The sequence below is a fragment of the Apodemus sylvaticus genome, chromosome 8, assembly GCF_947179515.1.
Source record: "Apodemus sylvaticus chromosome 8, mApoSyl1.1, whole genome shotgun sequence".
NCBI classification, from domain to species: Eukaryota; Metazoa; Chordata; class Mammalia; order Rodentia; family Muridae; genus Apodemus; species Apodemus sylvaticus.
Genome location: NC_067479.1, coordinates 18,910,703 through 19,054,881, shown reverse-complemented (window position 1 = coordinate 19,054,881; position 144,179 = coordinate 18,910,703).

Here is a 144,179-nt window from a genome sequence, read left to right as displayed (position 1 = left end):
ATGGCAGGGCCATCTCTATGTAAATGCTACACATATGCCTGCACAGCTGCAAAAACATCTGCAGGAGGACCTAATTGAGGACTGCCTGAGAGACCAATGATTGCTGGTGCAGACAATGCCAGTCAATCTGGAACTGTTGTTTAGAAGAGATGCTTTTTTGGGACCAATGGGACTTGGATGGATGGTATTAAAGGAGCTTGCAGTAGTGTTTGGAGAGCTTGCTTCAGCAGTTCTCAACTGCTCCTGGAGTCTGTATCCTTGACTCTGTGACACCTCACCTCCAACCCCCAAGGTTCTCCAAGGGTCCCCAAGGGCCGATAGGGTCATGCCGCAAGTAATCCAGGGCACAGGCAACATTGCAGAAGTAATTCTGGTTCCTACCTAGAACCTCTACTCCTACTGACTACTATTCATGGCACTGGAAGTACTACCTGCATGCAACCAGAGAAGAAAGGTAAACCCCGACTCAGCTTCAACTACTTAGTCCTACAGTAATGAATTTCTTGCAAGGTATCTGGTGCAACAATCACACAAACTTGTGAGAAAAACCAACTACTGTCTAATTGTAACTAAGGCCTACTCCATAGTATAATACCCATGCCTGACACTGCTTTGGTAGCCAAGAACCTGAGAATAGATAGGGCACAGACCTAGAAAAGGCCACTGAATATAAATGGTACTGTTGTGCTAAAGGGAGGTACTAATACATGACTACTAACGACATTCTAGTATGCACACAGATTGGTGCCTTGCTCAGCCATCATCAGATAAATTTCTTCCTACAGTTGATGACAGCAGATACAAAGACCCACACTCAGACAATGTGCATAGTGAGAGACCTTATAACACTTAATCCTAAATGGGGGAGTCACCTTCAGATCCTTCTCTCAAGGTTGGTGTTGAAACCCTCCCTCAGGGCTGTTGAAGAGGATGCAGAGAATTGTAACCCAGTGGGGGGTGTTAGACACCAATTAAACAAGGCCTTCTAGACAGAACAGAGCTGACTCACAGATGAACTCACAAAGACTAGCAGCATGCCAGGAATTACACAGGTCTAAGCCAGATAGATCTCAGTAATGAGAGGGGAAGTGGACTCAACTCCCATCCTCAACCTGGGATCTATTTGTAATCAATAACTGTTCACACAGGAAACAGTTTTCTCTAATGGAATCTTGCCCTTTCTTTATACAAACCACACTTAATTTCAGACCTCATGCATAGCAATATATGGCCATTACTGAACAGACTCAATGGTAAACTCTTGAGGTTTTCTGTCTTATGCTTTTGTCTGGACTTTTATTCCTTACATGTGTTTGCTTATACAGTATATCTTTTATTTGGTTTATGAGTTTTCTGTGTGAATGTGTCTGTGCCTCTGTGTGTCTCTGTACTTCTCCTTTTTATCTTTTCATTGTGAGTTTTACCTTATTATGGTTTGTTATATTTATTTCGCCATATTTTATTATTTGTTCTCTTTTTATTTGAGATACTTTTATTTACATTTCAAAAAAATATGATTTCCACTTTTCTGGCCTCCCACTCCCTGAAAGTCACATAAGCCCTTTTCCCTTCCCACTTTTCTCCCATCCACCCCTTCCCACTTCCCTGTTCTGGTTTTGCCCTATACTGCTACACTGGTTCTGGAAAGACTCAGTGTAGTAGTATTATTTTCTAATGAGAGGAGAAAAGGTATAGATTTGGTTGTGTCAGATAGGGAAGAGTTGGAAGACATAGATTCATGATAAGAATATATTTTATGAGCGGGGAGGTGGTGGCGCACACCTGTAATCCCAGCACTCTGAGAGGCAGAGGCAGGCAGATTTCTGAGTTTGAGGCCAGCCTGGTCTACAAAGTGAGTTCCAGGACTGCCAGGGCTATACAGAGAAATCCTGTCTCAAAATAACCAAATATATATAAATAAAATGAAAAAATTCTATCTCAAATAAAAATTTTAAAATGAAATCATATTTTGTAGATGTTAAAGCTTAGTTAGATTTTACATCTAAATTATGACATCATCTCAAACAATCTTAATTAATGAGATTGTCTACAAACTCATCTGTGTACATAGTTATTACAGTGAGTTGTTTCAGTACAACGATGAGGTAAAAAGTAACTGGATAGCTCAGTGCTGATGTAATTATCCACAATGTTGTTGGCCCAAGGATTAATAGGTAGTTAAATAGCAAAGTCCCAGACACAGATGACCACCTATAACTTTATTTTGTTAATTGAAAAAATTATTAAGCCAGGCAATGTTTGTTGTAGTTGATAATGTGTGACAAGACACATTTTTAAAACACACAAAATCATAAATTTTTAATTTAAAAAATATTTAATAAAATGTTTGTTTATTCAGGACAATTTTTAGTGCTTCACCTTAAGTTGGAATGATTTATTTTATGTTTCAGTATGTGTATTGGTATGGTGACATATTTATTTTCTATATGGACCACAATTGCTATTGATGTTCACATAGTCACATAAAATAGAAATATCATGCAGCATGGTTATGGTAATGATCTTATGTGAGAGTGTGCAACTCATGCTGGGAACAAAATGATACTGAAGTTTAGCAGAAATGATAATTAAGGAAAGTGATAGTTTTGTGATATATTTATCTCAACTTTTATGGAGTAAGTTGATATAATAAAATCTCTGAGCCAAAGATTTTAATTTTATAAATGAAAAAAATTGATAACTAATTTACAGTTAGGGAAATCTTTCTTTTCTTGTGTACCGGGTGCAAAATAAAAATGATAATAAATGATGTCAGTCTTGTAAAACACTAATGAATAAACCCTGTTGAACCATAATTGCAACTGGCAATTGATAATAACTATGGTAACTACTATAACTTTATTACTCTTGGAAGAACTATAGACAAACAATGGCTATTAAGAGGGAGAATCAATTTTGTTCAGTGATGATTCCCTTGGGAGGTGATCCCATCGCAAGTGACCAGCTCTGAACATACATGTGCTCAGTAGTAGGTCTCTCTCTGTCTCTGTCTCTGTCTCTGTCTCTGTCTCTGTATCTGTCTCTGTCTCTGTCTCTCTCTCTCTCTCTCTCTCTCTCTCTCACACACACACACAAACACACACACATACACACACACACACACACACACAAACACACACACACACATTACAATAATAAATAAGAAGAGGCCATGGATTTGAGAAAGATTCAGGGGCAAGGGAGAACTTGAAGGGAGAGAAGCAGGAGTGGAAATGATGAAAAGACATGCATGAAATTATAAAAAAATTTAAATAAAATTTAAAGAGTAAGAGATAATAGTTTCAATTGTCACAGTGTTACCATCGTTATTATTATCTTTTTCTTTGAATCTACAATCAAGTCAGGATTTGAATATTGACACAATATTGGAAGTATCAATTTTATAGCAGAAAGCAGAAATAAATATTAATGTTTCATCTATGAACATTTATGTATATTCACACTTTAACATTCTGTTTGTGTACAACATAGAAACACAAGTATATAGTCTCTCTTCAGGATTGTTTTTCCACACCAGAAATAGTGATTTCTGCTCACGGGTATTTTTCTTCACTCACTTCTTATATTGATTGCAAGAACAGAAATTAGCATTTGTTACACAACAAGTGAGAAGGGAACATTCTATTTTTTGCTCTGATGCCCAAACTTTCTTTTTTCTTTACTTATTTTTCATTGCCGACCCTGCCTTGTTGCTTTCAGCCTAAAGTAGGGCTATTTATCTCAAGGCTGACTGGTGATGAAGTTTAGTCACTACTGTCAAACAAGCTTGGTGAGAAAATGCATTTGGTGTCAAGTATTTTCATCATTCTGTCAGTGTTCTTGCACTGGGCATAGGTGGTGAAAACAATAATAATTCTGTCTTTTCAAAGAAGTGGGACCTGTGTAGGACTTAGCAATAAGAAATAATCACAACGCTTTTGTATACATCTTTCACAGGCATTTTTCTGTTTAGTACAAATTGAAGAACTTACTGGTTTTATACTTTGGTAAACATCCTTTGCTGCCTCCAAAGTCCTAGGTACCACTGTGTTTACAAAGTTAGCATGATTTAATTTATAACTTTTTTTTTTTTTTGGATTTGTTTTTTTCGAGACAGGGTTTCTCCGTGTAGCCCTGGCTGTCCTGGAACTTACTCTGTAGACCAAGCTGTTCTCGAACACAGAAATCCGCCTGCCTCTGCCTCCCAAGTGCTCAGATTACAGGTGTGTGCCACCACGCCCACATTAAGTATTTCAAAGGCCCTTGTAGTCTCTCTCTCTCTCTCTCTCTCTCTCTCTCTCTCTCTCTCTCTCTCTCTCTGTCTTTGGTTTTATGGATTTGGTTTTTACCAGACAGAATTTCTCTGTATAGCCCTGACTGTCCTGGAACTCACTTTGTAGATCAGACTTGTCTCGAACTCAGAAATCTGGCTGCCTCTGCCTTCCAGAGTGCTGGGATTACAGGCGTGTCCCACCACCGCCCTTATTTACAACTTAAACTCATTTTGCATTGCATTCTTCTATGTTTTTACTTATTCTCATCTAATTTATCTGATTAAAATTTTGAAAATTATTGCTTTGCAAAGATAAAATTTATAATATTGAAAATAACGGTCAAAATTTTAATTTATAAGGAAATTTTTCTATATGACTAAAAGTTGATTATAAGATAATAAAATCTGTTTATATAGAAAAATTTAACATTAGCTAAGTAAAATTACTGTCCCTAATATATGATATGTATAAAGAAATATATATTAATTAATTTACCAATAGTTACAATGAGTTGGACAAATTGAAATAGCAGGTTTTCTCTTTTCTTGCAAAATTTATGTTTAATATTTATTAAAATGATGCAACTATTGCAATATTATTAGGCAGAATATATAATTATACATATGAATATGTATATATAAAGGCAGAGGCTTTGAATTTCAATGAAAATTGAATTTTTAGATTCATAATAAACAATTGTCACTTTGATAGCTAACTTTTAACAACTCAAGCAGAAAAGATTTTTATTTCATACTGAATTAATCCTATATGTTCTATACATGCTAGGAAGCCTTAAATCAAAAGTCTTGCTTTTGTATTTGAAATCTTCACCCTATCTGAAATTTTTATACTTTTAATTTCATCAATAATCCAAATACTGAAATTAAAATGCATGCTGATAAGGACTATATGATGAAATTAATTTCAAGTCTTTACAGTGTAGATTTGACCTCTTTTATAAATTTAGTCTTTATTATTCTTAATTTGGTGTATGTATGTGTGTTGAGGAGGAGTGTGTTCCCATGAGTGATGGTGCCCACAGAGGGCAGACATATTTGGAGACCTGAAACTGGAGTCACAGTTTCTGATGAGCTGCCTTATGTGGTTTCTCGGACACCTCAGGTCCTCTGTAAAAGCAGCATGTGCGTTTCAACCTCACCTCTGTCCCAGAATGGAATTCTTAAGTAAAGCTGAATCTTTTTTTCCTGAGTAAAATTTAAAACCTTTATATGTGGAGCTTCAGGGATAACTTTTTTAGCAGAGACCTTATATTTAATTATGTGAAATAAAGCACAACCAATTTCATACCATAGTATCGCATGAAGTCAGATTACACGACCCTTATTTCAAATATCATAATATTCTATCAGTTTTATGATGGGAAGCTTATTATGGGTATTTAATTTGTTGATGTGCCCACATACTGCACGTTGACTAGTGTGGTGCTCTGTAACAGTCTTTATCCATTGAGAAAAGAAGTGTTTTGTTAAAGTGTGAAAGCTGCTCTATTTAACAAAAATAAGTATAAACATAAATAGGATGCAACAGGGAGATGTTTCAGACGAGGAAGACTCGGACTCCGCCCTTGACTCTGTGTCTCCTTGCGCCCGTCATCTCCAAAACAGATACACTTGGATGTGGACCATGGCCGGAGGACACCCAGTGATTTGGACAGCACGGGCAATTCCCTCAATGAGCCCGAAGAGCCCACTGGTATCCCCGAGAGAAGAGAACAGGATATAGTCACTTTAATAAAATTATAGTACTCTGTCTTTCCTGGAGTCTATGACCTATAAAGTCAAAGTTATGAATACTTGCCTAGGTTCACAATACCATCCATGAAGTTCCTTCCAGCTAGCAGGCTTTATGTCTAATGAGAAATCTGTTGGTTACTCCCAAGATATGAGTCTGACTATTGCACAACTGGGCAAATTTTGCCAAGCAAGTTGCTACTTTAGCTTACTGGGTTTATAGTTGCATGACTTTTTTTTTCAAATGTCTCTAAGAGAAATGAAAAGAGATATTGATTTTGCTTGTATTTTGTAATATATCTCATGTGTATAGGGATATTAAACAAGAGAAATAATTTAGTTTACTGGCAGAAGACACAAAAATATCTCATAATGATGATTAAAGAGAGAGTTCATGCAACAACTAATGGGAGCAAATGTATAGACCTGCAGTCAAACACTAGGCAGAGATCAGGGAACTGGGGGAAAGAGGAATAAAGGGAAGATCAAAGGAGCAAGGGGGGACCTGAGAACACAACCCACAGAATCCACTAACCAGGGCTCACAGTGGCTGTCAGAGACTGAAGCTACAAACGCACAGCCAGCATAGGACTCAAGGAAGTCCTCTCCATATGTTATGGTTTTCTAGCTAGGTGTTTTTGTGGGACTCCCAACAGGGGGAGTGGGCATGTCTCTGACTCTTGCCTTCACTAGGCACCCTTTCCTCCTACTGGGTTGCCTCTTCTAACTTTTATATGAAGGGTTATGCTTTTTGTAACTTGTTATGCCAAGTTTGATTGATAACCCTGGCATGTCTCTTTCATTCTGAATGGAAATGGAAGTGGAGTCCTTCTGGGAAAGAGGAGAGGTAGGGTGGGACAAGGAGGAATGGAGAGAAGATGAACTGTGCTTAGGATGAATTGTTTGAGGAAAAAATAGAAATATAAAATTAAAACATACTATATTTGAATTGTTGGGATATGTATAATAGTGTGGTGTACTTTAAAGTTTATCCTTTTCAGTTATGATGTTTTGCACATAATAAATTCTGTAAACTCGTACAAACTCATAAAACCATTTACTCTATAAACCTATATGCTTTTATAAAACCATGCAAATATCTTTTCATCTTAAGTTCAGGCTGTAAAACTGATTCAGTGTTGGTATTCCATACATGTTTTAGGTTTTGTAAAAGCTTGGACATTTCTACTGCTCAGCAGTTCACGATCTATTAATACCAACAATGTCTTTGTTACCACAACAGTAGTGTCATGAAATTTAAGGCAAGTAACTGGGGCCCTAGAATGAGCACAGGAAAATTAAGAGGTGAGTGACGGGATCAGAGCCCGTAGCATATTGATTATGTCAGAACATATTAAATATATATTTAAATAGTATGAATTGAATGCATTTGGGTTTTATTGGCTTGCAATATAGCTTCAATTATTAACATTGTTATTTTTGTTATATGCTATGTCTTTGAAGTCATGTAATAGAAACTAAAGTGAAAGAATTTTCCAAATTGGAGTGAAGTTTTATTGTTTTAACATTTGCTATAGAGAAAGCAGCTCACCCAGAGTTGCTGAGGTAGGTCTGCAGGCACACAGGAGGGGCAAGCTTCAGCCAGTGACAGCAGGCCCAACTAACACCAGAGATAACCAGATGGCAAAAGGCAAATGTGGGAACATTGCTAAAAGAAATCAAGGCAATATGGCATTATCTGAACCCAATTTTCCCATAACAGAAAGTACTGGATACCCCAACACACCAGGAAAGTAAGATTTGGATTAAAAATCACAGGTCACAATGCTGATGGAGGGCATCATGGAGGGCTTCAAGAAGGACATAAATAACGCCCTTAAATACAGGAGAACACAAGTAAACAGCGAGAAGCCCTTGGAGAACTAAGGAAAAACAAAACAAAACAGGTGAAGGAATCAAACAAAGCCATCCAGGATCTAAAGAAGGAGGTAGATAATGACATCACAAAGGGAGAAAACTTGGGACATAGGAAACCTAGGAAAGAAGTTAGGGGTCATGGATCCAAGCATCAACCACAGAATACAAGAGATAGAAGAGAGAATCTCAGATGCAGAAGATACCATAGAAAGCATTGAAACAATAGTCAAAGAAAATGAAAACTGCAAAAAGCTTCTGACCCAAAATATCCAGGAAATCTAGGACAAAATGAGAAGAACAAACCTAAGGATTATAGGCATAGAAGAGAATGAAGATTTTCAACTCAAAGTGGCAGTAAATGTCTTCAACAAAATTATAGAAGAAAACTTCCCTGACCCGAAGAAAGAGATGCCCATGAAATGGCACCCTTCACAATAGACATAAACAGTATAAAATATCTTGGTGTAACTCTAACCAAACAAGTGAAAGATCTGTATGACAGGAACGTCAAGTCTTTGAAGAAAGAAATCAAAGAAGACCTGAGAAGAGAGAAAAATCTTCCATGCTCTTGGATTGGCAAGATTAATATAGTAAAAATATCCATCTTGACAAAAGCAATCTACAGATTCAATGCAATCTCCATCAAAATCCCAACTCAATTCTTCATAGACTTAGAAATAGCAATTTTCAAATTCATCTGGAATAACAAAAATCTATCCTCAACAGTAATAGAACTTCTGGGGGAATCAGTATCCCCAACCTCAAGCAATAATATAGAGCAATTGTCTTAAAAACTACATGGTATTGGTACAGTGACAGGCAAGTAGATCAATGGAATAGAATTGAAGACCTGGAAATGAACCCACAGAATTATGGTCACTTGAACTTTGACAAGGAAGCAACAACCATCCAGTGGAAAAAAAGATAGCCTTTTCAACAAATGGTGCTTGCTCACCTGGAGGTCAGCATGCAAAAGAATGCAAATTGATCTATTCTTATCTCCTTGTACTAAGCTCAAGTCCAAGCACCTCCACATAAAACCAGACACACTGAAACCAATAGAAAAGAAACCGGGGAAGACCCTTGAGGACATGGGCACAGTGGAAAATATCCTCAACAGAACACCAATAGCTCTAAGATCAAGAATTGATAAATGGGACTTCATAAAATTACAAAGTTTCTGTAAGGCAAAGGACATTGTCAAAGGACAAAATGTCAGCCAACAAATTGGGAAAAGATCTTTACCAACACTACATCCGACAGAGAACTCAAGAAGGTAGACTCCAGAGAGCCAAATATCCCCCTTAAAAAATAGGATACAGAGCTGAACAAAGAATTTTCACTTGAGTAATATCAAATGCCTGAGAAGCACCTAAAGAAATATTCAACATCCTTAGTCATCAGGGAAATGCAAATCAAAACAACCCTGAGATTTCTCCTCACACCAGTCAGAATGGCTAAGATCAAAATCTCAGGAGCAAACAGGTGCTGGCAAGGATGTGGAGAAAGGGGAACACTCTTCCACTGCTGGTGGGGTTGCAAGCTGGTATTACAACTCTGGAAATAAGTCTGGAGGATCCTCAGAAAACTGGGAATGATACTTCGGAGGACCCTGTTATACCACTCCTGGGCATATACCCAGAGGATTTCCCAGCATGTAGTAAGGATACATGTTCCACTATGTTTATAGCAGCCCTATTTATAATAACCAGAAGCTGGAAAGAACCCAGCTGTCCCTGAGTGGAGGAATGGATACAGAAAATGTGGTATATATACACAATGGAGTACTATTCAACCATTAGAAACAATGAATTCATGAAATCCTTAGACAAATGGATGGAGTTTGAGAACATAATCCTAAGTGAGGTAACCCTGTATCAAAAGATTACACATGGTATGCACTCACTGATAAGTGGATATTAGCCTAGAAGCTTGTAATACCCAAGACACAATTCACATATCAAATGATGTCCAAGAAGAAGGAAGGAGAGGCCCCTGGTCCTGGAAAGGCTCAGTGCAGCAGGGTAGGGGAAGACATGAAAGTCGGAGGGGGTGGATTGGGGAACAGGGGGAGGGGGGATCCAGGAAAGGGGAAATCATTTGAAATGTAATTAAAGAATATATCAAATAAAAAAAATAGATAAATAAATAAAAGAAGAAAAGAACATTTGGTATAGGTAGATGTCCTAGTATTTTTAGTTTCACTTATGTAAGTTACCTTAAAATAACAAGCTATTTCCTCTGCTTGCCTATTCTGTTGGTTTGAATTTCAGTCCATATTAGTCCATTGCATTTTCTCTGTTGTGATCCACAGGCTACGGAGTGTGAGGATGGGACAGAACCTCCTTTCCTTGCTGGAGAAATTCTCAGGCAAATTGCCTTAGCTTAGTAAGGAAACATTTGCCATAGAGCCCCCTGTGCCTGCATGGGAGGACTGTTACTCTTCCCCTTGTCAGAGCCAAGAACAGATTCTATGGTTGTCCTACAGTGAATTCTAATTTATATCCCTGAGGACAGCCCTAATGGGATTGATGTGGGCACACAGGTTTGACAGATCGAGTGGGTTTTACCCCTTGTTCCATTCACCCAACTTCCCACAATCCAATTTTTCCTGCCAGTTATATTCCCAGGAATTGTGCTACAGTATGTCATATATCTGTGCTTTTCTGTCCTTCCATACGTGGGGTGATGGTCTGGGGATCGTTCTTAGATACCATGTCAGAGAAAAGATACTGGTATGCTGTAACAGTAAAAGTGATAATTTAATATAGGTCTGCATGTGAGTGTTGAAGCCAGAAGACTCCAAAAGTAACTTTTTAAATTAATTTTTTATTGTTCCTCAGAGAAAAATATCTTTCTTTAAAGTGTTTGGATGCAAACTGTGGCACATTTTTAGTTGTCAAGGGAAGGATGGGATTCTAATTTCTCTATTTTATTTTTTTTTTAGCTCACTTCCTATGTACTTAAATTGGAGCACAGGAACACCTTGTTAATGGGTAATCTGACTCCTAAGAAGTATTATGACTTTTCTCACATTTTAGAGAAAATATAATAAGAGTATAAACAGCAGAAATGTGATAAAACATATGTGTCTATGAACATCCCAATTATCTGCTATCCTGCTGAGGATAATTGTACTCTGGATACGATATGGTGATCATTTGGCTCAGGGGAGATAATTTTTTTGCTATGATAGTTGTTCTGGGGTGCAGTATATTTAGAAAGAACTGTAAGACTGGAAATTTTAAAAATATATTTTCTGACCACATGCCTCTTCCACTAGTGAGTGTCGCTTGCCTGTGCTCCATACTGGTAGAGCATAAAATATTCCAATGTTTTTGGAACACAACTTTGATTAAAACTCAGTCAGACACTATAATACTCTTTCAACCCTAATGTATTATCATTTCTCTGGAGGAAAAACATAATTTTCTTCTGAAAGAAATTCTTATGAAAGTCTAAATGGTTTTAACCTTTTACAATTCAAACCTTACATTGTATTATAAATAGTGTATAATACCTCAACCCATAAGCTTGGTTTTGGAAACCTTCCTATGTTCAGCAAAGGAATAAAGCAATTAATAAAACACACACACACACACACACACACACAGAGAGAGAGAGAGAGAGAGAGAGAGAGAGAGAGAGAGAGAGAATCAACAACCAGAAAACCAAAACCAAAACCAAACAAAGCAGCAGAGAAAAGGCAGTGTCGGGTGGGGTACACATACTCTGGTAGAGATGGAGTCAGGATTACTACTGAGATAGCCAGAGACCTCAGCACAGGGTGACCGAGGTTCAGATAGCCTCAGTAGCAGGCCTTAGGAGGCCAGCAGATTCAGTCTATAAACTCCCAGGAGGAAAAATCTGAACTTGCTAGATATGTTTATCATACTAATCACTCTTTTTATTTTGTTTGTTTTTAGTTTTGGTTTTGTACTCAGGCAAATTATAAAAGCAAGGCATCTGTCTGAGCCTCATAGGAGAAGAGTTAGCCTCACGGTTTAGAGCCTGGATGTGTCTGTGTTCAAGTCAACAATCCACATGCACTCCAAAATTGTCACGACAGCATACAGACATTTGTCTTCCAAATGCTATATGCATATTTACAAATTGTCAATAAGAACCAGATGAGACATAATATAGTTAAAACCTTACCATAATGGAATGCAGTCATCTCTGACAAAAACTGAGGGAACTTAAATGCTATTTAGGCTCAAAGGACAATGTAAACATGGGGCATGTTTGCTGGTGGATTGAACAAAGAGACTGGGTAATTGTTATCCATTAGATTCAAAATTCTAGTCTTGCAAAGCACAAAATTTTATAAGCACCTTGTTTATTCTTAACTATACTATGTTTTATAGAGAATATTTGTTCAAATGGTCATTCTCAAGTTATCTTTTTAGCATAATAGAGATATGATAACAGGAAATAGCAACTGATTTCTAAGAAATTTGAAAAAGCATGAAAATTAAGGTTATATTTTGGAGCTTAATGTATAACAACTTCTGGGTAAATAACAGGCATTAATCTTTTTATGTAAGAAACTGTACTTTTATAAAATCCAAAGCAGGTCATATTTATTTCCACAATCACATGATGTACACTCAGTTAAGATGTATTATGTTACATGCTGACTTCTAGATGGCCTAACTCATTACTTATTAATAATTTCCATTTTAACATTGTGAAAACCCATTTCAGAGAGTTGAGCAGTTTGTTCAAGGCCACACAAGAATCAGTTAAATATCTAGAATACACAATGTTCATATATGTTAGAATTTTACCCTACTTTTTCATTTCACATATTTTCTTGTTAAGTTTGCATCTACTCACAAAAACATTACAACATAGCTGTTTCAGTCAAAATATGTAACAGAGAAATATTATTGACCTGCATAAGTATTAATGGCATTAAGATAATTATCGATATCTGAACATGATCCTCTAAAATACTACATTTCTGGCACATTCTTAAAAACAACAAAACAAGGACAAACAGAAAATTTTCAAGAAGAATAAAACCTGTAGTTTCAGGAAAAAATACATGAATAGCATTCATCTTCAGAATCTTTATTTTCTCTTCCAAAATTGCTAAATTGATCAATATTCATATTTTGCATAGTTGATCAATTGAAAACAACTGACTCAAACGATTTTTTGGTAACGTATTCAAAGTAATCACTTTAAAAACATGTTTTATCTCAAACAAACAAACAAACAAACAACCCTTCCAAATGCAAAGGTCTCAGCCTTTAGCTTTGTCAACATCCGCAGCCTCTGCCATTTGTCTTTAGAGATGTCCGTGGGTTCTATAAAGTACAGCATTTCATAAGAGTTGCAGAGGGTATTTCATCTGAGGTCCTTCCTTTGAGTCCTGAGAGTCTCTTACCTCCCAGGTTTCTGGTACATTCTGGAGGGTCCCCCGCAGCCTCTTCCCTCCCAAAGTTGCAAGTTTCCATTCTTTCTGCTGGCCCTTGGGGACTTCAGTCCTTTTCCCTCACCCAACACCAGATCAGGTTCCCCTCTCTGCTCCCCCATCCCCTTTCCCTCCCAGGTCCCTCCTGTCCCCCTTGGGATTGCTTTCTTCTTCCTCTCAAATGTGATGGAAGCATCTTCATGTGGGCCCTTCAGCTTGTTGACCTTTTTGAGTTCTGTGGGCTCTATGTTGGGTATTCAGCACTTTTCTGGCTAATACCCACTCATTTGTGAGCACATACCACGCATGTCCTTTTGTGTCTGAGTTACCTTACTCAGGATATTTTCTACTTCCATCCATTTGCTTGCAAAACTCAGGATTCTTAATAGCTGAGTAAAATTCCATTGTGTAAATCAATCACATTTTCTGTATCCATTCTTCCGTTGTGGGACATCTGGGTTATTTCCAGCTTCTGGCTATCACAAACAAGGCCACTATGAACATAGGTGAACATGTGTCCCTGTGACGGGGTGTGGCATCTTTTGGGTATATTCCCAATAGTAGTTTTGCTGGGTCTTCAGGTAGATGTATTTTTAATTTTCTGAGGAACCTAAGGAGAGGAACCTTAGATAGGGAGAGGGAACTTATAGAGTCCAACTCCAGCAGGAAATAGGGCATCAAGTGATAAATGGGATTGCCATCCCATGGTCAAAACTCTGACCCATGTTCTGTCTGAAAGAACTGCTGGGATAGAAATGGAGAGGAGCCGAGGAAAAGAAGGTCCAGCAAAAGTCCCAAAGTGGGATCCAGCTCAAGGGGAGGCTCTGAGGCCTGACCTACTGAGGCCATGGAGTGCTCACCAAAAGGGACCTATCATGACTGCCCTCCGAAAGACGCAAGAAGTTGTTGAAAGAGTCAGATGAAGATATTTGCACCTAATCAATAGACAGAAGCTGCTGACCCCTGTGGTTGAGTTAAAGGAAAGTTAGAAGAAGCTGAGGAGGAGGATGACCCTATATGAGAGCCAGCAGTCTCAATTAATCTGGTCTCCTGAGATCTCTCAGATACTGTACCACCAACCTGACAGCATACACTAACTGATGTGAGGCCCCCAACACATACACAGCAGAGGACTGCCAGATCTGGGTTTAGTCAGAGAAGATGCATCTAATCATCAAGAGACTGGAGGCCCCAAGGAGTTTAAAGGTCTGGTGGGGTGGGGGGGGTAGTGCGTGGGGACATTCTCATGGAGATAGGGGCAGGAGGAATTCTGGAATGCGGAACAGTAGAAGGGTGGACTGGAAGGGGAATAAAATATGGAATTTTAAATAAATAAATAAATAAATAAATAAATAAATAAATAAATAAATAAAATAGGGTTGCAGAGGAAACTTAGTATATGGTTTTCCCCAAATCTGATGGCCTGAGTTCAATTCCCATCACAATTGGATGTGATGGTTTGAATAAGAAATGTCTCTCTCTGGCACATATCTGAACATTTGTTCTCTGGATAGATAGATGTTTGCGGCTGTTAAAGAGATGCTAAGACATGGAGCTTTGGGGAAGAGGTGGTCATTACTATTGTCCCATTGTAGACTTCACTTCCAGAGCTGGCAGACAAACTGAATGCCTCATCATGGAAAATATGTTGACATGAGAATTCCGTCACTGGAACAGAAAGTACCTGGCATGTTAATGGGATATTTCTGTGAGGAAACCTACCAGTTAGACTTTGGGAAAATGTGTAAGTCTTTAGTATTTTGAACTGTACAATCAGAGTCCTCTAATCAGAGAATAATAGTCTCTTCTAGTAGGAAACTGGTAAACTTGTAGAACTAAGAGTGATGGTCATGCAGAAGCCCAGCTCGTGAGGTTTCAGAGGGCATGGTTCCCTAGGTGGGGTCGTCTCTGAATGGTCTTTCCCTCAGACTCTGCTCCATACTTTGTCTCTGTATCTCCTTCTGTGGGTATTTTGTTCTCCCTTCTAAGAAGGACCAGACTATCCATACTTTGTTCTTCCTTCTTCTTGAGCTTCATTTGATCTGTGAATTGTGTCTTCGGTGTTCCAAGCTTCTGGACTAATATCTACTTATGTATATCATGTGTGTTCTTTTGTGATTGGGTTAACAAATACAGAGGGGGACACTCTCAGCCAGTCATTGAACTCAGCACAGGGTCTCCAATGGAGGAACTAGAGAAATGACTCAAGGAATTGAAGGGGTTTGTAGCACCATAGGAGGAGCAACTATATGAGCCATCCTGTAGCCCCAGAGCACCCAGGGTCTAAGCCATCAACCAAAGAGTATGTATGGAGCGACCCATGGCTGCAGAGGTTGGCCTTGCTGGGCATCAAAGGGAGGAGAGGCCCTTGGTCCTGAGAAGGCGTAGTGCTGCACTATAGGGAAATACCAGGACAGGGAAGCAGGAGTGGTGGGATTTGTGAGCAGGGGAAGGGAGGATGGGTTAGGGGATTTTTATTTGAAATGTAAATAAAGAATATAGCTAATAAAAAAACGAGAGAGCAATAGCATAAGCAACTGGGTTAGCAGTCATTTGGATTAGACTTTGGCAACAAACAAACAAACAAAAGCTAGATACTTTCTTTATTCCATGTGCTAAGAGCCGACTTGAGGGTGAATCTTTTTACAAAATGACTAATTTCTTTGGTAAAGAAAATTCCAAAACAGTATAACTTTGAATCTGGGACATGTTTATTGCTTATTATTCATAAAGTTCTTCAGTGAAGAAGAGAGAGTCGGGCAGCAATATAAAATAAACGGAGTGTGTATTTGGAAGCGCCATGATTTGGCCATAGTATATTGAAAGAGAATAATTTTCAAGAGTTTAATACTTTTAAGGAGAGATCTATGGCTCTTCACCGTACGGTGCCCTCTGAACAAGATCCCATCCAGAGAATTTTTCATGGCCTGGAAGGAGAGCAGTGTTTCCTGCTCTTAGGTAGCAGTCGCTTCCATTCATAAAAGCTGCAGCTAATGTGTTGGGATTGGGAGAGGGTCCATCAAAACATGTCGGCAGGCTTGGCAGAGCTTCCATGGGAAAAAAAAAAAACTTTCTTCTTTTGAGGCAGAAGAGCATATATATCCAAGTGTAGATTCAGAGAGCTGCGGATGTCTGGCAACACATGACTGTGCTAAAGTCACTGTGAGACAGCCTTGAGAGGCCCAGAGATCCTAAAATTGCGTTGCATACAGCTTTACATATTAAATTTGATTTGCAGTGGAGACCTCAGAATTTTAGGGTCACCCCAGTGAGATATCTGCCAAGGAGAGCGCAATATGAAGGTGAAATTAGTCCAAGATGAAAAATACATCTTCTAGTCAACAAAGCCAAATATATATTGTGAGTTTTCTTGTGAAGATTACATATTTTCAATTTCGTTAACTTAAGTCTTCTCCACATGACTTGTATACATCTGTGTTATTCTATTAACAGAATGTCCCAAGAAATAGGAAGTCATTCAGCACAACCTAAATTTTCATGTATGTGACACTAACAAGTATTATCATATCTCTTATTAACTTGAAAACTCCTGAAAAGAACTAGGATAAACACTACAAAACAACATACCATTAAGGGAACTATTTGGAACTAAATTAAAAACTAAATATTTAGTGAAATCCCTATTTATTTGAACAGGTATCCATGTTTAGCTATGCATGGATAACTATTCAAATAAATATCTAAAATCCGAAATTCTACAGCTCCTTATCACCAATATTTCCAATTGACACCTTTTTCCAGCTGTTTTACTTCCTTACATTTTTCTGTCTTGTGAGAGGTATCATTTAATTTTTTTCCTTTTTAAAATATCCTTTATATTTCAATCTATTTTCTTGAACAAAATTGAGAAAAATAGATAATTTCTATTTTTATTCTCTAAAAATCTAAAATTACAAACAAATAAATATATGATTAAGGCCTATTCTTTATTGCATAATAGGGAGACAGTTCTCCAGTCAAATTTAAGAATATGCCAGCTGTGTGTGCTTCACTTAAGGTAAGGATAAGTGCATGCTATCTACCAGCTCTCTGAAGTGGAGTCATTTCTGTTGTCCTTTAGATTAATTTTGATTTGAGCTTTATCATTTGCTATTGAATGATGCGATCTGCAAATGCACATTTACTCAATAAAAATGTCCAACCTCACTGTTTATCTCTTTCTTTTGAATGGATCATTCACATCCTTTCTCTTGGCTTAGGGGAAGTGAAGTTCAACCTAAGAAATCCTGTTTTTACTCAAGTGAAGTGATTGATCAAATCTCACAGATGTGCCTAATAAAACAGAAAACCCAGAGTTTACCGTCAAGAAGTTAAAATTGTGAGTGATTTAAAGATAGTAACTGATAAAGGGACATTCATTTTTTTTTGATAAAGAAACTGATGTAACAATATGAGAAAAATCATTCCATTCCCTACAGATGAATAGAGTGCTAGGGATTTTAGCTCAAGACAATATTTGTTTAAAAAGTTCATGTTCACGCCCATTAAATTATTTAAATTCCACTACAGAATTATTAAAATAGGAAAGTTTAGAAAATAAAGATTTTTTTGTATATTTTTAGTGAATATATGTGAGACAAGGGGCAAAAAAGTTTAAAAAATGGAAACAGATATTTTGACAATATTTAGAAAAATATTTTATTTATTGTTGAGATTAATCATTGAATTAATCATACAATAAAATTATAATGTTATTATTCATGGAGATATGACTATGGCAAACATAAAATGCATAATAGAAATAAACTTAATATCTATTTCCATATGTACTTGGACTACCCTCATATGCAAAGTTAGATGTAATAGCATTTCTAAATTATCTGTAGTAATGATGACTCAGTAATAGTATAAGGAAAAGCAACATACTAAAACCTAGGAAATAATAAATTAGAAAGTTATTGTTGTTTCTATATCATTTTTATTGAATCCTACTTATAATTTGCTAGATTAGTATTTCAAAACTTTCTACAATATAATAGCAAACAACCAAAGCAGCATAATTATCTCAACTGGAAAACACATTAAATTCCAATTAATTTAAACTTTTATTGCATAGTTTGTACTGCATTCTGAGATCTAAGTCTTCGCGTGGGTTTCAATGCTTTTGAATCTCATATAAACTAATTTAGGAGTTACATAATTGATAATTTTTCTTTTCTGTTTTTATCTAGACTATGACAATTAAATTATACAACAAATACTTCTAACACTTCAGTGTTCTGGTTCGAATATATTGCAAGGAAGGGTCTTTTTTTATTTACACACTTTTCAGGCCACAATGATCCTTAAATGTGTGACATCACACAAAATGTTTCTAAAATGCATTTCTTACCCATAGAGCTACTTACACTGAAAATTTTTTGCAAATGTTAAAATTTGAGACATTTTCCAAATGTATCTTAAGTTGTAATAATTGCAACAGACTGTCCTACATAAACATAGGTATTTATTCGCGCTAAACTTCTTATATTTGAGGACATCTATCTATCTTACCCGTGTGAGGAAAGAGCATTCATTGATGGTCAGGGAAGTTCTCTCCAACTGAATGAGTGCTTGTATGCTTCCAAAACTCTTCCATTGAGGTCCTAACTCCAATATGACTCTGTCAGTAGAGTTCACCTTATAAATGGGGATGAATCAAGAGGAAAGATTCCACAGTAACTGGAATTAGAGATTCTATGAAAGACTGGAGTCATGGAGACATGGAAAGTTGGCCAGCCCTTTCCACGTGAGGACTCAGTCTGAAGGCACTCATATATTTACTTAATTTTATTTTTGTGTTGATGCATCTTCTAAACAATGAAAACTTTAATGATACAGTTAATGTTTCACTTTAGTTTCATTAGAGTAGCCAAAGGCAACTTTGATTGGAAAAAAAAAAAACTTACCTGGCTTAACTAGAGCTGAAAAACTGAGAGAGTGTTTTAAGTATTTTTGAGGTCAGTCCAAATAACTACTGAATCACGTTTAAACTGAATTCTATGTGATCTTCCTTTTTACTTTGCCATTTGATAGGCACAAAATTATTCAATGAGGTAATTGAATTCTTTTAAATAAATGAATCATGATCTGCAAAATTGACAAATATTTTGAAATAAGAAATATTTCCACTTGAAACAAACAAAACAACAGTTATATTTATTATAACTATAATTATAATAAAAATAGTTATAACTAATATGCAGCTATCTTTATTACAGTTAGAATTAGCATAGTAATGAATTTCTAGTATGAAATATGCCTAATTCCAATTTTAAAGATGTATTTGCTACCTAACTAAATGAATCATAATAGTTTTCTGCATGATCCAAGTATGTGCAACCTACCTTTTATTTCTATCATTTTAATATTCACGTTAAAATAATTTTTTCAAATTAGAAATATATATTAGAAAATATAAATACTAACTTCATGAGAAATGGTCTAATGCTTCCTGAATTGAGAGTATATGTGTTCAGTCTTGTGTGATAACACAATATTGATCTTGATTTGAAACTGGCATTTCCAAAGCTTAGGTGAAGATGTGTCAGGAGTAGGATAAAAATAGTAAGACCTGTCCTTTCTGTCTTTCTTCCCTCAGAATTCCTTTCTGAGCTCGGTATAATATTGGTGTATAATGGGACTTGAGAGTTCATACTTGCCTGATAGTATAAGACAATTTGTGGTTTGAGAATACAGTTTTTAGAGCAGATGATACTATTTTTGCACACAGTTTCCACCTCTAGTCAGCATATTCATAGTTAGGGATACTTCAGTTTCTTTCAAATGTTTAGAATACTTCGTAGTGGATATATGGGAGTTACCATGGGTCCTATTCTGGAAGATATTAGTCAGGTTTTCAGAACAGTTCTGAACAGCTTAATGACAAGTTTATAAAAGTTTTTAAGATATAATATCTATAAACATTAACAAATTAAACATATCTCAAATTTACTGCTTCCTACTTATTTTGACACTTATTAAAATTCTAATATGCACTCCTCAGGTAGTAAATGACTATTTCTCTTGTATAGTGGAAGCATTATTTAGGCTTCAGTTCATCTCTGTATAAATCAATAGTTAGTGATATCAAGGTGAGAATTTGACATCAAATATAACAGAGCATGAAAAAATGTGATAAAAGGTACATTTTTATTATCTTAACTTATTGCAACAATGCTAAGATTATTATTAATATGGAATCAGCTAAATTTGTGAAGGGTCCTTTGCCACTGTTAATGAATAGATAAAAAAATAAGGCCATATTTTCAAGATATCCAGCAGGGATCATAATATGCAGCAACTGACGATTCGTGGGAGCAGCGTTGGTTCTAACATGCACTTCGTTGCTTCATTTTCATCTCACACAGTGAATGCAAATGGAGACCGCAAGCAAGTGCAACGTGTGAAATGCGTTCATTCATCCACAACCACTGTGTCAGCAGCAAATGCTAAACAAATGGAAATTAAAGCATTTCATAAGAATTTCAGAAGTATGCAGCATTTAAAACATGCATTAGGAAATATTTATACTTTCTAAATTTGATGCCACATAGCCATATCAGTAAAGTTTATAAGAAATTTATGTGAATATGGACAAGCTAATTTAATTTTTCTTGGTTGTTTAAAAAACAGTTTGATTGTGTAGACCTAGAACAGCCTCTGAGATTGGACTGGCCTTGAATTCAGAGTTCTGCCTGCCTCTGCCTCCACAATGCTTGGATGAAAAGTGTCTGCTATCATTGTCCAGGTAATCAAATAAAAATCATCCTTATCTTTCCTGAGATTTGGCATTGAATATGTGTTACTCTTAGGTATTAATAGTAGGAAATACTAATGTATTGGAAAAAAATCTTATCATCAGCCAAATAGCAATAGGTTCACTGGAAATACAATATACACTATCCAAAAGTTCTTCTGAATAAATTTATTATGAAAAATCATTAAACATATTCCAAGTAATTTATTCCAGACAGAAATGGATTATTACATACACTGTATCATCAGAATGACATTCTCATGCCTTCTCTGTTGTTGTGGTGTTTTATCGTTATGGACTTTTGACTCCAGGTTCCATTGTCGAGGGTAGTGTGAAGTCAGCCTGGAATACAGTTTTACTAAATTCATTGGAAATGTGTGTGTGTGTAAATATGTAATACATATGTAATACATAATAATACCATATTTACAAGACATAACATTAAATTACACATATATATACAGAACATATAACTTGCTATAACTGCAATCTATAATTGCTAAAGTTTATTTTACATTTATCATTCCCCATACACTCTAAACACCATACTTCCAATGAAATGCATCACTACTATCAGGTATTCTGAAAAATTATTTATTTTCATATATTTATATTCATAAATATTTTACATATTTACATTCATAAATAATACACATGTGTGAATATATGTATATACCTAAGTATATAAAATATGCAAGCTAAAATGTTTCAAATTTCAAGGCAAAGCTAGTAATAAGAATATGAGCTTTGTTTTGTCAAAATTCCAAGATATATAAATAAAAACTAGAATTTAAATAAAAAAGTCAATTTTTAGAAGCAAACATTAGAAAAATCATTAAAATGCAGTATTTCATCTCATCAAGTAACTCATTTTAGGGAAGATATGTGGAGATACATACAAACAAACATACATTTTTTACCTGCTAAAATAATCCTTAGCTACATATAAGTGCACAATACTTTTCCTTATACGTTCTCTTATGGAAAATATTTATATTTATTTCACTTTGATATGTTATCTGGTGGTGTTTAAAATAGACATTACACAAAGCATTATTTCATAAGTTGTTTCAAATCCTATGTGTATGAACCATGCTTCTCATTTAAACTCCTGTCTTCAAAGGGTATAACAATTAGAAAGGGAGAAACAATTAGAGATTATAGCTATTCCTTTGTATCCAAGCCCAGGCTAATGACTAGAATTCTGATAGTGAAGCAGTTGAATTACACATTTGGGTTGAAATGGCCTCTTAGGCTTTTTAGTCCGTCTCCCTGAAAGCAGGAAAACCAATTTAATCACGCCGTGTGAAGAGAGTGACACAGGAAAGCGCATCAGTCCTGGGAGATCTGGCATGACTTGAAAGACAAAATCCATCACAATGAATTAAAAGCCCAACGCGAAACAGAAACAGACAGTGAGTCCTGATTTACATGTGTGTTTTCACAGAGCGTGGATGGAGACTGCAGAAGCCACTGATGAGAAACACAAGTTGGCTGTGCAGAAAGACTGTCAGGTCTGCCTAGCTGCCAGAAACAAAGCAATAGACAGTAAAGTCTGGCATGGAGATATTACTTAAACATTTAGACTTTAGCGCAAGTTGTAAAACATTTAAAATGAACGAAAGTTTAGACTCAGCACTTTCAAGAGTGTGATTCCTAGGATTCTTTAAATTAGTTTTCATTGTCATTATAACATTCTTGAAAAATAAATCACAGTTATGTACAAATTACAAGAAGCACTTATTAAACATTATGGGTCCAAACATTTAAAATCCTTTAAATGGGATTGGAATCATTGTAATATTTTCAAAGAACCATTATCTCTGCTTACTTATCATATAGAGTTTGATTTTTCAGACACGTCTAATACACCAGAGATCCTGGAATTAGAATCTTTTCTTTTCTTTCTTTCTTTCTTTCTTTCTTTCTTTCTTTCTTTCTTTCTTTCTTTCTTTCTTTCTTTCTTTCTTATTGGATATGTTATTTGTTTACATTTCAAATGTTTCCCCTTTTCTGGTTTCTCCTCCAGAAAACCCCTGTCCCATCCTCCCTCCCCTTGCTTCTATGAGGGCATTCCCCCACTGACCCACCCAGTCCTGCCTCCCCACCCAGGCATTCCACTATACTGGGGCATCAAGTCCCAAGATCGAAGGTCAGTCCTCCCATTGATGCCCAACGTGTCCATCCTCTGCTACATATATGCCTGAAGCCATGGGTTCCTCCATGTGTACTGCGTGACTGGTGGTTTAGATCCTGGGAACTCTGGTTGGTTGTTCTTCCTATGTTGTGCTTCCCCTTCTGCTCCTTCAGTACTTTCTCTAACTCCTCCATTGGGGACCCAATGCTCAGTCCAATGGCTGGCTGCTAGCATCTGCCTCTTTAGAATCTTTGTTTTCCACCTAAGAAATCTATACCAGCTCTACTTGATGATCTCTCTTAGTTCTCTCTCTCTCTCTTTCTCTCTCTCTCTCTCTCTCTCTCTCTCTCTCTCTCTCTCTCTGTCTCTCTCTCTCTGTCTCTCTCTGTGTCTCTGTGTCTCTGTGTCTCTCTCTCTCTCTCTCTCTCTCTCTCTCTCTCTCTCTCTCTCTCTCTCTCTCTCTCTCTCTCTCTCTCTCTCTCTCTCCCCTTAGTCTCGTTGTCTTCTTCCTGCTCTCCTTTGGCCCCTGCTTCCTGAGTTGTTCTGAGGCACAGAATCTTAGAGTAACTCATTTCAGTGTGGTTCTCCACTGTCTCTGCTGAAGACTGCACATGGAAAAGGAGACATCCCAGTTGAGCCTCAAATGCAAGCACCTGAAATAAATAACAAAACAAAACAAAACAAAACAAAACAAAACAAATGCCCTGTCATCTTGACACCGTGCTCTTGATAATGCAGAAGCTAATTAAGGGGCTATTATGATTTTCTAGACTTTAAGTTTCTTTTCATAACTTCTGTTGTGTGTTTCAATTATTAATTTAAATATAGCAAAGACTCTCACAAATGGGAGAGTAGAAAGACAGTAAGAAGTGTAAACTAGAGACCTCTATTCCACCATTACTCTACTACTGCCATGGCTCTAAAGATATTTTAGGGACACACACCTGGCCCCGGTACAAAAAAATTAAAGAATGTTTATCTCTAAGTGGAAAATATATACTCTACTCCCTTGATGCCTCTATTTGGGGATCATTGCTCATGACAGTGAAAGCAGTGTAAGAGCCAGATGTGACAAATAGCTTCAAGGGAACAGATTCCTTTAGACACGATAGAGCAGCTTCTGCTATTGACTTCAGATTCAGATAATTTCTCGAGGTAAAAATATTTAGTATTAGCACTGTAAAAGTCTCCCGATAAAATTATTTCTTTTATAAAAAGATGTTTCCAAAATCATATGAGAAATGAGGTCCAAGTCTTGAGCTATGTGTGACATATATAGATAGAGCTAGCGATGAATTGCTGCAGAGATAAATGAAAATTCAGGACTCTACGATATACAAGACATCTAAGAAAATCATGAAGCTTTATCGTGGACTAATTGATTATGGCTATGTTTAACTAAATCATGAGTTCATTATAGGCATTGTCCTTGTTTTGTTAATTATATGTATTTACACACACACACACACATACACATATATATCCATAGGTAGTTCATAGTAGATAATAGATGATAGACAGAGAGATAGATTGATGATAGACAAATGATAAGAAAGATAGATGTATGATAGATTATTGACAATTATGAGCTTGGGTACAGTTTGGAAGGAAAGTATAATTTCAATTGGTAAAACATAAAAAATGCAGGATGTATTAATTGGACAAAAACATACTCTGCTACTCAAGGTAAACCAGCTTTTTCTCATGTATAAGAAATCATGAGGGAAATCAGGGATGTTGTTATATGTGTCTAGAAAAAAAATAAGTGACGGCAATTTTAATCCTTTCCCAATTTGGAATCATCTAGATCGGTTCCTATCACAGTGGGATTCTGGAAGGTGCCACGATTAATATTCTCAAATGAAGCAAGCTGATCAGCAACAGTGCGAATAGCTCACGGCATAAATCTACACAACACGCTTTAAAGCAGCACAGAGACTATAGATCTATATAAGAAACTTGCCATCCATTTAAGATCATCTCAGTTCATTATGTTTCACATATGTTTTCCCTCTTGGGCTGCAATTTTCCTTTATAATCAGCAGTAAAATACTTCAAAATAATTATAGGAAGACTCCTGGTTAGGAGGGTTAGAAAAGTGTGTTTAAGGAGTTGTTCTCCAAAGATAATTTTGAGGTGAGAATATCTTAGCAAATATAAAAATGGTAAAGCAAATATTAAAAGCTAATATTTTTAATGACAGATTTTGTGTTGTTCTTCTGTGACTGAGGACCATCAATGGATCAAAATCCATAAAGGGAATGCACACATTCTTTCCACTCTCTGGTTTCACGCCCATTTTTTTCCCAGTGTGATATTACTTTTATTCCTCTAATAGAAAATGATTAGGTGTGAATTCCAGGCTGAGAGCTATGTGGTTTGCTATCATAAAGGTCTCTATGTGGCAATAGAAAATATTTGCTTTGGCCTAAGGGTTTTCTAAGTGTTATGAAAGCATAAGGAAACAGGATTTTCTACAAGGCAAGGATAAGCGTTTTTGTTTATTCCTCATGGAGAGAGAGAGAGAGAGAGAGAGAGAGAGAGAGAGAGAGAGAGAGAGAGAGAGAGAGAGAGAGGATAGAGGTCATCAGTGTTCTTTTTGTTTTATATTCTAAATATGTTCATGCAGATTTCACTTAAAATAGATGGATTTGTTCCTATGCAATGAGATGCTGATGCATTTGATTTTAGTGCTGCATATCACACTGAGCTACCAACAGATGACAGCTTAAAATAACACACATTTATTATTTTACACATTATAAAGGGTCAGATCCGGTGCAATCTGATTCTTCTGCAGAAGTGTCTCAGAAGGCACCAAGCAAGCTAGTAGTGGGATGGTATTTCCATATGGAGCTAGAAAGGATTCTTCTTCAAGTTTGTTTAGGAGATTGGTTGACTTTGTTCCTATATTTATGTATATGAATAAGGGCACACTTTTCTGCTAGATGAGCAGGAGGCTAGTTGAAGTGTCACATGAGGCCAGGCGGTGGTGGTGCACGCCTGTAATTCCAGCATTCTGGGAGGCAGAGGCAGGTGGATTTCTGAGTTCGAGGTCAGCCTGGTCTACAGAGTGAGTTCCAGGACAGCCTGGGCTACAGAGTGAGTTCCAGGACAGCCAGGGATATACAGAGAAACCCTGTCTTGAAAAAACCAAATCCAAAAAACCAAAAGAAGAAGAAGAAGAAGAAGAAGAAGAAGAAGTAGAAGAAGAAGAAGTCTGAGATGATACTGCAGTTTCTTGTCCCCGATAGTGACTTCCAGAAGCTCAAGAGAGAGCCTCAACAAAGAGAGTTGTACATAAAACCCAAACAGCATCATCTCTCCTTAAATTAACTCAAATGTGTTATATGCTACAGATCATATATCATTCAAGTCTGCTCATTTGGTATATTAATTTCATATAAGAGACCTCCTCCACTATTCTTCACTCCTCATATTCGTGAGTACAGTATGAGCTTGCCTTTACCTTGTAGTTTGAACTAAACATCTATACTTTAAAATTGTTTATATAAACATTTGTGTTTATGTAACATAATAAAGATGAAAAATTAGACATAATTGGTTTTAGCATGGATCACACTACTAGCCTCAAAAATTAATATAAAGTCAACCTAAAGCTTGCAGTGCTAAATCATTTGGATAGTAAAGACCAAAGTTTCTAGTTTAGGCTTTTCTGTTGTTATGACAATCAGTACCATTTCTAAGACTGTTGGTCCCTGACCTATGAATGAACTTAAAGAACAAATAACACTCTCACTCTGTAAAGTTGTGAGTCTTAGATTCTTTGGTTAACAAAAAAACCTTTTGTTTCCAAATAATGCTGAAAATTTTGGTCCTTGCAGGATCTCTGCAAATCCCTTTGCATTGTATCGTTCTAAGAGAAAACTTCAAGATGTTTCATTGATAAGCAATACTTAGTCAAAAGGAAGTAGGTCAGTTTATGAATTTTGGTATTCAAGTGACAGAAATTTTACAACTTGATATATCCATTAAAAGCAGTTGGGATAACCACTTTGAGAATCTATGTACTGTGGTAAACATAAGGATGCAGGCAAAGACACCCAGAAAAGGAAAAGGATAGGTTAAAGACTATATTAAAGACTAAGTGTTGTAACTATAAAATGGAGAATCAATCCTTAGAGTCAAAAGCCAAAGGGACCAAAATTCAAGAAATTTCCCTAACACTTGCTGCACTATGAGAATCCACAAGCACTGGATTCACCTATTAGTGCTTCATTAACTGTTTTTTTATTATAGTGTATGATGGTGTAAAAAGGCTCATGGAATGATTTCCTGTAGCTGTGAAACCTTCAGAGATCCATCTATTTATGCAACCCAGATTCTTTGAGATATATGTGTTACTGTAAAAAAAATTCCTATAACCCCTTATTTTTCAAAACATTCAGTTGCTTTGAGTCCTGTCTACTGTGTCAAAATTCTGATTTTTGTTGCAATAATTATATAGAATATGCATCTCATATTTGTTCTCAAAGTGCATGAAAATGTCAGGGACTGACGGTCCTGGAAATGGTAACCGATTGTTATACAAACAGAAAAGCCAAATCGAGAAATGATGGTTTTCTGTTAACTACAAGTTCTAGCATTCTCAGCTTCAGGAAATTGACCCCAGTCAGATGCCTCATAACTCTCTGAAATGCATTATAACTTACTCACAAATACCTATATGCTGTGTTGCCTCCAAAGCAAAGACAATTCAAGACAAAATAGTGTCTAGCTGAATAGTCAGGCAGGAGGGGCAAGATGGGATTCCTTCTCACCTAACATATACTGTAAATGTATTATTAGCAATTAGAACAATGTTAGTTCCAATTAATTAATGAGCAGATGGGAGATGTATTATACAAGTATCTCAAGTCAGGTCAGAATTAAAATACATGTGTAGGAGTTTCTCAGATACATGAATCTACCAGACAAATGTCCCAAGTCAAGGATATGTCTGCCATTATTCAGAAGTCGTATACCAGAATAGAAGAGAAAAATAAATGATTAGAGCACCAAGAAAAAAAACAGTAAAAGAGTTTGACCTTGCAGGATATTTAAAAAAAAAAATAACTCCACTGATTACTCTGATGATATGTGGGAGCTAAAATACTACTGCAGCTAAGGAATTAAATGGTCTGATTGCTTAGTTCAAAAATCATTGCCAGTGGAAAGAGCCTCGGTGTGATCCTTAATGAAGGAGTATAATAACTTTCCTTAACAGTAAAGCGAACACCTAATACATTGGTAGGTTAGGAAGCATGACATCCAGACGTGGGGGTGATTATGATTTTCTTAGCCATGGTCATTAGCTAATTATAGCAGGATAGGCTCTTCTCTGGTAATGGTTTTAGCAGCCTGAAAGATTAGAGTGTTGATATTATGGGTCAGAGCAACCTCCTTGCTATGAAGAATCACATCACACTGTCAAAATTACAACAGTCATTTAAATCCTGTTTCTCTCTTTAATTATGCTTCTTTAAATTTAATTGTGTATCAATGGCCTATTGAAGACCTTGAATCAAGGTCCTCCTTTTTCCAGGTTCTCACAGCTGCAGACAAATCCTGGCAAATTGCAGTCTCTGTTGCTTGTTCTGCAGTAACCTGTATATTTTATATCTATTAACCTTGTAGCACAGATGAAAAACATTTACTTTTGCAATAAAAATGAAAATAATATACGTCGGTTGAGTTCACAGACTCCTGTTATTGTACATGTTACTTTTTTTTCTTATAGAACTTATGTCATGTTTAGTCATTTTTTGTTCAAATATACAAAAAAATCCTGAACAAGTGGTTTGATGTCTTAGTCAAATTTCATGCAATTCCCAAGGCTACATGCATGGGACATTATTTTCTGTTGTGCTGAAAATGTTAAAAGTATGTGTTTATTTAACAGCAGTGGAATGACATATCCATTTGTTCTTCCCTGCAGATTTATTCAATATCCTATTACTCAGTGTCTCATACATGTTCTGGCCTGTGTCTTCCTCTGCTGATATTCTCTTTACCACTGTGAATTATTAAATTGAGAACAAATTCTTACGAAAGTTCATGCTGTTTCAATAGTTGTTCTTTGTGCTTGAACTGCTATTCGATTTACCTAGGTCAAAAATCTTCAGACCTTATTTAAATGTCTAATTCTGTCTAGGAATACTTAATCCAAATTTCATAAAGTTGTTTATAAAATATAGAGTATACAAACATAATTATTTTTTATTTTACTATAGAATTATATCTGATCATAAAGGGAAAAATAAGTGAAAACACTGATAGAAACAAACACATTAAAACATGAAATTTGACCATGACCAAAAAAGTCTGGTGATATATCAACCTTGACAGTATATATTTTGAAACCAATTATAATCTCAGCAGAAATCAAGGCTGAGGTAATTTTATAGAAAATCAAGAGTATTCAAAAACTGTCAACTTTCATCAATATATTTTTGATTAAATAAGAGGAAAGAGCGAATTAAGAAAATCACCTGGCTTTCATTGACTATGCTTAAAAATGATATCCCTAAACATGCCAGACACATAGATGTTAGACTAATTCTGCACAGTGATTATGGTATGATAGGAGGAATCTCAACTCACCATAAGAACTGAGAAAAATAACTTCATTATATTATAAATAATTAATAATAATGTAGGTAAATGTCAATTATTGTTGAACAAATACCTGCCCCCTATTTCTGGAATAGCTGGATTCTAGAGATGCCGTGTCTGCTACTAACATGTAAGGAGCACAGCACTTAAAGATATGTGTTCTTTAAATCAGTAGAAATGCAGTGATTTTTTTCTTCTCCATTCTTCAATTCTTACTCTACATTTTTTTCTTCTAGAAAGCAAAATTGTGGTTCTATTTTAAATAAAGAAGAAACCCTGTACATGCATAGAAAAGAGCTCAATAAAAATGAAAATCTCAGAAAGTAGCAAGCCATGATGAGTATTTGAAAACATTTCTGTTTTCACCATGGAAACAAGATGAAGAGGCAGATTAGAGATATTAAGCTAGCTTTGCTCTGTCACAATCAAAACAGGAACATATTTTACTAAACTTTAAATGCTAAGACATAATTTTATGCAACTGTTTCATAAGCCTATGTATTTTATATTTTGATTAATGTTCATTTTTTCATTTGGCATAATTTTCTTTGTTACTCAGTTTTTCTTTATTTTTATACTGTGTGTGTGTGTGTGTGTGTGTGTGTGTGTGTGTGTATACATAATCCTACATGCACATATGGAGCTGGATTGACTTTATCTATAGATTTCCATCTTGTTTTGCGAGCCAGCCTCCCAGCTTACCATTTTATGTAGACTGGCTTTCCAGCAAAGCCTAGAGACCCTTTTTTCTAAGCTACTCAAAAGTATGGTTATAGGCATGAACCTCCTGTCTTTCATTTGGTGTTTGTTTTGTAGTACTTGCTTAAACACTTTGCTACAGAGTCATCACTAGATATGAAGTGAGAATGTCTGCCTTCATTGGAAACTCTGGTGATGTTTATCTGGAAACTGTCTTATGAGAGGACTTTTGCTCAAGCAGACAGGTGAGAAGATATTTTGCTTTTCCTAGTATTTCTTAGAGCAACGGACTCATGAGGTATTTTTCTGGAAACTGCCGGGTAAAAGGACATGCAATGTTTTGCTGGAGTGGATGCTTGAGAGGAGTTGTGATATTTGAAAAGACAGGTATCTGAGGCTCTTGCATTGGTTAGACTTGTAATTCTTGCTGGATTTTATTGGGCTTCACTGAGGCTGGTCATCACTGACAATACTCTTGCATTGGCTTGCCTTGCTTTCTTTATTTAACATTGCTAGTCATGACATTTTAGAGAGACGTGTACCAAAGAACTTCTGGTGATATTCCAGCTGCTTCTTGCCTTCTGCAGACACCTCCTGATCTACAGTGACTGGCAGTTTCTTTTGGATTAAAACAAAGCTACCGATTTGTGTTTGCTGTTTGCCGAAAGGACTGGACTACCACATCTGATGGTGTTTTACTAGTGGATGGTACTGCTCACAATGAACATTGGAATCTCCCAAAAGAACTACTTTGAAACAGGTCTACAAATCCCATTTCCTATTAACCTTTATTTCCCCATATCTCTGGTGGATGTTGGGCTAGAAGGGGAGTTGAAGCATTGAGACACCATTAAGGTTTTTTATTAATAAAGTTTATAATTGATATAGGCTTTGAAAAATCTAAGCCTACAGAGGCAGTGAATAATAAACTCTTTAAAGTATAAAGTAGAAGTTTTCCACAGAATGCATAGTTACTAAAAAAGGCAAACCAACTTAAGAGCAAACAAGGGTCAGAGCCCAATGTTGGGTTTTTTTTCTAAGCTCCACCCCACACCTACCTGGCAATAGCCAGGTATGTCCTGCCCCAGAGATCTGGCCCACTATAAGAGGGGCTACTTGCTCCTCCTCTCTCTCTTTTGCTCTCTGCTCTCCCACACTCTCTCACCTCTCTGCCCCTGGGGCTCTTCCCCCTCCACATGGTCATGGCCGGCCTCCACTCTCTCTATTCTCTCTCTCTCTCTCTCTCTCTCTCTCTCTCTCTCTCTCTCTCTCTCTCTCTCTCTCTCTCTCCCTCCCCCCTCTCTCTACCACTAACTCCCAAGAAACTCTATTCTATACCATGTCTGTGTGTGTGTGGTCCCTCAGGGGCAGAGGTGCCCAGGCAAGGGCCTGCCTGGACACCTTCTCCCACGCCGCCTAGCCACACTCACCTAACCCCCTATACAACCCCCTTTTAAGCCCCTTCATCCTGGTGACGAAAGTCCTTCAATGGTGCATTGGCCGGGAATCGAACCAGGGTCAACTGCTTGGAAGGCAGCTATGCTCAAATTCCTCTGGGTTTCAATTGTACATCTTAAAAAAAGAAAATTTTCCTTTTTCCCAAATGTACTTAGTCTTATTCCCTACCTATACTAATGTGTTCCAACATCTTGTTAAGTCCAGGCCCTTGCCATATCCAGGACAGCTCCAGAGAAGCAACCTTCAGATGCTCCAATCTCCTCTCAGCTTCTCCATACGCAAACAGCTTCTACTGGACCTGTTCTCCTGACCTATCCTCAAATGGCTCTACAAATCCTGGACAGCAAGCAAGCATCCAGTCCTCCTGAGACTCGACAATCACCCCCATACCCCTTTCTCTAGGTTCCCCAGAGACACGTCGCCCCAATGTCAGCATGAAGCAGCCAAATCTCAACAACGACCCTATTCCTGCTTCGCTGTATTCGCTGTCACTTCTTTTCTTTTTTTTTTCTTTTATTAATTAACCAAACATTGGGTAATGTTGGGGTTTTGTCTAAGCTCCACCCCACACCTACTTGGCAATAGCCAGGTATACCCCACCCCCAGGGATCTGGCCCACTATAAGAGGGGCTACTTGCTCCTCCTCTCTCTCTTTTGCTCTTTGCTCTCCCACACTCTCTCACCTCTCTGCCCCTGGGGCTCTTCCCCCCTCCACATGGTCATGGCCGGCCTCCACTCTCTCTATTCTCTCTCTCTCTCTCTCTCTCTCTCTCTCTCTCTCTCTCTCTCTCCCACTAACTCTCAATAAACTCTATTCTATACCATGTCTGTGTGTGTGTGGTCCCTCAGGGGCAGAGGTGCCCAGGCAAGGGCCCGCCTGGACACCTTCCCCCACGCCGCCTAGCCACACTCACCTAACTCCCTATACTCCCCCCTTTTAAGTCCCTTCATCCTGGTGACGAAAGTCCTTCACCCAAGAGAATAAAAATGACAGTATTTCAGAAGACAATAATTCTCCTTCAAACTTATAAATGGGAAGATATGCTAGCATTGCATTTATTTAGTGACATAAAATGGATAAATACTGGAAATAATTCTACTATAACATGCATTATTGGGTATTATCAGATGTGTTTAACTCTCATGAATATTTTTCTCTCAACAAATAGATTAAAACGTCCTCCTTCTCTGATCTAATTCTCATGATATCACAAATACTGAATTGTTAGTCTAGTTTGGGTTTCAAACTTTCCTTCCATTTTAAATAACTTTACTAGCAGAAATACATAAACAGCATTTACTTAAGAGAGTGAAATAAATAAAACTGTCTTGTGAGTAAATTTAAAAATTAAATTACTTTTGGAATATAAGCAATTTCATGGTGTTGGCCATCCCCGTTTGTCTGCTTCTCTCAGCTCTCCATTTCTGGGATTGGTAAATTTCTGCAACACACTATTTAAAATGAAACACAGTCTAAAATATGTAAAAGATATGACGCTTAAGAGATTGGCTCACAAATGAAGATACATTCATCTCCATAGCAACTGTCTTCTTAAAATGGCATTTACTACACCATTATTTTCTGGTATATTCAGGCCATAGCAGCCTTAAAACTGAATTCTATCAAAGAGTTCCCAAAGCACTTTTTTTCTTTTATCTTTAAAGCATGAATTTCTCAAGTCACCAAAGTATTTATCACAATTAGGGAAAGAAAAATATGCATTCTTTACTTCCACAAGAGATAAGAGAATATGTCAACATTAAAGCAGCTGTAGCCACCACCCTGTATGGTTCTGCTCAGGCACATTTCCTAATCCTTGTACACTGATTTGACGACTGGACTGTTTCACTCTTAGTTGACTGCAACATTTCCTGGGATGATTCCTCCACAAATCTCACATGTTTGCTTCACAATATTACAAAATGCAAAGGACAACTAAGTGAGAAAGAAAAAAAATAAAACTGGCCAAGCGGTCTCTCCCCTTCATTTGTCGCAGGCAAAGAAAGACAAGCAAAAATTAAGATATGGAAGTCAATGATGCACATTTTTCTACCTCCAGAATACTCTGTGTTGAGAAATCAGAATAAATTTGTAAACGTCTTTATATGTATAAACCAAGAATATTCATAGCATGTGCTCACAGATAAGTACGTATTATCTGTAAAACACAGGATACACATGCTATGCTGCAAATATCTAAGGAAACTAAACAAGAAGGAAGGCCCAAATAAGGAAGCTTGATTGCCACTTAGAAGGGGTAATTAAATAATCATCATCAGAGAAGAAGGTAAGGCAGAATAAAGGAAGGAACTGTGTGGGGGTTCTGGAAGGGGGTACTGCAATTGTTGGGTAAAGTGAATAGATAGATAGATGATAGATAGATGGATGGATAGATGGATGGATGGATGGATAGATGGATGGATAGATGGATAGATAGATAGATAGATAGATAGATAGATAGATAGATAGATAGATAGATGAAATGGGAGTGTTTGGAAGGAAATATGTAAAAATTTTAAGTGTGAACCAAAATATGGTGTGAGAAATTACCAGTATAAAAACTCACATTGTTTATTTTCTATAGCTGATGAGAGGACTCGGGTGTAATAGCACTGGCATAGAGCCACAGTTTTCTTTCCAGCACCCACATGGAAGCTCCCACTCATGTGGAAATCCAGTTCAAAAAGACCTGGTGTCCTTTGATATCCTAAGGCATCTACATAGGTAAATTCATTCAAGCACATACACATAGTAGCAAGGTTAGAAGGTTTCATATGTTATTTTGATTAAGATATTTGTCACCAGTAGAGGTTTTCTGGTGAAATCTTTGATATATTTTGAATAAAATCTCCTGATCTTAAAATGATAATATGATTTGTCCATTTCCTAATTTTCTCTCTTTGATCTTATTCAGTTGCCTTATTGCTATAGCTAAAACTTCACATACTACATTGAGTATGTATGAAAAGAGTAAAACCACTTGTCATAGAGGTGTGGTCTGATTAAAAATCCTTGTTCCATTTCTGTTTCTGTAGATTAAAGAATTCCTTCTCCCTTAACAAGATGGACTTGTCCTCAGTGATAAATCACAGCCCAGGGCACAGCCTTACTAGTGTGCCTTCAGAGATATGATGATTGCTCCATTTAGTGATGGTCTATCTTGGTAGGGTTTGGTGTTCTTAATGGTTACAACAATCCTCTGTGGAATCTGACAGATGTTTATGCTATTCTGGTTTCTTTGCCTTCAGTCTTGAAGTGGAATGAAAAAAGATAGGCAGCACAAATTTGGGGTATACTCTCTTTAAGTGGCTAGGGATCAATCTGTAAAGCTTAACAAGTAATGCAAAGCAAAAGTTACAGATGAGCAACAAAAGTAGATTTTTATTATTTTTTTATTCTTTCTGTTGTCTTGTAGATAATGGTGAAGACTCAGTGCTTTACAGTAGAATGTTTTCGAAATTCTCTTTGTAGCTCTTAGGTGACTGTCAGTGTCTTTTGAAGGAAAGCAGGATGTGAAAATGTATAAAATAGAAATATACTGGAAATAAAAGCAGTGTGTATCAAGTAAAAGTATCTTGGAGAAAAAAGGTGGTCCCTTTGAGATGAAAATAAACTATCCCTGATTACTACAGTGGCCACGCTTTCTGAAGGATATGTTGCAGGGATGGTTTCTTGCCAGACACTGCCTTCCAAGATGTTTCAAATTCATGCATTTCCACACCTTTAGTTGCAGAGAACTGGACTATGTAGGCTCACTACAGTCATGGTGCTACACACTGATTTGTAGTTATCAGACTTTGCATTCAAAGAAGTGTTTCATCTGTAACCCTTACAACTGCAATAAAGATTGCTGGGTCAGAATGTTCCATCTTAATGAATAATGCATGCAACACTAAGTCATGTGTAGAACTGTGGGAAGCACAGCTGTGGACGAACACTCGGAATACGAATCTGTTTTTAAACTTCTACTTACTTTAATTGAAGAAAAAATGTGTTTAGTTTCTCTTTGAAAGAATCAGAAAGCTCATAGAAAAGATGAAAGGACTCCTGTGACAAGTACAACGGAGTCGACATCAGAGTTTCACACCAAAAAGGAACAAAATTATAATTGAAAACCAAAAAAATTAAAGCACCTACTAAGTCACATGAAATTACCATGGAGAGTAGACTCCTAGTTTAAGCTCTGTCAGCCTGATGAAATGTAATTGTAGGATGAATAAGATTTTCAGATTCTAGCTTGGCTGCAAACCGTGATATCACAATATAATAGAATAAAATTAAGGAGCAGATGACTATCTTGCCAAGACCAGAATTTTCTAAAGGAAAGGACCCATCTCCACTTATGGCGCCCCATTTACCCAGTACTTCATTTTTCTCACACTCAGACAGTTCAGTCACTTTCAGATTTTGTAAAAGTTAATTGCAACTACATCTGTCAGTCACCTTAGGGATATTTGCTCTACCTAGTTAACTTCCACTGTGGGCATAGTAAAGTATACAATAAATATACATTCACACAAATTTACACGACGAGATACAAATATAATAGACAAAACATTCTGTCCAATGGTGAGGTGGTTAGAAAAATAGCTAAAACTCATAGGATTCTTCATAAGTAGCCTGCTGTGTTAAATGACTTTATTGCAATAATGGAAAATATCCAATACAAAGCACAGTGACAAACATGACATATGGAAGACTACAGCACTGTACTTTAATAGCCTTAAGTGTCTGGCTCCATGCCATGCTATTTGTAAATATTATATCAGGAATTTTACCAATATAATGAACGCAAGGCCATTTCCTTAACCATTATCCACTGTGTCTTTAATGATTCATCTCAAAACAAAAAAATGAATGGGAGGAAGGAACAAGGCAAACAACACTGAGATACCTTTTATTTCTCTTGGCAACTGAATGGAAGAAGCCAGGACCTATTACCAGATTATCATTTCAGTTGGTTTTAATAGGATTTTATAGGTTCCCAGACATATGACTCTTGCTTACAGTCTTACAATACTAACTCTTTTTATTAAGAGAGAAATAGAGATTTAAAATAAAACAATCATATGTTTCAGAAGTATTGTAACTTATAATGATGAAAGAAATACAATTGTGTATGACTCATTTTGAAGGAAATTTTGACTATGTTTCAGATTCTTTGTCTAATTTGTTCTATAATGCTCCGTATTTTAAGCATAAGCAGAAATATGCAGTATTGGCATAAGTATGACTTCAATTTTGTAAATTTAAGGAAGTTATCAACTGTAAGTTATGTTTTTCTCACATAGGATGACAAAGGATATTAAGACTAAAATATATGTAGATTAATTTTGCTTACTCATGATTCTTAGGAAACTTTTAGGAGGTTCTGGAGATAAATCTGGGATTAAAAACTGGTTGACTGCTCTCTGTTTGTTTCTAAGCCTAGATTTGCCCAACTGTAAAATGGTTACATCATTTTAATGTTTTTTGGTATTGGATTCAATAACATGTTGAATAGAGAGTATATCATACATTGATATAAATAATACTCTGAGACTGATAAATGGGATTTAGGGACTGCTGGGGATGCTTCTTTAGCTGCAGGAAGGATTTAATCAGAAGGGAGAGGCCAGCAGATCTCTGTAAGCCTGAGGCCAGCTTAGTGCACAGAGCAGGTCCCAGGACAGCCAGGGCTATGCAGAGAAACACTATCTGAAAAAAAGCCAAAAGCAACGACTATTTGATGTCTTATGAGACCACTGAATAATAACCACAAATGAGTATCTATTGTTATTCTTTTGCATTATATCATGTTTTGTTTCATTTGGTAGTTTATGCTCATACTATACATTTGCATCTTTGGTGGGATGCAGTGCATTTTTATAAATCACAAAGCAATTTTCCATATAAAAATCATTTTCTGTCTGGCTTTTATGCACATAAACTCTCTAATGGAGTATTCACATACAAGTGTTAAAAATATTTCAAAATGATAAATGGGAAAATACCCAATTCTTATCGTCCCCATTCTGTAAAATCCTCAACAATATGAAAAACAGCAGTAAGTAGTGCTGTCTTTCCTTATTCAGTACGTTTATCTGTATATGTATGTACCAGCAGCTTAAGAAATTGCCCCATCCAGACCAAGCTATTAGTGATACTTAGACCATTTTACTACAGAATTCCACAGCACTAGATCATCAAATTCTTATGACTATCTTCGACTTCATGGTCTATATATTTTCCTTAATTGGTAAGAAGAATTAGTATAGGAGCTGTTGTATGACGCTCTAGCATTGTGGGCAATTATCTGACCTTTTATGATTCCTAAGTGTGTATATAGTTTAAAAGGCATGGGTGGATATGCTAACTGTCAAAAGAATCTTACAATACAATTTTAGGAAGCTCTTCTTCTCTGAGTTCAATTAATTTTTTGTTTTGTTTTTGTTGTTGTTGTTTTTATTAATTATTTTATACAGAGCAATTTTTATTCCCCACCCTTCCAACCGCTGATCACCCTCTGACTGCTCCACATCCCATACCTCCTCCCCTTACCCTATCTCCACGTGGATGTCCCTACCCCCCACCCTATCTGACCTCTAATCTCCCTGGAGCTTCCTGTCTCTGGAGGGTTAGGTGTGTCTTCTCTGGATGAACACAGACCCTGAAGTCCTCTATTGTATGTGGGCTATGGGCCTCATATCAGCTGGTATAAGCTGCCTGTTTGGTGGTCCAGTGTCTGAGAAATCCAGGGGTCCAGATTAATTGAGACTGCTGGTCTTCCTACTGGGTCTCCCTCAGCTTCATTCAGCCTTTGCTAATTCAACAGCAAGGGTCAGCTGCTTCTGTCCATTGGTTTGGTACAAATACCTGCATCTGACTCTTTCAGCTGCTTGTTGGGGCTACCAGAGTGCTATCATGCTAGGTCTCATTTTGTGAGTTCTCCATAGCTCACCTTAGATGAAATGCCTGACAGTAGGGAGAGGGAACTTATAGAGCCTATCTCCAGCAGGAAGACAGAACTTCAAATGAGGGAGAAGGGGGCTATCTCACAGTCATAACTCTCACTCATAATTATTCCTGTCTGAAAGAATTACAGGGATGGAAATGGAGAGGAGCCCAAGGAAAAGAAGTCCAATGACAGGCTCAAGGTGGGATCCAGTACAAGGGGAGGTCTGAGTTCAATTATAATTGACCCAGGATAGAGGAACTCTAAGCAGCTGAGGCAGGAGAAGGTGGGCAGGTGCGGGAGCACTCTCATGGAGGCGGGGGAAGAAGGAGGAGATAGGAGGCTTGTGGAGAGGAAACTTGGAAGTGGGATAACATTTGAAATATAAATAAATAAAATAGCCAATAAAAAGAGAATAGAAAAAAATCTTCAATACCCAATAAATAGAACAGTAGAGTTGAAAATCAGAGTGTTGAGGTGAATAACATTCAAACAAATCATATAGAACTGTATAGCTAAGAATGTGAAAATGTGTAAGAGTCGGGAATAGTTGCAGAGTTGTTTGGTTTTGCATTGTTAGGCATTGAACAAAAGGTCTATGTTGGCTAGGCAAACATTCCACCTCTGGGTGACCTCCTAAGCTAAGGGCTGCTTATTTTGTTTTATATTTGTCAGCTTTACAGTACTAAATAAAATGAATGAAAAGGGGTCAGACTTGCTAAAAAGAAGGCATCATGAAATACTAAGAAAGACAAAACACAGTGTTTAACATTTTATTGTTATGTTCTGATAAATGCTCAGACTCCATATAGAAGGAATGGAAACAAAGTTGGAAGGATGAGAATTCAGACTTCAAATCTAACTATTTTCAAAAACACTTCTGAAATTCAAATTGTATTATCACAGTCCTTCATTTGCATAAACCTGATAACTTATTGATGAATACAATTAATTCCTGTTTAGTTTGAGTCATATAAAATAAACACAAAATGTAACCAAAGAAACTTGTAAGACAAAACACAAATGTCTTACTCATGCAGCAAATTAAGATACCATTGTTTTATTTTGTGTCTTATTTTGACAATAAATTTGATTTTAATTCAACCCAAAATGCAGATCAAAGGAATAACCTGGAGGCTGGGGAGATATTTAAGTTGTAAAAAGAACTTGTATGTGAAACACAGTTCAAATCTCTAGAATCTATGCAAATGCAGTATTATGACAGTTTCACTGGAATTTTTGTACTTGAAGGGAGAAAGGAATCCCCTGAATATGCTTCCTAAACAATCTAGGTGGAAAGGCCACAATCCATGATCAACTGAGAGTCCACACCCCAATGAATAAGGTGAAGATCACACTAGAAAGATGCCCAAAACAATGGTGGGTATTTCCAGGCAATCCACTCAAACCTGCATCTCCATATGTGTGAACATGCTTCTATAAACCCAAGTACATTAGACACACATACACATTTACAAGAGAAGAGTAATATAATAGCTTAACACACACACACACACAAACACACACATACAAGCACACCTGAACAAACACAGAGTTGAAGCAAGTAAAATGCTTCAGTAAAATGGGAATTTCTTTACAGGAAGAGAGCTCTTCTATAACATAAAATAGGGGCAAGAATTATTCTTTTACCATTACATGTGTGAGGGATATGAAAAAATTTCAAAAGGCTCTATTGTTTAAATTAGACTGAAGAATAATGTTTCTAATTCTCTAGCTCCTCATAAATTTGAAATGGTGCTAATTTGTATCAAAGCAAGAGAGAAATTACGGAAGCAAATGCTTCACTTTGTGGGTAGAAAGTTTAAAATGATGAAATTGGTAAGATGAATTATACAGCATTGTGCATGGGGAATTATAGAATTATCTCTTTCACCTTGACAGTGGTTTAAGCATCTAATCTATGAAGTATGGAAACTTACACTGCTTTACATAGCTATCTATGAATATCTTACCTCTCTTGAAATCTAAGCTCTGTAAACATCCATACATTTTTTGACAAAGGATGGTCCTTAATATAGTTTTATGTCTGTCTCACACTGTAAATGGTCTCCTAAATAATGAATGGTAAACAGAATAAACATGGTAAACAGGCATCTACTCTGACATAGACACACCAAGTACTCTCATATAGAATCAAATATCTTCTGTGTGGAATGGTATAGCTACATTGTGCAATGTAACTAATATTTCTAAATAAACACAAAGCATATTTCTCATTTTATTAAGCTGAAGCATCTTGTAACAATCTACATTCCCCCTTTCCTATTCAGATAAAAGTGCACAGATTATTCTCTCTCTCTCTCTCTCTCTCTCTCTCTCTCTCTCTCTCTCTCACACACACACACACACACAAACACACACACACACACACACACACACACACACACACAAATTCACTGTCTTTGTGAAAGAGCACCCATAATTATCTGAGCTAATAGAATAAAATTGATATGCTGCTACTCATGACCAAGAAAGTATTAAATTCTGTTTTATTCAGTATGTTTGATGTGTATAAAATGTTTTTGTTCTCTTTTCACTTGATGGCAGGGGAGGGGAACAAAGAAACTAAAGACTTTAAGCACATTATGTTAAATTCAAGAAAACCCTGCAAGAAAATAAGATACAAACTAACCTGGAAATATCCAGCATAGGTACTTGTTTCTAACAACTCAGTGACTAGAGTTCTTACATGTTGTGAAACTATTGCTTTAAGAGGAAACAAAAGCTCTCTGGAGGGGATCCAGCTAGGAGCACACAGGGCCTAAGATCAGTGGAGCAGCTGGGACAGAAGTCTTCCCACCTGCCACCATTTGCACCTGGGAGCCAAGAGTCTTCACAATCTTCTGTGCATAGCCTGCCAGGAGAGAGATCTCCCAGCAGTGCTTTCACTTTTGATCACAGAGGAGTAAGGACACAGGTTCACAAGACCACAGGAGGAACAAACTCCAACCAGCGACAACAATACCAACTAGCACCGGAGATAACCAGATGGCAAAAGACAAGCACAAGAACCCTACCAACAGAAACCAAGGCAACATGGCAACATAAGAACCCAGTTCTCCCACCACAGCAAGTCCTGGATACCCCACACCCAGCGGGAAAGCAAGAGTTGGATTTAAAATCATATCTCATAGTGCTTATAGAGGGCTTCAAGAAAGATTTAATTAACTTCCTTAAAGAAATACAGGAGAACATCGGTCAACAGGTAAAAGCCCTTAAAGAAGAAACACAAAAATCCCTTAAAGAATTACAGGAAAACACAAACAATCAAGTGAAGGAACTGAACAAGACCACCCAGGATCTAAAAGTGAAAGTAGAAATAATGAAGAAATCACAAAGTGAGACATCTCTGGAGATAGAAAACCTTGGAAAGAATTCAGGAGTCATAGATGCAAGCATTAATAACAGATTACAAGAGATAGAAGAAAGAACCTCAGGTGCTCAAGATACCATAGAAAACATTGATTCAAAAGTCAAAAAAAAAAAAAAAGCAAATGCATAAAGCTGGTAATTCAAAACATCCAGGAACTCCGGGACACAATGAAAAGACCAAACCTAATGATTATAGGCATAGATGAGAGTGAGGATTTACATCTTAAAAGTCCAGTAAATATTTTCAACAAAATTGTAGAAGAACACTTCCCTAACCTAGAGAAAGAGATGCCGATGAAAATACAAGAAGCCTTCAGAACTCCAAATAGACTGGACCAGAAGAGAAAGTCCTCTTGGCACATAATAATCAAAACACTAAATTCACTAAACAAAGAAAGAATATTAAAAGCAGTAAGGGGAAAAGGGCAAGTAACTTATAAAGGCAGACTTATCAGAATCACACCAGACTTCTTACCAGAGATAATGAAAGCTAGAAGATCCTTGGCAGACATCATACAGACCCTAAGAGAACACAAATGCCAGCCCAGGCATTTATACCCAGCAAAACTCTCAATTATCATAGATGGAGAAACCAAGATATTCCATGATAAAATCAAATTTGCATAATATCTGTCCACAAATCCATCACTACAAAGGATAATTGATGGAAAATGCCAACACAAGGAGGGAAACTATACCCTAGAAAAAGCAAGAAAGTAATCCAACAAACCCAAAAGAAGATACCCACACAAATATAAAAATAGCATCAAAAATAACAGGAAGCAACAATCACTATTCCCTAATATCTCTTAACAACAATGGACTCAACTCCCCAATAAAAAGTCATAGACTAATGAAATATTTCTCATGTAAATCTTCAATTTTATCAGTAAATTCTCTGGTGAGAAGATGATGAATTCCCCTTTTAATTAATATGGTAGTTTCTTTTATGTCTACCATTTTATCTGCATTATTTTTCATGATAATCTTCAATTTTAATGTCTTTTTATATACTTCCTCTATTTTATCAGAAATGTTTTCAATGTAAATCTTTGATTTTATCACAAATGTTTCTAATTCCACCTTCAATTAGTTTAGAAAGAGTTTTTACATCAACCATTCTATATGTAAAATTTACATGAAATTGTCAATTTAACGTCTTTATCTGAAATATTTTCCATGTAAATCTTTAATTTTATCATAAAGTGTTTTCATTTTCTTTTACTTCCCTTTTCAATAAATAAAATAATCAAAATAAAAAAGAGGAAACAAAAAATAATTTTCTAAGGGCAGATAACTGCTTTTGAATCTAAGCTTGCAGTATGTCAAGAAAATTTGCTATGAGTGAAATAACAACATTTGCCTTTGTACTATGATTTTCTCATGAACTTCACATTGGCAGACTGCAGATCATTTTATTTTACATTCACCTTAGTGTCACAAGTCTAGAGGTGTCTTGGTTACTTTTCCGTTGCTCTGATAAGACATAATAATTATCACAATTTATAAAGAAATTGTTGAATTTGGGTTTATGGTTTAGAGGGTTAAAGTACATGATGACAAGTCATTCCTGCAGTGACAGAAACCTCTGCCTTCTGCCAACTTCATCCAAAGTAGGAGATAGCAGGGAAGAACTCCATGAGGATGCAATGAGCTTTTGAAACATGGACCAGATTACACAGAACCAAAGATATTTTCATAGGTATAAAGCTTCCGCATGAGATTATAGCTAAAGAAATAGCTCCGGCATCTGTATATAATTCTATTCTGAAGAGAGAAGGTATCAGCTAGCACTCAGGAAAACGCATCATCAGAAAACAAGATAATTTTTGTTAAAGTGAGAACTGAAAATGTCTAAATAAAATGTAACCATAAAACTAATGAAAATTGAAGTAAATAACAAAACAAGAAAAATCAGGTATACATTAAAGGGACCTGTATATTCTCCAGTGGTATATAATACTTCCTTCTCAAAATCCTGCTGGGATTCAGGACACAGAGCCTGCACCGATTTTGTTTGGATTTTTATGACTCTTTATCCATTCCATCTAAGATCATAAAAATGCCACCAAAGTGAGACCCTATAAAACATGGAAGCCTAGTGGCTATGGAATGAAGTAGCTGGATGATTCACAAAGGCCAGATTATACAGTCTCCTTGTCAGTAGACAGGAAAACTGAGAAGTGCATTTACATGGAAGGCCATGGGTTCACTAGTCCTTATTATCAGCTTGCCTGTATTTGTGCCCTTACATGGTTAAGATGAGAAAGGGCTAAAGCTAACATGACACATGAAACATGACATGCTACAGAAGTGTGAGTGGATGCTCTCATACACCCTGGATTGTCCTCCCTACACATAGAGACCCACCATTGAATAATTATTTCTTGCGGAAGACATTTATTTAGTGGATTTAATTAAATCTACATTGTTAGCTTATAGGCATTTCTACTAGGCTCTTTGTAGGAGCCTAACAAAAAGTTATGTCATTGCCTGCCTCCATTGGCTGTCATCATCAGGTGAAGGGAGACACAACATATAAAAGGACTGCTAGCCACCCCAGTTCTCCATCTCTGTTAGTTAACCTGTGTTTCTGCCAGTGTCTCTTGTACCCTTTCTATTCTCCTCTGTCCCAGTTTCTCTGCCCTCATGTGACATGAGCAGACTAGGGAAGCATGTCTCCAAAGATAATTTTTAATTGGGATAATTTTTTTTTTGTATTTCTGTTCTGTCCTGACCAGTTGTTTACATTCTTGCTCTATGTCTTTACTCTCCAGGAGGTAGCTTATTTTAACATTACTTAAAGCACAATTGAGAGATTTTAATCTTCTTTTTAAAAATTTGGAGGGTTATAACATTAAAAAATTAAAATCATTGCCTTAAAAATATGTACAACCAGCTTTTTTTTGCTGAAGCTATTAAGCAATAATATAAGCTACATATCTTTCATAAACTAAACTATTCAGGAAACTGTTATGTTTTATAATAATACACCATATATAGGTCATAAAACCTCCCAATCTCTTTATTGACTATGTTTATAGATTAAAATTTTAATTTTCATAATAGATGGATTTCAACTCAAAATTGTGATTTTTTAAGGCTCAACCCTAACAGAAATAAAGCCTAGAGACCTAGTTTCATGAAAGATACTAGGATTAAGAAATGCAAGTTGATAATCAGTAACCTTATAAATGATGATATCCTTTAATGTGTTCAGAAATATATTTAAAATTAAGCTAAAAACTGATGCAGTTAGTTACAAAATTAAGCTTTATTTAGCCTTCTCTTTTATGTTGGCAATGTATAGTTTAGAGCAGATAACTAAAAACAAAGGATGCTTAATGCAAATATACTTAGTTTTGGGACTCCCCTCATCTCAACTAGCAAGACCATGGGCCTATAAGAGTCAAATGTACACCTAAGAATTTTTTTCTCCCTTACCAACATATTTTTATCTTCTGCCTCTGATATGCACATGAGTTTCTGTACCCTGCTAAGTCCAGGTATTTCCTCCAACTCTGCATCCAGTACAGCTCCAGAGTGGCTACCCACAGATGCTAAAGTCTACCTTCACAGACTGTTTCAACAGGGGTCTGCACTTTCCTAGCTGCATTCTCACAGATTCCAGCCAGCAGTGAAACAGTCAGCTCTTCCAGAACTTGTCCAGCACCCCAGTTTTCTTAGGGATCCCAGTTACCCCAAAAACAGTCTCACACTGAGTCAGCAGGAAGGATTTCAAAACAATGACTACCCCTTTCCCATCATCCATCACCCATTCCAAGTTCCTCATTTTCTCTCTCTTTTTTTTTTAAATTGGGTATTTTTTTAATTTACATTTTAAGTGTTTTCCCCTTTCCAGGTCTCCCCTTCAGAAACCCCCATCCCATTCTTCCTCCCCATTCCTCATGAAGGTGCCCCCCCTACTCCCCTCTTCCTGCCCTGGCATTCCCCTACATAGGGGCATCCCAAGGGCCTCTTCTCCCACTGATGTCCAGCAAGGCCATCTTCTGCCACATATTCTATCAGCACCATTGGTTCTTCCATGTGTATTCTTTGGTTGGTGGTTCCATTACAAGTTCCTCATTTTCAGTTAAAGGAAAAGAAAGAAATGTTAGCTTACAGGTAGTTCCAGGGACTTACCAATTGCTTTCATCATCACCTACCACCACTACCTGCCACTGCCAGTTCTCTCTCTCTCTCTCTCTCTCTCTCTCTCTCTCTCTCTCTCTCTCTCTCTCTCCCTTCTTTTCTGTCCTTCTCCATCCTCCTGTATCTGCCCTCAAGGTCCTGTTCCCATATGTCTGCCTCCACCCCTTCTCTAGGCTCTCACTCCTCTCCCTTCCCCCAACTAATCTCCCCTTATATCAAGTTGGTTGCCTGTCATGATTTCTCAAGGGGACCCTCTCTAGTCACTAAAACATATAGAGTAATGAACCTATAAATCCAAGCTTTAAAATACTTTCAAAAGAAAGGACAATATAATATATAGCACTTTGAATTTCTCTTAAATGTTTGTGACATACTTTCTAAATTTTCCTTTATTTTTTAAACTTCTAAATGACAAAATAGCAAATAAATCAGCAAAAATTGAGAGTCAGCGAACTTTGCTGAGAAAAAAATCAACTTCAAAACCTTGAACTTATTTCTAGCTCTGGGCTTACTTTGCCACCCCAATGAGCCGTGTGGTAACCTACAACATCCTGTTCACCTGTTGAGGCCTGTGGTGTTCCCACAAGCAAACACTTTGGAACCATTCCTCCAGAAATCTCTTTCCAGTTCTGTCTTCCTGGGGTACTGACTGCAGAGGTGATCTTCTCATATTCCCCGACCTCCATTGTACGGCTCTAGGCAAGCCTTGACATTCCAAGGAGCCTCCTGGGACCCCAAGAGCATACTGCTTTCCAGTGAAGCCCTTTTAGGGGTCACAAAAACAACCAGCTTGCAACTCCCAATCCCTTCCAAGTCTGGTCCACCCAGAACCAGAGTAGGTGAGCTGTATATAACCCCCAACCCCAAACCCAAACCTCTATTGTCAGGGCCAGGGCTCTTCTTGCCTTCCTAAGGAGTCCTGCTGGCATCAGGATTATCCAGGCAATGCCAGGGAAAAGAAGATGGGTGCAGATCAGCTTAAAAACACAATCAGCCATGGCAATAAGGCACCACCAGACTCCAGCTATTTTCTACAGCAAGTCCTAGATATTCTAGCATCGCCAAAGCACAAGAAGATGACCTTAAGTCCAATCTTATAAAGATGCTAGATGTCTTTAGATACAACATTAATAAATTCCTTAGAGAAATGCAGGAAAATACAAACCAAATAAAAACATGCAAATGAAATGAATAAAACTGTCTAAGAACTAAAAACGGAAATAGAAGCAATAAGAAAAACACAAACTGAAGCAACCCTGGAGATGGAAAACCTAGAAAAGAAAACAGAAACTACAGACACAAGCATCACCGATGGAATATAAGAGTTGGAAGAAAGAATCTCAGGCACAGAAGATACTATAGAAGAAATTGACATTGGTCATTAAAAATGATAAATCAAAAGAGCCCATGACAGAAAATATGCAAGAAATTTGGAACACTATCAAAAGAAAAAACTTAAGAATGATAAGAATAGAAGCCTCAGATTAAAGTTTCAGAAAATACCTCCATAGAAGAAAATTCCTCTAATATAAAGAAAGAGCTGTTTATAAAATTACAGAACACGAAATAGATTGGACTAAAATCTTCTGTCACATAATAATCAGAACAGTAAATGCCCAGGACAAAGAAAGAATATTAAAAGCTGCAAGGGAAAAAGGTCAAGTAAAAAGGTCAAGACAGACCTATCATAATTACACCGGGTTTGTCAACAGCAACTGTAAAATTCAGAAAGCCTGGGGAAATATCTTTCAGACCCTAGAATACTCACAAGAGCATATACCTTATTCTAAGCGCATCACAGAACCTTTTCCAAAACTGATCAAATAGTCATAAAACTTCAACGGATACAAGAGGACTGAAACAACTCCTTGAATCCTTTTTGTTGTTGTTTTTTGTTTTGTTTTGTTTTGTTTTTGATTTTCAAGACACAATTTCTCTGTGTAGCTCTGGCTGTCCTGGAACTCACTCTATAGAGCAGGCTGGCCTCCAACCCAGAAATCTGCCTTCCTCTGCCTCCCAAGTGCTGGGATTAAAGTCATTCACCATCACTGCCCAACAACTCCTTGAATCTTATCAGATTGTGATGGATTAAAGCTGGACTTCAACATCAACAGAAACAACAAAATCCCTATAAACGCATGGAAACTGAACATGGTCCATATTCAATGACCACTGGGCGAGGGAAGAAATAAAGAATGAACTATAAGATTTTCTAAATTTTAATTAAAATGAAGGCACTCCATACCCAAACATATTGGATACAGAAAGAGGGGTAAGAGGAAGGTTCATGTCACAAAGTGACTTCATAAAGAAACTTGAGAGAGCTCATACTAGAAACTTGTCAGTACACGTGCCTCTAGAATTAAAAGAACAAACATACCCAAGAGGAGTAGACATTAAGAAATAACCAAACTTATGCCTGAAAACAATAAATTAGAAAAAAGAGAACAATTTAAAGAATAAACAAAACCAAGAGGTGGTTCATTGAGAAAATCAACAAGATAAACAAACCTTTAGCCAAACTAACTAAGAGGAAGAGAAATAGTTCTTCACTGAAACGAATCGAAAAGAAACTGGGGAAGACCCTGGAGGACATGGGCACAGGGGAAAAGTTCCTGAATAGAACACCAATAGCTTATGCCCTAAGATCAAGAATTGACAAATGGGACCTCATAAAACTACAAAGTTTCTGTAAGTCAAAGGACACTGTCAGAAGGACAAAACATCAATCAACAGACTGGGAAAGGATCTTCACCAACCCTAAATCCGACAGAGGGCTAAAATCTAATATATGCAAAGAACTCAAGAATGTAGAACCCAGAGAACCAAATAACCCCATTAAAAAGTGGGGTACGGAGCTAAACAAAGAATTTTCACATGAAGAACTTCGGAGAGCTGAGAAACACCTTAAGAAATGTTCAACATCATTAATCATTAGGGAAATGCAAATCAAAACAAACCTGTGATTTCACCTCACACCAGTCAGAATGGCTAAGGTCAAAAACTCAGGAGACAGCAGGTTTTGGCGAGGATGTGGAGAAAGAGGAACACTCCTCCACTGCTGGTGGGATTGCAAGATGGTGCAACCACTTTGGAAATCAGTCTGGCGATTCCTCAGAAAACTGGGCATGTCACTTCCTGAGGACTCTGTTATACCACTCCTGGGCATATATTCAGAGGATTCTTCAGCATGTAATAAGGACACATTCTCCACTATGTTCATAGCAGCCCTATTTGTAGTAGCCAGAAGCTGGAAAGACCCTAGATGTCCTTCAACGGAGGAATGGATACAAAAAATGTGGTATATTTACACAATGGAGTACTATGCAACCATTAGAAACAATGAATTCATGAAATTCTTAGACAAATGGATGGAGCTGGAGAACATCATACTAAGTGAGGTAACCCAGTCTCAAAAGATCAATCATGGTATGCACTCACTGATAAGTGGATATTAGCCTAGAAACTTTGAATACCCAGGACATAATCCACAAATTAAATGATGTCCAAAAAGAATGGAGGAGTGGCCCCTGGTTCTGGAAAGACTCAGTGCAAGAGTATAGGGGAATTCCAGAACAGGGAAGTGAGAAGGGGTGGATGGAAGAACAGGGGGACGGAAGAGGGCTTATGGGACTTGCGGGGAGTAGGGACCCAGAAAAGGGGAAATCATTTGAAATGTAAATAAAAAATATATCAATAAAAAAAAAAAAGAAATGTGAAAAAAAAAAAGAAAAGCAGGACATAACAAAAGACTGTGGGGAAATTCAAAGAATCATTAGGTATTATTTCAAAAGTCCATACTTGACATAATTGGAAATCTAAATGAAATGGATGATTATTTTGAAAGATTTCGCTTATCAAAGGTAAATCAAGATCAGGTAAGCAATCTACATATTCCTATAATCCTAGTGAAATAGAAGCGATCATAAAAGTTAAAGAAAGAAACAAACAATCAAAGAAGGAAGGAAGGAAGGAAGGAAGAAAGAGAAAGAGAAAGAAAGAAAGAAAGAAAGAAAGAAAGAAAGAAAGAAAGAAAGAAAGAAAGAAAGAAAGAAAGAAAGAAAGAAAGAAAGAAAGAAAAAGAGTGAGAAAGCAAGGCTGGATGGTTTTAGTGAAGAATTCTACCAAACTTTCAAAGAAGACCTAGTAGAAATACTTCTCAAACTATTCCACAAAATAGAAACAGAAGGAGCACTGTGAAACTCATTTTATGAGGCCAGTCACCCTGACACCTAAACCTCACAAAGACTCAGTGAAGAAAGCGAATTTTATGCCACTTTCCCTTATGATCATTGATCCAATAATACTCTATAAAATACACATAAGCCTAATCAAAGTATACATCAGAAACATCATCTATCATGATCAAGTAGGTTTCATCCAGGGATGCAGGAATGGTCAATATAAAAAAAATACATCTATGTAATTCACCATAAAAACAAATGAAAGAAAAAAACACATGATCATCTCAATAGATGTTGAAAATACCTTTTCAATGTCTAACATCACCTCTTGTTAAGAATTTTAGAGGGATTGGGGAAACAAGGCACACATATACACACACTAAAGGCAGTGTGCAGCACCCCAGCAGCTAACAACAAATTAAGTTGACAGAAACTTAAAGCAATTCCACTAAAATCAGGGACAAGACTGTTTATGCTTTCTATATCTCTTCAATATAGTACTGGCAGTTCTAGATAGTGCAATCAGAAAATTAACAGAGATGTTATGATAGTATTTATAAGTGACCAACAAACTTACAGAGAACTGCTACAATTGATAAACACTTTCAGTCAGTATTCAGTGTATTCAGTGGCTGGATATAGAATTAACTGAAAAAAAAAGTCCATTGATCTCCTTTATACAAATGATAAATGGGCTGAGTATAAAATCAAGGAAACAACACCTTTCACAGTAGCAACAGATAATGAAAAATACCTTGGTATAACTCTAACCAAGCAAATGAAATAACTATATTACAAGATCTTCAAGTCTTTAAAGAAAGGAATTGAAGAAGATATCTAAATATGGAAATATCTTCCAATCTCATAGTTTGGTAGAATTAACACAGTAAAAATGGCCATTTTACCAAAAGCATTCTACTGAACCTACAATTCCCATCAATATTCCAACAGAATTATTTTCAGGTCTTGAGAAAATAATTCTCAACTTTATATGGAAAACAAACAAAAATCAAAAAAACAAACAATCAAAAATGTCAGGATAGATTAAATCCTGAACAATAAAGAACTTCAAGTCCTTCCAGTCTGAACTGGTGCCCTGAGAATATCTTAGTAGCTCTTCACCCAATCCCACAACACCCAGAGGAAGCTACACTCCCAGGAGCTCTAACATGCCCAATATCTTACCTGAGGAGGCCACAACATCTTCCCAAACTAGGAGTAACTGGGATTCTCTGGGGATCCAAGAACATAGGAACCCCTGCCTGGCCAGTGGCACAGGTTCCATTCTGTCTGAGCCAGTGTTCTGAGCAGACCTTTGGTGTTAGCTCCTTATCAAGTTCCATAACACCCAGAGGAAGCGCAACTCCCAGGTGCTCTAGCATTACCAAGATCATAGGATTATAGGATCACAGAGACAGCTGGACTCTGAGGAGTTCTGACACAACCAAGATAATAGGAGGAGCAGGCTCCAGTCAGAGACAATTGAGTGCAGATAGCACTAGAGACACCCAGATGGCAGGAGACAAGAACAAGAACATAAGTAAGAGTAACCCTGGTTACTTGGCATCATCAGAATCCCGTTCTCCCACCATAGCAAGTCCTGGATACCACATCACACAGGAAAAGCAAGATTGAGATTTAAAATCACTTCTCATGATGATGATAGAGGACTTTAAGAAGGACATAAATAACTCTCTTAAAGAAATACAGGAGAACATAGATAAACAGGTTGGAGCCCTTAAAGAGGAAACACAAAAATTCCTTAAAGAATTACAAGAAAACACATACAAACACGTGAAAAAATTGAACAAAACCATCCAGGATCTGAAAATGGAAGTAGAAACAATAAAGAAATCAAAAAGTGAAACTACCCTGGAGGTAGAAAACCTAGGAAAGAGATCAGGAGTCATACATCATCACCAACAGAATACAAGAAAGAGAAGAGAGAATCTCAGGTGCAGAAGATACTATAGAAAAAACTGACACAACAGGCAAAGAAAATGCAAAATGAAAAAGCTCCTAACCCAAATCATCCAGGAAATCCAGGACACAATGAGAAGATGAAACCTAAGGATAATTGGTATAGAAGAGAGTGAAGATTCCCAACTTAATGCGCCAGTTAATATCTTCAACAAAATTATAGAAGAAAATTTCCCTTAAGAACCTTGTATTTTCCCATGAACATACAAGAAGCCTACAGAACTCCAAATAGACCAGATCAGAAAAGAATTCCTTCTGTCACATAATAATCAAAACACCAAATGCACAAAACAGAGAAATAATATTGAAAGCAGAAAGTAACATATAAAACAGACCTATCAGAATTACACCAGACTTCTCACCAGAGACTATAAAAGTCAGAAAATCCTGGGCAGATGTCATACAGACCCTAAGAGAACACAAATGACAGCCCAAGGTACTATACCCAGCAAAGTTCAAAACTACCATAAATGGAGAAACCAAGATATTCCATGACAAGACAAAATTTAGACCATATATTTCCACAAAACTCAAAACTTTCACACTTGCACAGGGCATGCACATGCATATACACAGAACTATACCTGCCACCACCACAACAACCACCACCACCAATAATAATAATGCTGAATTAATTACATATAAACACTTAGTTCACTGTACTAAAATATACATATCAAGTGAGAATATGGAAACACAGAAATCACTATCAATTTCTTTAAAATATATCATAATTAAGTCACAGTTACATTAAGATAAATTAAAAACAAACACATTAAGTAGGAAAGGTAAGATTTATAAAACTGTGCTTACAATTATTATGAGCTACCTAGCTTCCAAGTACAACATTTAATACAACTGCTAGATGAAATACTAATCAGTAATGAAGAAAATGATGTAAGGAAATACAAGTGCTCCCTATTTCGTTTGGGCCGCATATCTACGCTAAGGCTAGAAGTATGGCACTAAAAAAAATTTAAAATATAGTAGAGTGTGTTTATGTTTTAGAACAGTACTTGATATATGTTTTAGTACAAACTAGTAAAAAATATGTGAGTTCATGCATGTTTGTGAGGATAGTCTCTATCCATCCACTAGACTGATCTTGGATATGTTCAATTGATCAAATTAATAGTTGGTGAGTCTCCAAGACCTGTCTGGAAAAGACTGAAATTGGAATTTGTGACACTATTAAGCAAGAGAACAAAGTGTCCTGCACTTCCCACTGAGAAGAGACATTTTGGAGTACTTTGAGTGTCAGATAGAATGAAAGGAAGACACGGTGGATTATTCTGTCACAATGAAATTCATGCATTATCTTCAGTTAATTCATTAAATATTTTCCCGCTCATCAGCATAAATCGGTTTTGAGTCTACAAAGCACCACATATTATGTGCGTGCTTGGGGAGGAATATATGTGCTATGGAGCTTGTGTACAAGTACAACATTGTGGAGTTTGTATTCTTTTCCCACGTTCACATGGATTATGATTCACAAACAGGTTTCCAGGTTTGCCTTCTTAGGCCTTTGGCAGCCCAACCAATTTGGATATTTATCATTTATTTATTTGTGGTTTTGAGGTGCTGGGAATTAAAACACAAGGACATGTGAATGCAAGAAATGGTTCCTATTATCCAGTTAAATTCTTAGCTTCTACATGTTCAAATGATGGTTGTGGTAGTGAACTTTATATATTTCAGTAATGATGTATAATGTTCTGAGTGCTTTCCTGCATCCTGACAATATTGCAGAGGCTGTAAACAATATTTTAAATACTTCTAAGGCTAATCTTCTGTGCTATGACCTAGGGTAATTGCAATTTTATAATGATAGAATTGCTAACTGTACATATGTCACATAGGAGTATGGCAAGAGAGATCAAATGTTTATTTAATGCTTCAATTTATACTATTTGATTAGCTTTGTGCTAACTGGTGATATTCACTCTTTAATCTCTGATAAATTGATCCAACTCCTATTCTTATGGCTGACAGATTGTGTTTATTAAGGAGAGTTACTCTGAAACTGTGGGTTGGGCAGAAGTCCTTTGTGTGTGTAGATTTGTTTACTATGTTGTCATCTTCTTATAATTGTAACACACTCTACTACTCTGTCATCTGATAGAGTCATCCAACTTTTTAAGAGCATACATTGCTTAGACTAGCACTTAGCACAATATTCAGGTGTCCTTCACAATTATTGGTCACAAACAAATGGTATGTAAAAACAGAAAGGCAATGCATTAACTTATAATAAATAACACATTGTTGCTTAAGGAGAAATACTTGCTATCATAATCATCCAAGTGTTGACATAATTACTACATAGTTTCTCTATAAAGTAACTCTCAGTATAAAATCAGATCATCAATTTATTCATTCCCAGTGAGAAGTATTTTAATGAAAACTGGCATAACTGAATATTCATGGGTATATCCATTGCATTCTGATAGATGCAGCTTAATCATAAAATAAGTGACTTTATGAAGCTTGCTTACTTGTATGGTTTGAAGCAAGAGGATCAGATGCTTTTACTAGGTGTATATATATGCTGGGAGAGCCTTATTACTTTGATCCATAATGAGTATACTTGTAAATTATTCTAAATGTGATTATCCTATCTAAATTTGATTAGAATACAGTAAGCTAATTAGTGACACATTCACTGTCATCATTCCAATGTCATTCTAAACACTTTATGTCTACTGTGTTAAACATTTACAACAGGAAGAGTGTGCAAGGTTCACTATGCTACTGATAATTTAACTACAAAGCACTTCTAACTGTTGGGCACTCAAACCTAGGCATTATAGCTAACTGGAATTTAACTTAAATTAACTTAAAATTGAAGTGTATTACCACATATGTGTGGTTGTTACATTTTTGAACAACAAGGTTCCAAGACTTTTTGAACAGGATTGACACACAATACGAAACTTGGACAGATTTTAATCAATAGTAGCAGTGTCATTCCTTAAATAATTTAAATCATTTAAAATTACATACATATTCAGTAAAAATAGAGGAAAATGTTACCAACTTAAATGTCCCTCCTGGATTCTATTTGCATGCCTCTCTTACAGTCAATCAGATATATTTACAGTTACAGTTTCAAAGGCAACCTTTCTCTTTGATACTTAGATCCTTGTAGCAAAGAGGCTCTGAATTCTCAGCTATGGACATCTGTCACTGTTTTTGTGATATTGTTGCTCCCATGTGTTTCCTTCTATGCTTTGCTTTCATGCAATTGTCATAATGTTTCTTTATTAAAAAAAATCTGAAGGCCATCAAGATCAATGCATCAAAACGAAATTAATACTCAAATAATGTTGATTATAGGCACTCTTCATAGTATTACTGAGCTTCTGTTTGACATCCTCACATATATGGAGTGACTATTATGACACTGGCCTTAAAATATTCAACAATGAACGACAAATATGTTGAGGATGTAAATTACCAGTCTAAACTCACACTTGATCTCATTGTATACCATAAGACATGAAGTATTGAGTGAGTCCTCACAAAGCATGAATTGATCACATATAGGAACCATATATTTGTCTGCATATGATATTTGAAGAACTCTGAATTATATTTATAGTACACATACAAAATTTGCTGCCTAGCAATCCATGTGTATTTTATTACCTGGAATTTTAGATTACAATTTATTTCACACATCCTTCAAAGAGTTAATTTCATTATTTTTATATTCCTACTTCAAGAACACTTTTAGTTCAAGAATACTCTACCAAATGCAAAGTAAAACTATCTTACAGACACACACCCAAACACCAAAAATAAGAGAAATACAGAACTTAGAGTAATGAGAAAATCCACATAAAATTCAACAAGTATCCACCTGAAAATATAACCAAAATTATGTGAAATAAGTTCTTGAAAAAATGCTTATTTTATTTGGATTAATAATATAATTGATAGCAATAATAATAATAATGATAATTCATAACAAATATTTAGTTTATACAGTGCTGGGATTGTTTTAATAATCATTGATCACCTGCAGTATCAAGTTCTACTTAAAAATGATTAAAAAGATTTCAGGAACAAATTTGAACTTAATATAAGGGATAATGAACAAAATGCCCTCCTGAAGGTAAATGAAAATAATGAAATATAATGCCAGAAAATAAAGATGATTGAAATCACCACAAAGAATGTCATTGGTTTATATTGGAAATTAACAAGTGAATTACACAGAATAATATTGAGCAAAATCATAATTGGAGTAACAGCTGGGTTTTAATATTTGTACCATTTTTAATCACTATCTTGTAGATACACTGTTTGTCACTATATAAGTGTGTGTGTGTGTCTGTGTGTGTGTACATAGGCAGGTATTTGCTTGGGCACAGTTGTGAAGAACAGTGGATTAAGCTCAGGTGATCAAACTTGAAGAACAAATTTGTTTACTTTCAGAGCCATCTCTAAACCCAATGAATCTAGATTTCTAGACATCTATATCTAGGGTTAATACAGAAAGTAAAACAGGAAAACTAGAACAAAAAGATTCAGTTACTTATAAACTACTGTCAGTTACTACTGGACAAACGTGAAAGCAATTACAATCAAGTCATTTCTGCATAAATAAAATGTTTCAAGCAAAAATGCAAATGAATGAGAAAAAAGACTGATAATGAGAGTGTTTCCAAACTCAGAGGAATGGAGGAAAGTATCAAAGAAAATGTCAATGGAGACACATCTGGTAGGTGTCCACAAAGAGAAAACTATTGTTTTCTTTGATAAACAAGATAGAAGCTCATTTCCAGGTCCTCTCTCAAATCACTAGGAGCTTACATTTGGAGTTAAATATACAAGTAAGGACCACTTCTACATACTCACTCTATGAAAGGACATATCTCTTTAGAAAGGACATATCTCTGTGGAGTATTAAAACATACAGTGAAAGAAGAAAGTTTGGCCAAACGTTTGTAGTCATTTGTAAAACAAAATATCAATGTAAAAGAAAAATTCAGAATTATTACAATTATAACTGATTTAATAGACACAATTACCATCATTGGAGATTATAAATAGTCTTTTCCACAAAAGTCCATATCAAATCTCTCAATGACCTCAACATAAGACCTTGTACCCAGATACTATTGGAATATGAAGAGTAGGGTTAATGCAGAGAAGAAGGTGAACATTTGGCTACTGAGATCTCTTGTATCTAAGAAGCTTCTGAAAAGAATGAAGAGAAAAAAAATAAGTGTCAATTGAGGAACAAGGCAGATGACAGAATGGGAGTCAGTCTTTGCTAGCCAAGTATCTGTCAGGGGAATAGGAACTTGAAGATATGAAGAACTCAAAAACCATAAATAAAAGAAAGAAAAGAAAAAGAAATTAGTAAAGAAAGACAAAAGGACGGAAAGAGAGAGATAGGAAGAGAGAAAGAAAGAAGAAAAGAAGAAAGGTGTAGTCGTTCTGTGGCCACGGAGAACTGGGTGCACCTGGATGGAGCCGAGGGATGAAATGGAACAGGCAGGCAAGAGAAATAAGGAGCCAAGACAAAGTTCTTTCTGATCAAGGCTCAGTTTAATGTTCAGCGCTGAGCTTACAGCAGGGAAACCAAGGACCTATCCCCTGGATTCTGTTGCTTTTTTCAGCTGGACTGAGTTGCAAAGTGAGCTCAGTAAGTGGTCAGTCAATTCCTCAAGGCTAGGGCAGGAAAATTGAAATGTGGGCGGGGCCAGGAGCTGGCTCCAGTCAGACTGTAAAAACCCTCAGATGTTTTGCCAATTCAAGGCTGTGGATGGGGTGGGGGAGGGCAAAAAAAGGAGGAGATGTGGAGGGAGGGACAGAGGAAGGAAGGACTGAAGGAAGAAGAAAAAAAGGAAGAAAAGGTATGTTGGGCAATGCTGAGGTCAGAGACCTAGGACGAAAGTATACTATTTGGTATCACTGTGTGCATAATGTTACACTGGGCTTAATATATCAAAACACTGCAGACTTTTACTCTCGTGTTTCCTTCTATGCAGTTGACATGTAGATATGAAGTGATGTTCCTTATCTTCCCCTGTTCCCGTGTTCAATGGGATTAGTTTTATGGATGAGTGTGTATTGTGTGTTTCTCATTATCCATCTTCCACCAACAAACCTTAAAATTGAAATTACTCATACCTCCTTAAAATGTCCATCCGCGTCCCCCATCCTCTGCCATGCAGTCTGCTTTCCACGATTACGTCCTTTTCCACAGTCACATTCTCTGGGGTTTCAGGCACTGATCCTATTTTATCCACTCCCAAGCAAATTTATGTTGCCTCCTCCTGAGTATCCTGAGCTGTTGTTGCCATCATGGAAAGCTCTGTGATGGGAAGACTCACCTCTGCACTCAGGCATGTGATAATTTAAATTTATGTTGATGCTTCAATACCTTTAATTATTCCCTTATGTCTATCTTCCATACCTTATTCTATGCCTTAGAGCACTTGACATAATGGTCACTATTCTGTGATCCCCAGAGATTATTTGTCATGCAGCTTAAATCCGTCTGTTTTCCAATGTCAGCCAACCTGTCTCTATGGATGTAGACCTGGGTGGAAACGATCTCACGCCATTTTTCTAGTTCATTATCATGCTTCGTTAAGTCAGCAAGTGCACCAAATACAGATACATGTGCCTTATCCTAACCCACTAAGTTTTTCGGTATTCTGAGTTAAGACGTGAGGCTTCTATTAATTTTCTAATGCAACTGACTCCTTTGCATGTGTATTTTGAACAAAATTATTGAAAATGATCACAATAATCACATTCAGCTAATGTAGGTACCTGTAGTCAAAATATGCAATCATTTTTAGAACAAGGGTTGTGAGTCTAAACAATGTGCTTCCTGTTTCATAAATCTGGCTAATCAAGACATTTTGTGTTAATTGTAAATGTAGATTAATATATTTTAATATTATATATGTGTGTCTGATTGGAATTTATATTTAAATAGGAAAAAAGTGAGAGCATTATTTTTATAAATTAAGTCCAGTGTAACATCATAGACACAAATGCCAAACTGTATACTTTCCTCCTAGGGTTTCAACATGAGCATTGCCAAACAATTGCTGTGAGTTGGAAAAACATTCTGAATATTGATATTCAATATTTTTAACCTTTTGTCAGTAGGTGATGAATTAACTCAGCTCCACGGCTGTTCCGGTTGACAGTGAGAGCTTATTTAACTCATTTCTCACTGCAGGGAGAAGAATCAGATCCAGGGAGAACAGCCAATAGAAGGGAAAAATGAATTAAAAGTGAAATTAGTGTGCTTATACTTCAGCACTGCTAGGCATCCTAGAAACTCAGGAAATTAACATTCTTAATATAAAATATTGATATTATGCAGTATTAATATGGCATCACACAAAGAATTGACAGTGTTTAATGTTTCATTGCAGGCTTCTTGCTGGGCAGAGACTCCATTTTATAATCAAAAAGCAATTAATTTCAGATTCAAAAGAAAATTAAAGACCATGGAAGAAATGCAGTCAGGATTTTTTTTTTGCACTTTTATTATTTTACCTTATTCCTATATAATGTGAGAGTGACCTATTATGTGTTCATATCCAGAGGAATGAGTATTATAAATCATAGCACTGTCAAAATCACTTATCTTACTTGGAGTTCCATTTTTAAAAAACTCTGTCATACTTTTGCTGTCACAAAATGAAGTTATTTAACGCTCCTTCTATGTAACGCAACTTGATAATCCTGAAATGTAGTCACATGGTAAGTATACAATAATTTATCATATTTCCTCATTAAAATACTAGTTTTATTAAAATGAATTATCCTGAGAACACTAGCATTCTTTGTAAAAGTTTTATTTCTCTATGATTTACTTAATATATGCACATAAGCAAGCAAACACAGGTATATACTCACACACACACATATGCACACACAGACATATACACATAGGCACACACAACCACACAAATAAACACTCAGATACACATACACACACACAAACAGGCATGATATCCATAAATGTGTGTGTTGTACATGGGTAGATATCCACTGAGAATATGTACACTGTCACACGCAGAGACTATGCTCCCTAGGTAGGGATAAGTTATGCATTCTGTAAACTTTACCCTTGAATTAATTATCCATGTGCTGATTTCTCTATCCCACTATCTGGTTTCAATAAAGACATGATATTGTAATACTTATGTCAACAATCTCCTTTGTCAAGTTTGTATAAACAACACTCATTATTTATTCTCTGCCTTGTCAATAAAGGCTGGAAAGGAAATTAACTAGGCAACAGAGAGAATAGGGTAGGACCCCTGGCAGCCAGAGAGGAGGGAGAGAGAGAAGAAAGGAGAGAGAGAGAAAGAGAGACAGAGAGACAGAGAGAAAAGGAGAGAAATGGCTACAAGGAACATCCTGAGAGATATCAAAGCAGAATACACCTGAAGCCAGAGAGTCAGAGCAATAAAATGAAAGTTATCTTGGGGATTTTGTGATTTTGGCTGGGATGTAGCCAGATTAGACTAGATGATTAGAATAGAATTATAATTGTTATTGTACTTTAAATAAATAAATCTTAGTCTCTCTGTGTTGTTATTGGGGAACTAGCTTGGATAAACAAAACTGCCACTGTATTAATTTTCTGCATAATAAATTTTCTATTTATATTAATTGTTACATGAACCCACCCCAACAAATATTCTTATTTAACTGAAGTGTTCAATGCATTAAAGTCATATTTCTATGAGAAAATTGAAAATGAAGATTGCACAAATTTAATAATAGAAAAATCTCATCTTGTGGTACTGTATATGTTCAAATAAAATTTACATTCTAGAAAGTTTTAAAAATAGTGTTAGTTTAAATTAGTTAAATAATTGTAAAATATTAATTAAACTATGAGTCCTTCATTTTCCCCTTTCCTTTACTCTCTCCAACCCCTCATTGGCCACCCTTACACCCACTCAAATTCATGGGCTCTTTTTTTGGTAATTATTGTTACATATATGTATGTATATATGTTAGCTGTTGGTCACCACCAAGATTTGAATACTACCATTACACCCTCACAACTGTCTTGCAGTTTGTAACTATTGTAGTATCAGAGCTTTTTAGAAGCATTCCTTGTTCTTCCCCTTTGGCAGCTTATATAGCGTCCTTGTAGAAAAGCTAGTCTTTGTAGATGAAGCTTTCAGGTCAGATGTAGCACAAATATTTTGTACCTTTTGTCTTTAACAACAGAGACTTATCTTCACCCTCTAGAAGGCAGCTAATGTAACAGTTTCTTTGTTCTTCAGTTCTGATTGTTATAACAAGTCACTATAATTTGGACAGCTATAAAATCCAGCACTTATTTTAGAAATGTTTAGAGTACAGTCTAAAATAAAAGTGTTAGAGTCTATAAGCCCAGATTTCTTATGTGTAGACTGATAGGTATCCTGGTGTGGGCTACAGAAAACATTTCAATTGTTTTCTTTTTAAAGGATTCTAACAGAATCATGAGGACACCATTTTCACCTCCTCATCAGTTTTCAATGATTACATCACTAAATATGGCATACAAAATTATGAGATGAATAAATTATTTTGGCAATAAAATTTCCATCCATAGAACTTCTCACCTTTGCATAAATAGTGTGTCACAAATGTGTGAATTTTCTGCCCCATACACAAAGTATCTACTGCTTTGAAGAGTGAAATATTTGTATTGTAGAAAGATATTGAGTGAAGGAGAGATGACAGTTATTGGTTTGCGAATACACTCAAAATCTTCCACTGTACAGTATTCAAGCATACAATGGATTTATGTAAAGCGAAAACTAAAAGAGTTTTAGTTCTTTGTAAAAATATATCATTATACTATGTGGAGAAAATAGTAAATGACACAAATTAAAGTCTTAAGTACAGCCTCATATTTTAAGACTGATTTGATTTATCATTACTTAATAGCTTTCCAAATACATAAAATAAATTATTGTCTATAGACTAAAACATCAATCAAAATACATGAAATTATCTATACATTTTTTTAATTAACTTAAATTCTTCTTAAAATTTTCTTTTTCTTTTTGTGTTTTTCATATACAAAACTTTAAAACTTGATTCTAATTCAATATATGGATGTTTCTTTAGAATTTCTTTTCATTCATACATGATGATTTTCTTCTTTCTTCAGATACTTGCAGCTGTTTCCTTAAATATTTATGTAGACATTCACTAGTATTTAATGCAACTAACTTATCTATGTACCTTTGAATGTGTTTAATGTTTTTTTTCCTAGTCAAAAGTTAGATGATATGTAACTGGCCCCTTTTTTGCTTTGGGCATAAATTTTTGTCATTGTTTAGAGTACCTTGTTCATGTATTTTACTGTAGTCTACTATTCCTGTTTATGAGTGTAAAGTGTTGGGCTTTATTTTTCTTTTTTGTAAACTGTTTTGTTTTATTGATGGGCATTTAATGGTTTCGAACATTTCTATTACTTACAATGTCAGAATGTTTAAAAGCTACATGGTTAGGTCCTTGCTGCCAGAGACTTTCTAGTAGGAAACACTTCCTAAGGAATAAAATATGTGTAATTTGTCTAGGTCTCACAAGGACCACCACTATGGAAGCTGTAGTATTTGTATTTTCATGAATGACACATGAGGCATTGTCAAAATTTTTTGTTACTGATAGATGAGGAATGTGTTTACTTTTATATGTAAAGTGTTATTTTTGAATGTAAGAAAACATTTGTATTTATTTCCTACTACCTATTCTGTATTTCCTATACTCAATTTGGCCTTTAGCGTCCTTTGTCTTATGCTAAGAATATATTTTAAATGTAAGTTGTTTTGTGATTTTACTTTCATATTTTGCATTTTTTAAATTTCAATCCAAAATTTTTATTGTTTAAAATCACTTCAAGGCAAAAGTTAAATAAAATTTTAGGATGCAATTAACTGACTTCAATTTGATGGTTTTTTTAATGAGTCATTAATATGCATCAAGTATCAATTTAGACAAAACAGGAAAAACAAACTATTTTCCTCTATTTTTATTTTATTGAAAAATACTTTATTATGTATGATACTAAAATACTATTTATGATAATATAGTATTTCTGGGCTACTATGTTCTCTCAGCTGGTCAAAAAGCATATCCTGCCAAGTCTGAAGGCATAGGTTAAACTCTTGTGACCCACATGCTGAAAAGGGAAAAGTAAATCTCTCAAACTGTCTTTTGACTTCCATACATGTCATGCTGTATTAATGTACGCATGAAAAGACATATTCAATAAATAAACAACTATAAATAAAACAATATAATAATATCTTTTTGACATGTTACATAAAGTAGTGTGTTGTGTGCCAAGAACAAGAAATAAAATCTCAAACTCAATGAGTATTGAGATGAAACAAGTTTCTACATAACTCATATCATGAAATACTAACTCATGGAATGATTGTATTAAAAGGAGACAGCAGGTGTTGGAGAGGGTGTGGAGAAAGAGGAACACTCCTCCACTGCTGGTGGGGCTGCAAATTGGTACAACCACTCTGGAAATCAGTCTGGCAGTTCCTCCGAAAACTGGGCACCTCACTTCCAGAAGATCATGCTATACCACTCCTGGGCATATACCCAGAGGATTCCCCACCATGTAATAAGGATACATGCTCTACTATGTTCATAGCAGCCCTATTTATAATTGCCAGATGCTGGAAAGAACCCAGGTATCCCTCAACAGAAGAGTGGATACAAAAAATGTGGTATATCTACACAATGGAGTACTATTCAGCCATTAGAAACAATGAATTCATGAAATTCTTAGGCAAATGGATGGAGCTAGAGAACATCATACTAAGTGAGGTAACCCAGACTCAAAAGGTGAATCATGGTATACACTCACTAATAAGTGGTTATTAACCTAGAAAACTGGAATACCCAAAACATAATCCACACATCAAATGAGGTACAAGGAGAAAGGAGGACTGGCCCCTGGTTCTGGAGAGACTCAGTGAAACAGTATTCGGCAAAACCAGAACAGGGAAGTGGGAAGGGGTGGGTGGGAGGACAGGGAAAGAGAAGGGGACTTAAGGGACTTTCGGGGAGTGGGGGGCTAGAAAAGGGGAAATCATTTGAAATGTAAATAAATTATATCGAATAAAAAAAAAAGATACGACTTTAAGGGAGTCAATTAGGTAATGATGGCCAAACATTCAAAACTGGTGTTAATTCCATTAAAAAAGTTCACAAAAACATTCAGTTTTGTGCTAACATATTTAGAAGGTTTTAACTATAACTGAGAAATGACCTATAACAGATAACAAATCTATTTCTATTTTTGTCTTAGTATTAAGAAAATTGTGGGCACTCATCCCTGAGGCTCTATTTTCCAGCCCACAGCTCCACCTGTGTTCTCAAAGGCCATACCAGGACCAGCTACCCTAGGCAATTCCCTGCTGTATATTCTATGCCTGCTTCTTCCCTTAAAGCACATCCTACATTTTTAAACTCTGTTTTGTCCCATGGGCTCTATAATCAGTACCACAACTTCAGCAGGAGACATCTACTTTCCCGGAGCCCACACTAAGGACACAAGAGTCAATGTTGCCACTCAAATCCACAAAGATCATTCAGGTTTCAAAAATCCCCTTTGGAGACACTTTACTGACATAAGACTCACTGGCAACAGGAACCCCAGGCCACTTAGGAGAAATACTGAGAGGAAACAAAAAATAAGAGGGAAAAGAACACCTACTTGGTAAAGATAAAATTAGAAACAGTGCCTAAACCTAAAATAACCTGCAAACCCAGATGACTAGAGGCTCATACACATATACAATTAACAATAACTTGGGCATTATGGCACCATTAGAGCCCAATTATCCTACTACAGCAAGCTCTTGATATTCCAAAACAGCTGAAGCATGAGGTGATATTAAATGTAATAAGATGATAGAAGCCTTTAAAAAAAATAAATAAGTCCCTTAAAGAAATACAGGAAAATAAAACCAAACAGATGGAAGAAATGAATAAAACTGTTCCAGAAAGGAAATAGAAATAGGAAATAGGAAGTAGAATCAATAAAGTAAATAGAAAACAAGGCAATCCTAGAGATGGAAACCCTAGATAAGCAAACAGGAGCTACAGAAGCAAGCATCACAAACTGAATGTAAGAGATAGAAGAGAGAATCTCAGGCATAAAAGACACAATAAATGAAACCAATACATCAGTCAAAGAAAATGTTAAATCTAAAAACTTCCTGACAGAAAACATTTAGGAAGTCTGGGACACTATGAGAAGATCAAACCCAAGAATAATAGAAATAAAAGCAGGAAAAGATTCCCAGTTCAACAGTCCAGAAAAATGTTTTCAACATAGAAGAAAATTTCCCTAACCTAAATAAATAAATATATAAACATAAATATAAAAGAACCTTAGAGAGCACCAAATAGATTGGACCAGAAAAAAATGCCCCTGCCATATGATTATCAAAATACTAAATGTACAAAAGAAAGAAAGACTATTTAAAGCTGCAAGGGGAAAGAGCCAAGTATCATATCAAAATAGACTTGTTGGAATTAAACCAGACTTCTGAACCGAGATTCTAGAAGTCAGAAGGACCAGGCCACTCAAAAGGATAAAATGGCAGTTTACAGAATGGAAATTTTCTTCACCAACCCTACATTCAACAGAGGGATGATATCCATAATATATAAATAACTCAAGAAATAAGACACCAATAAACCAAATAACCCAAATAAAAAAATGGAGTACAGTTGTAAACAGAGAATTCTGTACAGACGAATCTCTATTGGCCAAGGCACACTTAAATAAATATTCAGAATCATTACCTATCAAAGAACACAAATCAGAATGACTTTGAGATTTCATATTACATCTGTCAGATGGCTAAGATAAAATTTCTAGTGACACTCATTCAGAAGAGGAGGTTGGTCAAGGGGAAAGCTTCTGATTGCTAATGAGAGTGCAAATATGTCCAATTTTTCACTTTGGAAACCAATCTGGCAGTTTCTTAGAAAATTGGGAATAGATCCACCTTGATATCTAGTTCTACCATTCATAAACATATACCCAAAGGAGGTTCTACTGTACTACAAGGACACTTCCTCAACTTTTTTCATAGCAGCTTCATTCACAAGAGTCAGAAAATGGAAACAACCTAGATGTCCCTCAACCTAAGACAGGATAAAGAAAATGTGCTATATTTACACAATAGTGTATTACTCTGCTATTAGAAATAATGACATGACTTTTCCAGTAAAGTGGATAGACCTAGAAAATATCTTCTTAAGAGAAATAATTCAGAAACAAAATGACAAACATGGTAAGCACTCAGTTATAAGAGGGCATTTGACATAAAATAAAGTATAACCATGCTATAACCCATTGACCCAAAAGAAGCTAAGTAACAAGGAGGGCTCAAGGAAGGACATGTGAATCTCACTGAAAAGGTAGAATAATAAATATTATGGTTGGACTTGAATGGGGGAGGATACTGCACTGGTATTAGAGTAGGAATGGGAATAGGAAGTTGGAGGAGGATGGAGCTCAAGAGTACTGGGAAAGACAACTAGAGTGCTTGAGGACATCTCTAGGCTGAGCTAGAAACCTAGGTCATGAAAACTCCCAGGAATCTATGCAGGTAACCCTAGCCAAGACTCCTACTTCATGGAGATATGGAGCCTGAACCAGCTATTTCCTGTCAAGACTTTCAATGGAGGGATTGTGACACCAACCTTGCCACAAAAACTTCAACCTACAATCTGTCCTGCCTTTAAGATGTGCAGGAACAATGACTGAGGGAATAGCCAACCAATAACTGACTCAGACTGATATTCATGCCAGGAGAGGGAGCCTATGTCTGACTTGGTTAATGATATTATGCTATTCTTGTAGACAGGAGTTTAACATAATCACCATAGAAAAGCTTTATACAAAATTTTTGAAAATAAATGCAGAGATCTACAGGCAGAGTTTGGGGAATTCTATGCAAGAGGAGTAGGAAGGATTGTAGGAGGTAGAGGGCTCAAGGAACCATCAACAGTACTCAAAATCAACTAACCTGGGCCAATAGGGGTGTACAGAGACTAACCTGACAACTAAGAATAATACATGGGATGTACATATACCTTTTGCACATATTTAACAGTTGTACAGCGTGGTCTTAATGTGAGACTCCTAATGGCAGGAGCAGGGACTGTTTTTGAATCTGTTGACTAACTTTGAGACCCTTTCCTTCTTCTGGGCTGCCTCATTTAGCCTTAAGAGGAGAAGATGCCCCAAGTCTTACTGTACCTTGATATGCCAACGCTAGCTGATAGCCATGGAACGCATCTCCTTTTCTGAAGAGAAAAGGAAGAGAAATATGGGGTGGGACAGAAAAGTAGGGGAGGAAGATGGGAGGAAAGAAGAAAGGGGAAACCGAGCACTAAGGTTGGATGTTAATTAATTAATTAATTAATTAAAAAGATAACAGTGGCAAATAGATTTATTTTTAAATGTTATTTTATTTATTAGATGATATTTCTTAAAATAATTTAAAATTTAAACCCTACCAAATCTTTTCTTACTCTGTAACCATCCAACTTTAAATTCTTTCTCAAGAAACAAAAACAACAATAAAAAACAATCCCACCACCAAACAATAAAACAAAATATAATACAACATTAAAAAGAAACAAAGAAAGAATATCAAACTGTAACCAAATAAACCACACACACATACACACACCTGTGGAGTCCATTTATGGTGGTCAATTTCTTTTGAAAATGAGCCCTGCCCTGTAGAGGAATGTAATTCAGCAACCCAGCAACTCTAGTAAGGGATCATATACAAAGATCTGCAGGATCCTCTTGGATTGCGGACAAGTCATACCCATTCAAAACCTCTGGCTGGAATGCAGACACACGCTTAACACATACCATTAAAGCAAAATTTGTTTGTAGAAATAAGCAGCCATTTATGAAAGTGACATGTAATTGAAGGTCAGAATAAGTGTCATCACAGAAAGATTTTGACAGAATGAATCAGAGATATAACATGCCCAACTCTCAGGAGAACAGATAGGAAGAGTAGGGCAGGCCAGCAAAAATCAGTCGTTAGCCATTTCAGTGAGTGCAGTGCAGCGAAGTTGAATTCTTTCTTGAATTCATCGGAGGTCAGTAGAAGCAGTTGACATCAGAATAAGAAGGAGGCAAAAGATTAGATCAAATTGCCAGAGCTTAGTTTGAGGCCAAGAAAAACAATTCAGTGAGAAGCTGAGAGATACCAGACTGAATCAGTCAGCATGGAGAGGAATTCAGGCCAAAACAGCTGAGTTGAACCATCGAGATTGAGTTTAGAAAGAACTAGAACTTGTGAGGTTATTCAGCAATAAGTCTCTGAGATGACAATTGTATCTGATGAATAAAAGTTAATTTTACACTGCTCTAGAGATTTTCCCTCTCTACAAGCTAGCATAAATATCAGCCCAGGTGTTAACCTTTACCCTAGTGGCTAGGTATTCTTTCATTCATATTTTTTCTTTTTTTTTATTCGATATATTTTTTATTTACATTTCAAATGATTTCCCCTTTTCTGGATTCCCACTCCCCGAAAGTCCCATAAGCCCTCTTCCCTCCCCCTGTTCCCCCATCCATCCCTTCCCACTTCCCTGTTCTGGTATTGCCCTATACTGCTACACTGAGTCTTTCCATAACCAGGGGCCACTCCTCCGTTCTTCTTGGACATCATTTGATGTGTGGATTATGTTTTGGGAATTCCAATTTTCTAGGCTAATATACACTTATTAGTGTGTGCATACCATGATTGATCTTTTGAGACTGGGTTACCTCGCTTAGTATGATGTTCTCCAGCTCCATCCATTTGTCTAAGAATTTCATGAATTCATTGTTTCTAATGGCTGAATAGTACTCCATTGTGTATATATACCACATTTTCTGTATCCATTCCTCCGTTGTGGGACATCTGGGTTCTTTCCAGCTTCTGGCTATTATAAATAGGGCTGCTATGAACATAGTGGAGCATGTATCCTTATTACCTGCTGGGGAATCCTCTGGGTATATGCCCAGGAGTGGTATAGTAGAATCCTCCAGAAGTGATGTGCCCAGTTTTCTGAGGAACCACCAGACTGATTTCCAGAGTGGTTGTACCAATTTATAACCTCACCAGCAGTGGAGGAGTGTTCCTCTTTCTCCACATCCTTGCCAGCCAGCACATGCTATCTCCTGAGTTTTTGATCTTAGCCATTCTGACTGGTATAAGGTAAAATCTCAGGGTTGTTTTGATTTGCATTTCCCTAATGACTAATGGTCAAGGACCTCCACATAAAGCCAGGCACACTGAAGCTAATAGAAAAGAAACTGGGGAAGACCCTTGAGGACATCTGTACTGGGGGAAAGTTCCTGAACAGAACACCAATAGCTTATGCTCTAAGATCAAAAATTGACAAATGGGACCTCATAAAATTTCAAATTTTCTGTAAGGCAAAGGACACCATCAAAAGGACAAATCGGCAACCAACCAATTGGAAAAAGATCTTCACCAACCCTACATCAGACAGAGGGCTAACATCCAATAAATAAAATGAACTCAAGAAGTTAGACCCCAGAAAACCAAATAACCCTATTAAAAGTGGGGTACAGAGCTAAACAAAGAATTTTCACCTGAAGAACTTCGGATTGCTGAGAAGCATCTTAAAAAATGCTCAATGTTCACTCATTTTTAATTAAAAAATAAAATACAATAAGATAAATCCAATGCTATCACATCAAAGTTGCTCAGGAAGTACAACAGAAGGGAAAGAGGAGGCACATGAAGCAGAGACCTATTCACTTGCACACTCATGAATTCTATAAGACATTAAACTAGAAGCCATAATATAAGCACAGTGGGTATAGTACAGACATATGAAGATCCAGCGCGTGATGCTTGTGACCATCCTGTAAGTTCATATGAACCGTTTTCATATTAATTTAGAGGGCCATTTTTTTTACAGATGTCTTCTGGCCCTTTATATACTTTCTAATTACCCTTTTGTTGAGAGTTCCTTGTGCTCTAAGCAGGATGCCTAGGGTGGTAGGTATGATTGAACCATCCAATTTATGGCTGAATGTTCCAAATTCCCTCACTCTCTGCCTAAATGATGCCTGACTGTAGCTCTATGCAGTAATTCCTTTCTGCTGCAGAAAGACTCTTGTCTGATGATGGCTGAACATGGCATTGATCTATGAGTATAGGAGAATATCATTAGGAGTCATTTTATCACAACATAGTTTTCTTTCCTTAGACCCGTGGTATTTGGGTTTACCCTAGCTCCCTGGGTTATTTTTTCCTTGCTCTCTTGGTCACCCAAGCAAGGCCCAGTATGGATTTTGTCTCATGGAGTGAATTTAAGTAAATCAATTATTGATTGCTGACTCCCACTGATCTGTGCGACCACTACCCTAGCATGCCTTGCAGGTAGTCACTATTGAAGATAAAGGATTTATGGCTGGGTTGCTGTTAGTTTCTTTCTTTCTTTCTTTCTTTCTTTCTTTCTTTCTTTCTTTCTTTCTTTCTTTCTTTCTTTCTTTCTTTCTTTCGTCTTTCTTTCTTTCTTCCTTTTTTTTTTTGATGGAGTACAATGTACCTTTTGTACCAAGGATGCTGGAACATAGGAGTGGGTGCACTATGTAAGCACAAGCTACACTTCTCCATGTCCTCTGAATCATGCAGCTGCTGTCTTTACCAATGGAACTTGCTGTCAATTTATAGACAGTATGCAGTCTTGGCAACAATGTGAGTTGTTTGAGGATTCCCATTTGAACCCTTTGAGCAATGACTCAATTATATGTAAACCAATCACAGTACCAGATGCTGCTGAAAAAAGGAGATGACTTATTGTGGCTTTGGCTACCCTATAGCCAATTTTATTTTAGCCATATATATGGCTATCATATATATACATGTATATTTCATACATTTCATATATATATATATATATGAAAGTTTATACAATGTTAGTTCCCAAAAGACTCCTCAAGTGACAATTTTAGCTGTCTCTCCCTATATTTCCCCCCACAACTCCTCTCTTTTCTCATGTCCCACTTGATCCTCCCTTTCTATTCCTCATTCCATCCACTTCTATCTAATCTACTTTCATTAATTAATTTATTTATTTACTTAACATTGCAATATCTATTCCCTCCTCAGTTGCCCTTCCCAAACTCCTCCTCCAATTCCCCCTCCCATTCTCTTCTTCTTTCCTTTTGTAACATGATCTGATGTATCAGTTCCATCTAGCATCTTATTTTATATTGACATTCTGTGGTTTTATGATCTGTAGTTTGGTTTTTGTGAGGCAAGTGAGCTGTGTGACTGGGAAGCATGGTGTGAGTAAGGTCTATATATGTTCAAATCCTGAAAAAAATCTCATCTCGAGGTCAAATTATAAGTTCAAATACCTATAAGGAGATGTTCACAAAGCACTGGGAACTTGTCTTCATGAAAACAAAGCATTCCCAGCACCTAGACATGAGCCAATGATGTACATTCACCCGAAAACCCTACTCACTCCCTACGGTTTATATAGTTCTTGTTACCCCTTTAACAAGAGACACTGTTTCACTGAAAACTGACTCAGGGAAGGTTATGTCTCCCCAGATTTGCCACAAAACAAGGTTCTGCAGAACTGGGTGATCTATAGTACCTGAATACCTGAGTGTAAACAGGCCAGCAGGCTATCATTGACTTAACAGCTAATACCCACATATATGCAAATGAATACCATATTTGTATTAATGGGCCTAGGATTCCTAAATCAGTTTTTTCCTAGTTCTATACATTTATTTGCAAATATCATCTCTCTCTCTCTCTCTCTCTCTCTCTCTCTCTCTCTCTCTCTGTGTGTGTGTGTGTGTGTGTGTATGACTAGTACTCCACTGGGTAAATATAGCATATTTTCTTTATCCATTCTTCTCTTAAGGAACATCAAGGTTCTTTCCAATTTCTGTCTATTAGTAACAGGGGCAATGAACATGGCTGAATGAGTGCCTTGAGGTATGATAAGTTTAAGTATATGTCCAGGTGGGTCTTGAGGTTGATCTATTTCCATTTTCTCTAGGAACCTCCAGAGTCATTTCCATCGTGTTTGTATGAGTTTCCTCTACCACCAGTGATGTATAAATGTTCCACATCTTCACCAGTATGAACTGTCATGTGTTCTGTTGTCATTCAGAAAGATGGAAGATGAAATCTAGAACTAGTTTTACATTTAATTTTCCTGATTATTAAGAATGTTGAACATTTCTTTGTGAAGATTATCAGCATTTTGATTATCTCATTAGATGCAGAAAAGGCCACTGGCCAAATACAATATCCCTTTATGATAAAATGTTTTAGACCTCTTAATTGCATCCTATTAGACATTCTATAATTATTAATTAGTTTTTCTATATCCTACTTTGAATCAAATCGGAAAACTCTCATTTTAACATTCTTATAGCTTTTATTTCCAATATAGCAAAAAACCAAGATAATAATATTCTGCAGAAATAAGGACATACCAAAACACACTGGGTTTAAAAAACAACAAATATATAGCTAACAACAACCTAACTAAAGAGAAACTCAACAAAGCTGCTCACTCTCTCCATATATATTGAATATAATACTTGAATTCTTAGCTAGAGTAATAAGACCATGAGTTCAAGGGGATGGAAAGTGGAAAGGAAGAAAGCAATGTATCATTATTTTCATATATGATAGTATACACAAGCAACACCAAACATTTCACCAGGGAACTCCTATAGCTAGTAAACACTTTCTGCAATGTAACTGGTATACAATTAACTCACAAAAAATCATTTATCCTGATATTACAAATGGCAAATGGTCCAAGGAATAATCTAGGAAAACAATAACTTTTATAATAGCCTCACCTAATATAAAATATCTTCCATTTGCTTTAAACAAGCAAATGAAGAACTTCAATGGTTTTATTGCTATTTTTCATAAACTTTGAGGTTGTGGTATGTGCTGTAACAGAGTAAATGAACTAAGACAAATATATGTTTACACATAAAGAGAACACCATTTGTAGAGATATGTACCAGCATTATAAAAATACATGATATATTATTCAATACTGTATTAGAGAAACAATACTATATTTTTCAGGTAAAAGACCAAACATTACAACAAAATTTATTCCTGGTACCTCTGTCATTAGAAATTTAGAAACATGTTAAAAATTTCCCATGTTAGCGAAAGATAAACAAATTTCATAGAGCATCTCCTGAATACACGATGGATTTTGGCTCAAGTAAGTATAAGCAAGACCCTTTATTCTCAAAGATTTTTTTTATTAAAATAAGTATTATACCAATGCAACACTGTTTTTCAACTGAGAAAGTCCTTGTGCTCCGAGAAGCAAATTCTTTCAGACCCAGTGTTGTGAAATACTACCACTAAGCACCTAAGTCTCACTGATGGAAACTCTTAGTCACTAAAACCCAGGTGCATCTGCTTCACAATGAGTATTGCTTCTGGTACAGAATCATATCAGAGGAAATTTCTGAACATTAACACTTCAAAGGAACTGAAGAAAGGGGACTATTATAATCCCAGGTCTCCAAGGGAAGCCACATTTTCAACAGAGATAGAATTTCTTTCTGTGCCTGTAATTCAAAGCATTATAATTTTTTGTTATTTTGTCTATTGTTCGTTCACCATTTTATTGGCCCGTCTACCTACAACCTCTTTCATTTTACTCAGAATAAATATGCTATATTTTCTAGAGTGGGAAACATACCTGTTTGAAAATCGGCATTCTGCTGTTTTGTTCATTTCTTTCTGTATGTTTGAATGCATGTGGACATGCATATGTATATATGTGTCTACATGTACATGCAACTATTCAAGTACATTTATTAATGAGGCCAGAGATCAATGTCTAGTGTCATTTTCAATCAGTTTTGCCTTACTTCTTAGACAGTCCCTAACTGAACACAGAGCTTACTCACTCTTGTTAGACTGGATGTTCAGAGAGATCTTGTATTTAAAAAAATACAAAAATGGGTGAGTGGAGAAGAATGGAGGGAGGCAGTCAGAGAGAGAGAGAGGGGGGGGCAAGAGGGAGAGGGAGAGAGAGAGACAGAGACAGAGATACAGAGAGAGGGAGAGAAAGAGAGAGAATTAACTCCATTTCCATACAATCTAAACCAAAAAGATGCAGTATAAAAGTATTCTTTTATTTTCAGTTGGTTTCTATTTTTTGTAGCAGTGACATTAGTAGGATATTTCAAAGGTGTATGCTAATTTAGCCAAATAAAATATACTTACCTAAGAATGCATTGCATTTTTCAGCAAATTGGTTTGCAAAATCATCCATTGAGGATAAAAGGGATGCAAACTTCTCCATGGAGGTAGGGGACAGAATGACTCCTGGCCCCTCCTTCAGTTCCCTGGCAGGAGAACCTAACACATCCCCTAATCCTTCCATTTCAGTAGCAGCCCACTAAAAACTTCCCCTCTGCTTGACCTATACATAATTACTGTCCTGAATCTTCAGCACCTTCACTATAACACTAAAAAGTTCAGGATTGCAGAAAAGGGAATTGAGGAAAGGTCAGAACTCTAATCAAGATGTGATTCCTGGACTAAAAAGCAAGTGTGTTATTAGTATTAAAAATGAGAACTTTAAGGCAAATTAATTTATGCACTGTAGGGGTTACACATTGTCTTCTAATTCTACTTATAGTATTTCAAAAGTTTATTCCACAGTTCTTCAATGTAGAAGCTACAGGAAAAATTATGTTTTCAATACTTCAGTTTATATACAAGGTATGAATTAATGTGCAAATTAAAATTAAGTGAATATACATTTATCACAAAGAAACTACTACATTTTAACTAAAATGCCAATCTCCATATTAAACAATACAGAATACAAGATGTTTGCATTGTAGGTCAGAATTTTCCATTGGAAATGCATACTTTAAATCCTCATGACTTTTAACGGTGGAAATATCAGCAGTGACTTACAGAATGCCATGGAATATCTTTAAGTTCTTCAAACAAGTCTGATCTCTCCTAATTACTGGGTAATGCTGGTCCAGCTATAAATATTTACATAAAATTACATGTGCAAGTGTGTATCTGTCTACTTGTTTTAAATGAGGCAATGTCACTTATGTAGTTAATGCTCACATTTAACAACCACAGACCATCAAACAACAATTCAGCACCAGGATGGATATATTCATATATCTGAGTTATTGATCAGTTGAAGTGACTGCCAAACTTATACAGGCTATTGCTGTTGCTGCTGATACCCTCCACAAAAATAAAAGTATGTCCGTATGGGCGCACTTATCATGTACTTTAGACACAGGTCCCAGATGACTTGAACCTTATTTGACCTGAAAGTCTCTTTCAGGAGAAGAAACACTTGTTGCCTTACAAAATGCTGTGCAAGCTGCCAAAGGAGAGAGCAGTCAATCCAAGTAACTATGGCAGCTATCAACCATAACAATAACTAGCCTTATAAGATATTCCTAAAGGACGTCCCAGATGGATCAGAGATACAAGGGGCATACCTCAACACAATAAAAGCAGTTTACAGCAAGCTCAGAATAAATATCAACTCAAGTGGAGAGAAATTCAAAGCAATTCCACTAAAATCAGGACAAACAATAGTTTATTCACTGTCTCCAAACCTATTCAATATGGTACTTGAAGTCTTAGCTTGATCAGTAAGGCAATTGAAGGAGATCAAGGGGGAAAGGAAGAAGTCAAAGTATTATTGTTTCCTATGATAGTGATATCTATATATGCTATGCTGCACTGTGCTGTGCTATGTTGTTCTGTTCAGTGCTGTGCTGTGATATGCTATGGCATGCTAATATATTATATACACATAACCCCAAAAACTCCACCAGGGAACCCCTGTTAAATGCTGCTAAACACTTTCAGAAAAGTAATTGGATACAAATTAACTCACAAAAGTCTGTATACCTTCCATATACAAATGACAAAGGAACAGGGAAAGAAATCACAGGAACAAACATCTTTCACAATAGCCTCAAATAACATAATATATGTAGGAGGAAATTTAACTAAGTAACTTGTACAATAAAAACTTCAAGTCTTAGAAGAAAGAAATTGACTAAGATTTCTGAAATGGAAAGATCTCCCACGGTTATGGGTCAGTAGAGTTAAAATGGTAAAAATGATCATCCTACAAAAAAGAAGCCCCACTTCCTTCTCAGAGCTTAAGGAATCCCTTGGAAATGGAGGCAGAAAGAGTGTAAGAGTTAGAGAGGGGATGGAGAACACCAAGAAGACAAAGCTCTCTAAATAAACATGAAGAAATCTCATATGAAGTCACAGAGACAGAAGCAGCATCACAGGCATGCATGGGTCAGCACCAGGTTCTTCTTCTTCATATTATGACTACCAGTCTAGTCTTTTTATTTTATGAGATTCTTGACTTTGTAGTCAAGTGTTTCTCTGATTCTTGTCCCTTCTCTGGGGTTCTTTTGCTTCTATTGGTTCGTTTTGTCCAACTTATCTTACATTTTATTTTTTCTGAATGAATGAATGAATGAATGAAGATATAGACACTAGGTCAGCAATTGAACTCTCATTCATGCTTGATGGTAGAAGGAAAGCCAGTTTATATCAAATAAGTGAAACTGGGTATATCAACCACTCCATAGCAGGCCTTATATTCAGGAGTAGTTGACCAACATAATGTACTCTACAGTTGTTTTTTTTTTTGTTATTGATATTGTTGTTTGTTTTCATTTTGTTTTTCTCTGCTTTTATTTGTTTACAGTTTGGTGGGCTTTTTGGTGGGACCTATGTTTTCATATTGTTTTCTTTGGGAAGTTTTATTGTTGTATTGTGTTTTGTTTTTTGAGAAAGAATTTAAAGTTGGTTGGGTAGGGACAGGGATAGGATCAGGAAGAACTTGGGGCAGTTGAAGAATATAAAAAATTATTTAAATTTAAAAATAGATTTCAATAATAAAGCATATAATAAAAAGGAGAAAAGGAGATACTCCTAAAGGTGCAATAATGACATTAGTCATTTGGTGAAAAATAGCACCTGTCTAATTGTAATTAATGTCCACTAAATAGGAAAATCATGCCTGGTACTGGAAAGGGCCAACTTCTTGAGGTTAGTTAGACAATAAATCTTAGAGAAAAATCTATAGCTACCACTAGACTAAACAGGTTTAATTCCCAACTGCTATAAAATCATAACCTTATGCTCACAGATAAATGTAGCTATCACTCCTCTCTTTGACCAGATGAGAAACATCAAGGATAAAAAACAACTGCTGAAATTATAAAGAAAATTGATCTTTGGGTACTCATCCCCAAGGGACTTAAGGACAATACAATGCTTTTATCTCAGTTATGAGTAATGGTATGACAGAAGAGGACAAGAGATCATAAGAGCCAGAGAATCAAACTGAAATCATATATGTACAAATTCACCTAACAGACTCAGCTTCTCAGTGTCTTCATTTATATATATATATGTATATATATATATATGTGTGTGTGTGTGTGTGTGTGTGTGTGTGTGTGTGTGTGCGCGCATGTGTGTGTTAGCAAAAAAGAGGTCATGAACTTGAGAAAGAGTTGAAGCACATGAGAGGATCTACAGAAAGGAAAGGAGAGAAATGGTATATATTTTAATTCAAAATTAAATTGGGTTATTTGGTTTGATTGTGTCTAATTTCTTGAGTTCTTTATATATTTTGGATATTTGTCCTTTGTTTAATGTAGGGTTGGTGAAGATCTTTTCCCATTCAGTTTGCTGCTGTTGGATTTTATTGATTGTGCTCTTAGACTTACGGAAGCTTTTCAGTTTCCTGAGTTTCCATTTATTAGTTGTTGATCTTAGTGCCTGGGTTATTGGCGTCCTGATCAGGAGTTTGTCTCCTGTGCCACTGAATTCAAGGCAGTTCCCTACATTTTCTTCTGTTTGATTTAGTGTTTCTGGTTTCATGATGAGGTTATATAGGGCAATAGATATGAGTCTATTTGCATTCTTCTACATGCAGACATCCAGTTGTACCAGGACCATTCATTGAAGATTTTTTTTTTTTTTTGCCTCATGGCATAGTTTTGACTTCTTTGTCAAATATCAAGTGTTTATAGATTTATGTGTTCATTTCTGGGTCTTTGATTCTATTCCATTGATCAATGGATCAGTTTTTATGCTAATACCATGAGGTTTTTCTTACTATTGCTCTGTGGTATTGCTTGATGGCGATACCTCCAGCATAAACAGACTCATGCAATAGAAATCCTGACTTTCATTCCTTACTATGTGCATCTTAGCGGAATTGACTTATCAAAGCTCTTACCGTGTAGAAAAGGTAATATTAAAAGTGGCTAAAGGCTAGGAATGTTTGAATTTTTAAATAATTTTATAATGTTTCAATTGATACACAAAGAACTGTATATTGAACATAGCAATTTTAAGACCTATTTTTAAACTTGTCCATCACTTCCAGAAGTTTCATATTCCTTGTATTTTAAGTATTTCTTCTTAACACCAAAACTCTCCCATCTAGAAGAAGGAGGAAAATGTATGGCATTCAGAAGGCAAACAAAACTTAGAAGTCCTAGGAAGCTAAATTTTATAATTACAAATTTTCTCTCCACAATTATATGAGCAGTGATTGTTTCCAGTGAGAAGGAATTCTCAGATGGGTCAGTCAGGCCTAGACGCGCAAGGATCTCTGGAGACACAACTTGTGTGTGTCTCCACTAGGCTCCAGTGTCATTCCTGGTGATGAAGCTGCCAGGAGTTTCTTTCTTTCTTTCTTTCTTTCTTTCTTTCTTTCTTTCTTTCTTTCTTTCTTTCTTTCTTTCTTTCTTTCTTTCTTTCTTTCTTTCTTTCTTTCTTCTTTCTAATAATAACCACTCAATCGATGAAGCTGCCAGGAGTTTCTTTCTTTCTTTCTTTCTTTCTTTCTTTCTTTCTTTCTTTCTTTCTTTCTTTCTTTCTTTCTTTCTTTCTTTCTTTCTTTCTTCTTTCTAATAATAACCACTCAATCATACATATTCAACAGACTTTATTTGCTTTTCTCTGATGATTAGTGATGTTAAGAATTCTTTCATACAAACTTGGCCATTTTCATGTCATATTTGGAGAAATATATATCCAGCACCTTTGCTCATCTTTCCCTGTTATATGTTTACTAATTACAGAGCTATAAAATTTCCTTGAATATCTAATCTATAAATACTTTATCATATATGTAGTATGTGTTTCCTTCCAATTTTATTAGTTCCCTTTTTGCTTTTTTAAGGTATTCCTTTGTTATGTATAGAATATCTATTTTGATGTAATATCACTTGAATAATTTTGGTGGTTTTGCGTATGCTCTATTTATTACCACAAATATCAACAAGATCATACCTGAAGATCATATGGCCATATAAAACTGAGTTTGTTACTATGACCTCTATATAAAGCCCACAGTCCAATGACAACTGAAGAATAGGGTCATATGAGAACAAGAATTTGAATTCATAGGCAAAGACAACTTGTCAGAGAGCAGTCAGCAGGTACAAATTGACACACAGGCCACTAAATGTAGACATACATGCAATCCTGAATCTAGGCCACACAGAGATGTTTATATAGGCCTACCTCTGTAGGAAGTCACAGATAGGAAGCCTGTAGAAGATGAGAATGAGAACAAAGGCTTTAAACTCTTAATCATACACACACACACACACACACACACACACACACACACACCAAGCATTTTTATAGAAGTCAATATAAAACAGTTCACATGACAATTTACATTTGATTCCTTGGCTAGCTGGAACCAGCCATTCCTTGTTAACTCCTTTGGAGTCTAGTACAAGGCAAGGTATCTATAGAAGCACCATGTTTTCTAGACATAAACTTGTAATTATGGTTTTAGGTTTAAAACATATAAGACATCTTGCAGAATAGAAATCTCTAGAACCACTACCAGATACAAATATTGCTATTACTTGTTTATGCAACCACATATGTTCAATAACAATAATCATAACATTTCCTTTGTTTTATACAAAAGTTTTCTTTATTATAAACAATTCACCTATGTAGAACAAGCTATATTGAACAAGCTATATTTTAAATAAGAATGCTACCTAGAAATCGATAGCTATTTAATGTATTGTAAAGTGTACACTATGTTATACCCTATATGTTTCTTCAATTTTACATGAAATATGGAAAATTGAAACATAAAAGGAGTTTTCAAGCCTGTGTTCTGTCTGCACTCTATATGACATGTGTGTATCTAACGGAAGGGCGCAGCTGGGCTTACATTATGTAGTCTCCATCACTTGTTTTTTATAGTAAATCTTTTAATTAGCACATTAATGCAAGTTAAAGCTAAGGAAAGTAAATAAAGAAAGTAAAGAAATTTACTTCAAGGATTTATTTTAAAAATTAATCCTCTTAGTCTTTGAAGTGTTTCAAAAAGCCATTGAAAGTCTAGAACTGAAACATCAATAATTATTTTAGTATCTCTTAGCTGTTAATTAGTTTGATGCATTTCTTTCAGACAGCATTACTTCCAGCTGCTGATTGATTGCAGTGCATGACTTGTCCTCTTTACTAGATGAATATAATTGTATTGACTACATACTGCAAATATATTTTTCAGAAAAATATATTAGACAAAATTTAACTTTTAAGTTTTATTTTGACTCTAAAATGTAGGCAATTTTTAAGTATTAATATATCCATATTGAGTCTCTAGCAAGCACTTAAAATGATGGTTGAATTATGGAATATTTTGACATACAAGCATTTTTTATTGACTTGGACAAGGTTGAAATTAATAGCTATGTTTAAGTGGAGGAGAGACGGCACAGCAACTGGTTACCCAATACCAAATACTCAGCCCTGAGAACATGTGCTAATAACATTATACAGAATGTGCAGGTTACATAGGTGTGTGTATCTACAAGTATGTATTTCTATTCATATTTGAATATATATTCATATATATATTGTTGTAACAACAATTCAAGAAAAAAACATACCTTGGAAACAGAACAAAAAATCATATATATGAAGTTTTAGAAGAATGAAAGAAAAAACTAGAAATTATGTAATTATAGTCTCAAAAAGAAAAGAAAAATAAATGAAAATAATTATATAATATTTATATGTCATAAATATTATATAATATATATAAAAATTATAAATTATTTATATATTTATATATATAATACTATAAAGCATCCCATTGATTAATTCTGTAAGAATAGGATGCTCTACAAAATTTACAATGAGGTTTGTGTCAAATTCTCATTTTTTTATTCACTGAATGTTAAATCCTATTTGATGATTACAAATAAGAAATTTATGAACATTTTATTCATCAAAAGAAACAAGGAAACAATAAAAAGAATCATAAAATTATTGTGCAAAATTCTTTAATTTTCTATATTTCTATATTTGTAGAATGTAGAATGTAAACTAACACCAGTTGGTTTTTGAAGTGGAAATTTCTGGTTTCTTTGCAAAGTCAGTTATGTCAAATGACGGTTTGCTGGGCACACAGGTGATAGGATGCTTTGCTAAAGCAGACATTGGTGAAAGGATCTTTTGCTATAGCAGATATGTGAAAAGATGCACGACATTTGGAAAGAAAATAAACATGACTCTATGGACAGTGGGAGCCCAAGATTGCAATTCCAAAGAACAGGTCCACTTTCCCTGTATCTTAAGAACCATTCAAACCTTTTATTTCCCCTATGTCTGGTGGGTGGTTGGCTAGAATGGAACCCTTACTGAAGTAGGTTGAAAAAAATATACCCCTACAGTTTTTACTAAGTAAAAGTTCATTGTTTATTTTATTCTAATCTCAGGGATGAAATCAATAGGTCTTAGTACTTCTGTATGAAATGATAAAAGAACAATGAGGACCACTGTGCTTATGTCAAAGTTCAAGACATCACTTTGAAAATCAAACATGTAATCATACAATTGCATCATTTCCTAGCATTCAATATGCTACTAAATTAACCCTTATTTCACAGTTCTTCACGCGTACCACTTGCAGCACTAAAATAAACAGTTTAGAAAAGTTATCTAGTATTTTATAGTAATGAATTATACTCCTGTGAATAAAGATGTTTTGAAATCAAAATTGTTTATAATGAACTGCAAATATTATTCCTGTACCGTACTTTAAATCTTTTTTGTGTAGAGTTATTATATATTAGTTCAAGTCTCTATAGTAATATAAAAAATATTGCATTTTTAGGGAAATTATTACAAAGACCATAATTATAGTAGGTCAAAAAAAGAGCCATTAACTCAGAAAATTATGAAAAATAACCCATCATAGTACGTTTGAATACTGTGGAGTCATTTCCATAATGTGGAATCTTTAAAAAGACCATAATAACCGGCTCTGTTACACAGCTTTTTTGTGAAGCCTCCATTCTTTTTTTTTCTTTTTTTAAATTTATTGAATATCATATTCGTTTACATTGCCAATGGTAAAACCTTTCGAGATTCTCCTTCCAAAGACCCCCAACCCCTCCTCCCACATCCTGCCTCCACATATATGGCCCTCCACAACACCCACTCCCACATCCCCCATCTCTATTTTCTTTTGTTGGCGCATTTATTGAGCCTTCACCTGACCAAGGACCACTCCACCCACTGATGCCCTACAAAGCCTTCCCCTGCCACATTTTTGGCTGGAACCGTGTGTACCCCTTGGTTGATGGTTCAGTCCCTGGGAGTCCTGGGGCATCTGAGTGGCCAAAATCATTGTTCTTCCCATGGAGCTGTAAACCCCACACCCAGTCCATGGTTGGCTGCTAGCATCTGGCAGGACCCCTCCGGACACAACCATGGCCCCTCCGGACACAACCATGGCATGCTCCTTTTGGTATACACTTTTTGTTGTCCATAGTAGTGTTGGGGTTTGGTGACTGTTTATAGGATGAATCCCCAGGTAGGGCAGTCTCTGGGTCAAGCCTCCATTCTTATATTACATTTAGGAATCATATGTATTAAGGTCAGACAGGAAGAAATGAATCATAAATGAATATATATGAACAATAAAAAAATAGAAATTTTTAGAAAGTAATTAGTAAAATTTCAACTCTGACTAAAACAAACAAAAACAAAAATGAGGCAATAATAACTAACAAACTTTTTAAAATATTTTAGGTGGAAGTTGTAAATTTAACAACTAAAGATACGTTGTAAAAAATCTACATAGATATCATTAGATAGGCAGGCAACACACTTGTATAGATAAATAGTAAAAGAAATTCAAGTGATTATGTTCAGTTATATTTTCCTAAATTCATCTGGAGAAAAATTAATGAGCATGCAACAAGAGAATGGGGGTGTAAAAATAACAGGGAATTGTGAGTCTTTTCACTGTAGTGCATGCCTCTTTGGTTTCAGTTTTCTTGCCCAGTAAAGCAGCTGCCGTTGTTATCATCAGTTGAACTTTCTGGGTCATAATGCTCATCCTTGGCTACCTACATGGTTATAAAAACAGTTTGTACCTATCTTTCCGCTAGTGGAGTTAGAAGCCTAGATGAACATTTTAGAACTATTTACAGGTTGTCATTGAAGTCATCTATGTCTCTCATTCCCAACTGTGAGGCATTGGTATCACAACAAAAGAAGCTTCCTCAACCTTCACAAGTGAGTGTGATCAGGGTGCATTATGTGAAGTTCCCAAATAATCAATAAAAATACTGTATATGAAAAAAAGAATGAAAATAATTCAATCTGCATAGATCAAATTGTTAGTAAGCAAGAACTGTTTAAGGAAATCATAAGATTCTGACAGGTTCCCGATAATTGTGGGGCCATCAAGGATATTCTAATTCTTAGGCTTATCAAAGCAATAAAAGGCATCAATAACCATAGCCTTAAAGTTTGTGATTAAAGGCCTGAAATCTACCCACTGTACCTTCATAACTGTTTAAAAAATAGATAAAGCAATAACTATGACATACTGCTGAACCCAAGTACCATGAAGTGAACAAAATTGCCTAGATCTTATTTATATTAGTAATTGGACTGGAGAGAGGTGATTCTTACTGTAGCCTCAGTTGTTAAGCTATTTTCACCGTAATGAACTCAAGGCCTAAGCATGGCGAATGATATTCCTATGTGTAAAAACTGAAATATTACAACTGGAAATTATTTTTAAGAAGTGCTATCAATTCTCTTTACTTTATGGACTTATTCATGCATTTATAGCTTTACTCATATTACCCATTTAGCAAATAAATGTTTGAGTAGCTCCAACTAAATTTCTGGAGCAGTGCTAGATGTCAGAGATGTAGCTGAGCATGAAATAGACTGTGTGACTCTTCCCAGCACTCCTTCCTCATGCTTCCAGTGTTAAGGCTCATCCGCTATATCAGCTTCATTTCAACACTCTTATCTACAGTCATTTATTTCACATTTTACTTTAGTTATTTTCTATTCGTTTAATATTTTACAATTATGATCCTTATTCTTGACTTATTTCCTATGGTCTTAACTTTTTCCTTATTAGAACTTTGCATATCTTTTCTACTGTGACTTTGTCTTTTTTTTTTTTTAATTTTAATGATTGATACTTTAAGTATAAATACACACACACATATAATATATACTTATTGAATACATGCATACTTTTAAATGGATATGTCTGTCAATCTGTGCTCCCTAATTCTAATTTCAAGGTCATTCACTCCAAAATATTGGCTGATAAATACCTTCTAATTTTTTTTCTTTTGCCCATATGCACAAGTACATTTTTCTTTAAAAGGCACTCATACAAAGTGTAGTGATAAGTTAATAGCATATCACTATCAATTTGCAGTTAACAGTTGATATGGATACAGTTGTAACTATGAATACACAGACTTTTATGTATTTTATATAATTTTAGGTACATAGATCATATAAATCTGTGTGACATTTCAGACATATTTACTGGTAGTTTTCCCTCTGCCTTAGTCAATCTTCTACTGTGGTAAAAAGATACCACAACCACGACAAATCCTATTTTTGTTGTTTGTTTGTTTGTTTTTGTTTTAGTAGGGATTAAAATCTTTGCTGTTACTGTGGTACAAACCCAAAATAAGAACAATTTTTAGATATTGGAGTTCATTCTAAAAAGGTTGTACTTCAATGTCCCTCACATCACCAAAGTATTTTGCCCCCATAGTAGCTAAGCTAAAGGTTGACAGTTCTGCTATGCCGAGGAATGAATTGTAGGCAAAATTATTTGGACACAGATTTCCTGCTATGGTGAAGTTATTTGACTTGAGTGACTGTCATCATTCTCAGCTCACAGGCAATAGGCTACATTCATTTAAGAAATGGTGTGTGTTTTAAGGTGGTCTGTCCATGAAGTCATTCATCAACTGTTTCAATGAACAATGGTTCAGCTTGGAGGGTGACACAGACATTAGGTTAGGGTAAGATTCTGATTCATTAGCTGGGATGATTTTGAAAAGCATTCATCTCATAAAAAGAGTAATTTATAAAGGTCATCTTCTTCAAAATTAATACAATAATTATAAATATCAAGCCGTACATTCAGCCCCACTCTTTGTTGTTCTCTGATAAGCCACCTCCAAAATTAATTGTCTGTTTCTTTTGGCTGTATAAATAATTGTGAAATATATTAACTGTTCTGAAAACCATAGTATAGTATAAAAACATCAAATAAGCAATCCTTCTAGTAGAGAGACTGAGATAGGAAAACCATGATTTCAAGACCATTTTGTGGTACACAGTAAGACACTGTCACATACAAACAAGAGGAAAGTGTATACAGATTGTACAATATTGTATATATTTCTCCACTTACTAAATTAGAGAGACCACTAGGTGAGAGCCAACAAATTTCTAATTCCTTGTATTTTTTTTAGTTTTAATTGATTAAGATATGTTGTAATATTAATTTTCACATTCAGAAATATTAAGGAAAAGTGATTGTTACTTCCTGTCATTTTTGTTGTTAGAGGTGGAATTATGTTTGTGTGGGTTTGTTGATAGATTACTTTCTTGCTTTTTCTGGGGTGCATTTTCCCTCCTTGTCTTGGTATTTTCCTTTGTAGAGATGGATTTGTGGAAATATATTGTATAAATTTGGTTTTGTCATGTAATATCTTGTGTTCTCTTTTTATAGTAATTGAGAGTTTTGCTGGGTATAGTAGTCTCTTTGTGTTCTCTTAGGGTCTGTATGACATCTTCCCAGGATCTTCTAGCTTTCATGGTCTGTGGTGAGACATCTGGTGTAATTCTGATAGGTCTATATATGTGTATATATTCTTGCATTTGGTTATTGATGCTTACATCTATGACTCCTGATTTCTTTCCAAGATTTTCTATCTCCAGAGTTGTTTCCCTTTGTGATTTCTCTATTGTTTATACTTCCATTTTTAGATTCTGGATGGTTTTGTTCAGTTCCTTCACTTGTTTGTTTGTGTTTTCCTGTAATTCTTTAAGGGATTTTTTGTGTTTCCTCTTTTAGGGGTTCGACCTGTTGACCCATGTTCTCCTGTATTTCTTCAAGGGAGTTAATGTCTTTGCTGAAGTCCTCCATCAGCATTATGAGAAGTGATTTTAAATCCAGAGCTTGCTTTTCTGGTGTGCTGGGGTATCCAGGACTTGCTGTTGTGGGATAGCTGGTTTCAGATGGTGCCATGTTGCCTTGGTTTCTATTGTTAATGTTCTTGCATTTGCCTTTTGCCTCTGGTTATCTCTGGTGTTAGCTGGTCTTGCTGTTTCTCACTGTAGCTTATCTGTCCTGTGTATCTGTACTCCTGGGATACCCATTCTCTCTGGGAGGAATTTAGATATGGAGAACTGTGATACACGTCAGCTCAGGTGTGCAGACAGATACCAGAAGGATCCTGTCCCCAGCTGATCCTTGGTTCCTGTGTCCAGATGGCTCTGGGTAGGTCCCTCTTGGGCCAGGAATTTTAAGAGAGGCAGTGGTCTTACCTCTGCACACAGGTATGTAGGCACTCCTGTGAGACCAGATCCCTCATGGTTGTATTTGTGTATGTAGCTCTGTGGCCCAGGATCAGCTCTGGGTGAAGACTAAAATCCTGTCCAAGGCTGCTCCTGGGTTCTTGGGTCCTCAGGGTTTCTGGCTGGTTTCTCTGAGCATCAAGGTTCATCCTACCTGTGCTCTCAGACCACTCTGCACTCCTGGGAGGTTAGCTACTTCCCTGTTTCACCTGGATATAATACTATATGGCAGAGGATTGTCCCCAGATGCAGACAGAAATCGGGAGGCTCCCTCCTGAGAGTTCTGGACTGGTTCCTCTGAGTAGCAGGGTTGATCCTACCTGTGCACTCAGGCATCTTTGCACTCCTGGGTGGTCAGCTGTTTCCCTGAGCCACCTGGATATGGTGCCCTGTGGTAGAGAATGGTCTCCAGCTGGAGACAGAAACTGGAGGGCTCCTGCCTGATCTTTCAAGACTGGTTCCTGTGAGCAGCAGGGGTGGTCCTACCTATGCTCTCAGTCCTCTCCATACTCCTAGGAGTTTAGCTAACTCCCTGCAACACATGATAGTATGTGGCCTCAGTTGATTTCTTAACCTGAGTTATTTTCAGGTTTATATCAATTATATCTCTTATATTTTGTTGGTGAACTATCTATGACTCCTGATCTTTTCCTAGATTTTCTAGCTCCAGGATTTTCTCACTCTGTGATTTCTTTACAGTTTCTATTTCCATTTTTAGATCCTGGATGGTTTTGTTCATTTCCTTCACCTATTTGATTGTGTTTTTCTGTTATTCTTTAAGGGATTTTTGTGTTTCCTCTTTAAGCGCTTTTAGCTGTTTACCTGTGTTCTCCTATATTTCTTTAAGGGATGTCCCACCCGGCCTCGACCTGCAAGGAAAGTCGCAACAAGATGAGGTTCTTCTCTGCAATGCTTTATTCAGGTTCCTTCTTCCTTCTTCTAGCCTGGGGCCCTGAGCTTATTCCCTGCCGCCCTTATATAGTCCTCAGCCCTTGCTTAGGTGCATGTCGCTTTCTGATTGGCACAGCTTGGTGCACTTCATTAGCATAGCAGTGCTGAGTCAGGGTTCTACTGTGCATGCATCAGAGTTGTTTAAAGGCGCCAGGGTGTTAGTGGCCTGCCACAAAGGGAGTCATTTGTGTCCTTCTTAAAGTCCTCTGTCATCATCATGAGAAGTGATTTTAGATCCGAATCTTTTTTTTCCAGTGTGATGGTATATCTAGGACTTGCTATGGTGAAAGAAATAAATTCTGATGGTGCAAAGTAACCTTGGTTTTTGTTGCTTATGTTCTTTAGGCTTGTCATCTGGTTATCTGTACTGCTACCTGCCCTCCCTACATCTCACTGTAGCCTGTCCTTCCTGTGATCCTGGCTGTGTCAGAAATCTTCAGATTTTATCTGTCTCTGTGATTCTGGGATCTTGTGTTCCTAAGATCCTACATGTGTCTGTGCTCCTGGGAGTCAAGCTGCCTTTGGGACCCTGAGATCCTGGTGGAGCTCCTGTAATCCTGTGATCCCCTGATCCTGGATCCTGTACATATAAAAGCACCTGGGAGTGGAGCCTCCTCTGGGTGTTGTGGGATTGGCTGTGGAGTTTGCACCCAAGGTCTGCTCAGGGCACTGGCCCAGAGAGACCAGAAGGAACCTGTGTCACTAGTCTGACAGACTTCCTGTGTGCCTGGGTCCCACTGGTCCCACTTACTTCTGGTGTTGGGACAGATGTTGTATCCTTCTCACCTCTGATCCTGTGATCCTGGGCATGTTAGAGCACCAAGGAGTGGAGCTTCTTCTAGGTGTTGTGGGACTGACTGCAGAGTTTGCACCTTAAGTCTGCCCTGTCTTCTACATAACCTTAATACCTATCATGGATGGTGATTTCCTGGGCTTTGACATATGAAATAGTGAACACCTTCTGAAAATTTCAAATCCAAACTCCCTAAATATGATATTCTATTTATTTTCCATGAGAAATATTACTGAATTCCAAATAATTACTCCAAGTTTCGAGAACATATATATACTGACCATTCTAACATTGGTTAGTCCTGTGCTCTTCTTTCTTTTCTCAAAATTCTTGTCATATATTTGATATTCTATCTACTATATAATCAACCTCATTTATACAAATTGGAATAGCTTTCCATTTCTAAAAGAAATAATAATAGCCTCACACATTCTAAGACTCACATCAGAGGGAAATCTGACTTTGAAAAATATACACTATACTAACGTAGGCTACATTTATTTATGAATTTATTAATATCATTTGTTACATTTTTCATAAAACATTTTCCTGTGACCATTGTCTGCTCTCAGACTCACAGTTCTCTTGATTCTGGGTTCTGAATGCCAAAATTACAGACATGCACTACCAAGACCATCTATGCTCACTTTACTGAAAGATATTTTAATTTCATGTAGACCCTGAAATTATTTGCAGTTATATCAGATGATTGTAGTGTAATTTTCTTTTCTCATTGAAAAATTTCATGATTCATCTATTCTTTCTGAGACATTAGCACCTTCTTTTCTCTTTAGTGTCAAAAAATTTTTCTGTTGTTTTGTGTCAAACACAAAAGCAGGGATAAAAGCAATGTAAGCGCTCTCCCTAGTACAAGCCAATGTATCTTCATCTCCAACTGGGTTGTTGTCTTCACCCTTGCAATTAAGGGCATTGAGATTGAATTTATAGCCATCACATCTCCTTCCATTGCTTCTACAGTTGCTTACTTATTTCAAGATATTGAACCAGATGTTACCTATATGAACTTGCTTTCTCCATTGCCTTTTTACCATTGTATTACCATCATATAAGAATATTTATTTGCTTATCTAAAAATTCTTCATTTAATATATAATATAATCTCTACCTTTCCAGCTGTTTACACAAACCCAAAAATATACATTTAATGCATTATTCCTCTTTTATATAAAGCATGAAAGTAATCTTTTCCCAGCAAACCCAAAAGAAAATAGCCATACAAACATAATTCTACCTCTAATAATATGAATAACAGGAAGCAACAATCACTTTTCCTTAATATCTCTTTATTTTATTTTAATTATATTTCAAGTGATATTCCTTTTCCTCGTTTCCCCATGACCCAGAAAACCCTTCTCCTAATATCTATTAACATCAATGTACTCAATTCTACAATAAAAAGGCATAGACTAATGGACTGGATATGTAAACAGGACCCAGCATTCTGCTGCATATAGGAAATGTACCTCAGTGACAAGTGCAGACACTACCTTAGAGTAAAAGGCTGGAAAAATATTTCAAGCAAATGGTCCCAAGAAACAAGCTAGAGTTTTAATATCAAATAAAATCGACTTTCAACCAAAAGTTATCATAAAAGACAAGGAAGGACACTTCATACTCATCATAGGAAAAATCTACCAAGATGAACTCTCCATTCAGAATATCTATGCTCCAAATGCAAGGGCACCCACATTCATAAAGAAACTTTCCGAAAGCGCAAAGCATACATTGCATCTCACACAATAATAGTGGGAAACTTCAATACCCTGCTCTTAGCAATGGACAGATCATAGAAACAAACTAAACAGAGACACAGTGAAACTAAGAGAAGTTATGAACCAAGTGGATTTAACAGATATCTATAGAGCATATCATTCTAAAACAAAAGAATATATATTCTTCTCAGCACCTCATGGTACCTTCTCCAAAATTGACCATATAATTGGTCATAAAACAGGCCTCAACAGATACAAGAAGACTGAAATAATCCCTATCAGATCATCAAGGACTAAGGCTGGTCTTCAGTAACAACAAAAACAATGGAAAGCCAACATACACATGGAAACTGAACAATGCTCTACTCAATGATAACTTGGTAAATGAAGAAACAGAACAAAATAAAAGGCTTTTTAGAATTTAAAGAATGTGAAGGAAAATCTTATCAAAAATTATGGGACACAGTGAAAGCAGTGCTAACAGGAAAACTCTTAACTCTAAGTGCCTCCAAAAAGAAAATGGAAAAAGCATATTCTAACAGCCTGACAGCACACCTGAAAGCTTTAGAACATAAAGAACCTAATACACGCAAGAGGAGTAGACAGCAGGAAATAATCAAATTCAGGGCTGCAATCAACCAAGTAGAAACAAAAGGAACTATACAAAGAATCAACAAAACCAGGAGCTAATTTTTTGAGAAAAATCAATATAATAGATAAAGCATTAGCCAGACCAAGCAGAGAGACAGTATCCAAATTAATAACATCAGAACTGAAAAGGGAGATATAACAACAGAAAATGAGGAAATTCAAAAAATCATCAGATCCTACTACAAAAACTTCTACTCAACAAAACTGGAAAATCTGGATGAAATGGACAATTTTTCTAGGCAGATACCAGGTACCAGAGTTAAATCAGGATCAGAAAAAACATCTATACAATCCCATAACCCCTAAAGAAATAGCAGCTATTATTAAAATTTCCCCAACCAAATAAAGCCCGGATGTAGAGGGATTTAGTACAGAATTCTATCAGACCTTCAAAGAAGGCCTAATACCAATTCTCTCCAAATAATTTCACAAAATAGAAACAGAAGAAATACTACCCAATTCAGTCTATGAAGCCACAATTACATTTATTTCTAAACCATACAAAGACCCTATGAAGAAAGATAACTTCAGTCAATTTCCCTTATAAATATCAATATAAAATATTCAATAAAATTTCACTAACCAAATCCAAGAACACATCAAAACAATCATCCATCATGATCAAGCAGGCTTTATTCCAGGAATGTAGGGATGGATCAATATACAGAAATCCAACAATGTAATCCACTATATAAACAAATTCAAATTTTTAAAAAAAGCACATGATCATCTTATTAGATGCTGAGAAAGCATTTTACAAAATCCAACACTCCTTCATGGGAAATGAGAATTTAAGTGTTAAATCAGCTGCTCAAGGTCACATAATATTTTCTATATATATGAATTAAAACCTTGGCATAAGGATGTAGTTTGTCTTACAGTTTGGTGGTACACAGTCCACTGTGGTGTGAAAAGCATGGAATCGGGAGCAGGAGGTGGTAGCTACCATTTAAACTTCTCTGGAAACTGTCCTCATAAACACACTCAGTGTGGTGGTTCTCAGATGTTTGTAAGTGCTGCACAGTTAGCCACCACACTAGAGATCTCTTGAGATAAATATATATCTAACACAATGGTGAACATCCTTGTCATGTGCCCTATGCTTTTGAAATCTCTTCCTATGTCCATGTGTTGGGGAACTATTGAAAGTTTGTGAGACTCTTTTCAATGTCTCTTTATATTATCATCAGGCATCTTCACAGTATGGGTTTCATTCACTTCTTCACCCAGGTCACAAAAAGTCACAGAAACTAGTTTATTTAAAAATTATTGACTTGTATTTCAACACAGTTCCAGAATAATTATAGTGAAGGACATATAACTTTTTTTCTAGCATGTAACTATGCTTGAACACAGGAAAATGTATATGTAGTATATGGGAAATGATTATAGGTTTTGAGGAGAATGGTTTAATGATATGAAAGGCTATGGATTATTAATTTAATATTAGTAATCAGTAAAACTTGTTTACTATCCTTTTCAAAATAACAGAACTTTTAAAAATAGCTCATAATAAATTAATATATCTAGGCAAAAATGTGTAAATTTCCTTGATATTTGGTCTAATACTCATGGATTTTTCGACAGTTACAAAAGAAAACCTATTCATAAATTTTTAACTGTATACTACTTTTTGAAATTATCGAAAATTATGGTGCATGTTCTAATAATAAGACATAGAAACCTCTTGTGAGATTTGTATTCATTCTGGCCTGATAGGAAGCTGAACAGTCTGACTATATAAGACTGTAAAGGAGAAATTCTGATTAGTGAAGGAGTCATGAAACTGGAGCCATTAATGGTGTCTTCCCATCTTCAATAATGTGTCTGTAAAGAGTCATTTTCTTTGTGGTCCTTGGCAGGTTTATATTCTCTTCAGTGGTTTTATTTTCCACACAACTCTCTAAGTAGACACTACTTAAAACACAATATACACACAATATCAAAACCAAAACAACCTAGACAAATACCACTGTCATTGACTCTTCTATTCCTATTATCATTAAGAGAGTTCACTGTAAATTATATTCATAGCATTCCATAAAGTTGTTGAGATTTGTTTGAAACTGAGACAATGCTTCAGTTCATTCCTAAATTGTTTTTCTTATTTCTAATATTCTTAACATTGAAAATATTAGTGGATATATGATTTTTCATGAATAAGTGTTGCACATGATAACTAAATACAAGATGTTTCTCACAAGAGTATATACAAGTTTACAAACACACACATATACACACAGATATTCATTAACAATTTTTACATTTTTTAAAGAATACATACAAATTATTTCCTGTAAATAAATTCATGACAGGCATGCAGTATCTGCAGAGTTTACAAGATGTCATCTGCTCCTCTAGGTCTGGAGAAACAGGAGGTTGTGAGCCCTCTGCTTGTGCTAGAAACTGAAGCGAGACCCTCTGCAAAAGAAGCCAGTTTCTTAGTGATCTTTACATCTGAGTCATTTTCGCAAACCCAGAAGAGAGACTTTTAAGAGCTTATTTTTCTATTTCATCACTGCTTTTTCTTCTCACAAAAAATTAGCACAGATAAACATTTTAAATGAGGCTAATTAAAAAAAATCACTGAAGTAGTCAGAGGAAAACATTATTAGAAAAACTTCCCAGACAAGTAGATTTATTTTTAAATAGAAGTTTCTTAAGTTCTTAAAGTAAATATTATTTCAAGTAGATTTTTATAAAAAGTTTCTTAGGTCCTTAAAGTAAAAATTTTTTTAGCATCAAATTTATCCAACATATAAACTGAATTCCAAAACATGAGCTATGTTTATAATTTTTTATTTATTATGATATATGTATAACAAGGTAATGATTAAATTGGTTTACTATATAAAATTACATTATTTATCCAATACCAGCATTTATTGCAAAGTTCTAAAAATGAAAATACAATGATAATGTTGAAAGAACACCGAAAGTAAAGTATACAACACAGTTTAGAGCAAATCTGAGTAATCTAGTCAAAAGATGACTAGCAATGGACAAAGGCAGTTTCCTGAGAAGGGAAGTCTTATTAGTGTTGTAGAATCTTCTTCATTATACATTTATATGGAGTCAAACTCAAACTGCTTTCTATTTCCTTCCCTTGTTACTGTCCTTTCTTGGTACGTCTAGGTCAAACCAAATAAAATGGCACCCGGGAGGCCTAAAATCACAGAGACCCAATAAGTCTGAGCTAAGGCCCAAAGTAGCAAGGTGTGAAATCCAGTGTGGAAATATAGTAAATAGCTCTTTATATTGTGATGAAAATTCTAGTGATAGCATTGTAGTGTACTGCAAACCTTATCAACTTTATACTTCAGACGATACCTCAAATCCCATCTAATTGGAGTAGCTTTCTACAGAACATTAAACTTTCCTTTGTCATCACACAGTTTCCTCTTATTCATGACATGTTTTCAGTTTTGGTTTTGGTGTGTGTGTGTGTGTGTGTGTGTGTGTATGTGCATGTGTGTGTATGTGTGTGCGTGTGGTATGCTAATGGTGTACATGTGTACTGTCCCTTGTATCATGGGCTTATGTGTTTATTAGTGTGTATGTGGACTTGTGTGGGTGAGAACACATGTATGGAGGCCAGACATACACAGGGTCATGTCTTCAGTAAGTCTTCAGCATATTCCCTGAAGCACATTCCTTCCCTTATAGCCAAGGCTCACGGATATAGCTAGGGGAGTAAATTGGTTTGTGCCGAGCTTCTTCCTCTGTCTCCCTCATAGAGCTTATGAACGGCCCATCAGGACTAACATTTAAGTGGTGGCTTGGGGTCCAAACCCTGATACTCATACTTTACTCACTGAGTGTCTGAGCAGTGACTGAAAAAATTATAAATCTATAAATATATAATATAACATAATATAATATATAGCCACATAGTTATCCAAAAATTATCAATAATTTGCAAAACCCTTTTGGGTAAAAGAAACTAAAACACAGTCTATCACTGCATAATTGTAATATTTTAAGAGAAAAAGGAAACTAGGGATTCTCTCTCATGTGTATGTTAAGTGTACATTTTTTAAAGGATTTTATATTAACAAAGAAATATAGTTTACAGGTTCTGTCTCCTTCAGCTCTGTTTCAGGTCCCTTTCTTTAGACTTGATTCCTTGTCTTTTAGTGTGGTCATTAATTCTGTGTTATATTGTGGAACTGCCTTAGATTTCTTTCTAGTGTGCCGCTTGAACATTTAACAAGGTTTTCTTAGCATTTCAGGTTCAATGAATTTGTGAAAGCTGCAGTTATGTGCATTTCCAATCTTTTCTTTTGAGAACTGAAGGGAATTGAGGTGGTTAGGGGCTGCAGGGCAGCAGTCAACTATTACAGTTTAAGGGAAAAAAAATAATTCGACGTTTGCTGTGCTGAGCGAAGTGACCAGGGAATATAAAAGCAGGTTTGCAGTTGAGTAGAAAAACATTTTGATGCCACAATAGCCCAGCAACAAGAAGACACAAAATACAGAGCACTCACAGAGTGATATTTAAAGATTAGGTCAAGCTTCAAGTCATTTACTACAAGCCAACTAAATTAACCAGAAGAGAGAAGGCCACAGGGAGGAACTCCAAGCTGTTATTGTTAGACAATAGTTTGAGCTCAGCAGATCAGGTCCCTCATTTCCTTCACAATGTCAGCCAGTCTTAGGGGGAATTTAGAAGTTGTCCTGAATTATAGCTTCACTGAAAAGATGCTAATTGCAATCTTAGTAATTTTAAGTAGAAAAACTATAAGTAAAGCATTTTAATATTGAACATTTAAAAACAGAAAATACTTTGGACAAAACCCACTATATTTGTGGAAATTTGAACCATGTAAACCTATTTATATTTATAACAAAAAGTTAAAATAAGTTATAACTAACTTAAATATACTTTCATGCACTTGGTATTTAAATTATGAATAATATGTATAGAACATTCATTTGAAATGTACACAAAATAATAATCTGAGTCATTTTTATGATAATTTTTAAAATAACAATTTGTTAAAAACACATTGTTTGTGTGTGGCAATTTACACTTTATTACTATTGTATTAATTTGAATTAATATAAGGAAGTAGTTTCAGGTTGAAGCAAGGAAACAGAGGCTGGCACAGTTTAGGAAGTGGTACCAAAGGGTTTGGTTTATTTTATTTTATTTTTGTTTCTTTACTCTTCCTTTTTATTAGATATTTTCTTTATTTACATTTCAAATGTTATTCCTTTTCCTTGTTTCCCCTCTGAAAACCCCCTATACCATTCCACCTCCCCCTGCTCAACAACCCTCCCACTCCAACTTTCCTGTCCTGGCATTCCCCTATGCTGGGGCATCGAGCCTTCACAGGACCAAGGACCTCTCCTCTCACTGATGTCCAACAAGGCCATCCTCTCCTACATATGCAGCTGGAGCCATGAGTTCCTCCATGTTTACTCTTTGGTTGGTGGCTTAGTCCCTGGGAGCTCTGGGGGTACTGGTTGATTCATATTGTTGTTCCTACTATGGTGCTTCTATCCCTTGCAGCTCCTTAGGTCCTTTCTCTAGCTCCTCCATTGGGGACCATATGCTCAGTCCAATGGTTGGCTGTGAGAATCTGTATTTGTCAGACTCTGGCAGAGCCTCTTAGAAGACAGCTATATCAGGCTAGCACTTGTTGGCATCCACAATAGTGGCTGGGTTTGGTAACTGTATGCAGGATGGATCTCCATGTGGGGCAGTCTCTGGATGGCCTTTCCTTCAGTCTGTTCTCCACACTTTGTCTCTGAATCTCCTCCCATGGGTATTTTGATCCCACTTCTAAGAAGGACCAAAGTATCCACACTTTGGTCTTCCTTCTTGAGCTTCATGTGGTCTGTGAATCATATCTTGGGTATTCTGAGATTTGGGGCTAATATCTACTTATCAGTAAATGTATACCATGTGTGTTCATTTGTGGTTGGGTTACCTCACTCAGGATGGTATTTTCTAGTTCCACCCATTTGCCTAAGAATTTCATGAATTCATTGTATTTAATAGCTGAGTAGTACTCCATTGTGTAAATATACCACATTATCTCCACATTATCTGTATCCATTCCTCTGTTGAGGAACATCTGGGTTCTTTCCGGCTCAGCAAGGATCCTGAAACAACACCTACCACCAGCCTTTTCCACACCATCACAATTTCATCAGCATCTGTAAAACAACTCTAGGGAAACACTTTCCTACACAGTCATTTTCAAGGAGCATGACACCACTTTTTCTTGTGAACTTAAATATTCGTGAATTGGAGTCTCTAGTGGGTAGGGATTTTCACCCAGGATACCTGCTCTTTGTCCAGTCTTGAGAGGTTTTATAAGCCTCAGTTGGTGAGGTAGAGGAAAATTGTTGGTGAGGTTTGAAGTTCTAACACTTAAAGTGATGCTTGACCTATTAACTTGAAAACAATGTAAAATGTAAACAGAATATTTAGAAAAACAATCAATCAAATGTGGGTCAAAATTCCAATATCAGGTCCAACTCAAAAGCAGAGTATAAAAATGAACGCTTTCCTTGTCAGTAGGAAAAGTCTACAAAAAATGTGCATTTAGGAATACAGATTTGGTAGTAATTTGTCTAGGCAAGTGTCGCATTACTGAGAGTAGACAGGCTTGATTATAAATAAAAAGAAATTCCAAAGATAATGTACTGCTGGCTAGAGATGCTATAGTAAGATATCCACACAAATCCATGTCGGCACATGATAGAGACAAAGAAATGGAAAACAAAAATGTCATATTTTTATTAAAACATTAGAAATGGACAGATGATGTTAAAACTAAGTACAGAGACTTGCAGTCCATGGAAAGAATGTTTGCATGAAAAATAGTCAACTATTCCAAATGAACCAGAACCATCAGGGTATAAAGTGTGAACTGTAACCTTCCTTCCCTCTAATGCTGTACCAGCAGTTGACTAATCTTATTAAATTGACCTTTGGGTTCAGATGTAATTCGGTAACTGGGAAAACGATTTTCCTTTGGCGACATTTAACTGATAAAGAGCACATCTTTTACTGTACCTAATCATCTTTATATGCTGACAAACTTTGAATTTTCCATTTTCTGCATAAAAATCTGTGGACTGCTTTTTAAGCAGTATTTAATAGTACTGGCACTAAAATCTTGGCTATACAAGCACACACACTCTCACATATGAACAGCCAGATAGGCTAAGAAATAGATTTCTAAATATGCATTACACATATTCGAAGCCACATTACTGTATCAATGCAATATACCCCAGTGGAATAGGTGGTAATGCTCCCCTCACTTTAGAGAAAGGAAAACCTGTGTTAAACCAACACAACCTCTTCATTCAAAGCAGCACGCTCTGCTCTACAGATGTCACCCCCTTGTCTTCTCCATGATTCATGTGAGTCTCTTCTGTCATCTTACAGCTGCTCCTTTGATTATCTTGCAATGAACTGCTTCTGTCTGTCCTGTTAGCTTGTTGCTTTTCTTCCTCACTGCATCCCACCTTTTTCAACTCTCATTATCCCTTTCCTGTCAGTCTCCTTGAGCTCTGCTCTGCTTTCTCAATTCCCCTAACAGTAATCCTCTCATAGTTTTGGTCTGCTGATTTTGGATGCTTTCTCTGACTTTGTATCTGGTTTACTATTCTGTTTTATGTATCGACAGTACGCATTTTTAAAATCACGCCACTTTTTAAATATTGCATTGGGTCTGAAGCTTACCACAGAATATTATATTAGCAGTTTTTCTCACTCCACTTTACTCCCTTTACATCCTTCACCCTACTTTTCCCCAGCATTTTAGTGCTCTGAGTCTTCAGGCTTTGTATGACACCAATGAATCAACTACCTTTATTGTAGTCGGCAATTTGCAGTGGTCACTAGTGAATTGTCTTTCTGGCTACTCCGGGGAAAGACTATCTATTCTACTGTTTTATTACTTCTTGTTTCCACTAAAGAAAAATCACCCCATGTAGAAAGTGATACAAAAGTAAACCCCAGATTTATTGCAAGATTAAAAATGGCAATTGCCCACCCTTTTATTACAGATTTTTAATATCATTCGGGAAAGTTAAACTATAACTTCTAATTCATATTACCTTTGTGCACTTGAAGCTGTAACATGTCATCAAAGCATGAAAATATTAAAATCATTGACCTATTTGAAGTCATTTTTGTAAATGTCAATGATGGTCATGACTAAATACATTTTTTTGTTGTTTATAAAATTGAGAAAAGTTTCTACTTGTCAGCCCCAAAGCTGAAATCACAGTTTACTTATAGATATTAGTGCAATGTGATATTCATTTCATAGCTCATTAAAATTTTAGTGATGAATACTTATATATTATGGCACCTTAAGAGGATTTGTTTCATCATTTTTATTTGTATTTTATACTTCATACAATCTATGAACTTCCTAATTCATAAAACGAAGTCTTGATTATAGAATTCTCTATGTATTTATGCGTCTATAGCTTTGTCTCAATGTATCCATGTAAATATTATCTACCTAGCTATATTTTGCTAATTTGACATATTAGTTCTTGATTTTGAAAAACAATTTGTAATCTTCAAAGTTAAAATTTATATAATTCGTAGAAAACTAATCAAAGAAAATTTCCTAATCTAGTAAGATCCAATGCATATGCATTTCTCTTTGCTACAAAATAAAATATGTTAGCCAAATACATTGGCAAATTGGCAAATACAGCTAACCCTTATTGGTATTGAATATTTGGCCATTCGATTGTAATGGATTATCAATATATCTTCCATCAGGGCCTCTTACTTTTAAAAATATTTATTTTATTTTGTTCATGAGTGTGTTTGTGTATTGTAGGACATACAGAGACTAGAAATGTCTATGTCTGACTTAGAGGTGGAGTCACAGAAGGTGTGAGCTGTCATGTGGGCCTTGAAATCAAACATTGGACCTCCAGAAAAATAACCAGTGAACTCAACACTGAGCCGCAATGTTTATCCTTGATGTCTGTCAACTTGTGATCATTTATTTTATCTTAGCCACTCTCAATACTCCATTATCCCCCATGAGTTTCCCATTCTGCTTTGTATGTTGCATCTCTCTGCACTTACCAACCTTATTATTGAGATTCTTAGGTGTATTTATTGCTTAAATACTAAACCTAAACTCATTGGATATAATTATTCCTCCTACTGTAACTCATATTGAAGATGACTGGTATGAATAGTAGTGATTTATAGTTTTTCATATAACCCACCCATTTAGCAATGTTTCTATTTCTTTAGATGACTAAAGGTCTACAAACATCTGTGTTAATTTACTGTGTCAATGGAATCTAAAACTATAATTCCTGAATCATCAGTATGTCTTTACACTTCCTGAGGGTTTGTTGGGGAATCAAATGGTCAGGGTTATTCTCTTGTATCTCTGGGCATCTTCTAATTCCTTTGGATTTTATCGGATGACTTATTGATATTATTTGAATTTCAGCAACTTTCTCATTTTCTACTATTAATTATACTTATTTTCATAATAATTTTGTTAAACTCCAAGTAAGTTGTGCTATCTTAGTTTTCATTTTTTAAAGAGCTACTGCTCAAGTTATTCCAATCTAACTTCAGTGCTTTATAGAAAGTATATAAACTTAATAAAATCCTACATATATCTTCTTAAGCACACCAAAGTTGTTAAATTGTTTCCTCTTTTGTTTCTCATGTTTATCTCTAGGAAAGAATATTAATATGAAATTGTCTTAGATATTGCACCATTGCTTTAAACAGACACCGTCTCCAATGCAACTTAAAGTAAATAGCATTCAATTGGGAACTTGCTTACAGCTGTAGAGGGTTAGTTAGTGATCATCTTGGTGGGAAACATGATGGCAAGCAGATAATCATGATAAAGACTGAGAGCTTTAGAATCTTATCTATAGGTAGCAGTGTATAGAGAGAGGGTGAGGGGAGACAGAGTGAAGGAGATGGAGAGCATGCATGAGTGTGTGTGTGTGTGTGTGTGTGTGAGAGAGAGAGAGAGAGAGAGAGGGGGGGGGAGGAATGGGCCTGCGTGGCTTGGGCTTTTGAAACCTCCATCTTCTGTGACATATGTACTTCAGCATATGAGCATATGGGAACCATTTTAAGTACATCACAAAACCTTATGTCTTTCAAAGACACAAATGAAAAGGTAGATTTATGTCAAAGTTGCCCATATTGATAGTTGTAGAGATGCTTTTCAGTAGGACCTGGGTTCCGTTACCAACACACACATGTGTATTCATAATCTCCAGTACTTCTAGTCCAAAGAGATCCAACACCTCTTATGAGTTCCATGGACACTTGATATGCATGCTGTACATACATATCAAGAAGGGGAAAATATCATATTCAATGATTAAATAGCTTGAAAATTGGCTATAGTGCTTTAATTTCCCTCTAAATTATTTATCAATCTTATAAAGATAGATTGTTTTTGTTTCTTTGTTTGCTTGCTTGCTTATTTGTTTGTCTTTGTTTGGCAGGGCTTCTCTGTGTAATAGAACTGGCTATCTTGGACTCTGTAAAACAGACTGGCCTCAGCCTCACAGATATCCACGTGCCTCATCCTCCTGAGTGATGAGATCAAAGGCATGTGCCACTACACCTGGCTTATAAAGATAGTCTTCAAGATATATTTGTAAACATTTTATTGTACAATAAAAATGTTCTCCTTGGTTATATATAAAATTTCAGTAAATTTTATTACATATATTTAAATTATTCATTAATGAATGTTTATATTCTTCGAAACCTGATGCCAAAACTCTTCCATAAAAATTAGGTTTAAATATTGCGATGGATTGTACATGCTTGGTCCAGGGAGTGGCATTATTAGGAGGTGTGGGCTTGTTGGAGTGGATATGTCACTGTGCATGTGGGCTTAAGACCCTCATCTTTGCTGCCTGGAAGTCAGTCTTCCACTAGTAGTCTTCAGATGGATATATAGAATTCTCAGCTCTGCCTGCACCATGCCTTCCTAGATGCTGGATGTTCCCCACTTGATGATAATGGACTGAACCTCTGAATCTGTAAGTCAGCCCCAATTAAATGTTGTCCTTTACAAGACTCGCCTTACTCACGGTGTCTCTTCACAGAAGTAAAACTCTAACTAACACAAATATATTTCAATATTCAAGTCATTTGAGATTATATATATATATATATACATATTTATATTATTTTCTATATTCTTTGTTTACATTCCATATGTTTTTCCCTTTCCAGGTTCCCCCCTCCCCATAAGTCCCATAAGTCCTCTTCCCGCTCTCTGCTCCTCATTCAACTCCCTCCCACGTCTCTGCCCTGGCAATTCCCTACAATGCTGCATCAAGCCCTTCTAAGACCAGGGCCCTCTCCTTCCTTATTGGGAATGATTTGATAAGTGAGTTGTGTCTTGGGTATTCAGAGCTTCTGGGCAAATATCCACTTATCAGTGACTACATTCCATGTGTGTTCTTTTGTGAATGAGTTACCTCACTTAGGATGATATTTTCCAGTTCCAAACATTTGCCTCTGAATCTAAAAATTTCATGAACTCATTGTTTTTAATTGCTGAGTCGTATTCCATTGTGTAATTATATGACATTTTCTGCATCCATTCCTCCTTTGACAGATATCTGGGTTCTTTCTAGCTTCTGGTTATTATAAATAAGGCTGCTATGAACATAGAAGAGCATGTCTCCTTATTGCATGCCAGGAATCCTCTGGATATATGCCCAGGAGTGGTATAGCAGGGTCCTCCAGAAGTGTCATGCCCAGTTTCCTGAGGAACCACCAGATTGATTTCCAGAGTGGTTGTATCAACATGCATTCCCACCAGCAGTGGAGGAGTGTTCCTTTTTCTCCACATCCTTGCCAACACCTGCTGCCTCCTAAGTTTTTAATCTTAGCCATTCTGACTGGTGTGAGGTGAAATCTCAGGTTTGTTTTGATTTGCATTTCCCTAATGACTAATGACATTGAACATTTCTTTCTTTTTTTATTTTTCAGGACTCTTAAAATCATGTGAATTTTTTTCTTTTTCTTTTCTTTTTTATTTATTTTCTAAATTCTTTGGTTTACATTCCAAATGTTTTCCCCTTTTCCAGTTCTACCCTCCCCATATGTTCCATAAGCCCTCTTCTCTCCACCCATTCTCCAATCACCCCCTCCCTTTTCTCTGTCCTGGTATTCCCCTTCAATGCTGGATCAAGCCTTTCCAGGATCAGGACCCTCTCCTTACTTCTTCATGGGAGTCATTTGATATGCTAATTGTGTCTTGGGTATTCAGGGCTTCTGGGCTAATTAACATACAATTATCAGAGATTTCATTCCATGTGTATTCTTTTGTGACTGGGTTACCTCACTTAGGATGATATTTTCCAGGTCCAACAATTTGCCTAAAAATGTCATGGATTCATTGTTTTTAATTGCTGAGTAGTATTCCATTGTGTAAATATACAACATTTTCTGTATCCATTCCTCCACTGAGGGACATCTCAGATCTTTCCAGATTTTGGCTATTATAAATAAGGCTGCAATAAACATAGTGAAGCAAGTGTCCTTATTGCATGCAGGAAAATCCTCTGGGTATATGTCCAGGAGTGGTATAGCAGGGTCTTCCAGAAGTGTCATGCCCAGTGTTCTGAGAAACCCCCAAATTAATTTCCAGAGTGGTTCTACAATCTTACAATTCCACCAGCAGTGGAGCAGTATTCCTCTTTCCCCACATCCCTGCCAACACCTGCTGTCTCCAGAGTTTGTAACCTTAGCCATTCTGACTGGCCTGAGGTGAAATCTCAGGGTTTTTTGATTTGCATTTCCCTAATTACTAATGATGTTGAGCATTTCTTAAGGAGATTCTCCCCCATCTGAATTTCTTCAGGGGATAATTCTTTGTTTAGCTTTGTAGCCCATTTTTAAATAGGGTTATTTGGTTCCTTGGTGTCTAACATCTTGAGTTCTTTGTATATATTCGATATTAGCCCTCTATCTTATGTAGGGTTGGTGAAGATCTTTTCCCAATTTGTTGGTTACCATTTAGTCCTTTTGACTGTGTCCTTTGCCTTACAGAATCTTTGCAATTTTATGAGGTCCCATTTGTCAATTCTTGCTCTTAGAGCATAAGCTATTGGTGTTCTGTTCAGGAACTTTCCCCCTGTGCCCATGTCCTCAAGGGTCTTCCACAGTTTCTTTTATATTAGTTTCAGTGTGTCTGTTTTTAAGTGGAGGTCCTTGATCCACTTGGAGTTGAGCTTAGTAGTAGGAGATAAGAATGAATCAATTCCCATTCTTCTGCTTGCTGACTTCCAGCACCATTTGTTGAAAAGGCTATCTATTTTCCACTGGATGTTTTCTGCTACTTTGTCGAAGATCAAGTGGCCACAGGTGTGTGGATGCATTTCTGGATCTTCAATCCTATTCCATTGGTCCTCTTGTCTGTGACTGCACCAGTAACATACAGCTATTAACACTGTTGCTCTGTAGTATTTCTTGAGGTCTGGGATTTTGATTCCTCCAGAAGTTCTTTTACTCTTGAGGATAGTTTTAGCTATCCTGAGTTTTTTGTTATTCCAGATGAATTTGAGAATTGCTTTTTCTAACTCTAAAGAACTGAGGTGGGATTTTGATGGGAATTGCATTGAATCTGTATATTGCTTTTGGCAAGATGGCCATTTTAACTATATTAATCCTGCCAATCCACGAGCATGGAAGATTTTTCCATTTTCTGAGGTCTTCTTCCATTTCCTTCTTCAGAGTCTTGAAGTTCTTGTCATACAGATCTTTTATTTGTTTGGTTAGAGTCACACCAAGATACATTATATTTTTTGTGGCTATTGTGAAGGGTGTCATTTCTTTCTCAGCCTGCTTATACTTTGAGTATAGGAAGGCAACTGATTTACTTGAGTTGATTTTATAACCAGCCACTTTGCTGAAGTTGTTTATCAGCTGTAGGAGTTCTCTGGTGGAGTTTTTTTGGGTCACTTAAGTAGACTATCACATCATCTGCAAATAGTGATAATTTGACTTCTTCCTTTGTAATTTGTATTCCTTTGACATCCTTATTTTGTCCAATTGCTCTAGCTAGGCAGCCTTGTTTTGTCCCTGATTTTAGTAGGATTGCTTCAAATTTCTCTCCATTTAGTTTGATGTTGGCTACAGGTTTGCTGTATATTGCTTTAACTATGTTTAGGTATGGGCCTTGAATTCCTGTTCTTTCCAGGACTTTTAGCATGAAAGGATGTTGAATTTTGTCAAATGCTTTTTCAGCATCTAATGAAATGATCATGTGTTTTTGTTCCTTTGAGTTTGTTTATGTAGTAGATTGCATTGATGGATTTCCTTATATTGAACCATCACTGCATCCCTGGAATGAAGCCTGCTTGATCATGGTGGATGATCATTTTGATATCTTCTTGAATTCAGTTAAAAAGAATTTTATTTAGTATTTTTGCCTCGATATTCATAAGGGAAATTGTCCTGAAGTTCTCTTTCTTTTTTGGATCTTTCTGTGGTTTTGATATCCGCATAATTGAGGCTTCGTAGAAAGAGTTGGGTAGAGTTCCTTCTGTTTCTATTTTGGATTAGTTTGAAAAGTATTGGTGTTAAGTCTTCTTGGAAGGTCTGATAGAATTTTGCACTAAAACCATCTGGTCCCATGCTTTTTTTGGTTGGGAGACTTTCTATGACCCCTTATGTATCTTTAGGGGTTATGAGACTATTTAGATGATCTATTTGATCCTGATATAATTTTGGTGTTTGGTATCTGTCTAGGAAACTGTCCATTTCCTCCAGATTCTCCAGTTGTACTGAGTATAGGCTTTTGTAGTAGGATCTGATGATTTTTTGAATTTCCTCAGATTCTGTTGTTATATATCCCTTTTCATTTCTAATTTTGTTAATCTGGATATTGTCTCTGTGTCCTTTGGTTAGTCTGGCTAAGGGTTTATCTATCTTGTTGATTTTTTTCAAAGAACCAGATCCTGGTTTTCCTGATTCTTTGTATGGTTCTCTTTGTTTCTACTTGATTGATTTCGGCCCTGAGTTTGATGATTTCCTGTCTTCTACTCCTCCTGGGTGAATTGGCTTCTTTTTGTTCTAGGGCTTTCAGGTGTGTCATTAAGCTGTTAGTGTATGCTCTCTCCATTTTCTTTTTGGAGGCACTCAGGGCTATGAGTTTTCCTCTTAGCACTGCTTTCATTTTGTCCCATAGATTTGGGTGTTTTGTGTCTTCGTTTTAATTAAATTCTATAAAATCTTTGATTTCTTCTTTATTTCTTCCTTGACCAAGGTGTCATTGACTAGAGCATTGTTCAGTTTCCACATGTATGTCGGTTTTCTGTTGTTTATGTTGCTCTTGAAGACCACTTTTACTCCATAGTGATCTGATAGAAGGCATGAGATTATTTCGATCTTCTTATATTTGTTGAAGTCTGTCTTGTGACATATATATATGTGTGTGTGTGGGGGGGTGTGTATTAAATCTAAAAGATCCAAAGCTTCAATTGGTTTTACTGTGTCCCTCTTTAGTTTATGTTTTCCTGATTGGTCCATTGAGGAGAGGAGAGTGTTGAAGTCACCTACAATTATTTTGTTATGTACAATATGTGCTTTGAGCTTTAGTAAAGTTTCTTTTATGAATGAGCGTTCCCTTGCATTTGGAGCATAGATCTTCAGGCCTGGGAGTTCTTCTTGGTGTATTGTTCCTTTGACCAGCAAGAAGTGTCCCTCCGTGTCTCTTTTGATGACTTTAGGTTGAATGTCAATTTTATCTAATATTAGAATGGCTACTATGGCTTGTTTCCTGAGACCATTTGCTTGTAAAATTGTCTTCCAGCCTTTTACTCTGAAGTAGTGTTTGTCTTTGACACTGAGATGTGTTTCATGTATGCAGCAAAATGTAGGGTCCTGTTTCCTTATCTGGTCTGTTAGTGTATGTCTTTTTATTGGGAAATTGAGTCCATTGATGTTAAGATATATTAAGGAATATTGATTATTACTTCCTGTCATTATTGATGTTATTTTTATATTTCAGTGGTTATCTTCTTTTGGGTTTGTTGGAAGAAAGTTACTATCTTGTTTTTTCAGGTTATAGTTTCCCTCCTTGTATTGGTGTTTTCCACCTCTTATCCTTTGTAAGGCTGGGTTTGTGGAATGTTATTGTGTAAATTTGGTTTTATTATAGAATATCTTGATTTCTCCATCTATGGTGATTGAGCGTTTTGCTGGGTATAGTAGTCTTGGCTGGCATTTGTGTTCTCTTAGAGTCTGTGTGAGATATTCCTAGAATCTTCTCGCTTTCATGGTCTCTGGTGAGAAGTCTCGTGTAATTCTGATAGGTATTCCCTTATATGTTACTTGGCCTTTTTCTCTTACTACTTTTAATATTCTTTCTTTGTTTAGTACATTTGGGATTTTGATTATTTTGTGACAGAAGGTATTTTTGTCCTGGTCCACTCTGTTTGGATTTCTGTAGGTTTCTTATATATTCGTGGGCATCTCTTTCTTTAGTTTAGGCAAGTTTTCTTCCATAATTTTATTGAAGATATTTGCTGGCCCTTTCAGTTGTAAATCTTCATTCTCATCTATACCTATAATCCTTAGTTTTGGTCTTCTCATTGTGCCCTGGAATTCCTGGATGTTTTGGATTACAAGCTTTTGGCATTTTGCATTTTCTTTCTTTCTTTTTTTTTATTCGATATATTTTTTATTTACATTTCAAATGATTTCCCCTTTTCTAGCCCCCCACTCCCCGAAAGTCCCGTAAGCCCCCTTCTCTCCCCCTGTCCTCCCAACCACCCCTTCCCACTTCCCCATTCTGGTTTTGCCGAATACTGCTTCACTGAGTCTTTCCAGAACAAAGGGCCACTCCTCCTTTTTCTTGTACCTCATTTGATGTGTGGATTATGTTTTGGGTATTCCAGTTTTCTAGATTAATATCCACTTATTAGTGAGTTCACACCATGATTCACCTTTTGAGTATGGGTTACCTCACTTAGTATGATGTTCTCTAGCTCCATCCATTTGCCTAAGAATTTCATGAATTCATTGTTTCTAATGGCTGAACAGTACTCCATTATGTAGATATACCGCATTTTTTGCATCCACTCTTCTGTTGAGGGATACCTGGGTTCTTTCCAGCATCTGGCAATTATAAATAGGGCTGCTATGAACATAGTAGAGCATGTATCCTTATTACATGGTGGGGAATCCTCTGGGTATATGCCCAGGAGTGGTATAGCAGGATCTTCTGGAAGTGAGGTGCCCAGTTTTTGGAGGAACCGCCAGACTGATTTCCAGAGTGGTTGTACCAATTTGCAACCACACCAGCAGTGGAGGAGTGTTCCTCTTTCTCCACACCCTCTCCAACATCTGCTGTCTCCTGAATTTTTAATCTTAGCCATTCTGACTGGTGTAAGATGAAATCTCAGGGTTGTTTTGATTTGCATTTCCCTAATGACTAATGATAAGGAGAAAGGGGGCAGCCCTGTCTAGTCCCTGATTTTAGTGGGATTGCTTCTAGTTTCTTTCCATTTAGTTTCATACTGACTACCAGTTTGCTGTATATTGCTTTTACTATGTTTAGGTATGGGCCTGGAATTCCTGTTCTTTCCAAGACTTTAATCATGAAAGGATGCTGAATTTTGTCAAATGGTTTTTCAGCATCCAATGAAATGACCATGTGGTTTTTTCTTTGAGTTTGTTTATGTAGTGGATTGCATTGATGGATTTCTGTATATTGAACCAACCCTGCATTCCTGGGATAAAAACTACTTGATTATGGTGGATGATTGTTTTGATGTGTTCTTGGATTCGGTTGGCAAGAATTTTACTGAGTATTTTTTCATCGATGTTCATAAGGGAAATTGGTCTGAAGTTCTCTTTCTTTGTTGGATCTTTGTGTGGTTTTGGTATCAGTGTAATTGTGGCTTCGTAGAAGGAATTGGGTAGTGTTTCTTCTGTTTCTATTTTGTGGAATAGTTTGAAGAGTTGGTGTTAACTCTTCTTTGAAGGTCTGATAGAATTCTGCACTGAAACCATCTGGTCCTGTGCTTTTTTTGATTGGAAGACTTTCTATGACTCCTTCTATTTCTTTAGTCGTTATGGAACTGTTTAGATGATCTATTTGGTCCTGATTAAATTTTGGTATTTGGTATCTGTCAAGGAAATTGTCCATTTCCTCCAGATTCTCCAGTTGTGTTGAGTACAGGCTCTTGTAGTAGGATCTGATGATTTTTTAGATTTCCTCAGTTTCTGTTGTTATATCTCCCTTTTCATTTCTAATTTTGTTAATTTGGATACTTTCTCTGTGCCCTTTGGTCAGTCTGGCTAAGGGTTTATCTATCTTGTTGATTTTCTCAAAGAACCAGTTCCTGGTTTTGTTGATTCTTTGTATGGTTCTCTTTGTTCCTACTTGATTGATTTCGGCCCTGAGTTTGATGATTTCCTTCCTTCTACTCCTCCTGGGTGAAATAGCTTCTTTTTGTTCCAGGGCTTTCAGGTGTGTCATTAAGCTGCTAATGTATGCTCTCTCCATTTTCTTTTTGGAGGCACTCAGGGCTATGAGTTTTTCTCTTAGCACTGCTTTCATTGTGTCCCATAAATTTGGGTATGTTGTGTCTTCATTTTCATTGTATTCTAAAAAGTCTTTAATTTCTTTCTTTCTTTCTTCCTTGACCAAGGTATCATTGAGTAGAATATTGTTCAGTTTCCATGTGTATGTGGGTTTCCTGTTGTTTTTGTTGCTATTGAAGACCACTTTTACTCCATAGTGATCTGATAGGAGGCATGGGATTAGTTCGATCTTCTTATATTTGTTGAGGTATGTCTTGTGACCAATTATATGGTTGATTTTTGAGAAGGTACCATGAGGTGCTGAGAAAAAGGTATATTCTTTTGCTTTAGGATAGAATGTTCTACATATATATATATCTGTTAAATCTAATTGGTCCAAAGCTTCAATTAGTTTCATTGTGTCCCTGTTTAGTTTCTGTTTTCCTGATCGGTCCATTGAGGAAAGTGCAGTGTTGAAGTCACTCACAATTATTGTGTTAGGTGCAATGTGTGCTTTGAGCTTTAATAAAGTTTCTTTTACGAAAGAGGGTGCCCTTGCATTTGGAGCATAGATGTTCAGGATTGAGAGTTCTTCTTGTTGTATTTTTCCTTTGACCAACAAGAAGTGTCCCTCAGAGTCTCTTTTGATGACTTTGGGTTGAAAGTCAATTTTATCTGATATTAAAATGGCTACTCCAGCTTGTTTCCTGAGACCATTTGCTTGTAAAATTGTCTTCCAGCCTTTTACTCTAAGGTAGTGTTTGTCTTTGACCCTGAGGTGTGTTTCCTGTAAGCAGCAAAATGTAGGGTCCTGTTTATGTATCCAGTCAGTTAGTCTATGTCTTTTTATTGGGTCATTGAGTCCATTGATGTTAAGAGATATTATGGAATAGTGAGTGTTACTTCCTGTCATTTTTGAATTTATTTTTTAAATTTGATTGGTTAACTTCTTTGGGGTTTGATTAAAGGTTACTATTTTGCTTTTTCCAGGGTGAAGTTTCCCTCCTTGTATTGGTGTTTTCCTCCTATTATACTTTGTAGGGCTGGGTTTGTGGATAGATATTGGGTAAACTTGGTTTTGTCATGGAATATCTTAGTTTCTCCATCTACGGTGATTGAGAGTTTTGCTGGATATAGTAGTTTTGGTTGGCATTTGTGTTCTCTTAGTGTCTGCATGAGATCTGCCCAGGATCTTCTAGCCTTCATTCTCTCCGGTGAAATGTCTGATAGGTCTTCCTTTATATGTTACTTGGCCTTTTTCTCTTACTGCCTTTAATATTCTTTCTTTGTTTAGTACATTTGGTGTTTTGATTATTATGTGATGGGAAGTATTTCTGTTCTGGTCCAGTCTGTTTGGAGTTCTGTAGGCTTCTTGTATATTCATGGGCATCTCTCTTTAGGTTAGGGAAGTTTTCTTCCATAATTTTATTGAAGATATTTGCTGGCCCTTTAAGTTGTAAATCTTCACTCTCATCTATGCCTATAATCCTTATGTTTGGTCTTCTCATTGTGTCCTGGATTTCCTGCATATTTTGGGTTACAAGCTTTTTGCATTTTGCATTTTCTTTAACTGTTGAGTCCATGGTTTCTATGGTATCTTCAGCATCTGAGAGTCTTTCTTCTATCTCTTGTATTCTGTTGTTGATATTTGCATCTATGGTCCCTGATTTCTTTTCAAGGTTTTCTATCTCCAAAGTTGTCTCCCTTTGTAATGTCTTAGTTGTTTCTTCTTCTGATTTGAGATGATTTAACTTAGCTCCTTCACTTGCTTGTTTGTGTTTTCCTGTAATTCTTTAAGAGATTTTTGTGTTTCCTCTTTCATGACTTCTACTGTTTGACTCACTTTCTCCTGCATTTCTTTAAAGTTTTTTTTTTTGTGTGTGTGTGTGTGTTTCTTCTTTATTGGCTTCTATCTCTTGAGCCTTATTCTCCTGAATTTCTTTAAGTGATTTTTGTGTTTTCATTATACGGGTTTCTAGTTTATTCATGTTTCCCTGTATTTCTTTAAGAGATCCATTAATGTCCTTTTTGTGTTCTTCTAGCAGCATCATGAACAGTGATTTTAAATCCAAATCTTGTTTTTCTGGTGTGTTTGTGTAACTAGGACTTGCTGGTATTGGAGAGTTTGGTTCAGACGCTGCCATATTGCCTAGGTTTCTGTTAATAGCGTTCCTGCATTTGCCCTTTGCCATCTTGTTATTTCTGTGGTTAGTTGGTCTTCTCTCTGGCTGGTATTTGTGCTTCCTGTGAGGCTGTAGGGCTATTTCTGCAACAATGGATGGCTGGGTTTCCCCTGTTACAGACTGCTGATGTGCTGTCCTCCTCTTGGGTACCCTTGGAGCCCTAGTGTGCCTTGCCTCAGGTTGTCTGTGTGAACCAGGCGTTGCCTGTTTGCTCCTTCAGTGAGTGCTGATAGTCTATGCTGCGGGACCTTTTCCAAGTGCTGGTCACTCTGCTGAGCAGCAGATCTCCCAACCGGGTTGGTGCACACAAGGCTAGCCTAGCTGCTGAGGCCCTGAATCTAGGCAAAAGCCTGGCAGGCTAAGGCCTGAGCAAAGTTTCCCTAGGGCCATGATTGTTAATTGGTTCGGTCAGGTGGCCAGGATGATGGAGTGTGCGCACGCTCCCTGAAAGTGCCTGGAGAGCCTGCTAGGCTAACAACCTCCTGGCCGGGTTGGCACACAGATGGCCCACCGAGCAGTCCAGGGCCTGGGGTCAGTCCAAGACCTGTCTGTCTTAGACCCCCCACTATCAGGCAGCTTTTAACACAATTGCTCTGTAGTACTGCTTGAGATTGGGGATACTGATTCCCCTAGAAGTTCTTTTACTGTTGAGAACAGTTTTAGCTATCCTGGGTTTTTTGTTATTTCATATGAACTTGAGAATTGCTCTTTCTAAGTGTGGAAATTAGTCTGGCGGTTCCTCAGAAAACTGGGCATGTCACTTCCGAAAGATCCTGCTATACCACTCCTGGGCATATACCGAGAAGATTCCCCAGCATGTAATAAGGGCATGCTCCACTATGTTCGTTGCAGCCCTATTTATAATAGCCAGAAGCTGGAAAGAACCCAGGTATCCCTCAACAGAAGAGTGCATGTAAAAAATGTGGTATATATACACAATGGAGTACTATTCAGCCATTAGAAACAATGAATTCATGAAATTCTTAGGCAAATGGATGGAGCTGGAGAACATCATACTAAGTGAGGTAACCCAGTCTCAAAAGATCAATCATGGTATGCACTCACTAATAAGTGAATATTAGCCTGGAAAACTGGAATACCCAAAACATAATCCCCACATCAAATGAGGTACAAGAAGAACGGAGGAGTGGCCCCTTGTTCTGGAAAGACTCAGTGAAGCAGTATAAGGCAAAACGAGAACAGGGAAGTGGGAAGGGGTGGGTGGGAGAATAGGGGGAGGGAAGGGGGCTTATGTGACTATCGGGGAGTGGGGGACCAGAAAAGTGTAAATCATTTGAAATGTAAATAAAAAATATATCGAATGAAATAACCCCCCAAAAATATTTGTTTTGTAAATGATAATCTAATTGTCATCATTATTTATACATGGTCTGAAGTTACTTTCTAGATTCATTTTGTTAATAAATGAGATGTATTATAAAAAGCTAAATTTACCTTAGAAAATGCTAGAATCAGTCTTGTATTAGAGAAACGTATAGGACATTTTTTGCTAGTCATGATAATCTGAAATTTAGTTAGTTTTGTAAGTTAGGGAGTTGAAAAGCTGAAGAAGAGTAGGTTAATATTGAAGTAAACTTTATAATTTACATACTTTCTATTTCCCAACACCTTTAATTCAGATAAAGTACTGTTCTATCAATAGTTATAATGTTTCAAGATGGTCATACACCTAGTAAAGGTTCTAGTCACTTTTAGCTGATTGAAATTATGACTTTAATAGATGAATAAACATGGAAGTATTAATTGATATGAAAACACTGTAGGAAGCAGCAAGGGTTTATTCTTAGCACACATCAGTAGCTTCTGTGAAACTGTGGGAACTCCAGAAAAAGCATGCTAAAAGAATATAAAGTGGGGTGACAGGAGAATATGTAAGAGCAGAAATGAAAGCTTCCTTGGATTTCCCATGTGATATTCCATCTCAAGGTTAGGATGTGTTCCAGGCACTGCCCTAAGCAGTGTGAGTCACAGAGATATGACCCATCGCCTTAACAGCTTTCAGGTTGGAGCTAAGTTTATACCAGATTGGACCCCATAAAAGGATTTGATTCTCTGGATAAATTGGCCAATTTTGAAGAAAGTGTCAATTATGTTTAACATGTTATATAAAATATTTTACAGTATTTTATTCTGGGTAGGTACTTTCAAGACAGAACCTCTAAAATCACTTGGAGTGGATACAGATAAAATGCCTGTACTTTGCAAGAAAAGAGACAAATCTTCTGGATGCTTTTTCTCTTCAAATAGTGTATATTTTCATATAGTCTACCTCTGGGCACTAGACTGATGACAAATATTCTTTGTAGATATTCAAGATAATTTTTTTTGTCTTCATCAATAACTAAGTGCTCTAATTACAATAGTTACAGGGTTTATTAGCACTGTTCCAAAGCACCTCAGAAAAACATAATCCTTTATCCACCTTTATCCTCTATAGGGAGAGTGGATTTAAACTATGTTTACTTTTGTTTCTCTGTCTTTCGCTAGCTCTCTTTCTCTCTCCTATCCTCTTCTCTCCTCTCTTCTCTTTTCTTCTCTTCTCTTCTCCTCTCTCTCTTTCCCTACTTAAAGTTTCTTTAATGACTTTCAAACTACTATTGTTTACAAACACAACCAGACTCAAAATAAAATTATGTATTTTCTTATACAAGCATGTAAAAATAGATTTCAGGGTCCCATATCTCTCAGAACACCATATCAGCCAGTAAAACTGTAATTAACTCCAAAACATCCACACCTCAAAATGCACAATGACTTTAATACCCTACTCTCACCTATTGACAGGTCATCTGAACAACAGTTAAACATCAAAACTAATAAAAACATGCCAGTTAAAAAGAATCCAAGGCTATATGGATTCTGTGAAGATTTCAAAATAAATTTCAAAACAATTAATTACTATTACTCAAATATTCTATAAAACATAAAAGAAATGAAAGAACAAAATTTTAATGACGTGTATCTTATCCTGATATCAAAATGGGTTAATAAAATCATGTACCAAAATGAAATTTATAAACTTCTTGATGAGCATAGATGTGATAATTGTAATAAAAAATAGCATTTTAATTAAAGACTTGTGTAGGTATATTTATTTATAGATCTATATACCTGTGTGATTATGTTTTATTATTTATTGTGTTTTATATATGTCACATGGATATATCTGAATTCAAGTTATTTATTTATTTATTCAATTATTAGTTTATTTATTGTAATTCAGTAGGGATTTTTATGCACATATGACATAGCCCAATGTGCAATTCCCTGTTTTTATCTCCTGCTATCACACCTGTTCTGGGAATTGGACTTACATCCTCAGGCTAAATGGTCAATAATTTTATTCAATGAGCCATTTCTCTGAACCCTCAAATTTGTTATAAAATGTATAAAATCCTTTGCCTATTTTAAATGCTTACAACCATGCCTCTTTAAGATGTCATCAATAAATATGGAACAATCTGAATATGGAAAATAAGAGATGATGAGAAGTAGCAACATATTGTTAGAATTCAACATTTTAGTAATTACAGCTATGATAGAAAGCAAACATAAGGTGTTGCAAGAAGTATAGAAATGACCTAATAATAAGCTGCAAGAATACAGTGTCCATGAGATGTCCTGTCAGATTTCTCAGTTCCTCTGGTGACATGAATGCTGTCATTGTATATTTTTTAATGGGCACATTGGACATTATAATTTACTTTGTGGTTCTCTGGTGAGCTCTGTCCAATAAAACCTTGGTGGCAGTGGGGTTTGACACTTATAGAGGGAAAGCCTGATGCAGCAGTGTTGTTGACAGACACATCCAAAGTGTGAGACAGAGATAAAACTGTGGTTTTGAAAGTATTGATGTTTTAGAGTTAATACAGCTACACTGGCTGACAGGGTACCATGAAGTCTATTTTTTAAGCATGTGTATAAGAGAAAAATATATATTTTTATTGTTTTTATTCTGTTTCTGTGTGGAAAGTATAACAGGAATGATTTTGAATTCACTAAAGAACCTTTCTGGAGTGGGGAAGTGAAAGAGAAAGAGTGGGAAGAGAGGGAGAGAGGGAGAGAGGAAGAAGGAAGAGGAAGATGAGGAGGGAAAGAGGGAGGCAGGGAGGGAAGAGAGAAGGAGGGAGAGGGAGAAATAGAGGGAGAGAGAAATATGGCAGGAATTATGCCAGTCTACATGGCTGGCTCCTACAGTGAGGTCACCTGATTCCAAATTACATGCCATAAACCATCTCAATTAAACCCAGACAAATGCCAGAGTTGACTAAATCATTCACAGTACCACATATTGACATTTCACTTTCATTTGATTATCTATTTATTACATGAGAAAACTTTGTTAAAAGGAAACTCTCAATCTGGAATAACACATTTCAGACACTCTCTGTTAACCATCAGCATGGGCCGTGGCTCTTGTTTTCACTACAGGTATCATAGAATGAGTCAAACGTCTGGAAAGCCTTTTCATCAACAGTGATCCAGTCTGAATCTATTCCTTTCAGGTTTGCACTAACTGAGGTTTCTATTATGGATAGTTTTAAGCATAAAATAATTTGACACAAATATAAAATTACAAATGACATGCAAATATAATATTTGAAACAGGATTTGGTGATTGACATTTAGATGCTAAGCCCATGTTTCATTTTACATAGTTCAATAAAAAAAACCTATTCTTAAAAATATAGTCTGGTAGAGCCATAATTGTACTCATAAAGTGAAAGATAAGGTACACACATTCAAATAGAAATGTATAGTTCTCTCTCAGGCTCAAAAGGAAAACAATTACTAATATAAAATATTTAGGACAAAATTATGATCAGACTTTAGTATAAGAGTGTACCTGCTTTGTAAGGATCTAGAGACACATTATTAATTATTATTATTATTATTATTATTATTATTTCTATGCTCAGGAGCTTGGCTCTATAATGCTAGCATGCAACTACAAGCATGCATACTCATACCTAAACATAGTAAAAGCAATATACAGCAAACCGGTAGCCAGCATCAAACTAAATGGAGAGAAACTTGAAGCAATCCCACTGAAATCAGGGACCAGACAAGGCTGCCCCCTTTCTCCTTATCTTTTCAATATTGTACTTGAGGTACTAGCTCGGGCAATTCAACAACATAAGGAGGTCAAAGGGATACAAATTGGAAAGGAAGAAGTCAAACTATCATTATTTGCAGACGACATGATCGTCTACCTAAGTGACCCAAAAAACTCCACTAGTGAGCTCCTACAGCTGATAAACAACTTCAGCAAAGTGGCAGGTTATAAAATCAACTCAAGCAAATCAGTGGCCTTCCTATACTCAAAGGATAAGCAGGCTGAGAAAGAAATTAGGGAAATGACCCCCTTCACAATAGCCACAAACAGGATAAAGTATCTTGGGGTGACTCTAACCAAACAGGTGAAAGATCTGTATGACAAGAACTTCAAGACTCTGAAGAAGGAAATGGAAGAAGACCTCAAAAAATGGGAAAACCTCCCATGCTCATGGATCGGTACATTGAGACAATTTATTGATTTACATAGAAATCATGGTCACAATTCACAAATGAATGAGGTACAACTAACAGAAACTTAAGCTGTGTTATGATCAATAATGTTATATTACTATGAAATTGGAAGCATTTAGCAAACGTAACTTTAAGTTATGAATTCAACGTATATGCAATAGATTACATTATGTCAATTTGGTAAATGTAAAATCTCCTAGCTGTCCAAGAGATGAATTGGGGTTACAGAAGTACCGAGGGCAAGAGATGAAGAAAGCCATTGGACCATTGTTTTAAAATAATATTTACCTACAAAATAACAGATCCATTCAATGCTTATAGATAGCCATGATTCTATTTCAGTGATGCCTAAGCAATAGTATTGGCAAATTTCATACTACATATGAATGTCAAGAAAATAACTTTCAAAATCTCAAAGGTTTATGGCTTATTCTAAATCACACCAGGAACTAAAAAAATGTAGATAGTAGAGTAAATTCAATGTTTTTGTTTTATTTAAAAACACACAATATACTTAAATTTACTGTTACACTATGTGGTTTCAATCAGTTTCAGGTTTAACTACTTATTATTATTGTTGATGGACACTATAGATTTCTGATATATTGTTGGGTTGGCTGTGTCCATGAGCATCATTTTCACTATTAAACAAATTTTACTATTTAGCCAAAATAAGCATAAACTAACATTGCTAAAAGAACACTGAACCCTTCATACATACTATTGACCTATTATTTGTGTAATAAAGGCATCTGCTTCAGTTCTGAATATTCTGGACAGTTCATATCTTATTTTTTAGGTAATGAGCAACATTGCACACCACACTAAAATGGAATATGAAATTACTATTCCATTCATAGAGGCACACTGTGAGCTTGTATCAGGGACAATCTAAAACTGATTCATAAAACGCTGTCCCCGATTTTACAGAGAAGCAGTTCACGTAAGTTAAGTGTCAAGATCATTCTTAGTATAAAGTTGTATGAATATATGCAAAGTCTTCCCATATTGATAAAATTAGTTTCTTAAAATAAACACAAACAGCAAGGTGGTAATATGTAAACTATGACCAACTCCAGACCATTACAGTAGAAGAGACTAATTATCAGTGAAGGCTACATGCTTGCTAAAAATGGTTTGACATAAATTCTTCTTCCATTCAATTATCTAGACGATTGAGTATTTTCAACTTCAAAATAAGCAGTGCCTTTGAAAGCAATAAAATATATTACTTATCTTTAATTTTAGTTTGCAAGCTAAACATAGGTAATGAAATGGGGGAGGTCATTTTTAACTATTTTAGATTTTATATGTTTAAAAACTTATGTCTATTTTAATACTGAACCATGCTTTATAAATATTAAAACATTTTTTCTTTATGACCTGAACAATCACAGTTGTAAGCTTAGAATAATAAAACACAGTATCCAGACTTGCTACTCTCTAAACTCATTGAAATTCCTAATATTAAATCCATTCATTTATTCAAATATTCTCATATTTGCAAACAATGTACCTAAACAAATTCAAAAATAACGCAAGCTCTCTGACACATCTATTACCCTGGTTCGTATCAGGTGTTGAGTTGTTCAGATTTACGTCAAAGAATCTAAATAAGGATTATTTATTTTACTTATTTATTTTGATTTTCCAATATGCCTCTTTTCCTCCTGGGAAGAAAATGTATGAGTTTTTGGTTTGTTTTCCTATCTATGAGAGTTTTAGTATAAAGAAAGCAAATTGTTAAATTATTTCCTCATGCTTCATGAGTATTTATACAATGTTTCTTTAACTTATATTTAAGTCATTGATTATTCAGCTGAAATCTCAGAAGAAAAATGGTCTTTGCTTTATGTTTTATTCAAAGGCACTTAATGTGTAGTTCTCCTATGACATGTAATCTTTAGATACTTAACATGGTGTCTACCAGATTCCTCTATCATGGCATAGCTCTTGACACTATGAGAACATCACACTTTTTTCATTACAGTTTCCCCCAATAGATTTGGCATCAATTAGACAATAAATATGATTTTTCTAATTTAACATTCATTCTGCAGTCACTGGTTGGTGATTTTTATAGAATAGATCACATTTGTTTTTACCTATATTTTCTTTATAAATTTCAATATTCAAATAATGAAAAAATTCAAGAAAAAATATTCCCATACTAACAGTAGTTTTGTGTTTACAAATTTTTCAGTTTATTATCAGAAAGTAGATTCTTTAGTTTGAGATAGGCCTTTACTATTTTGTGGGAAATTTCTTAATTTCTCTAAACAAATATCATTCTAGTTCAATCTATTTTTTCTTTTCTTATTCCCAGAACCAACCTTTTTCTGCTAGTTATTTAAAAGCAAGCATTGTATTTTGTGTATGCTATCGCAGTGTAGGCTTAATGTATGGAAACATAAAAGTGAGAAGGAAAGAAGAAAAAGCAGAAGGATGTTCTCATATTGATATCAGAGCATATCATGATGACCATATATTTTTGTTCAAACATATGTAATATATGCAAATGATATGAACATTTGAATATTTAATAAAAATAAAAACTCTATATCAACTTTCAACAAATAATATATTGACTTTATATAACACACAGTTCTAGGAAACACTATATATCAAATCAACAAATTTTAATGCCTAAAAGCTAATATTACCTGTGAATTTTAAAAAGTACTACCCAGTAATATTGAACCAAAGAGCAAGGTCTGGAAAAAGCAAAGCAAACATTAAATCATGGACTTCAACAATGTCCATATGTGATCTTCTCATGTCTCTGAGGGAAACATTATCTTGTGGCAGAAAGCTGTCATTTCCAAACACCAAAACTGAAAGAGGAGGAAAGGAATTTGGAATTTACAAGAGCAGTTTTGAGGGTTATAAAGCCCTTAAGAACAGCAACATAGAGTAAGTTCTCTGAATTACTGCATACATTGGGGTGACGACATCATCTTCAGAAAGACTTTCATAGGAAGCTCTATCTTGACTTCTTTTTATTTCTTCAGATCTCCTTTTTGTCACATAGCTAGCTATTCCACATTACCAGGTTTGATCTAAAAAGCAAAAGAAAACAGACAAACAAAAGCAAAAACAACAAATAAAACAAAAACCCACAAAACAAAACAAAACAGAACAAAAACCCGTAGGTTTTTATCCTTCTCAATTTATTAAGATTAATTAGTCTTTTAGATGGAAAATACAGTATCTTTTAAAGCCAAGGGTCTATTTCTATTCAATAAATTTCAGGATATTGATTGTTTGACATACACATATGTTTTACATTGATATGTCATTTTGTTGAGTTTTTTATATTGTAGCATGATTCTATGCTATTCTAACCTTGTTAATCTTACTAACCCTTTTATGTTTCTTCACTGCCACCAGGGACGTTGCCACTATGCACAACAATCCTTTCTCTATCATTAACATTGTCTTTGAATGTTCTCTTTAAGTTTGGCTTTTATTAAGAACTGGTCCTGAGGATATCGCCTGCTGTGACATTATCAAGGGCAGCTGGTTTAATCTCAGAGCCTGGAGGAACCTAACTGATATGGATCATATGTTTTCTGGGTTGCTCATTGTTGCTTTTAAATCCATCTACTCTAGAGTCAAATACATGCTCCTGGTTATTTATGCTGTTCTTTGACAAAACTGCACCAGAAATACATTTTTTCAGAAGTGATACTTGATGCTTTTCACTTAAACTAATAGTTCCTGCCATACCTTTGTTATTGCAAGTAACTTTATGATTTACCGACATCCCACATTGCCAAGTTTCATCCACCTCCTACTACAAGGAAACACTTCTTTGCTGGCATTATAACATTCTCTGCCAATATCATTCATGCTGACCTCCACATTTAACTTTCTTCCCAGAAATGATTTCATGCTTTATTCTTTAGAAAGAATCGATTGCAAATATCCTCTGCTGATTCTTGCTCCTAACCATAGTTTTTAATTGCTGAACACAAATCACAGAAAAGGCAACTATTCTTTCTCTTAGAGCTGCAGGTAAGGAACTGAGACTTTTAAAGCATTAAAAAGAAAGGCAAACAAAAAGAAACCACAATAATTTTTTTTTTTACTGTTTACTGTTAAATTTTTGAAAACATACCTCCAACAAATATTTGCAACTCATTGTCAATCATACTTAAAGCTCTTACACAGTTTTAACTCATAGTTTTTATAATTTTTTTATTTTATCTAAACAAAACTTCTAACCTGGCAGTAATCTGGTGTCTTTGACAGGAAATACCATTACTAACATTACTCCAGGAGCCAAGGAGACAATAGAAAATCAGAGAAACCAAGTTTCCATGGGTTTTCTTTTAAAGCTGTTTAAGATGAAAGTGAGATTTTCTTCCAGATTCAATTGGTGTAGAAATAAGATTGTCAAAATTTTATTAATAATATTTTACATTAGTAAGCATGAATGCCTATCTATGCCTTGAAATTGCAAAATGCACTCAAAATTAGATACAACCAATAGAAAAGGCATCAGTTTAGACATACAGAGATGGGGACATGTTCAGTTTTTCTAGGAAGTTATAAGTGAATATTGGTACATTTTGTGATCATTCCAAAAATTGTCTTACATGTTTGTTGTTTGTTTTTGAAAGGGGAATATTGGCCAGTGTGATTATCATGATCTTAGCCAGGAATGACTTTCTACGATTCTCTATACATAGAACAATTCTATGTATATCAAATCAATATGAACTGGAATTTTGGATAGCAGAGCAAATAATGACGTAAAATTAAATATTTCTATCATGAATATCTATAGGGGAATTTTAATCTGCAACATGGCTACTTTTGCAAAATATCACATCCAAAGATCTTCTAGTTCTATACAATCTGGCTAGAATTCAGACACTTTCTAGATAACAGTATGATCTGAATGAAATACAAACAAGCCCTTAGTACATGCCTTTAATCCCTAACAATAAAGGAAATGGTTAGTTTGTAGATGGAAGTGTCTATGTGTAAGGTGCCTTTTAATAGAGAGGCAGACAAAATGATGAATCAGAGAAAGATTTAGTAGAATGAACCAGAGAGAAAATATACCCAACTCACATGAAAGTAGCACATCAAAGATAGGCTATGTTAGAGAAGGAAGGGAGGGAGGGGGAGAGAAACAGAGGCAGAGACAGAGACAGAAACAGAGATAGAGACAAGCAGAAAGACAGAGACAGACAAAGACAGTGACAAAGAGAAGGTATATGTATTGTGTGTGGTAGTGGATATAAATCAATTTATTAGGGACAGTTTTAAAGAGACAGGTTACAGAAAGAACAAGCTATATACATGTGAAGACAACTAGCCTGAGAATGAGAAGGATCCAGAAAATTAGAACATACTGCCAAAGATAATATGAAGCCAAGCAAAGCAATTCAGTCTGAAGCTGAGAGAAACCTGATTGAATCAGTCAGCTTGGAAGATTAGATCATATGGAGGCTGTGAGCTTCTAGGCCTAGGTGTAGAGATGTTAGGACAGAGAGAAGAATACAACTCTGAACTCAGCCCAAGCCATGTATTTGGACAGCTGGGTTACAGCTCTCATCTTACCTCTTCAACTGAGGGAAGAGAAATTACATTTACAATTACAAGGGAAAACTTTTAGAATATGTAAGAACATAAAAAGAATATCATCATATGGAAAGGTAGGCCTTCTGGATTTATCTTTAGTATCATGGTGGTAAAGTCTACTATAAATTTAATTGTTTAGTTTAGAACACACTCTGATGCTTCACAATTACCCTTTATAGTAAAGGAAGGAAATATTACTCTGTAGGATGGATATGTCAGACAATTTCCTCAATTAATATGTTACAACTATTTTAAAGGAAAGATGGATTTGTGGAATGTTGTAAATGTTGTTACTGTGGCATAAAGTGAAAATGCCATAAAGCCAACCATTACTTTGGAGATTCTTTGTTTTGTATATCAAAGAACTAGGCCTTTGATAACACTTACTCCTTTAAACAAGTACAAGGTGCTATACTATATAAATACAAAGCCTCATGTTCTCAAGTCTTTGAAATTCAATGAAGATAGTGATTGTAAATGTATGTTTAAAAGTCACTTTAAAAACAGAAAAATATATGTCATTGAACTTCTAAGCTTTCTTTTCTTTCATTCCCAAATTGTAGAGAGCCTTATTGGGGTGCCATGCCAATGGGCAGGGACTTAACATTGACCAATGTAAAATTCCTCTCCTAGCCTTTGAGTGGGAACTCTTGTGTAAGCCATAGTCCCCTCCACCTAGAGTGGAGTGCTCAGATCAAGGTGAAGCCCATCTCTCCATATCTTTTGAGTATAGTACTTGAAGTTCTAGCTAGAGCAATTAGAGAACATAAGGAGGTCAAAGGGATACAAATTGGAAAGGAAGAAGTCAAATTATCACTATTTGCAAATGATATGATAGTATACTTAAGTGATCCAAAAAACACCACCAGGGAACTCCTACAGCTGATAAACAACTTCAGCAAAGTGACTGGTTATAAAATCAACTCAAGCAAATCAGTTGCCTTCCTATACTCAAAGGATAAGCAGGCTGAGAAAGAAATTAGGGAAATGACACCCTTCACAATAGCCACAAACAATATAAAGTATCTTGGTGTGACTCTAACAAAACAAATAAAAGATCTGTATGAGAAGAATTTTGGGTCTCCGAAGAAGGAAATCGAAGAAGACCTCAGAAAATGGAAAAATCTTCCATGCTCATGGATTGGCAGGATTAATATAGTAAAAATGGCCATTTTGCCAAAAGCAATATACAGATTCAATGCAATCCCCATCAAAATCCCAACTCAGTTCTTCACAGAGTTAGAAAAAGACATTCTCAATTTTATCTGGAATAACAAAAAACCCAGGATAGCTAAAACTATTCCCAACAGTAAAAGAACTTCTGGGGAAATCAGTATCCCAGACCTCAAGCAATACTACAGAGCAATAGTGTTAAAAACTGCATGGTATTGGCACAGTGACAGGCAAGTGGACCAATGGAATAGAATTGAAGACCCAGAAATGAATCCACATACCTATGGTCACTTGATCTTCGACCAAGGAGCTGAAAACCTCCAATGGAAAAAAGATAGCCTTTTCAACAAATGGTGCTGGTTCAACTGGAGGTCAGCATGCAGAAGAATAGGAGTTGATCCATTCTTATCTCCTTGTACTAAGCTAAACTCCAAGTGGATCAAGGACTTCCATGTAAAACCAGACACACTGAAACTAATAGAAAAGAAACTGGAGAAGAAAAGCCTTGAGGACTTGGGCACAGGGGAAAAGTTCCTGAACAGAACACCAATAGCTTATGCTCTAAGATCAAGAATTGACAAATGGGACCTCATAAAATTACAAAATTTCTGTAAGGCAAACAACACTGTCAAAAGGAGAAAATGGCAACCAACAAATTGGGAAAAGATCTTCACTATCCTTGCATCCGATAGAGGGCTAATATCCAATATATACAAAGAACTCAAGAAGTTAGACTGGGAACCAAATAACCCTATTAAAAAATGGGGGTTTATGGGACATATGAGGAGGGGTATCTGGGAAAGGGGAAATCATTTGGAATATAAACAAAGAATATAGAAAATAAAATTAATTTTAAAAAATGGAGTACAGATCTAAACAAAAAATTTTCATCTGAAGAAATTCAGATAGCCACGAAGCAACTTAAGAAATGCTGAACATCATTAGTCATTAGGGAAATGCAAATCAAAATAACCTTGAGATATTACCTCACACCAGTCAGAATGGCTAAGGTTAAAAACTTAGAAGACAGCAGGTGTTGGTGAGGATGTGGAGAAAGAGAAACACTCCTCCACTGCTGGTGGGATTGCAAGATGGTACAACCACTCTGGAAATCAGTTTGGAGGTTCCTCAGAAAACTGGACATGACAATTCTGGAGGACCCTGCTACACCTTTCCTGGGCATATGCCCAAAGGATTCCCCAGCATGCAATAAGGACACATGTTCCATTAAGTTCATAGCAGCCTTATTTATAATAGCCAGAAGCTGGAAAGAACCCAGATGTCACTCAATGGAGGAATGGATACAGAAAATGTTGTATATTTATACAATGGAATACTACTCAGCAATTAAAAACAATGAATTCATGAAATTTTTAGGCAAATCGTTGGACCTGGAAAATATCATCCTAAGCGAGGTAACCCAATCACAAAATAATACATATGGAATATAATCACTGATAAGTGGATATTAATTAGCCCAGAAGCTCTGAATACCCAAGGCACAATTAGCATAACAAGTGACTGCCATGAAGAAGTAAGAAGAGGGTCTTGATCCTGAAAAGGATTGACCTAGCATTGTAGAGGAATATCAGGACAGAGAAAAAGGAGGGAGGTGATTGGAGAATGGGTGGAGAGAAGAAGGCTTATAGGAAATATGGGGAGGGGGAAACTGGGAAAGGGGAAATCATTTGGAATGTAAACAAAGAATATAGAAATATATATATATATCAAGAACCTGCAGTTTCTTGAGAAACACTAGCCACCGGCAGAGCAACTGCAGACAAGTTTCCAGCCTTTGGGAAACTATATATATATAGTTCCAGGTAACCCGTTCGATGCAACTGTGGGCAGTTACACCAACTCATATTTTTCTTTCATTTCCTTGATAATCTGCTTATTTTCTACGTGAAAAAAATACAAAAAACTTGCAATGCTCTGTAGTCTTATGACTAGGTCTGTGGTGAAACAAATTCATTTTCAGGTTACCATATTGTAGTAAAAAATTTGTTAAAATGCTGGCCAGAGTTTTCTACCCCACCTTGTTCATTAAGTTCCCAGATGAAAAATACACTCAACTTTCATTTTTATAATAAGTGTTAAGAAGCACAATAGCTGAGCAGCTGCCTAAACGCCATCCTTTTAGAATCCGTTTTCCGATATATAACCCTGAGTTATTACTATTTACTATGTCCCATCTGGGCTGCTCTTAACTCCAACTAAGTGCCCATTAGGGCCACATTTTTATGGCTCAGCAAACCCATGACAGCTTGCTTCCTCCTCTCATATATGTTTTTCTCCTTCTGTGGCACCAGGCTGTGAGAAAGCCAACTGTACCTATGTCTCTTCTGCCCAACTCTTAGCTGTCACCATCTTTATTAACCAATCAGAATTAACTTGGGGACTCCAGGTCTTGGGGGCCTGCACTTAGCATTACACTGGGCAATAAAGACAAAAACTCAACAACAGGACCATGAAGAGGAGAAGGAGGAAGGGAGAAAGAGGAGGAGGAGAAGGAAGTGGAGGAGGAAGAACCCAACATAGGATAGAAAAATAATGTGCAGGAGAGAAGAAGCTGTCATGGACTAAGAGTCAAAAGAGCATGTCCCTGAGGGCTGCCCAATTGCAGGTAAGAGTCCCTAGATGAAATATAGTAAGTAGTAAGTAATAACTCTGGGTTATCCATAGGAAAGTAGATTCTAACAGCATGGAGGCTAGGCAGCTGCAACTATTGTTCTTTTAAAGGTTTATTGCAAATAAAAAGACTGTATGTGTCTTTCATCCTGTAACTCAATCACCAAAGATAGGGTAGAAACCCTGACCTGAGATTTTAGTATTGACTACTATACCTTATTATAGCAAATTTCGCCCTTGTTGCTCAATGAGTTCTAAATAAATGAATGCTATCAGAGCAAAGTTTTTTTCCAATATTTTGTCTTATGTAACAAATACAATTCCAATCACTTCAAAATTTGCCAGTTCAGTAACTCTAAAATAATATATTTTAGTTATTTTTAAGTTGAACTTTGTATTTATTCTTAATTCATACATACTTTATTTTTCATATTAAATTCAAATTTGTTACAAATATAGAGATAGATGGCTTTGACTCTCGTATTTTTCTTCAGTCTATTCTCATTTGGATCCCACACACATCTCTGTAAAGCCTTATAGCCCAATTATTTTGTTACTAACAATCAATGTACCTATTGCTATTTACATGGTAGTGTCAATTTATTCTCACTTATTATATAAGTAGACTACTTCTGAATCTGTTTCTAATTTTTTCTATGTTAGACAACCATTCATCTGGTTTAAAGAAACACATATATTTTGTATTTCTATGGGTCAGAGCTATGGGATGTATATCTTTGAGCTAAAATGAAATTGGATAAGCTCTGTTCTTTCTAAATTCTTTTTGCAAAACATGTTTTCTTGCCTTTTTAGCTACCTGTATTTCAAAACAGGTGAGGGGGTAAAAATAATTGACAATTTGACACTGAATCTTCTGCTTCCTTTTTTTGGTATGAAGGATGCTTTTAGTATAGAACCATACCTTGATGACCTAAGATAATTTTAGTTGTTAACATAATTCTATTCTTTCCTTTAAATTAAATAGAAAAAAAACATAGAAAGCATGCTCAAACTATCTTTCAGTTCACTAAGGAAAATATCTGATGAGTGTAAGAGGAAATGCAAATTAAATGGGTATTTATTACTTGATCCCACCTGTACACTACTCTAAAAAACACGAGTAAAAAAATAAACACTTGAAGGAGCCAAGAAAGACCAAGCAAGTGTGTTTGCTTGCTGTGAAGAACACCAGCTGCCAAATTACTCCAGCCTTTGGATTTGGAACTTCTGTGCACATTTCTCTTTACTAGATCACTTGTACCATCCCTGCATTTCTATATTCAATACCTTAACAATGCAAGTCTATTTCTTTTAAAGTTCTACAGAATTGGGGGTAAGATACTAATATGTGTATTTTCATTCATATGTGAGTTGGACCCTCTAAGTATGTGATCCAAGACTGATTACCATTAGTATCATCAGGAACCATTATCATTTTGCTTGATATGAATTATCTTATACAGAGTACTTACAAAAAAGATCAGACAAGTTTTAAGATAAAATGAATAAATAACTGCAAAGGTATTATAGTAACCAGTGCCTTATTACCTATTTTATGCTCAAAAGTTCTGAACAGTGTGTAAGATATTACATCTATAAACACATTTAAAATATATGACTTGTAACTCTAATCCTTCTATCTCATTTAGATTCTTATTTTTTTTTTGACGGACACCTAAAATTCCTTCATGTATAGGCTACAAAGTTTTTGTTGCTCCTAGAATTAAAAGCAAAACAAACTTTTCAAATTGGTGTATTCAAAATTATGTGAGACCTTTTGTCTAATTCTTAGGAGGTATGTAAATACCTTAGATCTAAGGAGTATATGTGTGATAGCTCCTGTATGATTGGCCCAGGGCATAACCCTATTAGGAGGTGTGGCCTTGTTGGAGTAGGTGTGTCACTGTGGGTGCAGGCTTAAGACCCTCACCCTGGTTGCTGGGAAGTCAGTCTTCTACTTGGAACCTTCAGATGAAGATGTAGAACTCTCAGCTCCTCCTGCACCATATTTGCCTAAATGCAGCCATGTTTCTGCCTTAATGGCAATGGACTGAACCTCTGAGCCTATAAGTCAGCCCCAATTAAATTTTGTCTTTTATCAAACTTGCATTGGTCATGGTGTCTGTTCATAGCAGTAAAACCCTAACTAAGACAATATGTCAGTGAGTCATACAGAAACAAAAGATGAAGTAGACTTTTTATCCTAGTGTGGAGTCTAGCAATTCTGAACAACTTACTTTTATCTTTTCATCACAACAGACTTAAGTTTACTTATTTTTCTTGACATCTATAGACATCTAAGTTTGATTATCATTGGGTAATACCTTTAATTATACTCTAACTTCATCTATAGTTATCTGTTTATTTATATACACACTGAGAAGGAAATTTGCTAATCTAAGTTTCCTAAAAGTAAATCTCCAATCAATTTCAACATTGATTAGAAAAGTTTTTCATACAACAAACAGTGATTTATTAATGAAGGGACCAAGGGTCATTAGAAAATAAGGAAAGGCTCTATGTAAATAGCTAAACAAGTTACTCACATATCCAATTCTCCTTAAGGTTCAAGGAATGTTGGAGAGAGGCCAATAAGTATTTGAGAGCCCACAGATGAGGTCAAGGGCTCTGAAATACCACACCCTAGTACATGTAGTGACTTGTGACTTAAGTCAACTATAGTCATATGGGGTCCACACAAGACTGGCACTCTCAATCTTTAGTCAAGGAAGGCGGGGCGCTCACACGTTCCTACACTTAACTTCTCAATTATGAACCTGGTAGACTTTGGCAAGAGTTACTCTTTTAGCTCTTTGCCTTCTGTTGAACCCACTAGACTTCAATGAATAGTTCCTAACGCATGGTCAGAGAGGTGGACCTAGTGAATTAGTCATGGTGGATCTCAAGGCACATTACCTAGATATGAATGGTCGATAATGAGTTGTGAGAAAGACTGAAGTTGAAAGGAAGAATATGGGCGGTAAGTGTGGTTACCATATAGTCAACATATACAAAAATATAAAACTAAAATTAAATTTTAATTTAAAAATTCCATTAATACATCACTGAGAGGAAATGAAATTGGACTGATGTAGAAACTTAGACTCAGAATGGGCTTTTTTGGTGGAGCTCTCTATTTCTCCACATGGCCTGCACAGCCAAAATGAATGATGATAAAGACAATGTATCTGATGGGGACAGAAATTAAAGGGATGATGAAAAATAGGGTTTTTATTTTGAAGGAGTATGACAAATCTCTATGATTCTTTTGTCTAAATCACATACACTTGCTATATTTTAGTGTTTGCATTTGAAAGTTATGAACAATCAGAGCATACTATTTCAAACAGTAATGAATAGTTGAGTAATTGGACATTAAAGTACTCATACTATTATATATGTGTAGCAAACCTTAGCTATTATTATAGTCATCTAGCTTAAACTACTGATAAATACATATAAGATTCTATGTTTATTAACATAATATAGGAATTTTAAAATGTAATATAGAAAATAAAGTGAGACAGAATAATGCAAACCAAGACATTATATGTTTTTCTTTTCTCCTTTTAGGATGCTTGTATACAGGGGAGCAGGGAACTGTGTTGGCATGACAATATGTACACTGATATGGTAGTGTGCTTTCACATATGCCAATGTGCTTGAAGAGGCTGAAGTTGATGTTGGAGAATCTTCTTTGATCACCTTTCCACCTTTTTCGTTAAAGGAGCGTCTCTCAATCAAGCTAAGAATTCTCAGAGATGACTGCTGTCAGCTTTCCGAAAATGGAGTTAGTTACAGGTTGGCTCAGTGCAATCACCTGGATGGAATTTATGTTGGTTTTGGGCACTGGAACTCTGATCCTCTTGCCTGTGGTAGGAGCACATTAACTCCTTTCCATCCTCTCAGCCAAAACTGAAGGTTAAAAGTAGATCCTCTGTTGATATATTGTATACTGCCAGTACAATTAAACAAGAATGCATAGCACAGGCATTCTAATGAGTTTTCTTTGGCTATAAAAGGGTGTGTTCCTTTCATATTAACTGCCCCTTTTTTTTCTTTTTTAATTTATGCATGTTGCTACAAAATAAGAACTTTAGAATTACTGTAGTTCAGGCATTTATTTATAAAATATTCAGGAAATCAAAAGAGCCAGAAAGACACTTCTAAATCAGCTTAAGCAATTTGCTCATTAATTTACCACTGCAATCTATTCAATTATTCGTGTTGATGAGAACTACATTCTGTTCCATGATAATGATCAATGTCAAGATATATTTTTAGAAATCCCACTCATCTTCTAGGATTTAAGCAGACTTTGAACAAAAGAGATGAAATTTTCAATTGGGAATAATTAAATTGCTATGTCCATTATAGAAAGTTTGGTCTTAGAGGAAAATCTGTAATTGGCTTTATGTACCCTTTTAAAGTTAACTAGTGACATTTCCAAAATTAGATTTGAGGGATTAAGAGACAACAATATAATAAACAGGCTTATTTTACAAAGCCCTTGGTGGTAACATTATAGAATAAACAAAGGGAGGGATGTTTGCTCTGTTGTAAACATAATGCTCATGAAATGAACAACTCTTGCATATTTTTATTAATATTAAGACCTCTTTAAATTCTAAGGGAAAAAGTCTATGAGCTGCCTTTATTTCCTCTTGGCTTTCAATATAAACTTTTTAATTAGTGAAAACACTAGGAACTGTGCTAATTAATCAAATAAAAGAGGCCACATTTAGATCATCAATCACTTTTAAACCAGGTCCTCAACTAATTAAATCAGTTACTATGGCACTGAAACTGTGGACATGTTCAATAAAGCCACTTCTTAGAGTAAGACATTTTAGGGAACTAAATTATTTTACAGCCCAGCAAGAGATGCCTCCACAACCTGACTTTAAAATTTTTAGCTGCTTACCTGATGTCCCTATCTCTTCACCTAGTGTTCATGAACATTTCTATAATAAAAGATTGTTTTTTACAAACTACTTTTTAAACTGAAATATTTATTATATATCAGTAAATAAAGGAGAAATAAGCCTAACTTGAATCGTGTTTAACATAGAAATAGATGCAGTTTTGTTTTTACTTGCTTGTTTATATTTTATCCTTGTATGTGTTTGTCCACAATCTGTTAAGGTTTATAGGACAGCTAATAAAATAAATGGAAAGGTAACAAATTGGTTGTGGACATAAAACAAAAGCAAACTTGTTTCATTAGACTCTCTCTAACTCAGTCTGTGTGGACATAATACCACCTTAAATTATTTTTAACTCACAAGAAAACACATCTTTGAATGAATAGGACTTGAAATGAAAACATGACTACTTTGTGTCTGATATTTCAGCTAGTCTACCAAGAGGGGTAAGGGTACGTTATCTATAAAATCATATTTCTGCTTAAAGGTATTTAGTTTATTTCTAGGTTTTCCTCAACGGCCATCATCAGTAAAGGATGAAGAGATTAATTTTAGCACCTAATTCTCAATTTGCTCTGTTTTCTCTGCAAACAAGGGCCAGTGCTGCATGAGAGAAAAGCATTATTGTAAGATCAAACAGATGAATGGAACTCTTACCTGAAAGCACAGGTGCTAAATTTAGCAAGATAAATACTTTGTTTTCATAGCTCAAATTCTTATTTTCCAATTTTGAATTGTTGGACAGTGTTGCTTCCAAATTCGACCTGTATCTTTCATCTATCTGTGTTGAATCAAGTTGATCCCAAAGAAAAGATAAAATTATCTCTCACATACATTTCATAAAAATTAAAATGGAATATTGTTTATAATAGTTGGGTACTTTAGCTATTAAAATAACATTTTCAATTGATTCACTTAATTTAGCTGAAACTAAACATTGAGTCAGAGCTACTGTTATTTATTTGTGGCAAAGCAGAACATCCAAAGACTTTCTCAGAGGCACTGATAAAAAGAGAAAAGAGAATTTTAGTTCTGGTACTTGTCTAGGAGAGGACCTGGCAAGGCCAGTCTGTGGCTTGAGCCAGTGGCTTATAGGAGTCAAGGTCGGGCTGTGTCTGTAATATCTCATGATTTTTTTGCCAGCTGACTTAGCTCTCTGTTGACCTTGGCTGTTTTTCCCATTGAAAATTAAAGGATAAGCAGGCTGAGAAAGAAGTTAGGGAAATGACACGCTTCACAATAGCTACAAACAATATAAAGTATCTTGGTGTGACTCTAACCAAACAAGTGAAAGATCTATATGAAAAGAACTTCGAAGAAGACCTCAGAAAATGGAAACATCTGCCATGCTCATGGCTTGGCAGGATTAATATCCTTAAAATGGCCATCTTGCCAAAAGTGATCTACAGATTCAATGCAATCCCCATCAAAATTCCAACTCAGTTCTTCACAGAGTTAGAAAAAGCAATTCTCAAATTCATCTGGAATAACAAAAAACTCAGGATAGCTAAAACTATTCTCAACAACAAAAGAAATTCTGGGGGAATCAGTATCCCTGACTTCAAGCAATACTGCAGAGCAATACTGTTAAAAACTGCATGGTACCTCTTTCTTCACAGGTGAGAATTCTTTAACTCTGTACCCCATTTTTTAATAGGGTTGTTTGGTTTTCTGGAGTCTAACTTCTTGAGTTCTTTATATATATTGGATATTAGCCCTCTATTTGATGTAGGATTGGTGAAAATCTTTTCCCAATTTGTTGGTTGCCGATTTGTCCTCTTGATGGTGTCCTTTGCCTTACAGAAACTTTGTAATTTTATGAGGTCCCATTTGTCAATTCTTGATCTTAGAGCAGGTGTTAGAGAGGGTGTGAAGAAAGAGGAACACTCCTCCACTGCTGGTGGGGTTGCAAATTGGTACAACCACTCTGGAAATCAGTCTGGCGGTTCCTCCAAAAACTGGGCACCTCACTTCCAGAAGATCCTGCTATACCACTTTTGGGCATATACCCAGAGGATTCCCCAGCAGGTAATAAGGATACATGCTCTACTATGTTCATAGCAGCCCTATTTATAATTGCCAGATGCTGGAAAGAACCCAGGTATCCCTCAACAGAAGAGTGGATGCAAAAAATGTGGTATATCTACACGATGGAGTACTTACTACTCAGCCATTAGAAACAATGAATTCATGAAATTCTTAGGCAAATGGATGGAGCTAGAGAACATCATACTAAGTGAGGTAACCCAGACTCAAAAGGTGAATCATGGTATGCACTCACTATTAAGTGGATATTAACCTAGAAAACTGGAATACCCAAATCATAATCCACACATCAAATGGGGTACAAGAAGAAAGGAGGAGTGGCCCCTTGTTCTGGAAAGACTCAGTGAAGCAGTATTCCACAAAACCAGAATGGGGAAGTGGGAAGGGTTGGATGGGAGGACAGGGGGAGAGAAGGGGGCTTACGGGACTTTCGGGGAGTCGGGGGCTATAAAAGGGGAAATCATTTGAAATGTAAATAAAAATATATCGAATAAAAAAAATAAATAAATAAAAAATAAATAAATAAAAAATATGTATTCCTCAAATTTGGGGAATTGGGGAGAAAATGAACAGAATAATAATATAAGAATAAATGCATTCATTGTAAAAGTGAAATTCTGAAAGAATAAAAATACTTAACAATTAAAAAAAAAAACACTGCATGGTATTGGCACAGTGACAGACAAGTGGACCAATGGAATAGAATTGAAGATCCAGAAATGAATCCACACACCTATGGTCACTTGATCTTCGAGAAAGGAGCCGGAAACATCCAATGGAAAAAAGATAGCCTTTTCACCAAATGGTGCTGGTTCAACTGGAGGTCAGCATGCAGAAGAATGCAAATTGATCCATTCTTATCTCCATGTACTAAACTTCACTCCAAGTGGATCAAGGACCTCCATGTAAAACCAGACACACTGAAACTAATAGAAAAGAAACTGGGGAAGACCCTTGAGGACATGGGCACAGGGGAAAAGTTCCTGAACAGATCACCAATAGCGTATGCTCTAAGATCAAGAATTGACAAATGGGACCTCATAAAATTACAAAGTTTTTGTAAGGCAAAGGACACTGTTAAAAGGACAAAATGGCAACCATCAAATTGGGAAAGGATATTCACCAGCGCTACATCTGATAGAGGTCTAATATCCAATATATACAAAGAACTCAAGAAGTTAGACCCCAGGGAACCAAATAACCCTATTAAAAATGGGGTACAGATCTAAACAAAGAATTTTCACCTGAAGAAATTCGGATGGCTGAGAGGCATCTTAAGAAGTGCTCAACATCATTAGTCATTAGGGAAATGCAGATCAAAACAACTCTGAGATTTCACCTTACACCAGTCACAATGGCTAAGGTCAAAAACTCAGGAGACAGCAGGTGTTGGCGAGGATGTGGAGAAAGAGGACACTCCTCCATTGCTGGTGGGGCTGTAAGATGGTACAACCACTTTGGAAATCAGTTTGGTGCTTCCTCAGAAAACTGGACATGACACTTCCAGAGGACTCTGCTATACCTCTCCTGGGCATATACCCAAAGGATTCCCAGGCATGCAATAAAGACACATGCTCCATTATGTTCATAGCAGCCTTATTTATAATAGCCAGAAGCTGGAAAGAACCCAGATGCCCCTCAAAGGAGGAATGGATACAGAAAATGTGGTATATTTACACAATGGAATACTGCTCAGCAATTAGAAACAATGAATTCACAAAATTTTTAAGCAAATGGTTTGATCTGGAATATATCATCCTAAGTGAGGTAACCCAATCAGAAAAGAATACACATGGAATGCAATCTCTGATAAGTGGATATTAATTAGCCTAGAAGGCCTGAATACCCAAGGCACAAATCACATAACAAATGACTCCCATGAAGAAGTATGGAGAGGGTCCTGATCCTGGAAAGGATTGATCTAGCATTGGAGGGGAATATAAGGACAGAGAAAAAGGAGGGAGGTGATTGGAGAATGGATGGAGAGAAGGTTTATGGGACATATGGGGAGGGGGGATCTGGGAAAGGGGAAATCATTTGGAATATAAACAAAGAATATAGAAAATAAAAATATTAAAAGAAAAAAAAGAAAATTGGGTATGTGATGCTGCAGTACTTCTTAATAAGCTTGTTTAGCATACATTGTCAACTTGTTAGAGATATTCTTCTAATAGTTCCTTCCAGCTATTGTTCCCTCCCTCCCTCCTACCTCCTGCCCTCCTTTCCTTCATTCTTTTTTTCATTCCTTCTAGTTTTCTTCATTTCTAATTTGCTGTATTCCCACTCAACTTTTTGAAAGTTGTGTTCCTTATTCCATTCTCTTTGGTTACCTGCTTTCACTTTATTTTACAATAGATATGAATTACTGGAATTGAGAATGACATGGCTACAATATATGATGACCTATGTGGCTACAATGTTGCTCTTCCTTTTCAAGTCAAAGTGATAAGAATAGCTCTTCTCCCTGCTAAAACCTCCAAGGATGCTCATAGAGGATTATGAAACTCATGGATACTCATAGAGTATATTTCATACATAATAAATGATCCATTTGGTGATAAGAGTTACGAAGGGACGTATTTATAGGGACATATTTTTATGTCTTTAACATAAGGATAATTCTCAGAGCATGAATAGCTTTAATGAAAAATGTTGAATGAATGAGTAACTACACAAATGAATAATTTATTCTGGCTGCCCTGTTTTCAGTTGTTCCTTGTAAGTTTTTTTTTTTTTTTTTTTTTTTTGGTTTGTTTCATGGGTTTGTGTTTTGTAGGATTTTGTGTGTGTGTGGGGCTTGTTTGCTGGTTTTGAAGTTGAACACTCTAGTCTCATATTTCATATGACTAAACATTTGTAGGCACATCAAGGGTGTCCTGTTGAGACCAATAAAAATTTATATCTTACAATAATGTATATATCCGATACTATCTATAGTTGTGAGCTTGATCTCCTAAATTGAAATGTATCAAAAACTTTCACCTAGAAATTATCTATAAGTAATAGTCAATTAGTAAATTTTCAATATATCTATATGATGAAAAATAACTTTTATTACACAATAGAAAGATCTAGTATTAGTAGAATAGAAATTATGTCCCATTATTTTTTTAAATAGCAGTGTCAGAACATTTAGAAAAATGAATAATTGTGACTAAACAGAAGACACATCTGTTTTGAAACATGATGTGACATTTGGGGTACTATAGACTTTCAATACAATTTTTAGATTATTGTTCTAAATTAGCTGTCAGTTTTAATTCTAGAATCACTATTTATGTCCATGCTCTCAAATTTCCTCTGTAGTCCATAGAATCATTTTAATACACGGATATATTTAGTCATTTAGTAAATGAATAATGCTGGGAGTGTGGTAAAATCCACAGCTTCACCTGCAAGAAACATTGTTCAGGCAGCACAGCTTCACAGCGCAGACCTCAGACTTTTTTATTAATTATTTATATTTTTACACTCCATATTTTAATCCACCCATCCCAGGCCACCCTCCAACTGTTCCACATCCTATTCCTCCTCTCTGCCACCTGTCTTCACGTGGATGTCCCCAACCCCTACCCCATCTTAACTCTAAACTCCATGGAGCCTCCTGTCTCTTGAGGGTTAGGTATATCATCTCTGAATGAACACAGACCGGGCAGTTCTCTACTGTATGTTTGCTGGGGGCCTCATATCAGCTGATGTATGCTACCTGCTTGGTGGTCCAATGTTGGAGAGATCTTAGGGGTCCAATTTAAATGATACTGCTGGTCCTCCTACAGGATTGCCCTTCTCCTTAGCCTCTTCTACTTTTTCCTGAATTCAATCACAGGGATCAGCCACTCTGTCCATTGGTTGGGTGCAAATATCTGCATCTGACTCTTTCAGTTGCTTGTTGGGTCTTCCTTAGTGAGGTCCCTATTTGTGAGCCCTCCATAGCCTCAGTAATAGTGTCAGGCCTTGGGACCTCCCCTTGATCTAGATTCCACTTTGGGCCTGTTGCTGGACCTTCTTTTTCTTGGACTCCTCTCCATTTTCATCCCCGTAATTCTTTCAGACAAAAAAATTATGGGTCAGAGTTGTGACTGTGGGATCCCCCCTCCCTCATTTGATGCCCTGTCTTGTGGCTGGAGGTGGGCTCTATAAGTTCCCTCTCCCTACTGTCGATCCCAAGTCTCTGGTACATTCTTGAGCGTCCTTCCAGCCTCTTATTACCTGACTTGCCTGTTTCCATTCCTTCTGCTGGCCCTCAGGACTTCAGTCCTTTTCCCTTACACAATACCATATCAGGTTCCCTTCTCCCCTCTACTCTCTCCCTCCCTCTACTTTCCCTCCCGGGTCCCTCCCTCCCTCCCCACTAGTGATTGCTTTCTTCTCTCATCCAAGTGGGACTGAGCCTTCCTCACTTGGGCACTTCCTCACTGAGCCTTCCTCACTTGTTGATTTTTTTCAGTTCTGTAGACTGTATCTTGGGTATTCTGTACTTTGTTTTTTGGGGTTTTTTTTGTGGCTAATATCTACTTATTAGCGAATACATACCATGCATATCCTTTTGGGTCTGAGTTACCTCACTCAGGATGATATTTTCTAGTTCCATACACCTGTCTGCAAAATTCAGGATGTCCTCATTTTTAATAGCTGAGTAGTATTCCATTGTGTAATTAACCACATTTTCTGTATCTATTCTTCAATGTGGGACATCTGGGTTGTTTTCAGCTTCTGCCTATCACAAGTAAGACTGCTATGAACATAGTGGAACAAGTGCCCCTGTGGCATAGTGGGGCATCTTTTGGGTATATTCCCAAGAGAGGTATAGCTGTGTCTTCAGATAAATCTGTCTCCAATATTCTAAGGAACCTCCAGACTGCTTTCCAGAGTGGTTGTACAAGTTTGCAATCCCACAGGCAATGAAGGAGTGTTTCTCTTTCTCTACATCCTCTCCAAGATGTGTTGTCACCCGAGGTTTCCATCTTAGCCATTCTGATTGGTGTAAAGTGGAATCTCAGGGTTGTTTTGATTTGCATTTATCTGATCACTAAGGACTTTAACATTTCTTTAGGTGCTTTTCCGCCATTCCAGATTCCTCAGTTGTGAAATCTCGGCTTAGTTCTATATCTCATTTTTTGATTGGGTTGTTTGGTTTTTTGGTGATTAGTTTCTTGAGTTCTTTATATACTTTGGATATTAGACCTCTATCAGATGTGGGGTTAGTGAAGATTTTGTCCCAATCTGTAGGATGCCGATTTGTCTTATTGACTATGATGTCCTTTGACTTACAGAAGTTTCCACTTTCATGAGGTCCCAATTATCAATTCTTGACCATAGAGCAGGAGCCATTGGAGTTCTGTTTAGGAAATTACCCCATGTGCCGTTGAGTTTAAGGCTCTTTCTCACTCTCTGTCTTCTATTATATTTAGTGTATCTGGTTTTATGTTGAGGTCCTTGATCCACTTGGACTTGAACTTTGTATAAGGTGACAAAAATGGGTCTATTTTCATTTTTCTACATAAAGATAGCCAGTTATATCAACACTATTTATTGAAGATGCTTTCTTTTTTCCCCATTTGTCCCTTCCCCCACAGCATTTAGCTGGACTTCTAAGCCCATCCTATTCAAGCTGTGACATTCCTGGCAGGCAGCCTCCACCCTTCCCCTGTTGCGATCTCCTGCCCTTGTTCCTTTGGGAACAATACAGTCGTTTTTCACCTTAACAACCAAGGCTGCCTCAGGGCAGTCTCACCTGGAGACCAGCAGAAAACCTGCGGTGACTGGAAGCAGGCAACCCTCTGAGAAGAAGATCCAAGGAATTCGCGGCCATTTGGGGGGCAGGGTGGTTTTCTAAAGACTATATATATTGGTTAAATAATAGTAAAGTCAGTCTCTATTGGCAACTGTCCTCTTGACTCATTTCTCTTTCGTCCCCTTCCCGTTTATCCCCAGAATTCTCTTCCAGGTATCCGGTTCACATGTGGCCACGGGCGGCTACACCCATTGTATATTTTTGGTTTCTTTTTTATTATATATATATATATATATATATATATATATATATATATATATATATATATATGTATATATATTTGGTTTCTTTGTCAAATATCAAGTGTCCATAAATGTGTGGTTTTATTTCTGGGACTTCAATTCTGTTCCATTGATCAATGTGTCTGTCATTTCTGTACCAATACCATGAAGTTTTTTTTTTTTTACCACTCTTGCTCTGTAGTAAAGCTTGAGGTCAAGGATGGTGATTCCCTCTCAAGTTCTTTTTTTGTTAAGAATTATTTTTGCTATTCTCTGTTTTTTGCCTTCTCAGATGAATTTGAGAATTGCTCTTTCTATGTCTTTGAAGACCTGTGTTAGGATTTAATGGGGATTGCATTGAATCTATAGATTGCCTTTGGTAGGATGGCCAATTTTACATTGTTAATTCTTCCAATCCATGGGCATGGGAGATCTCTCCAATTTCTGAGATCTTCTTCAATTTCTTTCTTAAAGTTATTGTCATACAGGTCTTTCACTTGTTTGGTTAGAGTTTGTTTTGTTAGAGTTATTTTATATTGTTTGTGGCTATTGTGAAGGAAGTTGTTTCCCTAATTTCTTTCTGAGCCTGTTTATCATTTCTATAAAGGAAGGATACTGATTTATTTGAGTATATCTGTCTACTTTGCTGAAGTTATTTATCAGCTGGAGAAGTTCTCTGGTTTTGGAATTTTGGGGGTTGCCTATGTATACTATATTGCAAATAGTGATGCTTTTGTTTCTTCTTTGCTCATTTGTATTCTCTTGATCTCTTTTTGTTGTCTTTTTATTCTAGCTGGCACTTCAAGTAATATATTGAATAGATATGGGGAGAGTGGACATCCTTGTCTTGTCCATTTCAGTGGGATTGCTTCAAGTATGTCTCCATTTAATTTGATATTAGCTATTGGTTTGCTGTATATTCCTTTTATTATGTTTAAGGATAGGCCTGATTTCCTAATCTCTCCAATACTTTTGACATGAAGGAGTTTTGTATTTTGTCATATGCTTTTTCTGCATCTAAGGAGATAATCGTGTGACTTTTTTCCTTTGAGTTTGTTTATATAGTGGATTACATTAATGGATTTTCATATATTAAATCGACCTTGCATCCCTGGGAAGCCTACTTAATCATGATGGTTTTGATGTGTTCTTGCATTCATTTTGCTGGAATTTTATTGAGTATTTTTGCATTGATATTCATAAGCGAGATTGCTATGAAGTTCTCATTTTTGGTTGGGTCTTTGTATGGTTTAGGTATCAGAGTAATTATGACTTCATAGAATGAGTTAGGTAGTATTCCCTCTCTTTCTCTTTTAAGTAATAGTTTGAGAAAAATTGGTATTGGGTTTTCATGAAGGTCTGATAGAATTCTGTCCTAAATCCATCTGGCCCTGGACTTTTTTTGATTGGGAGGTTTTTAATGACTTCTTGTAATTTCTTATGTGACTAGGTCTGTTTAAATAGTTTATCTGCTCTTGATTTAATTTTAGTATGTGGTATCTGTCTAGAAAACTATCCAATTCATCTAGATTTCCCAGTTTTGTTGAGTATAAGCTTTTTATAGTAGGATCTGATGATTTTTTTTTAAATTTCTTCCATTTCTGTTGTTATGTTTCCCTTTTCATTTCTGATTTTGGTAATTTGGATACTGCTTCTCCCCCCTTTAGTTAGTTTGGCTAGGGGTTTATCTATCTTGCTGATTCTCTCAACAAGATTCTTTGTATTGTTTACTTTGTTTCTATTTGGTTGAGTTTGGCCCTGAGTTTGACTATTTCCTGCTGTTTATTTCTCCTGGAAGAGTTTGCTTTTTTCCCCCTAGAGCTCTCAGGTATGCTCTTAAGTTCTTATTGTAAGATCTCTCCAGTTTCTTTACCTGGGCACTAAGTGCTATAAACTTTCCTCTTAGCACTGCTTTCATTATGGATATGATGTGTCAAAATTTTCATTTAATTCCAGGAAGTCTTTAATTTCTTTCTTTATTTCTTCCCTGATCAAGTTATCATTGAGTAAAGAATTGTTCAGTTTCCACATGTATCTGGGCTCTCTGTCGTTTTTGTTGTTACTGAAGACCAGACTTAGGTTGTGGTGATCTGGTAGGATGCATGAGATTATTTCAATCTTGTATAGGTTGTGGGTTGTTTTGTGACCAATTATATAGTCAATTTTGGAGAAGGTATCATAAGGTGCTGAGAAGGTATATTATTTTGTTTTAGGGTGAAATGTTGTGTAGATATCTTTTAAATCCATTTAGTTTACAACCTCTCTTAGTTTCACTGTGCTGGTTTATTTTCTGTTTCAATGACCTGTCCATTAGTGAGAGTGAGGTGTTGAAGTCTCCCACCATTATTGTGTGGGGTTCAATGTGTGTTTTGAGCTTTAGTAACGTTTCTATGACGAGTGTGTATGCTCTTGTATTTGGGGTATAGATGTTCAGAATTGAGACTTTCTCTTGGTGGGTTTTCTTCTTGATGAATATGGAGTGTCCTTCTTCATCATGCTTGATAACTTTTGGATGAAAACATATTTTATTGGATATTACGATGGCAACTCCTTCTTTTTTCCTGGGACAATGTGCTTGGAAGACCATTTTCTATCCCTTTATTCTGAGATTGTGTCTATCTTTGTTATTGAGGTGTGTTTCTTAGATGTTGCAAAATGCTGGATCTTGTTTGTGTATCCAATCTGTTAGCTTATGTCTTTTTATAGGTGAGTTGAGTCCATTAATATTCAGAGATATTAAAGAGAGATGACTGTTGGTTCCCGCTATGTTTGTTTTTGTAGATGGCTTGTGATTCTTTACATTTGGCATTGTTGTGAGATGCTTAATATTTTGTCCTTTCTTTAGTACAGGTAACTTCCTTGTATTGGGGTTTTACTTCTAGGATCCTTTGGTGGAGGGCTGGATTGGTGGATAGGCACTGCTTGAATTTCATTTTGACCTGGAGTATTTTGGTTTCTCCTTCAATGTTGATTGAGAGTTTTGCTGGTATAGTAGCCTGGGCTGATATTTGTGTTCTCTTAGTGTCTGCATGACTTCTGACCAGGCTCTTCTGGCTTTCATAGTCTCTATTGAGAAGTCTGATGTAATTCTGATAGGTTTATCTTTGTAGGTTACTTGGTCCTTCTCCCTTGAACCTTTTAATATTATTTCTTTGTTCTGTGCATCTAGTGATTTTGATTATTATTTAAGTAGAGGATTTTCTCTTCTGGCACCATTTATTTGAAGTTCTTTATTAGACTTCTTGTACCTTTACGGCCATCTCTTTCTTCAGGTTGGGGAAGTTTTCTTCTATGATTTTTCTTGAAGATATTTTCAGGTCCTTTTAGCTGGGAATTTTCATTTTCCTCTATTCCAATTATTCTTAGATTTTGTCCTTTCATTGTGTCCTAAATCTTTTGGATGCTTTGGATTAGAAGTTTTATATGTTTTGAATTTTCTTTGACAGTTGTGTCAATCTCTTCTACAGTATTTTCCATACCTTAAATTCTCTCTTCTTTCCCTTGTATTCTGTTGATGATACTTAACATTTGTAATTCCTGACCTCTTTCCTAGGTTTTCCATTTCCAGGTTTGCCTCCATTTGTGTTGTTTTCTTTGTTGAGTCTACTTCCACTTGAACTGCTTTATTCAGTTCCTTCACCTGTTTACCTGTGTTTTCCTTTATTTCTTTTAGTGAGTTATTGATATCCTCCTTAAAGGACTCTATTATTTTCATGAGATAGGAT